At 45.6% G+C, this 101,890-nt stretch overlaps 1 protein-coding gene, 2 long non-coding RNA genes and 1 pseudogene across 13 annotated transcripts; 2 read left to right on the top strand and 2 right to left on the bottom strand.

Moving 5' to 3' along the window:
- The first annotated feature begins 3,505 nt into the window (after nucleotides 1-3,505).
- Nucleotides 3,506-25,347, top strand: LOC148143289 (uncharacterized). Of its 3 annotated transcripts, none has more exons than XR_015751743.1 (3): nucleotides 3,506-3,570; nucleotides 10,980-11,173; nucleotides 24,106-25,347. It is a non-coding gene; the product is annotated as an uncharacterized LOC148143289 (long non-coding RNA). The 3 variants fall into 3 exon arrangements; XR_015751742.1 differs by lacking the exon at nucleotides 3,506-3,570 and adding an exon at nucleotides 9,057-9,188; XR_015751744.1 differs by lacking the exon at nucleotides 3,506-3,570 and adding an exon at nucleotides 9,199-9,331.
- A 1,844-nt stretch (nucleotides 25,348-27,191) lies between these two features.
- Nucleotides 27,192-42,289, bottom strand: LOC148143288 (uncharacterized). 9 transcript variants are annotated; one of them, XM_087974099.1, is made up of 3 exons: nucleotides 32,896-34,456; nucleotides 29,802-30,770; nucleotides 28,061-28,465 (listed from the first exon to the last, which is right to left on the bottom strand). In XM_087974099.1, exon 1 carries the CDS (start codon nucleotides 34,294-34,296, stop codon nucleotides 33,481-33,483), a length of 816 nt encoding a protein of 271 aa, XP_087830225.1. In that variant the 5' UTR covers nucleotides 34,297-34,456; the 3' UTR covers nucleotides 28,061-28,465; nucleotides 29,802-30,770; nucleotides 32,896-33,480. The 9 variants fall into 9 exon arrangements, 8 of the variants coding, with proteins under 8 accessions (XP_087830230.1, XP_087830231.1, XP_087830228.1 ...); XM_087974098.1 differs by having other exon boundaries at nucleotides 29,828-30,770; XM_087974104.1 differs by lacking the exons at nucleotides 29,802-30,770; nucleotides 32,896-34,456 and adding an exon at nucleotides 42,268-42,289 and having other exon boundaries at nucleotides 27,192-28,465.
- A 22,507-nt stretch (nucleotides 42,290-64,796) lies between these two features.
- On the top strand, nucleotides 64,797-83,454 carry LOC148143287 (uncharacterized). Its single transcript, XR_015751160.1, has 3 exons — nucleotides 64,797-64,874; nucleotides 72,857-73,234; nucleotides 81,730-83,454. It is a non-coding gene; the product is annotated as an uncharacterized LOC148143287 (long non-coding RNA).
- An 831-nt stretch (nucleotides 83,455-84,285) lies between these two features.
- Nucleotides 84,286-94,457, bottom strand: LOC148143286 (uncharacterized; annotated as a pseudogene).
- Between the last annotated feature and the right edge of the window lie 7,433 nt (nucleotides 94,458-101,890).

Here is a 101,890-nt window from a genome sequence, read left to right as displayed (position 1 = left end):
AACAAGAAAAGAATAAATTCCTCATTTCTCCCTGAAATGGGAGACCACTTCCAGGCAGGTGGAAACTAGCTAGTTTAGAATCATGTTCAGCATGGACTAGATGGAATAAAGAGTCAGAAACTGAGCAGTTTAACCCCAGAATAGAAAGGTGGGTGAGAAAAGAAAGTGCCGTACTCACAGATAGTGAACAGAGAAAGGAAGTTGCAGTCTGAGGTGAAGCTCAATCTTCATTCAGGGAGAGAGGAGCAGCATCAGCTTCAGAAGCTCATTGTCAAACTTCCGCATTCAGTCAATACGGCGGTTCTGATTGGCCGGCGGACCAGTCTCCTTCCGGTCATCCAGGGATTCCAATTGGCTCACAGTTTAACTGTGTGATGTCATAACGCGTGGTCAATAGAAGAGAACCATCTTGGAACACGGGATCGTCATCGGCCAGCTCCCACCGTACGTCCCGCCCCGTATGAGGACGTCACAACGCGGAAGTAGTGCGATCAGTTTCAGACTGAGACCTCCCCAACTCTGGGCAATATCTGGGAGCAAAGCAATATCTCCCCCTTTCTATTTCTCATTCTGGGAGGGAGAGAGAAGAGGGAAGGCACTGTACACTTGTATCAACTGGCGGCGGATAGTGTGAATGCAAGCGAAGAGCTTTCAGATTCGCGCTCTCTTAAGGCTTTCTGATCCTCATGGCATTTATCAGAACTGGAACGTGAAAAGGGTCAGAGATTTGTCTAGTGTTATTGAGTTGTTAAACATTCAACGTGCTCTTCGTGGTTTTCTCACATTCGATTATAATTAATTGTTGTAATTATGTGTTGTAGCTATGTCATATACTTCCAATTATGCTGTTATTGAAGGGGACGGTAAGTGAGCATTGGACAGAGTCATAGAGATGTCCAGCGTGGGAACAGACTCCTCAGTCTAACTCGTTCATGCTGACCAGTTAATCTGGATAAATCTAGTCCCATTTACCAACACTTGGCCCATATCCCTGTGAACCTTTCTTAATTCATTCACCCATCCAGATGCCTTTTAAATATTGTAATTGTGCAAGCCTCCACCACTTTCTCTGCAGATCATTCCATTTGTACAAAGAGAGTCCATTCATCAGTCTAACAATGGCAGGGAAGAAGCTCTTTCTGAATCTGGTGCATGTGTTTCCAGATTCTGTATCTTCTGAAGTTGTGAGAGAGCATTAGGGGGTTGGCAGCATTTCTGCGGCAAAGAGAAGTGTAGGTGGAGACCATGGATGGTAGGTTGACGTCCATGATGGTCTGCGATGCGCATAAAACCTTCTGGGTATCTTATCATTCTGGACAAAGCAGGAGCCAGACGAGGTTGTTACACATCCAGATAGAACACTTTCTATAGTGCATCTGTAAAAGTTAGTGAGGGTCATTATTGATATACTGAATTGCATAAGCCTCCTGAGGAAGAAGTGTTGTTGTGCTATCCTGACTGAGATTGCCCCTTCATTTTTCCAGATGGTGAGAACAACCCACCGTGGAGTTTGCATTGCTGACAGAAAGCAGTTTGTGTTCAGCAGCAGCTTAGTCATTCACGCACTAGGTGCTGTGAGATTAAAAGTACGGACAGCCATGAGGAACCAGAGGTATTTCCAACCGACATTCAAACTGATCAATCTAAACCTTGAAGTCTCAAATGAAATCTAGAAGTTCACTTCGCCAAAAGCTAATGGAGGCATCCTCATAAAATTACCAGATATACTTGGAATCCTGAGAAGAATTCAAGTGAATCCTAGAAAGATATTGCATGTCTTGGACTATTCCCAGAAAGTGAATGAACTATCAAGATTCATATAAAGATTTGTGGGAACTATGGCAGGGAAGGAAAGAAAACTAGATTTACAATTTAATGCCATACATACTATTCTGCTAAGTTACTCCTGTTGATTAGGTTTTCACATTTTTAAACAAAAAAAAAGTTGTTCTTCCAGTTAATGACTGGGTTTTCAAACTTCTCTTCAAAATTAATAATTTTTCTCTTCAAACTGAATGATTGTAACAAAACTGCATCTCATTGTTGAATTTTGAATCTGTAGGATGTGCTTGGTAAAGTTTGAATGAACAATATTTCAAAGTGAATTTTATCATGTTAAGTACCAAGACGTTCTGGAGAGGAAAGACTTGTCCTTGTGTGTTTTGCAACACTTAATCAAGGTCAGTTTAATAGAAGAAGCAGACAGGTTGATGCTCGGGCAAAACAGCTGAAATAATGCAGGCAGTAGCACAGCAATTAGGGTTCGAAAGTTAGCCAAAAATATAAAAACAGGTTGGAAAGTTTCTTCAGCTTTCTTTAAAAAAGTTAACAAAATAAGTGTTGGTTCTATAGAAAATGAGTCTGGAGATTCAATAACGGAGTATAAAGAGATGGTAGATGAATTGAAAAGAGCTTGAAGCTGTCTTCACTAGAGAGGATACAAGTAACACCCTGGAACTAGGTGTAAATCAGGAATTGAAAAGGAGGGAGGAACTGAAGAAAACTACAATTACCAGGGAAACTGATTAAACTGTTGGAACTATGAGTTGACAAGTTCCGGGTACGTGAAGGATTTCATCCAAGACTCTTAAAGAAACACTAACCAGTGAAATAGTTAACACATTGGTTTTAATTTTCCAAACGCCATTAGTTTCAGGGAAGGTTTCTTTAAACTGGTAAACTATTTTCTTCGAAAAGGGAGACAGAGAATGGGAAACTGCAGACCATTTACCTTAACATATGTCATAGGGAAAATGTCGAAAGCTATAATTAAAGATGTTATGACAAGGCACTTGTATAAGTTCAAGGTAATCAGGCAGCGTGAATGTATTTTTGTCAATGGGAAATAATGTTGTAGTAATGTTTTGAAGAACTGCCTCTTCCCAATGCGACTGAGCTGATGAATCTCCAGTGCCGACGGGGAATGGTATCCCTTCCCCCAGTCCCCACATTCCCACGACTTCTCCGCAGTTCTGGTGTCCTTTTGGCTCTCTGTTTCTGATGAACAAGTGAAACTGTGATCACACTCAGGAAACGTGTACAGTCACTCCCTCCTGCGAATAATGTAATAGTTCTTCAGTTTGTGTAACTGGTTAAAGCTCCTTCCCACAGTCAGCTCACTGGGGGACACTCTCTCTCTCTCTCTCTCTCTCTCTCAACAAGGGGAAAAGATGTACAAAAGTTGAGCAGCGAGACAAAATGCAAAAGCAATAAAACAATTGTGGCTGTACCCTTTTTTTCCCTTTTGGCACTTGGACATTTAAATGTATTAATAACACCATCTCCAAAAAACGTATTACGCATTCCTGCCGGTGTCAGCAAAACACTGGGCATTGTCATCGCTGTCCGGAAAAAACAGCGCGCGACCTTCTCTTGATGGACCAATAGGACGCCCAGGAGGACCGGAAAGAGACTGGTCTTCCTGCCAATCAGAGCTATCCCATTGACTGAATGCGGAAATTGGACCATGAGGTGCTGAAGCTGCTGTTCTTCCTCTCTCTCTCTCTCTCTCTCTCTGCATGAAGATTGAGCTTTAACCAGACTGCAAATTCTTTCCTCTGTCCAATATCTGTGAGTGCGGTACTCTCTTTTTGCACCCGCTTTTCCATTTCTTTTTCGTTCTGGGGTTCAATTGTTGACTTGCAACAACTGAAAGGAAAGGGAGTGAATCCGGGAGGGGGCAGACTCTGGAAACGTTGGTCCAGGTCTGTGTCGTAATGGGCAAAATAGACAGGCAGCAGGCTGCAAGAACACAGCAAGCCAGGCAACATCAGGAGGTGGAGGAGTCAATATCTTGGTGTAACCTTTGTTCAGGACTGGAATTGGGTACAGGGAGTGATACAGAGAAAAGGGGTGCTTGGGACACGATGGTGAAGTGGGGATAGGTGAAGACAGGTGGAGGGTGCGACCTGATTGACCAATGGGAGGAAGGAATCTGGTTGGTGGCAGAGAGGAGTGCAAAGGAGGGGTCGAGGCTGAGAAAGGAATCGGGGGATGGGAAGTGAAGTTATTTGAAATTGGGGAACTCTGTGTTGAGTCCTCTGGGCTGTAGGCTGCCCAGGTGGAAGATGGGGTGTTGTTCCTCCAAGTTGTGGTTTAGTTTGTTGTGGCAATGGAGGAGGCCAAAGATGTTCATGTCAGAAAGGGAGTGGGAAGGGGAATTAAAATGGGTGGTGACGGGGAGGTCTGGTCAGCCTCTGCGGACCCGGCTGCAATGCTCGGCGAACCATTCCCAAGTTTACGCTCGGTCTCCCCGATGTAGAGAATACCACAATTTGCAAATGGATACCGTAATGTGAAGTTATAGCCTTTGTTGTGAAAAAAAGCAGAAAGGAGGTGTATTTTTTAAACATTAATGTATTGGGTTGTGGAGAAAAGGAGAACTGCAGATGCCGGAGATTCGAGTCAAAATGTGGCACTGGGAAAACACAGTAGGTCAGGCAGCATCCAAGGAGCAGGGGAGTCGATGTTTCGGACCCGACCCCTTCATCGTGAATGCTGTATGGATGTACAAAGGGGCCTCAGCGTCCTTCGACACCAGTCAATACCAGTTGTCAGACAGGCGCAGCAAGCAATCAGCATGGCAAATGGTATTTTGCCAAGAGGAATTCTGTTGTAAAGTGCAGATGCTTTCCTCCAGTTAGGTGGTCGTTGAATATATCCAAGGCTGCATTCATCTGATTTTTGAACATCAAATAAGTGAACGCAAGAAAATGATTTTACAGAGTTACATTTAGAGTCATACATCCAACTAGTCCGTGCTGACTATATTCACAAACGAAACTAGTCCCACCTGCCTGCGTTTTGCCCATGCCCCTCCCAACCTTTCCTATTCATGTATTTATTCAAATGTCTTTTCAATGTTGTTACTGTACCTGCACCCACCACTTCTTCTGGACATTCATTACACACACAAACCACTGTATGCCAAAAAAAGTTACCCTTCCTGCCTTTTTGAAGTCTTTCTCCTCACCCCTTCAAATTTGCTGCCTAATCTTGAAACCCCCACCCGAGGGAAAGGATACACAGCGGTCACCTCATCTATGTCCCTCATGATTTTATAAACTTCGGTAAGGTCACCTCTTACCCTCCTATGCTCCAGTGAAAATGTCCCAGCCTATCCACGTAGATGTTGGCAGATTCATATCCAGTTATGATCTGTTGAATGCTGGTGCAGGCTTGAAAGACCAAATAGCTTACTCCTGATTCCAGTTCTCACACTGTGTCCAGGATAGCAAGAGACCATAGGACATAGGAGCAGAAATTAGGCCATTCAGCCCATCGGGTCTGCTACACCATTTAATAATGGCTGATGGGTTTCTCAACCCCATTCTCTCACTTTGTCCCCGTAACCCTCTATCCCCTGGATATTCAAAGTCTCCATCTCAGTCCTAAATATCCACAATGACAGGCCTCCACAGCCTTCTGTGGCAGTGAATTCCATAGATTCACCACTCACCACCATACCACTCTAAGGCTGTGCCCACTGGTTCTAGTCTCTCCAACCAATGGAAACATCTTCCCAATGTCCACTCTATTCAGGCCGTTCAGGATTCAGTATTGTTTATGTTTCAATTAGAACCCCCCTCCCCCCAAGTGTGGGCCTGTTAACCAGCATGAACCAGACCCTGCAGGTTGTGGTACAGCAGGGATTAGGTTGAGCAAACTGAGAATGGAGGGAGAGTATGTGGGATGGAGATTTTCAAATTCTAGGGAATGAGAGAGGAAAAAAGAGTTCACTATAAATTAGAATTGATTGGATGGGCTGAAGGGCCAAGGAGTGGCAGATGAAAATGCGTGGTTTGCATTTTGGTCAAGCAATGCAGGCAGGACTGACACACTTCAGAGGGGTGTTGTAGAACAAAGAGACCTTGGAGTGCAGGTTCATAGTTCGTTGAAGGTGGAGTCGCTGTAGACAGGATAGTGAAGAAAGCATTTGGTATGCTTTCCTTTATTGGTCAGAGCATTGAGTATAGGAGTTAGGAGGTCACGTTGCAGCTGTACAGGCCATGTTTGGAAGACTGCATTTGTTTCTGGTCTCCCTGTTATTGGAAAGATATTGTGTAACTTTGAAAGGGGTCAGAAAATATTGACAAGGCTGTTGCCAGAGTTGGAGGGTTTAAACTACAGGGAGAGCCTGAATACACTGGGGATATTTTCCCTGGAGCATCGGAGGCTGAGGGGTGACCATGTTGACATTCATACGCGGCATGGCTAGGGTGAATCCCCAAGGTCTTTACCCCAGGGTAGGGGAGTCCAAAACTAGAGGGACATATGTTTGAGGTGAGAGGGGAATTTTAAAATTCTTCTGGTTGGGTACATGAATAGAAAGGATTTAGAGGGATATGGACCACATGCAGGCAAATTGGACTAGATTAATTTAGGATACCTGTTTGGCACAGACAAGTTGGACCGAAGGGTCTGTTTCCGTGCTGTATGACTTTAATCGTCTTCTGTGAAAGCAGAAATCTGATGGTGAAGACTGGAGTTTCAGGATGTTTTGCCCTTACTGGGAGCAGAGATGTTTGACTGAAATGTGTTGGTGTTAATGTCTTGATGTTCCATTTTGCTCCCACCTTCCTGGGGACGTTAACCATTTCGTATCTGGTTGTTCATCAAGAAGCTGCATTGCACCCTGAATTGACAATTTTTTTTTGCTGAGTGAGGCAATACTTCCTTCGAGTTACGCTGTACCAAGGATCCAGTTACAAAGGGACAGCTTGGTGGTGACAAACAGTAAAGAAGGTGAGGTGGGATGGGTGGAGAGTGTGTGCTTTGAACTGTTTAAAAAGCAGTTCATTTTTCTACGCTTTTTTGCCGGGGGGGTTCTGAAGCTGTAACAAAGCTGGGTCACAATAAAGGTTACCCGAACTTACTGCCGGGCTCAGATTCTCATTGAAAGCTTTGAGCTCCAAGAGTTTTAATTTTTAAAGCTGCTCATTTCTTTCAGCCTGCTGCACTAAGTTTCCAATGTCGCATATCAAATGGAGCAGTGAATGAGAAGCTAGTATCTTGAGAAATTGGGAATTTTTCAGACGTGCAGAGTAAGTCATTTCATTGGCATTGTAAAGTATAATAGCAGCACCGGGAGGTGTGGGCTGTGTTCACGAGATACGATATGGAGGGGCTGGTATTGGAGTGGGGTGGATAGAGTTAAATATCTCACAGCACCAGGTTATAGTCCAACAGGTTTATTTGGAAGCACTCGCTTTGGAGTGCTGCTCCTTCATCGGGTAGCTGTGGAGCAGGGTAATAAGACAGAGATTTTATAGCAAAAGATCACAGTGTCATGCAACTGATAGGATATATTGAACAAGCCTAGATTGCTGTTACCTCTTTCATCTTTTAGAATGGGTTGCAGGTTTTGGTTCATTAATATAAATCTTTTAAATCACATTCTCGAGATGACTTAAGGTTTTATAAAAAATAGGTGACATCTCAGTTCAGACAATGCTTTAAAGGTGTGAGGTTCGAGTCGATCAGTATCCCAATCTTGAATCAGACTGGTCCTATTTCCAAAGTAGGAATTTATAAAATATTACATGGATTGACTGCCTGCAGTTTGCGTGCTCTTTGAGCAAAATTGAATGTATCTGCAAGAATAATCCTGCCAATACAAATTCACCCCCTTATTCCATATTTCCCATGGACCATCCACCCTAATTTGCACATCTCTGGGTACTATAGGTAATTTAGCACAGCCAATCCACCCTAATTTGCACCCTAATCTATAAATTACCTTCTCAAGAGTGTAATTTAAATGCAGAGCTTATCTAAGAAAAATGTCAGTCTGACTCAACATTGGGACCCAGACAGAATTCACACCTGTTATTAGAAAAACTCTGCATTTAAATAACATTCTTGAGAAGGTAATTAAAAATAAATTCAGGGATTAAGAGCAGAAACCCATTCTAAAAGATGGAAGATTTAATCTAAAATTGTTTAATGTATCACATTTTCATGATACTGGACTCTTTTGCTACAAATTCCGGGATCACGATCTAATTCTCCACAACCACCTGATGAAGGATCAGCGCTCCGAAAGCTAGTGCTTCCAAATAAAACTGTTGGATTCCAATCTGATGTTGTGTGATTTTTAACTTTGTCCATAGGAAACTCATGAGTTGTGGGACTGGTAACAATTGTTATTTTGTGATCCATTCCAAGTGAAAATTATCCTCTGCGCAGACATGGGTGAACAGTCTGTTTTTGTGCATTGTGCAGGATCAGGCGAGCAGCTTTTAAATCCTTATGTTCAGCAGCAGAAGCAAACTATAGATCAACAATCGTATTCTGAGAGTGGTACTTCCAGCCCTGGTTAATCCCATTGGGTCAACAGAGAGAGAGGGAGAGGATGTCACATCTAAAGTTCATACAGAATAGTTGTTTCGGTTGTTCAGTCAGTTGAGTTGGTTCTGCACTCGGATGAGACTGGATATTGCTTTTTAATGGATCATAATTGAAACAACAATGGAACACCTTAAATTCAAGGAATTTTGATGGGCAAATCGAACCTTGAAGAGATAATGTTCTTCCATTAATAACGTTGGGTGACCCAAATTAGACATTTTTAGTGATAGCTCCACAATCATATTCCTGCTGGATTTTTTTTCTGGGCAAACAATTTCAGATGAGAGCAATTCTGTATCCTGGGAAGGCAGTGAAATTAAAAAAAAACGGTTGTTTAAAGCATTTTAACTGTGGACCCACGAGCTCTTGTCCATTAAATCTCTTTATTTACAGAAATAGCCCTTGAAAATGTTCACGTCCCTTTAAAATGCAGATTGCCCCCTTTAGATATGACGCCGTTCCGTTATATGTCGGAATATCTGTTTAAATTGAGCCGTGAGCTTTCCCAATGTAGACAGGGCTCCTGGAAACGTGGCAGTGTCCCCCCTGCAGCTGCAGAGCGAGACAGGAGAGTTTGTTTTTGTGAATGAGCAGTTGTAGCGCGAGGTGGCTGTTGCTTGGTGACGGTGAGGCTCCCCCGGCCCCGCCCATCCCCCCGTGCAGACGTCACGCGGGGGCGACGGCGGTTGGGAGGAGAAGTCGCTCGAGCGGGGAGGCGGCCGTTAGGAAAATGGCGCCGTGCGGCCCGGGGTAGACACCCGTCACTGGGCACCGCCGCCTTCCTGGTGCAGCTGCTGTGTCACGGCCACACCGGCCGGTTGTACAGCAGGCAGGAGCCGGTGAGCATTCTGGAGGCGGATGGGGTTAAGGGCCTGTTTGGGAACTCGTCGGCCGCCTGGGTGGTGGAGTTCTACTGGTCGTGGGGCGGCCCCTGTGTCAACTATGGGGCCACCTGGAAGGTACTGGGCCCGGGAGGTGAAAGGTGAGGCAGGTTGTGGGGGGACGGAGGGGAAGGAATGTGCGTCCCGTCCCGTCCCGTCCCTACACTCTCGTTCCATCTGCTTTTACTGGGGCTTGTGATTTTTACCCTCATTCTTTTAATCCTTGTGCTGTTTATCCTCTCTTTTTCAAAATCCCTGCGCTGTTTACTCCTTGTGCAATTCCCTAGGGTAGTATGTAAATACTAGTGAAGGAGATTATGCTCCAGCATGTATATGTTTCTCAGTCATTGAAGGGGTAGGATCCTGTTGAGAATGGTTAGTAAAGCATGTGGTGTACTAAGCCTTGTTAACAAGGACATACACTAGTTTGTAATTTGTCAAAGTATGCTTCTCAGAGTTGTACAGACCCTTTGCTCCAACCTGTCCATGCTGACCAGATATCCAAAATTAGTGTTGGCAGTATAGTGCTGGATAAACACAGCAGCTCAGGCAGCATCCAAGGAGCAGGAGAATCGATGTTTCGGGCATAAGCCCTTCATCATAATGAAGTGCTTATGCCGGAAACGTCAATTCTCCTCCTCAGGTGCTGCCTGACCTGCTGTGCTTTTACAGCACTACACTCTCTCTCCTCTGATCTCCAGCATCTGCAGTCCTCACTTTCTCCTAGTTGATTTCAACATTACTGCGAAGTCTCTTCCATGGATGCCTCCCTGGAAGAGGTTCTACTCCTCTGTCTATAAAGATCTGAGAGTCCCTCTCTCACTGTAACCCCCCCCCAGTCCTCTCCTCTGCCCAGAATTTCTTCAGCCATGTCCTCAAACAATTTGACTACCACAGCCATATCTCCTTTCTCATTGCTTAGCTATGGAACCATCTGATCCCACATGGACTCCAGACCACATTCAGACCAACCCAATTTGGACCTGAACAGGATACCCAGTACACACTACAAATCCAAAACCTTCACCAACGATTCTCTTTTTGGATCCTCCACTGCACACTATCAGCCATCGACTTTACCTGCAGTCAGTCCTGCCCAAGCTCAGAGCCTCACTTTTCCCAGAACTGCAACCCAGATTCTACATCCTCAGAAAAGATTCCTGTTGAAGGGCTTATGCCCAAAATGTCAATTCTCCTGCTCCTCTGATGCTGCCTGACCTGCTGTGCTTTTCCAACACTCTCAACTCTGATCTCCATCTGCAGTCCTCACTTTCTCCGAGATATCCTAAATTAATCTAGTCCCATTTGCCAGCACTTGGCTCATATCCCTCTAAACTCTTCCTATTCATATACCCATCCAGATACCTTTTTAAATGTTGTAATTGAACCAGCCTCCACAACTTCCTCCGGCAGCTCCTTCCATACACGTACCACACTCTGCATGGAAACGTTGCCCCTTAGGTACCTTTTATATCTTTCCGCTCTCAACCTAAACCTATGCCCTCTAGTTCTGAACTTTACCGCTACACTGGGGAAAACACAAAGAGATTGAGCAGCCAGACAAAATGCCAAAACAATAAAATGTCAAGCCATGTGGGAAAGAAAAATTGTGGCTCTACCCTTTTTTCTCCTCTTGGTATTTGGACACTTAATATCTGTCAGTAACACTAGTATCGCCACAGAGCATATTGCAGGGCGCGTGTTCAGTGGTGTCACCAAAATATTGGGCATGTTCCTTGCTGTCGGCAGAAAAGGCGCAAGATCTTCTTTTGATGGACCGATAAGGAACACTGGAGAACCTGAAGGTGACTTGTCCTCTTGCCAATCAGAGCTCCCCTACTGTCTGAAAGCAGAAGCTGGACCATGACCTTCTGAAGCTGCTGCTGCTCCACTCTCTCAGAATGAAGATTGAGCTTCAGCCCAGACTGCACCTTCCTTCCTCTGTGAGTACAACACTCTTGTCTCACCCCTTTTTCTATTTATTTTTCATTCTGGGGTTTAATTGTTGAGATGCAGCAACTGAAAGGAGAGGGAACAAATCCAGGGAGGGGGCAGACTCGGGAAATGTTGGTCCAGGTCTGTGTCTCAATTGGCGAAATAGACCGGCAGGAGGCTGGAAGAATGCAGCAAGCCAGGTAGCTTCAGGAGGTGGAGAAGTTGACGTTTCGGGTGTAACCCTTGTTCCAGACTGGGGATGGGTGTAGGGGAGGATGCAGAACAAGGGTGTGCTGGGGACAGGGTGGTGAAGTGGAGATAGCTGGAGAGAGGTAGAGGGTACAACCTGGTTGATAAGTGGGTGGAAGGAATCTGGTTGGTGGTAAGGAAGAGTGGAATGGGAAGGACTGGGAAGGGAGTCGGTGATGGAAAGGGAGGTTATTTGAAATTGGAAAACGCGGTGTTGAGGCCTCCGGGCTGTTGGCTGCCCAGGCGGAAGATGAGGTGTTCCTTTAATTTACAGTTTGGTTCGTTGTGGAAATGCAGGAGGCCTAAAGTGATTATGTCGGGAAGGGGAATTAAAATGGGTGGTGACTGGGAGGTCCATTCGGACTCTGCGGCTTCAGCTGTGGACCATTCCCCAAGTTTACGTTTGGTCTCCCCGATGTCGAGAAGACCACATTTGGCAAACACATGGCAAATACAGTACCGCAATTTGAAGTTATTGCCTTTGCTGTGAAAAAAAAAACAGAAAGGAGGTGCATTGTTTAAATGGTGATATATTGGGACGTGGAGAAGATGAGGTCTGCAGATACTGGAGATCAGAGTTGAAAAGTGTGGTGCTGGAAAAGCACAGCAGGTTAGGCAGAATCCGAGGAGTAGGACAATCCACGTTTTGGGCATGAGCCCTTCATCAGGAATGATGTATGGATGTACAAAGGGGGTTCAGTGTCAAGCGAACGCCAGTTGTCAGACAGGTGCAGCAATCAATGAGCAAAGCAAGTGGTATATTAGCAAGAGGAACTGAGTTCAGAATTGGGGATGTCTTCCTGCAGTTAGGGGCTCATTGAATGTATTCAAGGCTAGGTTCACTTGATCTTTGAACAACAAAGAAGTGGATGTTTATGGGGGGAAAGCAGAAAATGGTTTTAAGATCAGTACAGAACAGTTAGTCATACAACACAGAAACAGACCCTTCAGTCCAACTACTCCATGCTGACTATGTACTGAAACTAAACTAGTCTCACCTAGATTGGCCCATATCCCTCAGAACCTTTCCTATTCATGTACTTATCCAAATGCCTTTTAAACATTGTAACTGTACCTGCATCCACCACTTCCTCTGGACATTCATTCCACACAAACCACTCTGTTTAAAAAAAAAATCATGCCCCTCATGACTTTTTAAACCTTTGTCCTCTCTCCTTCAAAATTGCTCTCTAATCTTGAAACCCCCACCCAGGGAAAGGCCCCTGCCTTTCATCTTATCTATCCCCTTCATGATTTTGTAAACCTCTATAAGGTCACTTCTCAATCTCCTGTGGTCCAGTGAAAACGAGTGTGGTGCTGGAAAAATACAGCTGGTCAGGCAACATCCGAGCAGCAGGAAAATCTACGTTTTGGGCATAAGCTCTGATGAACGACATATGCCTGAACCGTCGATTTTCCTGCTTTTCAGATGCTGCCTGACCTGTAACTTTCTAGCACCGCACTCTGGACTCTGACCTCCAGCATCTGCAGCCCTCACTTACTTCCAGTGAAAACGTCTCAGCCTATCCACCGAAATGGAAGTAGATTCATATCCAGTTATGATCTGTTCAATGCTGGTCCAAGCTCGAAAGACCAAATGGCCTACTCCTGCTCCCAATTCTGACACTGTGTCCAGGACATCAACAGACCACAAGACATAGGAGCAGAAATAATGCTATTCTGCCCATCAGCTCTGCTCCATCATTTTATCATGGCTGATGAGTTTTGTCAAACCCATTCTTCCACTTTCTCCCTGTAACGCTCAATCTCCTTGATACTCAAGAACCGATCTGTCTCCGTCTTAAATTTTCTCAGTGACTTGTCCTCCACAGCCTTCTGTGGCAATGAATTCCATAGATTCACTGCTCTCTGGCTGATGAAGTTTCTCCTTGCCTCTATTCTGAAAGGTTTTCCCTTTACTCGAAGGCTGTGCCATCGAGTCCTAGTCTCTCCTACCAGTGGAAACATCTTCCCAATGTCCACCCTTGGCCAGGCTGTTCAGTATTCTATATGTTTCAATTAGATCCCCCTGAGTGTGGACCTGTTCATCGGAATGATCCAGACCCTTCAGGATGAGGTTCAGCAAAGTAAAAATGGAGGGAGAGTGTGTGGGATGGAGATTTTCAGCTTCTCAGGAATAAGAGAGGAAAGAGAGTTCATTATGAATTATAATTTATCAGATAGGCCAATGGGCCGAGGAATGGTAGATGGAGTTTAATTTAGAGAAATGTGAGGTGTTGCATTTTGGAAAGGCAAATTGGGACAGGACTTATACACTTATACACTAAATGGTCAGGTCCTGGGGAGTGTTCCTGAACCAAGAGACAGGGAGTGTAGGTTCCTTTCCTTGAAAGTGGAGTCACAAGTAGAAATGGTAGTGAAGAAAGTGTTTGGTATGCTTTCCTTTATTGGTCAGTGGATTGAGTATAGGAGTTGGGAGGTTATGTTGAGGCAGTACAGGAGATCTGGAATACTGTATACAGTTCTGGTCTCTCTACTATAGGAAAGATGTTGTGAAACTTTGAAAGGGTTTTGAAAAGAGTTACAAGGCTGTTGCCAGAGTTGGTGAGTTTGAGCTACAGGGAGAGGCTGAGTAGGCCAGCAATGTTTTCCCTGGAGTATTCAAGGCTGAGGTGACCTTAGAAGTTTCTAAGGGGCATGGATAGGGTGAATAGGGTTTGTTCCCAGGGTAGGGGAGTCCAGAACAAGAGTGGCATAGGTTTAAGGTGGGTGAGGAAAGGGACCTGAGAGGCATTTTTTTCATGCAGAGGGTGGTGTATGTATGGAACAAACTAACAGAGGAAGTGGAGGAGGCTGGTACAATTACAACATTTTAAAAGGCATCTGGCTGAGTACATGAATAGGAAGGGTTTAGAGGGATGTGGCCTAAATGCTAGCAAATGAGACGAGATTAATTAGGATATCTGGTCGGTACGGACGGGTTGGACGGAAGGGTCTGATTCCATGCTATATGATTCTAATCGTCTTCGGTGAAACCAGAAATGTGGTTATGAAGAATGGACTTTTTTGCCCTTAGTGGGAGCAGAAGAAGTTACAGTAAAATCTTTCAATTGTGAGACTGCAACTGAGTACATCCGGGATTTTGGTGGGAGATGGGAATTCATTGCACTGTGGAATGCAGCCCTACCCTATCCACACATTTCTGCTGGTGGATGAGACCAGGTCTCAAGATTAGGGGGAGTAGATTTAGGACAGACATTAAGAGGAACCACTATTCCCAGAGAGTCATGAATCTATGGAATTCTTTGCCTGTGGAAGCAGTAGAGGCAGCTTCATTAAGTATATTGAAGACACGGTTGGATGGGTTTTGCATGGTCAGGGACTTAAGGGTAGTTGGTACAATGCAGGGAGGAGGAGCTGAGACGATGGATAAATCAGCCATGATCTTAAGTCCGGAGTGGACTGGGTGAGCCAAATGGCCTACTCTTGCTTCTATTACTATGAAACTATAACCCTGCATTTCCCATGGTTCACCATGGCATGTTGGAACCGGCGGTCAATGAGTTGAGCATCCCTGAATACTTCTAAGTGCCCGTCACGTTCCTCCTCATCTGAACAGATCCTGTGTATGCGTAGGGCTTGTCCATAAGGGGATGGCTGTTTTGGGTGGAAGCTGGAGAAGTGTAGCATCGTGAGGTTATGTGTGGGTTTGAGGTTGTGTGTGGTGCTGAGTTGCTGTCCATCCTTGATGGAGATGCAGGTGTCCAAGAATGAGACAGATAGAGAATAGTCCAAAATGAGTTTGATGGTGGGATGGAACATGTTGATATCACTGTATAGCTTTTTCCGTGACTCCTCTCCATGCGTCCAGAAGAAGAAAGTGTCGTCAATGTACCTGGTGTATAGTGTTGGTTGGAGGTCCTGCGTAGAGAAGTCGTCTTGTTCGAACCTGTGCGTAAAAATGTTGGCATATTGGGGTGCAAATTTGGTCCCATGGCTGTTCCATGTGTCTGAAGAACTGGTTGTCAAAGGTGAAGATGTTGTGATCGAGGATAAAGTGGATGAGTTGTAGGACGGTGGTCAGAGATTGGCATTGAGTAATGAGGCTGTTGCCGTGATGCCGACATTATGAGAGTACTGGTCCATGGGTGCTGAGTTTCTGTAAGAAATCTGTAGTGTCGTGACAAAAGCCACGGGTTCCCTGAATGATGGGTTTCAAGATGCCTTCGACATTGTGTGAGAACCTCTCCAGCTGAGTCCTATTGCCAGGGATGTGCAAGTTAGGATGGATTAGCCATGGGAAATACGGAGTAAGGGGGTAGGTATGGGTGGGATGCAATATAGAGGGCCAGAATGGAATAGATGGGCCGAATGACCTGCTTCCACGTTGTCAGGATTCTATGACGCCCCCAACAAAGGAGAATTTTATCTGCATCTATCCTGTCAAGCCCCTTTCAGAATTCTACTGGTTTGAATAAGATCACTTCTGGTTCATAGAGGTATATAGCACGGTCCAACCCCTTCATACCGACCAGGATTCCCAAATTAAACTAGTCCCATTTGCCTGCATTTGCCCATATCCCTCTCAACCTTTCTCTTCATGTACCCATCTAAATGTCGTTTAAATGTTGTAGCTGTACCTGCATCTACCACATCCTCAGCAAGTTCATTCCACATGCAAACAACACTCAGTCAAAACGTTGCCCTTCAGGTTCCTTTTAAATCTCTCTCCCTCTCTCATTAGAACAATATGCGCCCCCACCCCACCGTTTTGAGCACCCCGATGCTAAGGAACAGCCCTTTGCTATAATCCTTACCTCCACTCCTCAGATTTTATAAATCTCAATGAGGTCACCCCTCAACCTCCTGTGCTCCACCCTCTCCTTATAACTCAAACCCTCCAATCCTGGTGACGTTCTGGTAAATCTTTACCAAACCCCCTCTAATAGAGTTCTTCCTATTACAGGGTCACCAGAACTGTACTCAGTACTCTAAAATGGCCTCACCAACATTCTGTATAACCTCAACATGATGTCTCAACTCAGAAACTCAACAGCATGAACAATGAAGGCATTTGTGCTAAATGCCTTCTTAACCACCCTACCTACCAGTGATGCAACTTTCAAAGAACTGTGTACCTGAACTCCTACTCCCCCATGTCTCTCTGTTTTACAACATGACCCAAAAACCTACCATTAACTGTACAAGTCCTGCCTGCCCTTGTTTTAGCAAAACACAATCCCTCGCTTTTATTCATAGCACACACACACACACACACACACACACACCAACACTCCACCACACACACTTTACCAAGCATGCGCACATGCTTACATGCACTCTCCACACAAACCCACATGCACACAATCAGACTCTCTCATGCATGCATGGACACACACACTTAACTCTATGAGATTACTTTGTATTGGCAGAGTTATATTTGCAGATTCATTCAATTTGGCTCAAACAGCACACAATTTGCAGGCAGTCAATCCATGTAACATTTTATAAATTCCTATTTTGGAAAAAGAACCAGTCTGATTCAAGATTGGGATACTGACAGACTCGAACATCACACTTTTCATGCATTGTTTGAGCTGAGATGCCACCCTTTTTTTTAAAATAAAACCTTAAGTCATCTCGAGAACGTGACTTAAAAGAGAAGCGAGTCAAACAGTCAGGGCAGGCAGGGACAAGGTAGGACTAATAAGTTAAACTGCATTTATTTCAATTCAAGGGGCCTAACAGGGAACGCAGATGAACTCAGGGCATGGTTAGGAACATGGGACTGGAATATCATAGCAATTACAGAAACGTGGCTCAGGGATGGGCAGGACCAGCAGCTTCATGTTCCAGGGTACAAGTGCTACAGGAAGAATAGAAAGGGAGGCAAGAGAGGAGGGGGTGGGGTGGCATTTTTGATAAGGGATAGCATTACAGCTGTGCTGAGGGAGGATATTACCGGAAATACATCTAGGGAAGTTATTTGGGTGGAACTGAGAAATAAGAAAGGGATGATAACCTTATTGGGATTGTATCATAGACCCCCTAATAGTCAGAGGGAAATTGAGAAACAAACTTGTAAGGAGATTTCTGCTATCTGGAAGAAAAATAGGGTGGTAATGATAGGGGATTTTAACTTTCCAAACATAGACTGGGACTGCCATAGTGTTAAATGTTTAGATGGAGAGGAATTTGTCAAGTGTGTACAAGACAATTTTCTGATTCGGGATGCGGATGTACCAACTAGAGCAGGTGCAAATCTTAACTTACTCTTGGGAAATAAGGCAGGGCAGGTAACTGGGGTGTCAGTGGGGGAGCACTTTGGAGCCAGCGACCATAATTCTATTAGATTTAAAATAATGATGGAAAAGGATTGACCAGATTGTAAATTGGAGAAAGGCCAATTGTGACGGTATTCGGCAAGAACTTTTGAAAGCTGATTGGGGACATATGTTCGCAGGTAAAGGGACGGCTGGAAAATGGGAAGCCTTCAGAAATGAGATAATGAGAATCCAGAGAGAGTATATTCCTGTTAGGGTAAAAGGAAAGGCTGGTAGGTATAAGGAATGCTGGATGACGAAAGAAATTGAGGGTTTGGTTAAGAAAAAGGAAGCATATGTTATGTATAGTGAATCCTTAGAGTATAAAAGAAGTAGAAGTATACTTAAGAGGGAAATCAGGAGGGCAAAAAGTGGACATGAGATAGCCATCAGTATTTACTGTGGAAAAGGATATGGAAGATATAGATTGTAGGGAAATAGATGGTGACATCTTGCAAAATGTCCATATTACAGAGGAGGAAATGCTGCATGTCTTGAAACCACCTAAAAGTGGATAAATTCCCAGGACCTGATCAGGTGTACCCTAGAACTCTGTGAGAAGCTCGAGAAGTGATTGTTGGGCCTCTTGCTGAGATATTTGTATCATTGATCGTCAACAGGTGAGGTGCCGGAAGACTGGAGGTTGGGTAACGTGTTGCCACTGTTTAAGAAGGGTGGTAAGGACAAGCCAGCAAACTAGAGACCAGTGAGCCGAAGTTGTTGGAGGGAATCCTGAGGGACAGTATGTACATGTATTTGGAAAGGCAACGACTGATTAGGGATAGTCAGATTGAGTTTTTTGAGGAAGTAACAAAGAGGATTGATGAGGGAAGAGTGGTAGATGTGATGTATGTGGACTTCAGTAAGGCGTTCGACAAGGTTGCCCATGGGAGACTGATTAGCAAGGTTAGATCTCACGGAATACAGGTAGAACTAGCCATTTGGATACAGAACTGGCTCCAAAGGTAGAAGACGGAGGGTGGTGGTGGAGGATTGTTTTTCAGGCTGGAGGCCTGTGACCAGTGGAGTGTCACAAGGATCAGTGCTGGGTCCTCTACTTTTTGTCATTTACCTAAATGATTTTGGATGTAAGCATAAGAGGAACAGTTAGTAAGTTTGCAGATGACACCAAAGTTGGAGGGGTAGTGAACAGCGAAGAGAGTTACCTCAGATTACAACAGGATCTTGACCACATGGGCCAATGGGCTGAGAAGTGGCAGATGTAGTTTAATTCAGATAAAAGTGAGGTGCTGCATTTTGGGAAAGCAAATCTTAGCAGGATTTTTTCACTTCATGGTAAGGATCAACGAGGCAAAATGAGGACTGCAGATGCTGGAAACCAGAGTTTCGATCAGAGTGGTGCTGGAAAAGCACAGCAAGTCAGGCTGCATCCGAGGTGCAGGAAAATTGATGTTTCAGACAAAAGCCCTTCGTCAGGAATAAAGCTCTATTCCTGATGAAGGGATTTTGCCCGAAATGTTGATTTACCTGTTCCTCGGATGCTACCTGACCTGCTGTGCTTTTCCAGTGCCACTCTGATTTAAACACTTAATGGTAAGGTCCTAGGGAGTGTTGTTAAACAAAGAGACCTCGGAGTGCAGGTTCATAGCTCCTTGAAAGTGGAGTTGCAGGTAGATAGGATAGTGAAGAGGGTGTTTGGTATGCTTTCTTTTATTGGTCAGAGTATTCAGTACAGGAGTTGGGGGGTCATGTTGTGGCTGTACAGGACATTGGTAGGGCATTTAAGAGGCATTTGGATGGGTATATGAATAGGAAGGGTTTGGTGGGATATGGGCCAGGTGCTGGCACGTGGGACTAGATTGGGTTAGGATATCTGGTTGGCATGGACAAGTTGGACCGAAGGGTCTGTTTTCATGCTGTACATCTCTGTGACTCTATGTTCTGGGATTTACATATTAATGAACTGAAACCTGCAACCCGTTCTAAAAGAGGAAAGACTGAATAGCAACCTAGGGTTGTTCAATATATCCTATCAGTTGCATGACACTGATCTTTTTCTATAAAATCTCAGTCTTATGATCGTGCACCACAACTCCCCGATGAAGGAGCAGCGCTCCAAAAGCTAGTGCTTCCAAATAAACCTGTTGGACTGTAACCTGGTGTTGTATGATTTTTAACTTTACCCACCGCAGTCCAATACCGGCACCTCCACCACAATTCTAGTGAACACAGCCCACACCTCCTGGTGCTGCCAGGAAACATTACAATGCTGATGAAGCGAAGCACTCTGCACTCCTGAAAAACTTACAATTTCAAACAAAACTAGATACTCATTCACTGCTCCTGCTGATACATGACATTGGAAATTCAGTGCAGGAGGCTGAAAGAAAGGATCAGCTTTAAAACAAAACCTCTTGGAGTTCAAAGCTTTCAATGAGAGTCTGAGCCCGGCGATAAGTTCAGGTCACCTTCAATGCGACCCAACTTTGTTACAGCTTCAGATCTCCTCAACAAAAAGACACATAAAAGATAGCTCAAGGTCAAAGCTCTCACACTCCCCACTCCACTTTCTTTACTATTGGTCACCACCGAGTTGTCCCTTTGTAATTGCATCCTTGGTACAGCCGTAACCCGGAGGAGGTATTGCCTCACCCAGCAATTTCATCCCATACACTGCATCCAAGTCAGTTTCTCCCCACACATTTGCCCGGCTGGGGCAGTGTTGAGTCAACCATATTGCTGTGGGTCGGCAGGGCACAGGCATGGGTAAAGCTCTTACTGCACTCTGGGCAGCTGAAGGCCTCTCCCTGGCATGGACCCACTGGTGCCTCAGCAGAATGAATAACTTGTATAGGCCTTCCTGCACTCTGTGCAGAGGAACAGCCTTTCCCGCAGTTGCCACACTTCCATGGTTTCTTCATGGGGCAGGATTCCTCAGGTTTCTCCATGGCCAAAGCTTCAGCTACAAGTGAGTGACTGTATAGCAACTTCATGCCGTGAATTCCTCTTTCCAGGCTGTTTCAGGTTCCAAACTCCAAGGTCATGTTGCGGCTGTATAGGACATTGGTTCGGCCATTGTTGGTATATTGCGTGCAATTCTGGTCTCCTTCCTATCGGGAAGATGTTGTGAAACTTGAAAGGGTTCAGAAAAGATTTACAAGCATGTTGCCAAAGTTGGAGGATTTGAGCTATGGGAGAGGCTGAACAGGTTGGGGCTGTTTTCCCTGCAGCGTCAGAGATTGAGGGGTGACCTTATAGAGGTTTACAAAATTATGAGGGGCATGGATAGGGTAAATAGACTAAGTCTTTTCCCTGGGGTCGGGGAGTCCAGAACTAGAGGGCATATGTTTAGGGTGAGAGGGGAAAGATATAAAAGAGACCTAAGGGGCAACTTTTTCACACACAGGGTGGTACGTGTATGAAATGAACTGCCAGAGAATGCGGTGGAGGCTGATATAATTGTAACATTTAAAAGGCATTTGGATGAATAGGAAGGGGTTTGGAGGGATATGGGCTGGGTGCTGGTAGGTGGGACTCTATTGTGTTGAGATATCTGGACGGGTTGGACTGAAGGGTCTGTTTCCATGCTGTACATCTCTATGACTCTTATGATAATTGGTAAACGAGTTAAGTCATAAAGGTTAGGTCATCTTTATCTTGAGATACAAAGGACTTGCAGCTTGCAGAGTGTGGTTAGTACTTTCTCATTGGTCTACTTCTGCATTCTAGTGGTTTTAGTAGTTAGTTGTTTATACAGCTACAGACACAAGCAGCAGCTCGTCACGTAGCAATGCAGAAGCCATCTTGTGCAGCTCCTTCAGCCATTTTATCCTACCTTCCAGAGGCCCCATATCCTCTCACTCCCTCCATTCTCACTTTGTTGAACCTAATCCCTGCTGTACCTCCTCCTGAAGTGTCTGGTTCTTGCTGATTAACAGGTGTCACAAAGCTAGTACCTTTTTTTCCTAAAAGATGTTCCTTGGCTCAAGGAGACTGTGTCTTTGACTTTTTTTCCCAGAGGGGTAATAAACTGGGTCAATCTCCGAGCAGTCTGGTTTGGTACAGAGATGAAAAGGATTTTAAGAGGTCTTTTGTTTATATGTAAACTGATGAGATTTCAGGCCAACGTGGTCATATTTTAGAAGTGACCTGTATAAAAAAAGGGACGTAGTCAGCTCTCGAACTGGTTGGAAGTTCAGGGAGCTGTGTGGAAACTCTGTCTCTCTTTTCTGCCTCTCAACTTCAATCTGTAAGTATGTGTTCTATTTATACTGGTTTTCAAATTGAGTTTGCTTATTGGGACTGTTGTATATATTCGAACAGCATAATTAAGTCTAGTTGGATAGGCTGAGTTCTGTAGGGGTTCTTTATTCTGATCTTTGTGTTTTAATTGTGTAATTTTGTGAATAATTGTTGTCTGTTTTAAAATCTAGTAATCAACCAAGCTAACTTACTCCAGGTAATTTTTACTGTACACTTACTGAAACAAATTGCAAAGTTATAGTGTGGGTCTGCCTGCTTAAGAATGTTTTGCATGGTCTGGTTTAGTCCATAACACAGGCCCCCACAAAGGGTAGATCTAATTGAAACATACCGAACACTGAACGGCCTGGGCAGAGTGGATGTTGGGAAGATGTTTCCACTGACAGAAGAGGCTAGAAACCGAGGCCACAGCCTTTGAGTAAAGGGAAGACCTTTTAGAACCGACATAAGGAGGAACCTTTCAACCAGAGAGTGGCGAATCTATTGAATTCATTGCCACAGAAGGCTGTGCAGGCCAGGTCGCTGAGGATATTTAAGACTGAGATAGATAGGCTCTTGAGTATCAAGGGGATCGAGAGTTACGGGGAGAAAGCGGGAGAATGGGATTGAGAAACTTATCCGCCACGATTGAATGGTATGAAGATACCTGATGGGCTGAATAGCCTAATTTTGTGCTCCAATGTTTTATGGTCTCTTGCTGTCCTTAGACTCATGAGGGTGAGAATTGGGAGCAGGAGTAGGCCATTTGGTCTTTCGGGCCTGCACCAGCATTGAACAGATCATAACTGGATATGAATATACCTACATCGAGGTGGATATGCTGGGACACTTTTCACTGCAGCACAAGAGGTTGAGAGGTGACCTTAGTTTATAAAGTCAAGAAGGGATATTGATGTGCATGGCAGATGCTGTTTATTTCGGGTGGTTTATTTCAAGATTAGGGAGTACATTTTTAAGGTGAGAGGAGAAAGATTAAAAAAAAAAGACATGAAGAGCACCTTTTTCTTTTGGTTTAAGTGTGGAATCACTTTCAATGTCCTGAGGAAATGGTGGATGCAGGAACTGTCAACATTTAAGACATTTGGATAAGTACATTAATAGGAAAGGTTTGGAGGGATATAGGTCAAACTAGATGGGACTAGTTTAGTTTGTGAATATAGTCAGCATGGACTAGTTGGACTGAAGGGTCTGTTTCTGTGCTGTATTACTTTGTAACTATTCTGTACTGGTCTTAAAAACATTTTTTTTAATTTCCCCATCACCATCCACTTTGTTCAAAAATCAGATGAATTCAGCCTTGAATATATTCAATGACCCTTCACAACTGCAGGAAGACATCCTCACTTCTGAACTCAATTCCTCTTGCTAATATATCACTTGCCTTGCTGATTGCTTGTTTCACTTGTCTGACAATTGGCATTGACTAGTGTAGAAGGACGCTGAGCTGAAAATGTGTTGCTGGAAAAGCGCAGCAGGTCAGGTAGCATCCTAGGAACAGGAGAATCGCTGTTTCGGGCATGAGCCCTTCTTCAGGAATGAGGAGAGTGTGCCAAGCAGGCTAAGATAAAAGGTAGGGAGGAGGGACTTGGAGGAGGGGCATTGGAAATGCGATAGGTGGAAGGAGGTTAAGGTGAGGGTGATAGGCCGGAGTGGGGGTGGGGGTGGAGAGGTCAGGAAGAAGATTGCAGGTTAGGAAGGTGGTGCGGAGTTCGAGGGTTGGGACTGAGACAAGGTGGAGGGAGGGGAAATGAGGAAACTGGAGAAATCTGAATTCATCCCTTGTGGTTGGAGTGTTCCTAGGTGGAAGATGAGGCGCTCTTCCTCCAGCTGTCGTGTTGCAATGGTTTGGCGATGGAGGAGTCCAAGGACCTGCATGTCCTTGGTGGAGTGGGAGGGGGAGTTGAAGTGTTGAGTCACAGGGTGGTTGGGTTGGTTGGTCCGGGTGTCCCAGAGGTGTTCTCTGAAACGTTCCGTAAGTTGGCGGCCTGTAGAAGGCCCTTTGAACATCCACACATCATTCCTGATGAAGGGCTCATGTTGGAAATGTTGACTCTCCTGTTCCTCGGATACTGTCTGACCTGCTGTGCTTTTCCAGCGCCACACTTTGACTCTTAACCTCTAGCATCTGCATCCCAATGTGTCACTTTTAACAATGCAACTCCTTTCTGCTTTTTATTCCACAGTAAAGGCGAAATTACCACATTGTGGTAATGCAATTGCCATGTGTTTGCCAACTGAGAACAGATCTGGACCAACGTTTCCGTAGTCCGTCCCCTCCCTGGATTCACTCCCTTTCCTTTCACTTGCTGTAAGTCAACAATTGAAGCCCAGAATGCAAAACCAGAAACGGAAAAAAGAGTGCTGTACCTCACAGATGTTGGACAGAGGAATGAAGTTGCAGTCTGGGGTGAAGCTCAACCATCATTCAGGGAGAGATTAGCAGCTTCCAAAGCTCATTGTCCAACTTCCGCATTCAGAGAATGGGGAGCTCTGAATGGCAGGATGTCCAGTCTCTTTCCGATTCTCCAGGGCTCTCTATTGGACCATCAAAAGAAGGTCACAAACCGTTTGTGCGGAAATCTAGGAGAATGCGCAGATTTTTGCTGACACCGAAGAGCATAAGCAGTCCTTTGCTGACTCTGTGACTCTTGTTCTAAATAGTTGGAACCTATATCACAAGACTAGGAATATGCCATTCACCTATTACAGCCTGTATTCAACTGTGGCCTAACTGCGCATATTTCAATGCAGGTTCAGAAAGGTGTCTGCAGCTTTTTAATAAAATTGAAGATGCTTTAATGATGTTTCTGAATATATAATTTTAGCTATTCTTCATTTTAAAGATCAGCCATTTCTCATACACCCCCATCTCTCATATAGACTCATCAACATCCATTCTCTCTCTTTTCTGAGAAAGTCTTGATACAGCAATCAAAGAAGTCTTGAGGCACAAGAAATAACAGGTGCTGGGGGGAAAAAGGGAAAGAGAATGGCTGGGGGTCGAGAGAGAGAAAATGGACAGGGGTTGGGGGGACAGGGAGAGAATGGACAGCGGGCAGCGACACCACAAATCCCACCTTTCCCAGGACCACAGCAGTCACTTCTCAATATACATGTGGTCATGGCAGCAGAATCATATAATCCCTGCAGGCTATTTGGCCCATTTAATTCACACCAAACTTCCAAACAGCTTCCCACCAGACCAACTCACCTACCATATAGCTCTGCAGCTTCCCCTGGCTTATTACCCTAAACTGCAGATTGTTGGACTGTGGGTAGAAACCGCAGCACCCAGAGGTAAACCATGCACAAAGTCCACACAGACAGTCCTCAGAGGCTGGAATCAAACCCAGGTCCCTGGCAATGTGAGGCAGCAGCACTAGCCACAGAGTCACTGTGCTGCCCATAGCTTTGGGGTTCTGTTTGTCTTTGTAGTTTCTGACTGGCTGTCGTCTCCTGACATTGTTGGACCACACCCACTGCAGCCTCCCTTTCCCACTTCTCCAGCCCTGAGCACATTGGTTCCTGAATCCTGCTGCTAACTGCAGAGAACAGAGACGATCTCTGTCACTATTGTCCCTTACCACCACCACCTTCTCCTCCCCCCCCCCAAACTTTGTTCTTCCTCCCACCACCCAGCCAGTTAGCTCCTCCCCCCTGCAGCCCTCTCTCAGATCCTCTTTACCTGCGTGATTCACACTCATACCCACCTGATCCTGTCCACTGACCCAATGAGAAGGCTCTGTCTGGAGATGAATGACCATTACCCGGAATAAAAAGCTGGTTAAGTTTTCCCCTGATGTGTATGCAGCCTGGCTTCCAGCTCCAACTCTGAGCTGAAGGTCTTCCAGCATGTGTTTGCTCTCATCCAGAGCCTCCCACCTTCTGCAAAGCAAAAGATAAGTTCCACCCAGTACGCTCCAATGCATGTTGTATAACTGCTCAATTGTTTTTAGTGGCCAAGCAGAGGCTGATAGCCAAGTTCGGAACCCATGAGGATGGTCTCAACAGGGACCTTGGGTCACTCCACTACATTATACACTCACACGCTCTCTTACATACACATGGTCTCTCAGACACACACATACAAACACACCCCACACACGCCTTCTCAGAGGCTTATACTCCATCACACAAACGTTACCAAGCATGCACACTTGCAAACACATACACATGGGTCTATGTGGTGAATTTGCATTTGCAGATACATTCGATGTGCGCTTTGAGCAGAAATCGGCAGGTAGTCAATCCATGTATTATTTTATAAATTCCTACTTTGATAATAGAACCATTCTGATTCAAGATTTGGATACAGACACACTCAAACTTCACACCTTTCATACATTGTGAGAGCTGAGATGTCACCTATTTTTATAAAACCTTAAGTCATCTCGAGACTGACTTAAAAAATATTCTGGGATTTATACATTAATGAAGCAAAACCTGCAACCCATTCTAAAAGATGAAAGACTTAACAGCAATCCAGGTTTTTTTCAATATATCATTTCTGTTGCATGATACTGTGATCTTTTGCTTTAAATTCTGTGTCTTATGATCCTGCTCCACAGCTACCTAATGAAGGAGCAGTGCTCTGGAAGCTAGTGCATCCAAATAAACCTGTTGGACTATAACCTGGTGCTTTTTAACTTTACCCACCCCAGTTCAACACCGGCCCCTCCACATCGTTTCTAGTGAACTCGGCCCACACCCTTTACTGCTGCCAGTAAACTTTACAATGCTGATGAAATGGTGCAGTACCTGCACTCCTGAAAAACTTACAATTTCTAACGATAGTAGCTACTCATTCACTACTCCATCTGATACACGACATTGGAAACTTAGTGCAGGAGGCTGAAAGAAATGAGCAGCTTTAAAACAAAAACCATTTGGAGCTCAAAGCTTTCAATGAGAGGCTGAACCCGACGTTAAGTTCAGGTAAACTTTACTGTGACCAACTTTGTTACAGCTTCAGATTCCCCCCAGCAAAAAGGCATAGAAAAAGTAGTTCTTTTTAAAAAAACAGCTCAAGGTCAAAGCGCACACACTCTCCACACCCAACACCACCACCAACCCGTTGCTCCTTCAATCCTCCTGCAATGGCGTGTGAACTCGCTGGTGGCTCCGCAGGTTGAAGAAGCGTGTGAAACCCTTCCCACACTGAGAGCAAGTGAAGGGCTTCTCGCCTGTGTGGACCCGCTGGTGGTTCAGCAGGTTGGAGGAATTGCTAAAAGCCTTCCCGCACACGGTGCAGGGGAACAGCCTCTCCCCCGTGTGGACCCGCTGATGGGTCAGCAGGTGGGAGGAACTGTTGAAGGCCTTCCCGCACTCTGGACAGCTGAAGGGTCTCTCCCCTGTGTGGACACGCCGGTGGGTCAGTAGGTTGGAGGAATTGCTGAAGGCTTTCCCTCACTCTAAGCAGCTGAAAGGCCTTTCACCCGTGTGGACCCGTTGGTGGTTCAGCCTGTAGGAGGAACTGCTGAAGGCCTTCCCACACTCGGGGCAGCTGAAGGGCCTTTCCCCGGTGTGGACCCGCCGGTGGGCCAGCAAGGCAGAGGAATAGCTGAAGGCCTTCCCACACTCGGGACAGGAGAACGGCCTCTCCCCCGTGTGGACCCGCTGGTGCTTCAGCAGGTCAGAGGATTTGCTGAAGGCCTTCCCGCAGTTGGGACAGCTGAAGGGCCTTTCCCCTGTGTGGACCCGCCGGTGGGTCAGCAGGGCAGAGGAATCACCGAAGGCCTGTCCGCAGTCAGGGCAGGAGAATGGCCTCTTCTCTGTGTGGACCCGCTGGTGCTTCAGGAGGTCGGAGGAATTGCTGAAGGCCTTCCTACACTCGGAGCAGCTGAAGGGTCTCTCCCCCGCCTGGACCCGCTTGTGGGTCAGCAGGGTGGTGGAACTGCTGAATGCCTTGCCGCACTCAGGGCAGCTGAATGGCCTCTCCCCTCTGTGGATCTGGTGGTGCTTTAGCAGGTCAGAGGATTTGCTGAAGGCCTTCCTACAGACTGGGCAGGAGAATGGCCTTTCCCCGGTGTGGCTGCGCTGATAAGTCTCTGGGGCAGACGGGGCATGAAAGCCTTTCCCACAGTTACCACACTTCCATGGTTTCTCCACAGGGCGGGATTCCTCCAGTTTCTCCATGGCTGAAGCTTCAGCTGTACGCAAACACTTGTACAGCCCCTCCCCACTGTGAATTCCTGTTTTCAGGCCGTATAGCTGTTACACGCTCCACGCTCAGTGCGCTGCAACAATAGGGTCTCTCATCTAGTCCCATTGATGCTGAAAAAGTACTCAAACAAGAACCAAAAAGTTTGTTTCCTTCTCACAGAATCATAGTTGAAAATTGTTGCGGTCCTGATGAATTGGGTGACTGTTAGACATTGATGTCAAAGTGAGGACTGCAGTCGCTGGAGAGTCAGAGACAAAAAGCGCAGCACTGGAAAAGCACAGCAGGTCAGGCAGCATCCGAGGTGCAGGAGAGTCAATGTTTCCGGCATAACGCTTATACCTGTTCATTTTGAAACTTCTGTCTTCAGATCTTCAAATACGCTGCAAAAAGAAATTATAAGATTCATCACTGTCAGTGCAGGGTAGAAATTCAGAACAAGCAATTCTACTTTCTGCAGAATATTCTTTTCTTATTTCACAAAATTGAAAACACCATCCCACTCTCACCCCCTCTGTTCTCACTCTGCTCTAATCAATTCTTACGGGGCAACCAACAAGGTGACTTTGTCACTGTATAAGTTCAAAATTAATATGAAAGAAGTCTTCGATAAGCTGTTGGCACTTAGAAGTTGACAAGGCACTGGGACTTGATGAAATATATCCAAGGATCTTGAAGAAAGGGACGACAGAAATTGTGGGAGCATTCGACATAATTCAACAGTCTTCCATGGAATTGGAGGAAGTGACTGGAAAACTGTAAACACTTTAGCCTTGTTTAAGAAAGGTTGTAAAGATATACTCAGCAATTAGAGGGCAGCCAGTTTAAATTTGGTGGAAAAGCAGAAATAGTTATTCTGGTCAAAATTTGTAGTCACATGGAGAAAGGTGGATTAAGAAGAGCCAGCGTGGGATTGCTGAAGGGGACATTGCATTTAATTAACTTGATGGTGTTTTTTGCAGAAGTTACAGGCTTGACGAGGATAACACCTCAGCTCTCCTCTTTGTTATCCATCCTGGCTGTCCTCGGGAGTCTGGTACACCTACAGCCTTGACGTAATGCTGAATTTGAGGGGATTAAAGCACTAAAGTGTGACTTCAAATTACTTGGCTTCACGGGTTTTGCTATCATATCTCTCCCATAAACGCTGACAGAACAGGCTGTGTGCAGGAGTCTGCTGGGCACCATCTTCATTAATCAAAAGGGAAAGAGCTATTGGTTCAGCACCTCAGTAAATCTTGAGGCAGTCTTAGCTCCTATGCACATGTTGGGATACATGTAAGGAGATGTTTATATTTTGCTTCTGTACTTAGAATTCAGAAATTGAAGCCAGTGTACATTTTAAAAATATTCAAGATTAAAAGTACAGAGGAGATCAATATTATACAACAATCCAACAACCCCGTCCCAAGACAACAGGCGCCTGACCCTCACAAAGCTGGCGGCCGGTTGCCCGGGCAACCCGAGAGCTTCTTCGCCGGTGAAGTAAACACTGAGCCTGTGGGGCTTCTATTGGAGGCCTGAGGCCTCCCCCTAGGAGTTTATAAACTCCCCAGTCTCCCTCCTCCCGCGGGTCCCAATCCTACCCTGTCTCACTGTCTCCTCTCCCCGGGGGCAGGAGCCAGGTCTTGGCGCTCGGGCCTGGCGACCTTCCCGGGATGTTCCTGAAACCTGGTCCTGTTCTGAAGGAGAATCCCCGGACCCGAAACACCTCCTCACATTCCTCCCGACACGAGCTGCCGGACCTGCTCAGCTTTTCCAGCGGCTCCTGTTCTTGTTCCTTCAGCCGCCGGCGCCATTCCTCTCCCACACTCAGTCACACTGTCTTTGTCCCATTGCACATGCGCCAACGCAGGGGGCGGGTCCCTCCTGGTGACGTCATCACCGCCGAAGTGGCGCGGTCGGAGGAGTCCTCCAAGAATTCGGTGACAATAGGGGCGGGGCGATCGCTTTCCCCGCCCCCAGCCACTTGCAAGGTGAGTTCCTTTTAAGTTTGAACGTATTTTCTTTCAATTTTCAGAAATGTTATTCCAGACTTCTGGAAGGCTGAAGCATTGAGAAACTTTCAGACATAAACAAACGGATATGAATAAATTTCATAAAAATAGGTAAGGTAAATTGCGAAATAAACCCAGCACAAAATATCAAAAAGAATAGCAAGAGCTGGTATTGGTATGCTGAAGGGAACAAAATCGCTGAAGTAAATGTTGGTCCCTTGGAAGGTGAAACCGCTGAGTTAATGGGGGAACACTGAAATAGCAAAGCTGCTAAATCAAAACTTTCCTCAGCTTTCACATTGGAGGACAGCAATACTATCCCTATTGGAACAGGCAAGTCAGAGGCTGTAGAAAGGGTAGAACTTAAACAATCAACGTCGATAGGTACACTATCGGGATTGAGGGCGGACAGGTCCCCTGGGCCTAATGGCCCATATTCTAATGTACTAAAGGCAGTGGATACGTTAGTTACAATATTCCAAAATTCCTTGGACACAAGAAAGATTTATTGAGTTTATTTAAGACTGAGATAGGTAGATTCTTGATTGTCAAGGTGATCAAAGGTTATGAAGAGAAAGCGCCAGAAAGGAGTTGACTTCAGCCATGATTGGGTGACGGAGCAGACTTGCTGGGCTGAATGGCCTCTGATATCTTATGAATCCACTGGAGTGGAAAAATACTAATGTAACACCTGTATTCAAAAAGGGAGAGAAGCAATACGAGAGAAATTGCAGACCAGTTAGTTCAACAGCTGTTAATGGGAAGTTGTTAGAATCAATTATCAAGGAAGCAATATCAGGATGTTTGGAAAGTCAAAACTCTTTAGATAGCTCCTTTCAAACTACTACCGTTAAGAAGGTTACATGGGAGACCATTACCTGCAAGTTCTGTTCAAAGACACTCACTATTGGAGCAGCACACTCATCTCAACATACAGAGATTACAAAGATAAAGATGGGAGAAACCATTGGAGAGATTTGAAGACTAAAATGAGAATTTTAAAATTTGGTTGTTGCTTGAATGGGCACAAGCACAGGTCAGTGGACACATGAGCCACAGAGGAATGAGAATTGTTGCCATGATACAAGAGCAAAGTCTTAGATGATTTCAAGTTTACAGAAGGGCAAATGCGTAAAATTATTGATTGCAGCAGTGAAGTAGTCAAGCCTGGAGGTAAGGAAGGGACCAAAGATGATTCCGGCAGCAGCAGCTACTTTGGGAATGGGACAGGCTCGAATGAGATGACAGAGGCGGATACAGGAGGCTTTGTGCTGGCACAGGTCAGAAGCTCCTCTCAGAATCCAATGCAGCAAGTTATGAACAGCCTGGCTGAATCTGAGAGTTATAAGGGAGAGAATGGAGGCTGAGGAATGAAGATGGATGCAAAAACTGGAAACCAGTGGCTTCATTCTTCCCAGTGTTTAATTGGAGTGGATCCATCAATATGAAGAATTTCAGCAACCAGATTGGACCATGAAACTGGTGAGTTTTGAGAAGGTTTGTAGCTCAGGGTGAGGTTCTGGATGTTTGCTCGCTGAGCTGAAAGGTTCATTTTCCATCACTATACTAGGTAACATCTGCAGTGAGCCTCCAGATGAAGCACCAGTGGTGTAGCCCACTTTCTATTTAGATGTTTGGGTTGGTGATGTCATTTCCTGTGGCGGCATCATTTCGTATGGCAATGTCATTTCCTGTTCTTTTTCGGGGGGGGGGGGGGTGTAAATGGGATCCAAGTCAATGTATTTGTTGATAGAATTCTGGTTGGAATGCTATGCTTCTAGGAATTCTCATGCGTGTCTCTGTTTGGCTTGTCCTGGGGTGGATGTGTTGTGCCAGTCGAAGTGGTGTCCTTCCTCATGCATCTGTAAGGATACTAGGGATAGTGGGTGATGTCTTTTTGTGGCTAGTTGATGTTCATATATCCTAGTGGCTAGTTTTCTGCCTGTTTGTCCAATGTAGGGAACACCACATCCATCCTCGGATAAGGGTCTGTTTCTGTGGTGTCTGACTTTAACTCTTCTTTTACTGGTCGTCACAACCATTTTCTTGCCTTCCCCAATACCCATCCAATTCATTGTTGTTTAAAATATCAGATGAACTCAGCCTTGAATGTATTCAGTGACCCCATACCTGCAGGAAGACATCCCCACTTCTGAACTCAGTTCCTCTTGCTAATATACCACTTGCCTTGCGCATTGCTTGCTGCACCTGTCTGACAACTGGCATTGATTGGTGTGGAAGAACATGTTGCTGGAAAAGCACAGCAGGTCAGGCAGCATCCAAGAAGCAGGAGAATCAGCCCAAAACGTCGATTCTCCTGCTCCTCTGATGCTGCCTGAACAGCTGTGCTTTTCCAGCAACACTCTCAACTCTGATCTCCAGCATCTGCAGACCTCAATTTCTCCTGGTGTGAAAAAACGCTGAGACCTCTTTGTCCATCCACACAACATTCCTGATGAAGGGCTTGTGCCTGAAACATCAACTCTCCTGCTCCTCGGATGCTGTCTGACCTGCTGTGCTTCCAGTGCCACATTTTTTTACTCTGATCTCCAGCTTCTGCCATCCCAATATATGATCATTTAAACAATGTTTTGTGCTGTTTTCTTTTTCCACAACACCGGCTATAACTTCACACTGAGGTAATACATTTGCCATGTGTTTGCCAATTGAGACACAGACTTGGACCAACTTTTCCAGTCTGTCCCCTCCCTGGATTCCCTCCCTTTGCTTTTAGTTGCTTCAAGTCACAAATTGAATCCCAGCATGAAAAAAAAGAGAGTAGAAGAGGGGGAGAGAAGAGAGATCGCTGTGCTCACAGATGTTGGACAGAGGAAGTTCCAGTCTGTGGTGAATCTCAATCTTCATTCATAGAGAGAAGCAGCAGCAGCTTGAGAAGCTAATGGTCCACCTTCAGACAATAGAGAGGCTGTGTTTAACAAGAACACTAGACTCCTACCGGTCCTCCAGTACTCCTCATTGGTCCATCAAAACAACATAGCGCCGTTTTTGCGGACAGCTACAAGCATGCGCGGTGTTTTTGCTGACACTGAGGAGCATGCGTAGTAGACTCTGTGGAGATGGAGTTACTGACAGTTTCTAACTATCCAAAGGCCAATGGGAGAAAAAAAAGATAGAGCCACACTGCTGTAGGTCTGGAGTCAGTCATGCGTAAGCCAGACCAGGGAAACAATGCAGCTGGGACGGCTGAGTGAATCCTTTCCCCTAACAACAGTTTCCTTCCCTAAAAAGGACATGAGTCAGTCAGATGGGGGTTTTCTTTGCCCCGAAAAATGGTTTCATCGTTAAATACTGAACTCCAGGTTTCTGATCGAATTCCAATTCCGTCATCTCCCGCGGCAGGATTCGCCGGAACTGGGTTGTTAGTCCAGTTGATAATGGCACTAGGCTGTCATTCCTTCAACCCCCTGCGATGGCAAATGAACTCGCTGGTGCCTTCGCAGGAGGGAGGAGCAGGTGAAGGCCTTCCCGCACTCGAGGTAACTGAAGGGCCTCTCCCCTGTGTGGACCCGCCGGTGGGTCTGGAGATTAGAGGAATCGCTGAAGGCCTTCCCGCACTCAGGACAACTGAAGGGCCGCTCCCCCGTGTGGACCCGCCAGTGGGTCTGGAGATTGGAGGAATCGCTAAAGCCCTTCCCGCAGTCGGGGCACCCGAAAGGCCACTCCCCCGTGTGGACCAGCTGATGTCTCAGCAGGGCAGAGGAATCACTGAAAGCTTTCCAGCACTCGGGGCAGCTGAACGGCCTCTCCCCGGTGTGGAGCAGCTGGTGCTTCCGCAAGGTGCCCACTTGACTGAATCCCTTCCCACACTCGGGACAGCTGAAGGGCCTTTCCCGCGTGTGGACACGCCGGTGGGTCAGAAGGTGGGAGGAATTGCTGAAGGCCTTCCCGCATTCTTGGCAGGGGAATGGCCTCTCTCCTGTGTGGACCCGCTGGTGGGTCAGCAGGATGGAGGCCCGGGTAAAGCCCTTCCCACACTCGGGACACCTGAAGGGCCTCTCCCCTGTGTGGCGCCGCTGGTGCCTCAGCATGGAGGCGGCCTGGGTAAAGCCCTTCCTGCACTCGGTGCAGGAGAATGGCCTTTCCCTGGTGTGACTGCGCTGATGAATCTCCAGGGCAGACGGGACACGGACGCCTTTTCCACAGTCGCCACACTTCCACGGTTTCTCCACAGAGTGAGATTCCTCAGGATTCTCCATGGCCAAAGCTTCAGCTGCACACAAACACGTGTATAGCCTCTCCCCACCGTGAATTCCTCGTTCCAGGCCGTATCACTCTTCCAGGCTCCACATTCAGTGCAGTTCAACAGTGGGTCTCTCATCCAGTCCCACTGATGCTGAAAATGTACTGAAACAGGAACCAAAAAGCTTTGTTCCTTCTCACAGAATCTAAGTTGAAAATTGCTGAGGTCCTAATGGATTGAGTGACTGTCAGATATTGATGTCAAAGCGAGGATTGCAGATGCCGTACAGTGAGTCGAAAAGTGTGCTGGAAAAGCACATCAGGTCAGGCAGCACCTGAGGAGCAGGAGAGTTGATGTTTTGGGCATAAGCCCTTCATCTGTTGATTTGAAACTTCTATCTTCAAATACTCTGTAAAAAGAGATTACAAATGTCATCACTGTCAGTCCAGAATAGAAACTCAGAACAAGAAATTCTACTTTCTGCAGAATTTTCCACAAAATTGAAAGCACCATCCCACTCTCTCTCTCTGTTCTCACTCCCTTTTAACTAATTCTCCTGAAGGTACTGATTCAGGATCTAACTGGGGCAGAAAAGCAAAAATATCAAGACTGACATCTCTCTGAAGTTTGGATAACTCCACCTGAAAGTTAATATCTTCCACGACATTGGGATGCTGCTGCTGAGAGCGAACAGGTCTAATTTTGGGAAGCAAACAAAAATGTTAATTCAGGGTGAACCTGCCATGCAGCTTCTTGAGGAACAACCAGATACAAAATGGTTAACGCACCCAGGAAGAGGGGAACAAAATGAGACATCAAGGCGTTAACACTGACACCAGAGAGAAACTGAACATACAGATGTGGCAAACATTAGTGGAAAGCCAGAGTCATAGAGATATACAGCACAGAAAATGACCCTTCAGCCAAAGTCTTCCAGATATCCCAAAATTAATCTAGTTGCATTTGCCAGCACTTGGCCCATATGCTTCTTAACCCTTTCTATTCATACACCAATCCAAATGTCTTTTACATACTGTAATTGTACCAACCTCCATCACTTCCTCTGGCAGCTCATTCCAAACATGCACCAGGTTCTGCGTGAAAAATTTGCCCCTTCTGATGCTTTTAAATGTCCACCCCACCCACCCTCACCCTAAACCTTGTTACTACCTCGTCCTGGACTCCCCTATCCCAGGTAAAAGACCTTGTCTATTTACCCGATCCACACCATTGATGATTTTATACAAGTCTATAAGGTCACCCCTCAGACACTGCCGCGCTCGGGAAAACAACCTATAGTTCCATCTTCACTCACACGGGTAATTAAGATTCATAGCGGAGTTTGTTCACTCCAGTTGCTAAAGTGAACAAATGTCCCTCCCTTCTCTCTCTCGCCCCCAGGATGAAGAGTTGCCCAGACGGAAAGAGTTTCACTCTGAAATTGACAGGGCCACTTCCGCGTTGTGACATCAATAATGATTCACAAGGGCGGACCGAGGCCAACACCCAGCCCCCGCACTGCGCCGGCTCCGGACGCCGGCGTGCGATTGACCCGCATTACGCCTGCTCCAGATGGCCGGCGTCCCACTGACCTGCATTACACGTGCTCCGGAGGGCCTGGATCCGGCTGGCCCTCGCTGCGCCCGCTCCGGACGGAAAGCGTCCGGCTGACCCTTACTGCGCCTGCTCGGATTGGATGGCGTCCGGCTGGCCCTCACTGCGCCTGCTCCGGTCGGACGGCGTCTGGCTGGCCCTCACTGCGCCTGCTCCGGACGGACGGCGTCCGGCTGGCCCTCACTGCGCCTGCTATGGATGGACGGCGTCCGGCTGACCCTCACTGCTCCTGCTCCGGACGGACGGCGTCCGGCTGGCCCTCACTGCGCCTGCTCCGGACGGACGGCGTCCGGCTGACCCTTCCTGCTCCGGACGGACAGCGTCCGGCTGGCCCTCACTGCGCCTGCTGCGGATGGCCGGCGTCCAGCTGACCCTCACTGCGCCTGCTGCGGTCGGTGTCAGACTGACCCGCATTACGTCCGCTCCGGACGGCCGGCGCTGCCCTGCACAGTTGGGAAAATCCCTTCCCTTCAACAAATCCCCATAGTGTGGAAGCAGGCAATTCGGCCCAACGAGTCCACACCGACCCTCCAAAGGGTAACCCACCCACACCCATTCCTCTACATTCACCCCCTGACTGATCCACCCGAGCCTGCACAACCCTGGCACTATGGGTAATTTAGCATTGTCCAGGTAAAGGTGGATTGGCAAAGTTAAAAATCACACAACGCCAGGTTATCATCCAACAGGTTTATTTGAAAGGAGTAGCATTTCGAGCGCTGCTCCTTCATGTGGTTGTGGAGAATAAGATCATAACGCATAGAATTTATGAAAAAACATGACAGTGCCCTGCCACTGAAATGATCTATTGAACAAACCTGGATTGTGTAATCTTTCATCTTTTAGAATGTGTTGCAGGTATCACAAATATGTAAATCCCACAATTTCCTGCAAGGCACCTTCGAGATAACTATGGTTTTATAACAAAAGATGACATCTTTCAGTCTGGGGGGATGGGGGGTTGGGGGAGGGGGGATGGGGGGTTGGGGGGGAGGGGGGATGGGGGGTTGGGGGGAGGGGGGATGGGGGGTTGGGGGGGAGGGGGGATGGGGGGTTGGGGGGGAGGGGGGATGGGGGGTTGGGGGGGAGGGGGGATGGGGGGTTGGGGGGGAGGGGGGATGGGGGGTTGGGGGGGAGGAGAGTGGGGGGTTGGGGGGGAGGAGAGTGGGGGGGTTGGGGAGGGAGGGGGGAATGGCAGAACTAGAGGGCATATGTTTAGGGTGAGAGGGGAAAGATATAAAAGAGACCTAAGGGGCAACCTTTTCACAAAGAGGGTGGTACATGTACGGAATGAGCTGCAAGAGGAAGAGGTGGAGGCTAGTACAATTGCAACATTTGAAAGGGATCTGGATGGAATATATGAATAGCAAGGGTTTAGAGGGATATGGGGTGGATGTGAGAAGGTAGGACTAGATGGGTTGGGATATCTAGTCGGCATGGACAAGTTGGATCGCAGGGTCTATTTCTGTGCTGTACATCTTTACGACTATTTCAGCTCAGACAATGCATGAAAGGTGTGAGATCAGAGTCTGTCTGTATCCTAACCTTGAGTCAGGCTGGTTCTATTTTCAAAAGTTGAATTTACATAATACTACATGTATTGACTGCCTGGAGATTGTTCATTTTAGGAGCAAAATAGAATGTATCGGCAAATATAATGTTGCAAATACAAATTCACTGCAATGGACTTGTGTGTACACACACACACGCATGAGAGAAATAAAAAGTCTATTTCTGTGCTGCATATCACACAGACATTGAGACAACATGCTTTATTTCTGTGGTTGTAAATGTTGTTGTAAATTATAGCTGGGGACTAATAGTTAGATGTAAGGGACAGAATTCCTCAAAATAGGGCACTATAAGAATCCTGGGAGAACCCTATTCTGGTTTACTTACTAGTGAACAAACATTAAGCACGAGGATCTATTTATTTTTAATTTTGATTCGTTTTTCTTGTTTGATTCCCTGCTATGACAACGCTGTATCTGAATGGTTGACAGGCTGAGAGATGGTGGGTAGGGTCTCAATTGACCCAATGTTTTATTGTTCCAAATGGTGTAAAAATGGGTGTCAAAGCTTCAGCAGAAATCCAGCAGAGCTGACAGGCCAACATCTTACTCTAAGCGAACAGGGAGATCAACAGAGGAGAGAGAAATCAGGACCTGAAATCTGAGCTGACACCAGACTACCCTATGATCAATGCTTTGATTCGCAGTGCCAACCCTCTACCTTGACCTCGCTTCCCATTTGACTACCCCCTCAATATTCAGGATCCAATCCTTGTCATCCTGAAGCTGGGTTAGCCATGGGAAATGCAGGGTTATAGTTCCATAGTAATAAAAGCAGGAGTAGGCCATTTGTCCTGTCAGGCCTACTCTGCCATTCATTAAGATCATCGCAGCTCCTCCTCCCTGCATTGTCAAAGCTACCCTGAATTCACCAACCATGCAAAAACCCATCCAACTGTGTCTTCAATATACTGAAGTGGCCTTTACTGCTTCATTGGGCAGAGAATTCCATAGATTCTCTCCTAATCGGTGTTTGAAAGCTACTCCCCCTAATCTTGAGGTCTAGTCTCACCCAACAGCAGAAATGACTGGATAGGGAAGGGCTGCATCCCCAAAGTGCAATGAATTCCCACTTACCCCCAAAATCCCGGACGGACTCACTCACTCAGTTGTTTGCTCATAAATGAAAGATTTCACTGTTACAACTTCTGCTCCCAGTCAGGGCAAAACATCTTTGACAGCTGCTCTGAAAGTCCAATCTTCACAACCACACTTATGAATCATTCTCTTCTCACCTCAAATATGCACCGTCTAGTTTTGGACTGCACCATCCCGGGGAAAAGATCTTGGGTATTCACCCTATCCATGCCCGTTACAACGTCAATGCCCTCAGTCTCTGATGCTCCAGGGAAAATATCCCTGGCCTATTCTCCCTCTCCCAGTAGTTTAAACCCTCCACGTCTGGCAACAACCTTGTAAATCTTTTCCAACCTCTTTCAAAGTTTCACAACATCTTTTCTATATCAAGGAGACTAGAATTGAATGCAGTGTTCCAAAAGTGGCCCAACCAATTTCGTGGACAGCGGCCACATGACCTCCCAACTCCCATACTCAATGCTCTGACCAAGAAAGGAAAGCATACTGAATGCCTTCTTTACTATCGTAGCTACCTGAGACTCCACTTTCAAGGAATTATGAACCTGCACTCCAAGGTCTTTGTTCAGCAACACTCCCCTTAACTGTGTCAGTTCTGCCTGGATTGCTTGACCAAAATGCAACTCCTCACATTTGTCTAAATTAAACTCCATCTCCCACTCCTCAGCCCAATGACCCATCTGCTCAATTCCCATTTATAGCAAACTCTTATTCCCTAGAAGCTGAAAATCTTAATCCCACCTAATTCCTGCTGCATCTCATCCTGAAGGGTCTGGTTCATGCTGATACACAGGCCCACACTCTAATTGAAACATACAGAATACTGAATGGCATGGACAGACTGGATGTTGGGAAGATGTTTCCATTGGTAGGAGAGACAAGGACCTGAAGGCACAGCCTTAGAGTAAAGGGAAGGCCTTTTGGAACTGTGATAAGGAGAAACTCCTTCAACCAGAGAGTGGTGAATCTTTGGAATTCATTGCCACAGAAGGCTGTAAAGGACAGGTCATTGAGAATATTTAAGACGGAGGTAGACAGGTTCTTGAGTATCAAGGGGATCAAGGATTACGGGGAGAAAGCAGGAGAATGGGCCTGAGAAACTTATCAGCTGCGATTGTGTGCTATCAGCAGGCCTGATGGGCCGAATGGCCTAATTTCAGCTCCAATGTGTTATGGTCTCTTGCTGTCCTGGACACAGAGGGTGAGAATTGGGAGCAGGACTAGGACATTTGGTCTTTCGTGCCTGGACCAGTATTGCACAGATCATAACTGGATATGAATATACCTACATTTTGGTGGACAGACTGGGACATTTTTCATTGGAGCATAGGAGGTTGAGAGGTGACCTTACTGAGGTTGATTAAATCATGACAGATCTAGCTAACGAGAATGGCAGATGTCCTTTCCCTTGGGTGGGGGTTTCAAGATTAGGGAGCAAATTTTGAAGGAGAGAGGAGAAAGATTTGAAAAACATGAGGGACATTATTTTTCATTTTACAGAGAGTGGTTCGCGTGTGGAATGAATGTCCAGAGGAAGTGGTGCAGTTATAGCATTTAAAGGACATTTGGATAAGTATCTGAATAGGAAAGATTCAGAGGATATGGACCAAATACTGGTAGGTGGGACTAGTTTAGTTAGAGAACATAGTCAGCATGGACTAGTTGGACTGAAGGGGCTGTTTCTGTGCTGTCTGACACTGTAACTGTTCTATGCTGGTCTTGAAACCATTTTCTTAATATCCCCCATAAACATCCATTTCATTGTTGTTCAAAATATCAGATGAACTCAGCAGTGAATACGTTCAATGACCCCCCTAACAGAAGGAAGACATCCCCACTTCTGAACTCAATTCCTCTTGCTAATATACCACTTGCCTTGCTGATAGCTTGCTGCACCTGTCCGACAACTGGCAGCGACTGGTGCAGAAGGACACTGAGGTCCCATTGTACATCTACACATCATTGTTGATGAAGGGCTTATGCCCAAAACATCAACTCTCATGCTGCCTGATTAGCTGTACTTTTAGGAGAAAGTGAGGACCGCAGATGCTGGAGATCAGAGCAGAAAATATGTTGGTGGAAAAGTGCAGCAAGTCAGGCAGCATCCAAGGAGCATGAGAATCGACGTTTCGGACATGAGCCCTTCTTCAGGAATGAGGAAAGTGTGGCAAGCAGGCTAAGATAAAAGGTGGGGAGGAGGGACTTGGGGGAGGGGCGTTGGAAATGCGATAGGTAGAAGGAGGTTAAGGTGAGGGTGATAGGCCGGAGTGGGTGTGGGGGCGGAGAGGTCAGGAAGAAGATTGCAGGTTAGGAAGGTGATGCTGGGTTTGAGGGTTGGGACTGAGACAAGGTGGGGGGAGGGGAAATGAGGAAACTGGAGAAATCGGAGGTCATCACTTGTGGTTGGAGGGTTCCTAGGCGGAAGATGAGGCGCTCTTCCTCCAGCTGTCATGTTGCCATGGTCTGGCGATGGAGGAGTCCAAGGACCTGCATGTCCTTGGTGGAGTGGGAGGGGGAGTTGAAGTGTTGAGCCACGGGGTGGTTGGGTTGGTTGGTCCGGGTGTCCTAGAGGTGTTCTCTGAAACGTTCTGCAAGTCGGCGGCCTGTCTCCCCAATGTAGAGGAGGCCACATCGGGTGCAGCGGATGCAGTAAATGATGTGTGTGGAGGTGCTGGTGAATTTGTGGTGGATATGGAAGGATCCCTTGGGGCCTTGGAGGGAACTAAGGGGGGGAAGGTGTGGGCTGAAAATGTGTTGCTGGAAAAGCACAGCAGGTCAGGCAGCATCCAAGGAGCAGGAGAATCGTTGTTTCGGGCATGAGCTCTTCTTCAGGAATCTGAAGGTGTGGGCGCAAGTTTTGCATTTCTTGCGGTTGCAGGGGAAGGTGCCGGAGTGGAGGTTGGGTTGGTGGGGGCTGTGGACCTGACGAGGGAGTCACGGAGGGAGTGGTCTTTTCGGAACGTTGATAGGGGAGGGGAGGGAAACATATTCCTGGTGATGGGGTCCGTTTGGAGGTGGCAGAAATGACGACGGATGATATGATGTATATGGAGGTTGGTGGGGTGGTAGGTGAGGACCAGTGGGGTTCTGGCCTGCTGGCGATTGGAGGGACGGGGCTCAAGGCCAGAGGAGCGGGAAGTGGAGGAGATGCGGTGGAGAGCATTGTCGATCATGTCTGGGGGGAAATTGCAGTCTTTGAAGAAGGAGGCCATCTGGGTTGTTCGGTATTGGAACTGGTCCTCCTGGGAGCAGATGCAGTGGAGATGAAGAAATTGGGAATATGGGTGCAACTCTGATCCTCAGCATCTGCAATCCTCACTTTCTCCACATCCCAATGTATCACATTTAAAAACGCACCACCTTTCTGCTTTTCTTGCCACGGTAAAGGCTATAGCTTCACATTGAGGTACTGCATTTGCCATGTGTTTGCCAACTGAGACACAGACCTGGTCCAACATTTCCTGAGTCTGTCTCCACCCCAGAGAATCACTCCCTTTCCTTTCAGCTGCTGCAAATCAACACTATATGAACAGGGATATCGGCTGGGTGCTGGCAAGCGGGACTAGATTAGGTTGCAATATCTGGCCGACATGAACGAGTTGGACCGAAGGGTCTGTTTCCGTACTGTCCATCTCTATGACTATAATTGAACACCAAAATGAAAACTAAATGGAAAAGGGGGTGAGAAAAGAGAGTGCTGTATTCACAGATGTTGGACAGAAGAAGCAAGTTACAGTCTGGGCTGAAGCTCAATCTTCACAGCAGCTACAGAAGCTTATGGTCCTCCTTCTGCATTCAGACAATAGGGGTGCTCTAACTGGCAGGAGGACCAATCTCCATCCGGTCCTCCAGGCTTTACCATTGGTCCATCAAAAGGAAGTCGCGTGCCGGTCTTCGGACTTCGAGGAGCATGCGTACTACTTTGCTGACACCGGTGAGCATGCGCCTTCCTCGCTGACACCTCGGAGCATGCGCAGTGTGCGCTTTGGGGACTACTGTTAATGACGGCTGGAAAGAATCTAAAGGCCAAAAGGAGAAAAAACGGCTGGAGCCACAATTTTATTTTTCCCTGTAGCTCGACGTTGTATTCTTTTTGCATTTTGTCTGGCTGCTCAACTTTTGTAAGTCTTTTCACCAGGGCAGATGAAGTTGTAAACTGGAGGGCATCGGTTTAAGATGAGGGGAGAAAGATTTAAAATGGTCCGAAGAAGCAACTTTTTCGCACAGAGGGTGGTGTGTGTACGGAATGAACTGCCAGACGAAGTGGTGGAGGCTGGTGCATTTACAATGTTTAATAGGAATCTGGATGGGTATATGAATAGGAAGGGTTTAGAGGGATATGGTTAGGTTCGGATATGATTAGATTAGATTAGATTCCCTGCAGTGTGGAAACTGGCCCTTCAGCCCAACCAATCCACACCAACCCTCCGAAGAGTAACCCACCCAGACCCATTTCTCTCTGACTAATGCACCTAACACTATGGGTAATTTAACATGGACTATTCACCTGGCCTGCACATTTTTGTACTGTGGGAGGAAACCAGAGCACTCTGAGGAAACCCACGCAGACACGGACAACATGCAAATTCCACACTGACAGTCACCAGAGCCTGGAATCGAACCTGGAACTTTGGTGCTGTGAAGCAGCAGTGCTAACTACTGAGCCACCGCGCCGTCATTCAAGTAAATTTCTCCCCGGGGGGAGGAGGGACAGTCAAGAGTCAACCATACTGCTACATGTAGGCCAGACTGGGTAAAGAATGCAGCTAGGACAACTGAGTGAATCCTTTTCCACAACGGCAATTTCCTTCCCTAAAAAGGATATGAGTGAATCAGATGTCTTTCCCCCCCTACCAATTCTGAACTCAATCCTTCTGACCGAATTCCAATTCCGCCATCTGCCGTGGCAGGAATTGAACCCATGAGTCCCCAGAACTGGGTTGATCGTCCAGTTGATAATGGCATTCAGCTGTCACTCCTTCAATTGCCCTGCGATGGCACATGAACTCACTGGTGCCTATGCAGGTGGGAGGAACTGGTGAAGCCCTTCTTGCACTGACAGCAGGTGAATGGCCTCTCCCTGGTGTGGATTCGCTGGCGTGTCCACAGGGTTGCACATCTGACTGAATCCATTCCCACACCTAACACTATGGGTACCACAGGTGAATGGTCTCTCCCCAGTGTGGACCTGCTGGTGCGTTAGTAAGGTGGAAGAATCGACAAATCCTTCCTGCACACACAGGTGAACAGTCTCTGGTGGTGTGGTTTTGATCCCCCAAGCTGAGAATCATTAAAGTGCCTTTCACAGTCAGTGCCCTGAATCTTCCTCACTTGCGTATCTGTGTCTCAATGTTCTTCCTGCCACACCAGTATCCAAAATCTCTCACGCAGACAAAAACAAACATTTCTTCTCGATTGGTATGGGTGCTGATATTCTAGTCCCAATGAATCAAGTGGCTATGTCAAAAGTCGATGTATCATTTGCTTTCAGATTTCTTTCCGTATGTCTTCCTGCAAAAAAAAACAAATTGCAAAATAAGTGATCACGGTCAGTACAGTTAAAGAAACATAACATTGGTGGCAATTCTTGTAGATTGCCAGATGCCTGATGATCACATATTATCCAGGACACAAACCTGAAAACCCTCATGCAGCCAGATAGCCCTAAGTGTATATGGAGAACTTCCTAAAGGAGCCAATAGGAGCTACGGTGACAGGTACTGTCATTGGCCAGCTGCCTGGAATCACACAAGACTATTGTTCAGGAATGTAATATTAAACAAATTTAGCTTAAATCTTTCATCTTTTCAAAAGATGAATTAGTTTTGGTTCCTTCATATGTAAATCCCAGAACTTTTTAAAAAGTTACATTCTCAAGATAGCTTTAACAATAGATGCCATCTCAGGTCAGATAATGCATTGAAAGTATGAGGTTAAAGTCTGTGACCCAATATTTCTATCCTACCCATGCCCTTCATGATTTTATAATCCCTATAAGGTCACCCCTCAGCCTCCAATGCTCCAGGGAAAACAGCCCCAGACTTTTCAGCCTCTCAATATAGCTCAAATCCTCCAACCTTGGTTACATCCTTGTAAATCTTTTCTGAATCCTTTCAAGTTTTACAACATTCTTCCAATAGGAAGGAGACCAGAATTGCATGCAATATTCAAAAAGTGGCCTAACCAACATCCTGTACAGCCGCAACACGACCTCCCAACTCCTATACGGAATGCTCTGACCAAAAATGGAAGGCATACAAAACATGTTCTTCACTATCTTATCTACCTGTTTCAAAGGGAGACTCCCTTCCTCTGGGCAACATCTGGGAACAAAGCAATGTCTCCCTCTTTCCATTCCTTATCCTGGGGGGAGGGGGGGGGGGGGGGGGGGCTTGGACTCGCCCACACTGGGGAAACAGCATCAGTATTCACCCTATCCATACCACTCATGATTTTGTAACCTCTATAAAGGTCACCCCTCAACCTTTGATGCTTCAGAGAAAACCAGTCCCAGCCTATTCATCCTCTCTCTTTACCGCAAACCCTTCAACCCTGGCAACAGCCTTGTAAACTTTTTTCTGAATCGTTTAAGTGTTAAATCCTTCCCAAAGCAGAGAGACTGGAGCTGAACATAGTATTCCAGAAATGGCTTCATCAATTTGGGATATCTGGTCGGTAAGGACGTGTTGGACTGAAAGGTCTGTTTCTGTGCAGTGGAGTTTTATGGCTCTATGGTAGGGACATAACCCATGTCTACATTCCCCCCTCCATCCTGCCACTTGTTGTGTGGTTCAAACTGTGGATCTCAGTTGGTCACCAGACTCTGACAATGTCCACATACCTTGAGGCATTTCTCACATAAGCTACCAGGATTGTAGCCGCAGTAAGAAAATTTATTGTTCCTAATTTTAATTATCCAACCTTCAGCACTGGAAGAGCTCTCTCTTTTACCCATGTAATCATCCTGACAGCCTCACTGGGAAGGGAGAAAGTGGAGCCAATCTTTACACGGGCAGATTTCGTCACAGACTCAGAGGCAAGGACTGCAGATACTAGAAAGTCAGTGTCAAAAAGTATGGCGCTGGAATTTGATGAAGGGCTTATGCTCGAAACATCAACTCTCCTGCCCCTCGGATGCTGCCTAACCTGCTGTACTTCTTATAGTGCCACACTTTCCAACTCAGATTTCTTCAAAGAGTCAAACATTTCAGGTATATACCTCCTGATGTCACTGCATGTTCCAAATCGTTAAGAGCCTCTTAATAGATGCTCAACTGACCAGTGAATGTGTGCTATCTTGAATACTAATACAAGTCACACCTACACAAAGAATTAAAAAACTCTCTACTCGGTGTGGCTGAAGAGGTGTCTCAGTCGATGGGACAACCGACTAAAGGCCTTCCCACACACTGAGCAAGTAAATGGCCTTTCTCCGGTGTGAACACACTGGTGTATCTGCAGGGCAGAGGAATCTGTGCTCCCTGCAGGTGGAGCAGGAGAACGGCTTCTCGCTGGTGTGAATGTGCTGGTGAGTTAGCAGGGAAGTCGAATGGGTGAAGTCCTTCTCATAAACTGAGCAAATGAATGACTTCTCCCCGGTGTGAACCCACTGGTGAGTCACCAGGGTGGATAGGTGAACGAATGCCTTCCCACGCACTGAGCAGGTGAATGGCCTCTCCCCGGTGTGACCACGATGATGGGAATCAAGCAGACACAGGAATTTGAATTCTTTCCTGCAATCCTCGCATTTCCACGGTTTCTCCATCACGTGGAAGTCCTGATCTCTCTCCAGGTTTGACAACCAGTTGAAAGACCACTCACATGGAATGTGTTCTGTCTCTTGCCACTGCAAATGGGATGTTGCTATTTCAGGCTGTGTATCCGCTTAGAGCTCTTCCCACAGTCAGTTCACTGGGACACTCTCACTCAGGTCTGTGTGACTCAGTCTCACTGATGATTGAAACCTTTCGAAGCAGACAGGGCAGCAGAGAAATAATAAATCCTGAGAGATTCAAAGGCTGATTATGATTGTCTTGTTTTGATATTTCTGCCTGCAATTCCTTCCCTTTCTCATACCCTGTAAAAGGAGATTATACGAAGCATCACCATCTGCACATGATAGAAATTCAAAACAGACAATTCTGGTTCCTGTGGAACCCTAGGTCTGAATATCATGCATAGGTTGAAGCATTTTATCCATATCTGCCCTGTCAAGATCCCACAGGATGTTTACAAAACCTTCGACCAAAATAATCCATTCAGCCCATTGAATCTGCTCCACCATTCATTACCATAATGTCTAATATTATAATCCACAAATCCACATTAATGCCTTATTATTGATTAAAATTCTGTCCACCATCTGCCTTGACTATACTTAGTGATAGAGCTTCAATAGCCCTGTCAGTCATTACCCTCAGAGAAGATATCCACCTTATCTCCATCATAAATATGCAAACACTTAAGATTAGAGACTATTCCTTCTGGTCTGAGACAAATGAACACTACCTTTTCCCACAAATGAACACTACCTTTTTGGCAACTAACCTTTCAGGCCCACTAAGATTCTGATATTTATTCATTAAGATCTCCTCTAATTTTTCCAAACTCAAATGAATGTGTAACTAAGCTACTCAACCTTGCATCATTAGCAAACACGTCAATTCCCGGGATTAATTTTGTAAACGTTCTCTCACCAGCATCCAATGTTTCTGTCATCTCCTCTACTTTGAGGGACCAGAAGTACAAAACACGCAAGTTATGGCATAATAAAAGAACGATAAATAATAGACATTTTTCTAACAGCAATTCAAAGTTATGCAAAAATTTCAGATAGAAAAAGAGTCCAATCATATAGTGTTAAGGAGTCTGATGGCTTGGGGGAAGAAACTGTTGCTCAGTCTGGTCATGAGAGACTGAATTGGGAGGTGGGTGGGGGCTTGGAGTTCCTCGCTGCCGCATCATTTTGTGCCTCAAACTATGCATAAAATGTTGTTCATCTCATCCAGCAGTGGGGAGGCACCACCAGCACAACCAGGCAATGCTGTTCGGTGGTTAGTGATGGCTTGGATGCCCTTCCACACGCTCAGTTTATCACTGCTGTCCTGAAAGTGGCTGTGTATTTTCTGTGTATGCACATTTTGACTCTTTGATGCCCGGGTCAGGTTGGCCCTCACTGTTGTTAGGCCCGCCTTATCATCTGCTATGGAGGTAGAATCACAGGTCCTCAGCACTGCACACACCTTTACAGTCATTCATAGCTTCTGGTTGGGGCAAGTAGTGATGGTCTTGGACACAATGACACCGTCAATACACTTGCTAATGTAGGAAATCACCGACATCATGTACTCCTCTAAATTGATGGAATCGCTATCATTTGTCGTCTCCCTGAACACCCACCAGTCAGTGCGCTCAAAACAGTCTTGAAGAGCAGAAATGGCTCCACCTGGCCAGGTTTTCACCTGCTTCAGAACCAGTCTGATACGCCTGTATACTGGGATTAGCATAACAGAGATGTGGTCTGAGGAGCTGAGGTCGGGCAGGGATATCAGTTTAACCCCAGAACGAGAAAAGAAATTGAAAAGGATGGGAAGGGTATAGAAAGAAAGTGCCGTACTCACAGATGTTGGACAGAGGAAGGAAGTTGCAGTCTGGGGTGAAGCTCTATCTTCATTCAGACAAGTAGTAGCAGCTTCCCGAGCTCATATTATTTTATTAAACAAATTACAAAACAGTTTACAAAAAAACATTAACAGCTGTACACAAGAGACAGCAATTTTACAAGGGAGAGGAGCAGCACAGCTTGGCCCCAAACCCTACCGTTCAACCATTTTACAGGGAGAGGAGGACAAACCTCAAATCCCAGTTCCACATGTGACAAGACAGTGACAATGACATTTGTACATTAGACAATACCGTTACATACAAAAGTACAGACAATACAGACCCAGCAAGCCCCCGCCCCTCCCACCTTCCGACCACTCTAAGGCAGCCCGCCCCTACCCACCTCTTCCCGAGCTCATTTTTTTTTTATTTTATTAAACAAATTACAAAACAGTTTACAAAAAACATTGACAGCTGTACACAAAAGACAGCAGTTTTACAAGGGAGAGGAGCAGCAAAGCTAGGCCCCGAACCCTACCGTTCAACCATTTTACAGGGAGAGGAGGACAAACCTCAAATCCCAGTTCCACGTGTGACAAGACAGTGACAATGACATTTATACATTAGACAATACCGTTACATACAAAAGTGCAGACAATACAGACCCAGCAAGCCCCCGCCCCTCCCACCTTCCGACCGCTCTAAGGCAGCCCGCCCCTACCCACCTTCCGGTTCTCGGTCCACCCCATGCCCCTTCCAGTTCTCGGTCCGCCCTGACACACCTTTCGACCACCTCTAGGACAGCCCGCCCTGGTACCCGCCCAGGGTGACAGCAGTCAGGACGGCCTACCCACCTTCCGGCTTCACTAACCACCCTCAGCACCTTCCGACCACTCTAAGGCAGCCCGCCCCTACCCACCTCTTCCCGAGCTCATTTAGACAATAGGTGAGCTCTGATTGGCAGGAGGACCAGACTCCTTTCGGGTCCTCCGGGTTTGCAATTGGTCAGTCGCCAAGTATGGTTCATTCTTTGTGCGACGTACGGGCCGTTGGCCAAAAGGACTTGGAACACAGCGACATCACCGGTCGGCGCTGCGATTTCTATTGGCTCCTTTACGACGCCCCGCCCTCCATCGTGAACGTCACAACGCGGGACGAGGCCAATTTCAGAGGGAAACTCCCTCCCTCTGGGCAACATCTGGGAGCAAATCAATGTCCCCCCTTTCCATTCCTCATCCTGGGTTGGAGATGGGGAGTGAGAGGGGGAGGGGGGAAACCATTCAGTTATAGCAGCTGGAAAAAGAGGAAGTGAATCAAATGGAAAGGGTTTCAGATTCTCTCTGTCTCTCAAGGCTTTCAGGTCCGCAAGGCATTTATCAGGACTGGAACTTGAGAAAGGACAGAGATCTATCTAGTGTTATTTAATGGTTATATATTCAATATGCTAGTCTCCGAGATTCAAATACAATTATATGTTGTATTTTTGTCCTTTAGCTATGTCATATACTTCCAATTATAGAATTATTGAATGGAACAGTAAGTGACCATTGGACAGAGACCTCCCAATTCATATACTCAATGCTCTGACCAATATAGGGCTACTTTCTCTGGAGTGTCAGAGGGTGAGGGGTGACATTATACAGGTTTATAAAATCATGAGGAGCATGGATAGGGGAAATAGACAAGGTTTTTTTTCCTGGAGTGGGGGAGTCCAGAACTAGCAGGCAGAAGGTTACGGTGAGAAAAGGGACCTAAGGGACAACTTTTTCACGCAGAGGGTGGCATGTGTATGGAATGCGCTATTAAAGGAAGTGGTGGAGGCTGCTACAGTGACAACATTCAAAAAGGCATCTGGGTGGGTATATGAATAGGAAGGGTTTGAGGGATATGGGCCAAGTGCTGGCAAATGGGACTAGTTTAGGTTTGGATGTCTAGTCAGCATGGATAATTTGGAATGAATGGTCTGTTTCCACATGTACATCTCCATGATTCTAAGACTCTATGACTCTCCCTAGAGCTCAAACCCTCCAAGCCTGGCAACATCCTTGTACATCTTTTCTGAGCCCTTTCAACTTTAACATCCTCTGATAACAAGAAGGCCAGAATTGAACACAATATTTCAGAAGCGGCCTCACCAATTTGGGATAACTGGTCAGCATGGATGAGTTGGACAGAAAGATTTGTTTCCATGCGGTCAGGTTCTATGACTCTATGGTAGGGATATAACGCATGTCTGCATTCCCTTCTTCATCCTGCCATTTCTGGTGTGGCTCAGACTCTGGGAACATCAGTGGGTCACACAGATCATGACAATTTCAAAAATACCTCCAAAAGCCACCAGAATTGTAAGACATTATCAGAAACTCTCATTTTTCCAATTTGTCCAACCTTCAGTACTGGACAAGCATTCTCTGTTTCCCATGTTATCGTCCTGACAGCCTCCTGGGGAAGGGACAAACTGGAGCCAATCTTTCCATGGGATAGACTTTTTCACAGAATAAAACATGACAGGTATACATCTCCCGACTCCACTGCATGTTCCAAATCAGTAAGTGTGTTTTAATAGCTGCTCAACTGACCAGTGAATGTAAGCACTCTTGAGTACTAATAGTCGAGAGTGCGTTGATGGAAAAGGACAGCAGGTCAGGCAGCATCCCAGGAGCAGGAGAATCGATGTTTTGGGCATAAGCCCTTCATCAGGATCGATGTTCAGGCAGAAGCCCTTCATCAAAATCAGCTATTCCTCAGAACTGCCTATGGAACCAATTGATCTCACATGGACTCTGGACCACATTCAGCCCAACACAGTTTGAACTTGGACAGGATACCCAGCACACACTACAAATTCGAAACCTTCAGCAACAATTCTCTTTCCGGATCCTCTGCTCCATGCTATCAGCCATGCACCGCCACCTACTCTACCTGCAGTCAATCCTGCCTCAACAGTACTACCCTTCCTCTTGAATACTAATACAAGTCACACCCACAAAGAATCCAAACGTGCTCTACTTGACTGGATTGGTGTCTGAGCAGATGGGATGACTGACTAAATCCCTTTCCGCATACGGAGCAGATGAAAGGCCTTTCCCCAGTGTGAACCCGCTGGTGTCTCTGCAGCTGGAATACTCCGTGAATCCCTTCCCGTACACAGACCAGGAGAACGGTCTATCCTCAGTGTGGATGCACCTGTGCGCCAGCAGGATGGATGAATGGCTAAACTCTTTCCCGCAGACGAAGCAGGTGAACAGCCTCTCCCTGGTGTGAATGTGCCGGTTTGTCTGCAGGTCAGAGGAGTTAATGGATCCCTTCCCACACCTCTCCCCGGTGTGAACCTGCTGGTGGGTCACCAGGGTGGATAAATGAATGAACGCCTTCCTGCACATGGAGCAGGAGAACAGTCTCTCCCTGGTGTGAACCCGAAGGTGCATAAGCAGGGCAGACAAATTAATGAATACCTTCATGCAGACAGAGCAGGAGGATGGTCTTTTCCCTCATATGGACCTATTGGTGGATCAGCAAGGCAAATGACTGGGTGAATCCGTTCATGCACTTAGAGCAGGCGAACAGCCTGTGGGTCACCAGGGTGATAAATAAATAAACTCCTTCCCACACAAAGCAGATGAAAGACCTCTTCCCCGTGAAACTCTGCCGGTGGATCACCATTTTAGATAAATGAATGAAGTCCGTGCTGCACATGGAGCAGGCGAACGGCCGCTTCCTGGTGTGACCGTGACAATGACGTTCAAGGAAAGATGGAATTTTGAATTCCTTCCCACAGTCCTCACACTTCCACGGTTTCACTATAATGTGGGAATCCATGTCTCTGTCCAGCTTCAACAACTGTTTGAAGGATCACTCACACATGGAACGCGTTAAATCTCTTGCCACTGCTATTCATTTGGCTTACTTTCCAATTAAGAAGATCATGCATGTCCTGCTGTGGCCTTAACTTCATTTGCTACCTGTACTCAATAACCTTTCATTCCCTGTCTCTCAAAATTCAGTTTAATTCAGCCTTGAATACATTCAAAGAGCCAGTCTCTATTACTCTCTGTGTGGGAGCATTGCAATAAAGAAGAGAGAATAAATTCCTCATTCTGCCTGATATGGGAAAGCCCTTATTTATAATTTGCGTCATCGAGTTCTAGATTCTCTGACAAGTAAGCATTTTATCGGCATCTATCCTGACATGTTCCCCCCCACCCCCCACCCCCTCAGAAAGTGCCGAACTCTCATGTTGGACAATGGAAGGAAGTTGCAGTCTGGAGTGAAGCTCTATCTTCATTCAATTTCAGTGTAAAACTCCCTCCTCTAGGCAACATCGAGGAGCAAAGCAATTCTTCATCTTGGGAGGGAGAGATGGGGGAAAACTGTTCACTTATGGCAACTGCAGTGAATCCAGGGAGGGACAAGACTCTGCAAAGGTGCTCAGATGCTCTCTGTCCCTCTTAAATGTATTTTCACTTCTTTCCTTAAATTAACACATTCATTTGAATACAATTTGCATCCTAGAAATGGATTGCTTCTATCCTCAGGTACACAATTAAAAGTGTAGTTTCTCATGGAACTGAGCAGCATTTAAGGGATTAGCACATTGATATAAAAAGTACATATGTGTTGCTTCATTTTGTGTATATCTAACATTATTCACTGTTGTAATACTTTCATGGCTAATATGTTTCACCTTCTAATAACATTCTATATTTCTTGTCATCTTTTTCATTTAATAGGATAGAAGGAAGTCATTCAGCAACTTAAATGGCTTTCTTTTCTCAAGCGGCCTTGATATTTCATTTTCATGTCCTTGATTCAGCTCCATTTGCAGCATCTTTGACAGCATCTTGTTCCAGGTAATTGTGTATGGAGGAAAGCTTCACTTAGGTGATTCTTAAGGCTGGCTGGCTGGCTGCATGACAGTTTTCAGGTTTTGGTGTCCTGGAAAGCATGTGATCAGAAGGCATCTGGCAGTTTGCAAGAATTTGGTGTCTATGCTATGTTCATTTAACAGTACACTTACTTTGTTAATTTTTCTGAAGGATATCAAGTGGAAGACATGCAGAAAGAAATCTGAAATCAAGTGTAATATCAACTTCTGACAGAGCCACTTGATTTATTAGAACGTGATTATCAGCAGTCATTTAAATCAAGAATAAATGTTTGTTTCTGTGTGCTTCAGAGATCTTGGACACTGGTGTGGCAGGAAGAACACAGCGGAATAGATACCCAAGTGAGGGAGATTCAGGGCATTGACTGAAAAGCGCTTTACTGAATTACTCAGCTTGGGGTATCAACATCACACCACTAGAGACTGTGTATCTGTTCTCTTTGCAATTGCAGCTGGCCGGCAAACCCAGAGCAACGCCAGGAGAACCCAAGCTCAAAAATGAAAAACAAACTATGGAAATGTGGGGACGCTTGGAAAGGATTCCCTTCCCTTTCGGCACTTGAAATCCACAGATGCTTTCATAACGGGGTGTGGTCCTTCACCTGCTCTGTGTGCGGGTAGAGATTCATTGATTCTTCCACCCAACTGACGCACCAGGGGGTTCACACCAGAGAGAGGCTGTTCACCTGCCCTGTGTGCCGTAAAGGCTTCAGTCAGATGTGCAACCTGCGAACACTCCAGCGGGTCCACTCGGGGGGAGAGGGCATTCACAGCCCTGCGTGTGGGAAGTGGTTTGCTCAGTTAGCTGCTCTGCTGATCCACCAGCAGGTCCACACTGAGGACAGGCCATTCACTTGTTTTCAGTGTGGGAAAGAGTTCATTGACTCCTCCTACCTGCGCAAGCACTGGTGAGTTCATGTGTCATCGCAGAGGGATTGAAGTAGCGACAGTCTCGTGCTATTATTGGCTGGATGATTAACCCAGTTCTGGGGACTCCCGGGTTCGAATCCCGCCGTGGCACATGGTGGAATTTTAATCTGGTCAGAGGTCTGAAGCTTAGAATCTAACGATGAAATCACTTTCGGGGGGAAAGGCCATCTGATTCACTAATGTCTTTTATCGGGAAGGTAAATGTCATCCTTTACCTGGTCTGCCCCACACATGACTCCAGACCCGCAGCAGTGAGTTTGACTTTTGACAGTCCTCGCTCCCGCCGGGCAAGAAATGCTGGTCTAACCAGTGACGCCCTAATCCCACAGAGTCATGGGGTTGTACAGCACTGAAACAGATCCTTCGGTCCAACTCGTCCGTACTGACCAGATATCCTAACCCAATCAAGTCCCATTTGCGAGAATTTGGCCGCGTAAAATTTCCAAAGGTCTAACTACGCATGCTCCTCGGTGTCAGCAAGCACGACGCATGTGCATTTGTGTCAGCAAAGTATTGCACATGCGCATAGCTCTCCGCGGAAGCGCCTCGCGACTATCTTTTACGGACCAGTGGAGAACCCTGGAGGACCGGAAAGAGTCTGGTCCTCCTGCCAATTAGAGCCCCGCTATTGTCTAAATGTGGAAGTTAGACTATGAGATTCTGAGGGTAAAAACAATGACAGCAGATGCTGGAAACCAGATTTTGGATTAGTAGTGCTGAAAGAGCACAGCAGTTCAGGCAGCATCCGAGGACAGCCAAAATCGACGTCTTGGGCAAAAGCCCTTCGTCAGGGATAAAGGCAGAGAGCCTGAAGCTGGAGAGATAAGTTAGAGGAGGGTGGGGGTGGGGAGAGAGTAGCATAGAGTACAATAGGTGAGTGGGGGAGGGGATGGAGGTGATAGGTCGGAGGCAGGGGGGAGTGTGGAGTGGATAAGTGGAAAAGAAGATAGGCAGGTAGGACAAGTCATGGGGACAGTGCTGAGCTGGAAATTTGGAACTAGAGTGAGATGGGGGAAGGGGAAATGAGGAAACTGTTGAAGTCCACATTGATGCCCTGGGGTTAAAGTGTTCTGAGGTGGAAGATGAGGCGTTCTTCCTCCAGGCGTGCGGTGGTGAAGGAGGCCCAGGTTCTCCATGTCCTCGGCAGAGTATGAGGGGGAGTTGAAATGTTGGGCCACAGGGCGGTGTGGTTGATTGGTGCGGGTGTCCCGGAGATGTTCCCTAAAGCGCTCTGCTAGGAGGCGTCCAGTCTCCCCAATGTAGAGGAGACTGCATTGGGAGCAACGGATGCAATAAATGATATTAGTGGATGTGCAGGTAAAACTTTGATGGATGTGGAAGGCTCCTTTAGGGCCTTGGATGCAGGTGAGGGAGGAGGTGTGGGTGTAGGTTTTGCAGTTCCTGCGGTGGCAGGGGAAAGTACCAGGATGGGAGGGTGGGTTGTAGGGGAGCGTGGACCTGACCAGGTAGTCACGGAGGGAACGGTCTTTGCAGAAGGCGGAAAGGGGTGGGGAGGGAAATATATCCCTGGTGGTGGGGTGTTTTTGGAGGTGGTGGAAATGTCGGTGGATGATTTGGTTTATGCGAAGGTTGGTAGGGTGGAAGGTGAGCACCAGGGGCGTTCTGTCCTTGTTATGGTTGGAGGGGTGGGGTCTGAGGGCGGAGGTGCGGGATGTGGACGAGATGTGTTGGAGGGCATCTTTAACCACGTGGGAAGGGAAATTGCGGTGTGCCCGGATCTACCTCTTTCCCAAGATCCACAAGCCTGACCACCCTGGCCAACCCATTGTCTCAGCATGCTCCTGCCCCACTGAACTCATCTCTACCTACCTCAACACTGTCCTATCCCCCCTAGTCCAATAACTCCCCACAAACGTTCGAGATACCACCCACGCCCTCCACCTCCTCCAAGACTTCCATTTCCCCGGCCCCCAACGCCTCATCTTCACCATGAATATCCAATCCCTCTACACCTTCATCTGCCATGACCAGGGCCTCCAAGCCCTCCGTTTTTTCCTCTCCCGACGTCCCCAACAGTACCATTCCACCGACACTCTTATTTGTTTGGCTGAACTGGTCCTTACCCTTAACAATTTCTCCTTCGAATCCTCCCACTTCCACCAGACCAAAGGGGTAGCCATAGGCACACGTATGCGCCCCAGCTATGCCTGTCTCTTTGTTGGCTACATAGAACAGTCGATCTTCCGTAATTACACCGGCACCACTCCCCACCTCTTCTTCCGCTACATTGAATACTGCATTGGCGCCACCTCATGCTCCCGCGAGGAGATTGAGCAATTCATCAACTTCACCAACACATTCGACCCTGACCTTAAATTTACCTGGATCATCTCTGACACCTCCCTCCCCTTCCTGGACCTCTCCATCTCCATTAATGACGACCGACTTAACACTGACATTTTTTACAAACCCACCGACTCCCATAGCTACCTGGATTACACCTCTTCCCACCCTACCTCTTGCAAAAATGGCATCCAGTATTCCCAAATCCTCCACCTCCGCCATATCTGCTCCCAGGAGGAGCAGTTCCACCACAGAACCTCCTTCTTTAAAGATCGCAATTTCCCTTCCCACATGGTTAAAGATGCCCTCCAACGCAACTCGTCCACATCCTGCACCTCTGCCCTCAGACCCCACCCCTCCAACCATAACAAGGACAGAACACCCTACCTACCTTCGCATAAACCAAATCATCCGCCGACATTTCCCCACCTCCAAAAAGACCTCACCACCAGGGGTATATTTCCCTCCCCACCCCTTTCTGCCTTCCGCAAAGACCGTTCCCTCCTGGTCAGGTCCACGCTCCCCTACAACCCATCCTCCCAGCCTGGCACCTTCCCCTGCCACAGCAGGAACTGCAAAACCTACACCCACACCTCCTCCCTCACCTCCATCCAAGGACCTAAAGGAGCCTTCCACATCCATCAAAGTTTTACCTGCACATCCACTAATATCATTTATTGCATCCGTTGCTCCCAATGCAGTCTCCTCTACATTGGGGAGACTGGATGCCTCCTAGCAGAGCGCTTTAGGGAACATCTCCGGGACACCCGCACCAATCAACCACACCGCCCTGTGGCCCAACATTTCAACTCCCCCTCATACTCTGCCGAGGACATGGAGAACCTGGGCCTCCTTCACCACCGCACGCCTGGAGGAAGAACGCCTCATCTTCCGCCTCAGAACATTTCAACCGCAGGGCATCAATGTGGACTTCAACAGTTTCCTCATTTCCCCTTCCCCATCTCACCCTAGTTCCAAACTTCCAGCTCAGCACTGTCCCCATGACTTGTCCTACCTGCCTATCTTCTTTTACCACCTATCCACTCCACCCTCCTCCCCGCCTCCGACCTAATACCTTCATCCCCTTCCCCACTCACCTATTGTACTCTTTGCTACTTTCCCCCATCCCCACCCTCCTCTAGCTTATCTCTCCACGTTTCAGGCTCTCTGCCTTTATTCCTGACGAAGGGCTTTTGCCTGGAACGTCGATTTTGCTGCTTCTCGGATGCTGCCTGAAATGCTGTGCTCTTCCAGCACCACTAATCCAAAATTACGAGTTTCTGAACTTGTTGGTGTTGCTTCTATTTCTGAATGAAGATTGAGGTTTACCCCAGACTGCACCTTCCTTCCTCTATCGAACATCTATGAGTACAGCACTCTCTTTTCTCACCCCCTTTTATACTTTTTTTCATTCTGGGCTTTAGTTGTTTATTTGCAGCAACTGCATGGAAAGGTAGTGAATCCAGGGAGGGGGCAGACTCTGGAAAATTTGGTACAAGTCAGTGTCTCAATCGGCAAACACGTGCCAAATGCAGTATCACAATGAGAAGTTATTCCCTTTGCATTGAAAAAAGGATAGAAAGTGAGGGAAGAGAGGAGTGGGAGTTGTATTTTTGATAAGGTATAGTATTCCTGCTGTAGTCTGGAAGGATATTCCTGGGAGTACATCCAAGAAGGTGATTTGGGTGAAGCCTGGAGATAAAAAAAGGTATGATCACCTTGGGATTGTATTATAGACCATGTAATAGTCAGGAGGAACTGCAAGAAGTATCTGCAAGAATAATAGGGTGGCTATGGTAGGGAATTTTAACTTTCCAAACATAGACTGGGACTGCTATTGTGTAAAGGGTTTAGATGGAGTGAGTATTGTTACAAAGGAATTTAAGGGGCAACTTTTTCATGCAGAAGGTGGTGCATGCAAGGAAAGAGATGGCAGAGGAAGTGGTGGATGCTGGTCCAATTAAGACATTTAAAAGACATCTGGATGGGTCTGTGAATAGGAAGGGTTGATAGGGATGTGGGCCCAATGCTGACCAAATGGGATGAGATTAGGTTAGATATCTGGTTGGCATGGACAAGCTGGACTGAAGGGGGTGTTTCTGTGCTCTGAAGGGGGTGTTTCTGTGCTCTGACTCTGGCTTGCCGTGAACATTTGCCATATGTAGGTGTCAATACCTTGAGGTCTCATTCCAACTACCACCCCCCCCCCCCCCCCCCCCCCCCCCACCCACCTCCCTGTCCCAGATTGACAGTGATGAATATTGTGGTGTCTTAGAGTATTTGAAAATCTGAAGACGGAAGTTTCAAAATAAACAGATGAAGGGCTTATGCCTGAAACATTGGCTCTCCTGCTCCTTGGATGCTGTGTGACCTGCTGAGCTTTTCCAGCAACGCCACTCTTCGACTCTGACTCTCCAGCGTCTGCAGTCCTTACTTTCACATCAATGTCAGACAGTCACTTAATGCATCGGGATCACAACAATTTTCGAATGTGATTCTGTGAGAAGGAGCAAAGTTTTTTGGTTCTTGTTTCAGTACATTTTCAGCATTTATGGGACTGGATGAGAGACCCTACTGTTGCAGCACACTGAATGTGGAGTCTGAAACAAGTTATACGGCCTGGGAAGAGGAATCACGGTGGTGAGGGAGCTGTACACACTTTTTGTGTATGGCTGAATCTTTAGCCACGAAGAAACCGTGGAAGTGTGGCGACTGTGGGAAAGGCTTCCGTGTCCCATCTGCCCTGGAGACTCATCGACACAGTCACACTGGGGAGAGGCCCTTCGGCTGCCTGGAGTGCGGGAATGGCTTCTCCCGCTTCTGCAACCTACTGGTCCACTGGCGGGTCCACACTGGGGAGAGGCCATTCAGCTGCCCTGAGTGCGGGAAGAGGTTCACTAGCTCCTCCCACCTGCTGACCCACCAGCGGATCCACATCGGTGAGAGGCCATTCCCCTGCCCCGAGTGCAGGAAGGCCTTCAGTGAACCCTCATAAAGCATAGGCAGGTCCACACAGGGGAGAGGCCCTTCAGCTGCCCCGAGTGCGAGAAGGCCTTCAGCTATTCCTCCGACTTGCTGACCCACCGGTGAATTCACACGGGCGAGAGGCCATTTGCCTGCCCAGGGTGTGGGTGGAGGTTCACGGTGTCCTGCAACTTGCGGGGACACCAGCGTTCTCAACAATTGGATTCCGCTGGTGATCCTGCTGTGGGTCACCCCCAGGACTGAACCTCCTGCCTGTTCTGACAGTGGGTGTGGTGGTAGAGTCAGTGGGCTTTTTTTTTCGTTTTGTGCTGGACTGCATTCCCCCCACCCGCCCGTTGGATTTTGGAATCCAAAGTCGGCAAGCAGTAGGCTGGGAAAACACAGCAAGCCAGACAGCACCAGAAGATGGAGGAATGAGCATTAGCCCTTCTTCTACCAAAACGTTGACTTTTCTATCAGACATGATTTACCAGGATGTTGCTGGGGGTTGGAGGATTTGAGCTGCAGGGAGAGGCTGAATAGACTGGGGCTGTTTTCCCTGGAGTGTCGGACATGGAGGGGTGACCTTATAAAGGATCACAAAATTATGAGGGGCATGGATAGGGTAAATAGACAATGTCTTTTCCCTGGATGTGGGGAAGGAGCAGTGCTCCAAAAGCTTGTGTCTTCAGATAAACCTGTTAGACTCTCACCTGATGACATGTGACTTCTGACCTTGATCCAGCCCGATTCAACACCAGCACCTCTGCATCAGCGTTGACGAATGAGATCGGATTTTATTTGGCATGATTTAGTGAGATGCTCATCTGGAAACTCAACTGTCAGAGCAACAAAGATACACGACTCATAGAGTCCGACAGCACAGTGACAGGCCCTTTGGCCCAAACTGGTCCGCGCCAACCAAAACGTCCATCAACACGTCCATCATTTCCCTACTCTTGGCCCATACCCTTCTAAACCTTTCCTATCCATGTATTTGTCCAAATTCCTTTTAAATGTAGTTAATATACCCGCCTCAACCACTTTCACTGGCAGCTCATTCCATATGCATACCACACTGCGTTTAAAAAAAAAAGTTACCCCTCAGGTTACCTGTTATTCTTTCCCCTCTCACCATAACCTGATGTCCTCTAGTCCTCGTTTCCCAACTCCAGGAAAAAGACTGAGTGCATTCACACTATCCATGCCTCTCATGATCTTGGACACTTGTATAAGGTTCCCCCCTCAGTCTCCTATGCTCTAAAGAAGGAAGTCTTAACTTGTCAAACCTCTCCCTATAACTCAAACCCTTGAGTCCTAGCAATATCCTTGTAAATTTCTTCTGCAATCTTTCCAGTTTAATACCATCCTTGTTATAGTAAGGTGACCAAAACTGAACACAATACTCCAAGTGTGGCCTCATCGATGTCTTTGATAACTGCAACGTAGCTTCCCAACTGTTATACTCAGTGCCCTGACTGATGAAGGCCAGTATGCCAAAGACTTCTTCACTGTCCTGCCTACCTATGTTGTCAGAAATATAGGACTTGCTCCAAACTGTATTCACAATCCAACTGATGGGACAGGAAACTGCTTCCTTTCTTAAGACTAGTCTCCCAGTGGGAACTTGCTGGCTGACTGTCTGATGTACTGAACCTTACAGTGCTCCATTGCCCTCAGTTATCTGGAAGGGGTCCACACGCAAGCGCCCAAGGTGATGCTCGAAACCTTTATCATCTCTTTGGGATTAATCACCATTCGATGCTCTTTAATCATACAGTCCGGAAACAGTATGACTCCAACCAGTCCATGATGTCCCATTAAACTAGTACCACCTACTTGCTCCAGGCCTGTATCCAGTAGTAATAGTCAGAGATGCACAGCACAGAAACAGATCCTTCAATCCAACTTGTCCATGCTGATCAGATATGCTAACCCCATTTTGTCTCAGCGTATTTTGAGATTTGTAGCTCGGGTTGAGGTTCTGGATGTAGGTTTGCTCACTGAGCTGCGAGGTTCATTTCCAGATGTTTCGTCACCCTACTAGGTAACATCTTCAGTGGGACTCATGTACATTGCTTCACCTGAGGCCTAGTGACGATGTTACCTAGTAGGGTGACGAAATGTCTGGAAATGAACCTCCCAGCTCAGCGAGCAAACCTACATCCAGCTCATTTTGACCCATTTACATAGAACATAGAAAAATACAGCGCAGTACAGGCCCTTTGGCCCTCGATGTTGCGCCGATCTAGCCCACCTAGCCTACACTAGCCCACTATCCTCCATATGCCTATCCAATGCCCGTTTAAATGCCCATAAAGAGGGAGAGTCCACCACTGCTACTGGCAGGGCATTCCATGAACTCACGACTCTCTGAGTAAAGAATCTACCCCTAATATCTGTCCTATACCTACCACCCCTTCATTTAAAGCTATGCCCCCTCGTAATAGTTGACTCCATACGTGGAAAAGGTTCTCATGGTCAACCCTATCTAAACCCCTAATCATCTTGTACACCTCTATCAAGTCACCTCTAAACCTTCTTTTCTCCAATGAAAACAGCCCCAAGTGCCTCAGCCTTTCCTCATACGATCTTCCTACCATACCAGGCAACATCCTGGTAAACCTCCTCTGCACCTGTTCCAGTGTCTCCACATCCTTCCTATAGTATGGCGACCAAAACTGCACACAATACTCCAGATGCGGCCGCACCAGAGTCTTTATATCTCTCTAGACTCTTTATATACTTACATAAATGAGGATGCCTTTTACATGTTGACATTGTACCAGCCCTTCACCGCTTTCATTGGCAGCTCATTCTGTACACACATCACCCTCTGTGAAAATGTTGCTCCTCAGGTCCCTTTCGCCTCTCACTTAAAACCTGTTCCCTCTTGTTCTGGTCTCCCCCAAACCCAGGAAATGTCCTTGACTTTTTACCCTATCCATGTCCTTCATGGTTTTATAAACCTCTATAAGGCAAACCCTCAGCTGCTGACACCCCAGGGTAAACAACCTCAGACTATTCAGCCTCTCCCTTTCCCTCCAAACCTTTGCTATTCACGTACTTATCCAAATGTTGCAATTGTACCCATGTCCACCACTTCTGTGTAAAAAAAATGCCCCATGTCTGTTTTTCAATCTCTCTCGTCTCTGTGAGAAACTTACCACTTTGAGATCCCTTTTAAACTTTTCTCCTCTCACCCTAAAACTGCGCCTTCTCATTCTAAACTCTCCCACCTTGAGGAAACTACCTTGCCTATTTACGCTATCAACGCCCTTTGTGGATTTTATAAACCTCTATAAGCTTAGCCCTCAGCAACCAATGCTCCAGGGAAAATAATCCCAGCCTATTCAGCCTCTTCCTCCCTCAAACACTCCAACACTGGCAACATCATTGCAAATGTTTTTTGAACACTTTCAAGTTTCACAACTTGTTACAAACACGTCGACTTTACTCGTCTGATGCGGGAGAACTTTCTGCACAATGTGGTCTGACTGAAAGCACAGTTCCCTGTGCTACAACAGAGCTACAGTGACTCTCAAAATCCTGACAAACTCAGATATCAGTCATAGATTCATTAGGAGAAGCCTCTCAATCACATCTGTAAATGGAGAAAGTGTGTTTAATAATGAGTTGTGAATAAAGGCTGCATTAATCTTTTATTGTGAGTTTTACTCCTCCATCTCAAAACATACCTGACAAATCTGGTCACAAATAGCGTTTGCCATTCGGTTTAAGATGAGGTGAATTTAAGAGGCACTGTTTACAATTGAGAGATCCTTGACACACAAAGAGCTGAAATCATCACTGCGCCACTATTATCAAATTGGAATTAAGGCTGGATCGGCTGGGATGTTTTTCTGCCAGAGCAGAGAAGGTTGAGAGGCGATGTTTATAAAACCACGAGGTGGGTAGATAGGGTTAATGGTAGTTGCCTCTTCCCAAGGATGGAGGATTTCAAGATCAGGGGACACATTTTTACAGTGAGAGGAGAGAGAGTTTGAAAAACAGACATGGGGAAATTTTTTTACACAAAGGTGGTTCGTGTGTGGCATGAACTTCCAGAGGAAGTGTTGGAGGCTGGTACAATTACAACATTTTAAAAGTATCTGGGTGGGTTTATGAGCCAAATGCTGACACATGAGACGAGATTAATTTTGGATTTCTGGTCAGTATCGACGAGTTGGACTGAGGGGTCTGTTTCCCTGCTGGGTATGTCTCCGCCTCTATAACAAGACACATAAGGCCCTCGGGTTCACACACAAATTAACTGTCAGTAACATTGAGTCTCGGAGTTAGGTTGAGTCAATATGGTAATTTTTGAGGCAGACAAATGTACCTCAGGGAGACACACCCTCAGAGGAAAGGGGCGGAGACACGCCGCGATTGCGAACCTGTCCACCAATCACAAAACTTGCAGTCGGTGCGGCATGTAAGGGGCGTGTCTCCGAAAGTCGGCCGCCATTGGTCAGGTGAAGTAAGGTGCGCTCTGATTGGAGGGAGCGCGGAGACGGAAAGAAGAAAAACAAAGATGGCGGCGCGAGGCTGCGGTTTTCTCATCGACTCAGCGGGCGGTTTCTGACGGAGGGAGGGGGGCAGACAGGCATCGTTTACCTCAGAAAATACCTTTAAAATACATTTCAAATTAAAGCCGGAACTTTTCAAACAAAAGTTGTGAAGAAAAGGAGACAGTCCCTGGTGGGGTTTATTGTTTATTTGTGTATAATTCCCGGGGCCCGGGAAGGGGGAGGTGACGGTTACCGGGTGAACGAGAAAACAAATTAAAAATGTCGGCGGTGGAGGAGAGAGAGCCGGCGCCCGCGGCTTCTTCGGCGGCGGCCGGAGCCCAGGAGCTCAACAACCCCCCGGAGCTGGAGGAAGGTCCGACCTCCAAGGAACGGGGGGTCCGGCTGGAGGCTGGATTTGCTCAAGGCTTGTATCTATTAACTTATTTAAATGGTACCTACTGTATGGGGCTATGGTTTACATTAAAACCGGAGGGTCATGTCAGAGTGTTTGCTTATATTGAGCAGTTGTAGTTGGTAAAATACACTCCCTGGAGCAGCACCTTCTATGATGCTGCATTTCTTGCCTTCTGCCCTTCCCCCATTTGTTATCTCCCATTTGATTTTACATTTTATTTGGTCAAATTTAATTTCACAATAATCGGACATTGTATTCACTGTGTGCTATCAATTTGTTTGTTGGAATATTGTAAGACAAAATTAATGGTGTAATTTCATTTCTGATGTCAGAGTTTGACATTGAATGTGCAGATGTGAATACCACATGTGAAAATAAATCAAGAACTCATGCTTTTAACAAATGCAGTTCACTGATATTAATGGCTTTGTCTCATTTCGGGGTGCTGATTCAAGTCTGACCAACAGACTCTTTCATCCCGTCATCCAACTTAATTAAAGTCTGATAGAAAATAACTCTGGCAGACTAAAATTTATACAATTTATTTATAAGATTTATTTACGTGTCCGTTGTGCTTGACGTGGTCTCCTTTGCATTAGGGAGACTGGATTTGCAGAATGTTTCGGAGAACACCTCTGGGAAAAGTGAAGTAAATGATCCACTGTCCTGTGGCTGAACACTTTAACTACCCCTCCCACTCAGGTAAGGCATGTGTGTCCTGGGCTGCCTCCATCGCCAAACTCTAGCCACCTGACATCTGGAGGAAGAACACTTCATCTTCCATTATGGGACCATCCAACAATTTGGATCAGTATAGATTTCACCAGTTTCCTCAATTCCACCCTCCCCCTCCCCCTTAACAAGCTTTATGGGATAGTTAAGTATGGGATCAGAAAAAAAAATACATTTTCATCTTATACTTTGGTAAACACGGTAACTAGACTTAGTCTACAATAATCTATAAAGAGAAAAGGATCATAAGTCACGGTAATGGAAAAATTGATAAGGAATGAAAGGGGGAATGCTAGCTTAGATACAGTGGAAATGGGGGGAATTTCATGCAAAACTAATTTAGAGGTATGTGGGAAAATATAGACACTGCAGTACTGAACATGACAGCAAACTGTCCTTTCCAGAAAGGTGCATTTGCAAGACGTCAGACAGAGATGCATAAAATTCCTACAGTGCAGAAAGAGGCCATTTGTCACATTGAGTCTGCACTGACCCACCAAAGAGCATCCCATTCAGAATCACCCCATGCCCCTGCATTTACCATGGCTAATCCACCTAGCCTACACATCATGGAGCAATTTAGCCCGGTCAGTCCACCCACCCTCCATACCTTTGGACTGTGGGAAGAAACGCCTGTAGACAGGGAGAACATCCAAACTCCACACAGTCTGTCACCTGAAGTTGGAATTGAACCTGGGTCCCTGGCGTTGTGAGGTAGCAGTGCAAAGCACCGTACTACCCCAATATGTTATAAAATTTGAATAAACCCACTAAGTTGTAAATTTGTTCGTATGAAGAAATTACTGCAAATGATTGGAAGCAATAGTGCAAATGAAATCTTTTTGAGTGTGATCCAAAACGTAATTCTAATCTAATGATTGAAAATGCTTCGACCTCTGGAATGGTCTGTGAGAGTATGTGTTGGAATTAGATTCAATTATGGCATTCAAAAGAGAGTTGGATCATTAAACTGAAAAGTAAAGTAATTGCAGTGTTCGGTGAAGAGAAGTACTAGGTTCTGTGGTGATTATAATGTCAGTTAGGTGGATCGCACAGAATATGAGTTCCTTGATTGGGGCTGTTAACCTGGTCCAATCGGGGAGCCCTGGCTGACAGAAACAGGCATGTCAGAGGTTCTTTTCACTGAGCAAACTGGACCAGTGTCAAGGTTTCTGCACGTGTACATAAAGGGTAACATGGTGACACGCCTCTGTGGGGTTGTTTCAGGTACAATCCCCATATTTCCAGGCTGGCTGTCTCCCATTGGATAGTTGACATGTGAATCTCCTGGTCAAGGAGGCGCATGTCTGGGGATTGACCAATAGGAAGCCCAGAAGGACTGGAAGGTGCCTGCTCCTCCTACCAATCAGAGTTCCCCACCCCCTCCCCATGTCTAAATGCAGAAGTTGGACCTTGAGCTTCTGAAGCTGCTGCTCCTCCTCTCTCAATGAAGATTGATCTTCACCTCAAAGTGCAACTTTCTCCCTCTGTCCAATATTTGTTGGTACAACACTTTTTTTTCGAAGGATGCCATCTTTTCTGATCATCACAGTTAAAGGGGTGTCTTCCATATGATATTCAAAGGGACGGTCAGTTAGGAAGGCAGGGTCATGTCTTGTGTTATTGTGTGGTATGTGTGAAAGCTGCAACAAGACATCTCAACTGCGATGCTCAGTGCTCTGACTGATGAAAGCAAGCGGGCAAAAAGCCTTTCCTGTCTACCTGTGACTCCACTTTCTAGGAGCTATGAACCTGCACCCTAGATCTCTCGGTTTGAATACTGCATGTGAAACAGATTCGATGCTTATTGGTAGACGTTATTAGTTGGTGCTTATCTCGACTATTTCAGTACATTATCTCGATACATAATTCCTGGCTCTCTAATCGTATACTTTTGTTATTCTTTTCTGCCTTTAATATAGCACTGAATCTATTTCACATGCAGTGTCTCCAACCAAGAAGTTCGAGACACTGCATGTGACACTGCAGTGTCTCGAAGAAGTCCTAGAAAGTGGAGTCATGGGTAGACAGGGAGGTGAAGAAGACTTTCAGCATGCTTGCTTTCATTGGTCAGAGCATCGAGTATAGGAGTTGGGACATCTTGTTGCAGCTGTACAAGATGTTGGTAAGGAGTACAGCATGCAATTCTAGTCACCCTACTGTTGGAAGGATATTACTAAGTAGAAAGGATGCAGAAAAGATTTACTGAGGTGCTACTTGGCTGGAAGGTTGTTATAAGGAGAGGCTGGATAGGCTAGGACTTCTTTTTTCCAAGGAGCTCAGGGGACTCAGACGTGATATAAAATCACGAGAGGCATAGATAAGGTAGACAGCCAAAGCTTTTTCCCCATGTGGGGGTCTAAACTTAGAGGAAACAAGTTTAAGGTGAGTGGAGGAGAGATATAAATGGGTCCAGAGGGGCAAACGTTTACACGGAGAGAGTGGAGAATGTCTGGAACAGATTGGCAGAGGTGGTGGTGGAAGCGAATACAATTTTGTCGTAGAGTCATGGAAACAGACCCTTTGGTCCAACCCGTTCATGCCGACCAGATATTCCCAACCCAATCTAGTCCCACTTTCCAGCACCGGGCCCATATCACTCCAAACCCTTCCTATTCATATACCCATCCAAATGCCTCTTAAATGTTGCAATTTACCAGCCTCCATCACATCCTCTGGCAGCTCATTTCATACACGTACCACTCTCTGCGTGAAAAAGTTGCCCCTTAGGTCTCTTTTATATCTTTCCCCTCTCACCCTAAACCTATGCCCTCTAGTTCTGGACTCCCCGACGCTAGGGAAAAGACTTTGCCTATTTATCCTACCCATGCCCCTCATAATTTTGTAAACCTCTATAAGGTCACCCCTCAGCTTCCGACGCTCCAGGGAAAACAGCCCCAGCCTGTTCAGCCTCTCCCTGTAGCTTAGATCTTCCAACCCTGGCAACATCCTTGAAAATCTTTTCTGAACCCTTTCAAGTTTCACAACATCTTTCCGATAGGAAGGACATCAGAATTGCATGCAATATTCCAACAGTGGCCGAACCAATGTCCTGTACAGCCGCAACATGACCTCCCAACTCCTGTACTCAATACTCTGACCAATAAAGGAAAGCATACCAAACGCCTTCTTCACTGTCCTATCTATCTGCGACTCCACTTTCAAGGAACTATGAACCTGCACTCCAAGGTCTCTTTGTTCAGCAACATTCCCTAGGATCTTACCATTAAGTGTTTAAGTCCTGCAAAGATTTGCTTTCCCAAATTGCAGCACCTCACATTTATCAGAATTAAACTCCATCTGCCACGTCACAGCCCATTGGCCAATCTGGTCCAGATCCCGTTGTAATCTGAGGTAACCCTCTTTGCTGTCCACTACACCTCCAATTTTGATGTCATCTGCAAACTTACTAACTGTACCTCTTATGCTCGCATCCAAATCATTTATGTAAATTACAAAAAGTAGAGGGCCCAGCACCGATCCTTGTGGCACTCCACTGGTCACAGGCCTCCAGTCTGAAAAACAACCCTCCACCACCACCACCCTCTGTCTTCTACCTTTGAGCCAGTTCTGTATCCAAATGGCTAGTTCTCCCTATATTCCATGAGATCTAACCTTGCTAATCAGTCTTCCACGGGGAACCTTGTCGAACGCATTATTGAAGTCCATATAGATCACATCTTTTGCTCTGCCCTCATCAATCTTCTTTGTTACTTCTTCAAGAAACTCAATCAAATTTGTGAGACTTGATTTCCCAAGCACAAAGCCATGTTGACTATCCCGAATCAGTATTTGCCGTTCCAAATACATGTACTTCCTGTCCCTCAGGATTCCTTCCAACAACTTGTCCACCACCGAGTTCAGGCTCACCGGTCTATAGTTCCCTGGTTTGTCTTTACCCCCCTTCTTAAACAGTGGCACAACGTTTGCCAACCTCTTGTCTTCTGGCACCTCATCTGTGACTATCGATGATACAAATATCTCAGCAAAAGGCCCAGCAATCACTTCTCTAGCTTCCCACAGAGTTCTTGGGCACACCTGATCAGGTCCTGGGGATTTATCCACTTTTAACCGTTTCAAGGCATCCAGCATTTCCTCCTCTGTAATCGGGACATTTTGCAAGATGTCACCATCTATTTCCCTACAGTTTATATCTCCCCCATTTTTTTGTGGCTCCACACAAAGGCCCCCTTGCTGTTCTTTGAGGGGCCCTATTCTCTCCCTAGTTACCCTTTTGTCCTTAATATATTTGTAAAAACCTTTTGGATTCTCCTTAATTCTATTTGCCAAAGGTATCTCATGTCCCCTTTTTGCCCTCCTGATTTCCCTTTTAAGTATACTCCGACTGCCTTTATACTCTTTTAAGGATTCACTCCATCTATCCTGTCTATACCTGACATATGCTTCCTTATTTTTCTTAACCAAACCCTCAATTTCTTTAGTCATCCAGCATTCTCTGTACCTACCAGCCTTCCCTTTCACCCTGACAGGAGTATACTTTCACTGGATTCCCATTTTCCAACCGTCCCTTTACCTGCGAACATCTGCCTCCAATGAGCTTTCAAAAGTTCTTGCCTAATACCGTCAAAACTGGCATTTCTCCAATGAAGAACTTCAACTTTTAGATCTGGTCTATCCTCTTCCATCACTATTTTAAAACAAATAGAATTATGGTCGCTGGCCCCAAAATGCTCCCCCACTGACACCTCAGTCACCTTCCCTGCCTTATTTCCCAAGAGTAGGTCAAGTTTTCCACCTCCTCTAGTAGGTACATCCACATACTGAATTAGAAAATTGTCTTGTACACAATTAAGAAATTCCTCTCCATATAAACCTTTAATACTATGGCAGTCCCAGTCGATGTTTGGAAAGTTAAAATCCCCTACCATAACTACCCTATTATTCTTACAGATAGCTGAGATCTCCTTACAAGTTTGTTTCTCAATTTCCCTCTTACTACTGGGGGCTGTATAATACAATCCGAATAAGGTGATCATCCCTTTCTTATTTCTCAGTTCCACCCAAATAACTTCCCTGGATGTATTTCCAGGAATATCCTCCCTCAGCACAGCTGTAATGCTATCCCTTATCAAAAATGCCACGCCCCTTCCTCTCTTGCCTCCCTTTCTATCCTTCCTGTAGCATTTGTATCCTGGAACATTAAGCTGCCAGTCCTGCCCATGCATGAGCCATGTTTCTGTAATTGCTATGATATCCCAGTCCCATGTTCCTAACCATGCCCTGAGTTCATCTGCCTTCCCTGTTAGGCCCCTTGCATTGAAATAAATGCAGTTTAATTTATTAGTCTGACCTTGTCCCTGCCTGCCCTGACTGTTGACTCACTTCTGTTCTCAGCTGTACCCGTCTCAGATCGATCTCTTTCCTCACTATCTCCTTGGGTCCCGCCCCCCACCTTACTAGTTTAAATCCTCCCACGCAGTTCTAGCAAATTACCCTGCCAGTATATTAGTCCCCTTCCAATTTAGGTGCAATCTGTCCTTCTTGTACAGCTCACTTCTACCCCAAAAGAGATTCCAATGATCCAAAAATGTGACTCCTTCTCCCATACACCAGCTTCTCAGCCATGCATTAATCTGCTCTATCCTCCTATTCCTGCCCTCACTAGCTCATAGCACTGGGAGTAATCCAGATTTTACTACCCTTGAGGGCCTCCTTCTTAAATTTCTGCCTAACTCTCTCTAATCTCCCTTCAGAGTCTCAACCTTTTCCCTTCCAATGTCATTGGTTCCAATGTGGACAATGACCTCCTGCTGGCCCATCTCCCCTGTGAGAACATTCTGCACCCTCTCTGGGACAGCCTTGATCCTGGCACCAGGGAAACAACACACCATTCTGCTTTTTCTCTGCTGGCCACAGAACGTCTGTCTGTACCTCTGACTACAGAATCCCCTAACACGATTGATCTCTCATTGCATTAGAGCCAGTCTCAATACCAGAAACTTGGCTGTTCATGCTACGTTCCCCTGAGAATCCATCACCTCCTACATTTTCCAAAACAGCATACCTGTTTGAAATGGATATATCCACAAAAGACTCCTGCCCTTGGTGCCGACCACTCTCACCCTCCCTGGAGTTAACCCATCTATGTCACTGTATCTGAGACTTTCCCCCCTTCCTATAACTGCCATCCATCACATACTGTTGCTGTTGCAAATTCCTCATCGCTTCTATATGTCTGTCCAACCGATCCACTCAATCTGATAAGATTAGCATCCAACAGCATTTCTGGCAGATATAATCCGCAGTAACCCTTAAACTCTCTTTAAACTCCCACATTTGACAAGAAGTACATATCACTGCAAAGGCCATTTTTGCTACTTCACAATCTACAGACCCAGAACATAATACCGTTTTATTCCTCTACAAACACTGCTCCAGGTTAAATTAATAGCTATGGCTTATATTTTATGTTTAATCAAAAGACTTATCTCCAAAAACACATAATCAAGAAAGAATCCACTATACTCACTACTGCAGCTTTTCTCTTGGGGACAGACTTAAAACAACAATTAACTTATCTAATTCTGTGCTGTGAACTTCGCCCAACAGTTCCTCCAAGATTAGTTGTGAATTTCACTGTTTGTTAATTTTCCCAGATGCACTCCGATGTCCAGCGATACACGAATTCAAACAGTCATTGAAGAAACATTTAGACAGGTACATGGATGGGAGGGGTATGGAGGGATATGGCCTAAATGCAGGGAATGGGACTAAATTAATTGTGAAAACTAGGCATCATGGGAACTGTTTCCATGCTATAGACCTCTATGACTCAATTTCAAGACAGAGGGTTAGAATCGTAGAATCCCTACAATGGGGAAGCAGGCCATTCGGTCCACCAAGTTTTTCACTGACCCTCCAAAGAACATCCCACTCAGATCTACCCCAACCCTGCATTTTCCATGGCTAATCCCCTGAGCTTGCTTATCCCTGGACACTGGTAATTTAACATAGCCAATCCACCTAACCTACACATCCCTGAACACTATGGGTACTTCTGCACGGCCAATTCACCGTAACCTGCACCTCTTTGACTGTGGGAGGAAACCGATGCTGACACTGGGGTAATGTTCACACCCGACATGAACATTGCCCAAGGCTGGAATTGAACCTGGTCCCTGGTGCTGTGAGGCAGCAGTGTTAACCACTGAGCCATTGTGCTGCCCCATGGTTATTATGATACTAAATGTTTTAATTTGATATTTTAAGTTAAGAACAACACCTGTGCCCCCTGTAACCCTGCAAGTTTATTTTTGTTTCAAATACCCATTCAGTTTTGAAATCATTGATCCTTTGACTGGTGGGGAGAGTTTCAAAGAGATTTACCAGATGTTGTTGGGGATAGAGGGTTTGAGCTATCTGGATAGGATGGATCGGTTGGGACTCTTCTCACTGGAGCTTCAGACATTGAGGGTGACCTGGTAGAGCTTTATAAAATCTTGAGGGGTATAGATAAAGTGAATGAGGTGTATTTTCCATCGGCTGGGGGATTTCAAGACTATGGGGCACATTTTTAAGGTGAGAGGAGACAGAAGTGGCAAAGGTCTTTTACACAGTGGTTCATGTGTGGAATGAACTGCCAGAGGGAGTGGTGGTGCTGCTACAATTACAACATTTAAAAGGAGAGGTGTGGGGGGAATATTGGGTCAGCATCAGGCAAGTGGGACGAGTTTAGTTTGGGATTATGTTCAGCATGGACTAGTTGAACCGAAGGGTCTGTTTCCATGCCTTACAACTCGAGGATTCATTCAGGTTACGATGGTCTGACTATCCAGATAACGCATGTGCTCACATCCCTATTAGTCTCTGATCAAATGTTATGGTATATAAGATAACAGAATGTAAAGGAAGATCTTTTGGTTTTGGGGATGTGGAAACCAGAATTGTCTGTTCTAAATCTCTGCGCTGACTTTCATAATCTCTTTATACAGGTTACAAGAAGGGAAGGATCTACAGAGAGAAGTCTGAAAGCAAAAGTCATTTCAGGTCTGAAACAGACACTCAACTCGCCATGATCTGAAGATCACAAGTCTCTGGACCTCAAATGTGAAACATTTATCTATTCTGTTGGCTTCAAAGGTTTTTAAACATCAGTGCGATTGGAAATGCATGGAGTGTGAGAACACGCACAGATGTGTGTGAAAGTGTTCGACTGACCATCAGAGGAAGTATTCCCAGGAACACTACCTGAGTGAGAGTCTTCCTGTGTACTTGGCTGTGGAAGGAGCTTGAACCAGTTAGACAGATCGAATCCTCACTGCACAATTGTTACGGACCAGACCAGATCCCCGGACAAATACTTTAAGAAGGTAGCCGTGACCCTCATTTTTTCTCATTTTAAAGCCATATGTGAAATGTGACTGCTGGCCGTTAAGCAAAACATGATTTGCTTAAAGGCTGTCATTAAAATACAGCTAAAGAGAGGAATTTAGGATAATTCTGCAGACTGCAAACTTAATAGACACAGAGTAACTGTTACTAACTAACTATTCCGATACAGTAACATCCCTTTAAACACACCCTTTTTGGCAAAAAGGCGAATTCCAACACACATTTTCACATCGTGTTCTCCAGAAGGAACAAACCAACGAGCAAATTCAGAGAGAGTAGCAGCCAAGAGACACTCACTGAAGCTTCCAACTCCTCCTGCTTAAGGCAAAAATCTAAAATAAAAGTAGGAAATGTGGTCGAGGGTGCTGGACACACCCAAGCTGCTCCCATTGGTCTGTTCTGAATGTTGTGGTTGTGCTAGCCTCCGCCACTTCCTCTAATGGCACGTTCTGTGTGCGCACCACCCTCTGGGTTGGGGGTGGAGGTTGCCCATTGGGTCCTGTTTGTGTCTTTTCTCTCTCATCTTGGACCTATGCCCCATGGTTCTGGACTCCCCCATTCTTGGGGGTGGGGGGGGGGGGGATCCTTAACTATTCACCCTACCCACACCCCTCATGATTTTGTAAACCTCTATAAGGTCACCCCTCTTCTTGTAAATCTCATTAATGCAAAGCCAAAGATTCATCAATGTCCAACTGACAGATGTCCAGCTCCCAAAATAGTCTCTCATATTAATTTCCATCAGAAAGTGGTGATGCCAAGACAATGTCTTGCTCCCTCTGAGGTAAGGACTTGGCCACTTCATCCGGCCGATAGTTGTATGAATCGTAGAAGAATCATGGAATCGCTACAGTGCAGAAACAGGCCCTCAGCCCAACAATCCATACTGAGCCTCTGAAGAGTAACCCACCCACACCCATTCTTCTACCCTATTGCTCTACATTTACCCCTGACTAATGCACCGCACCAACACATCCCTGAACACTATGGGACAATTAAGCATGATCAATTCACCCTAACCAGCACATCTTTGGATTGTGGGAGGGAATGAAGCAACCAGAGGAAACCCACACAGACACTGGGAGACAACTTGGAAACTCCACACAGACAGTTGCCCCGAGGGAGGAATCGAACTCTGACTCAGCCAGCAATTAAGACCCTGGCAATTTCCACTTACTTCCAGCCTCTTGCCTCAAAAGTGATTGGAATTGAAAGATTCCATCTGAAGTTTTATTTCTCTTCAGTTCCGACCTTCACTGTCGGTCAACGAATCTCTGTTTCCTTTGTCACAATTCTGACAACCTTACAGAGGGGAGGGAGCAACTGGAGATTTATTTTCCGAGTCTCGATTTATTTTCAGAGCAACTCCAATTCACGCTGTGTCAGTCGGTTTCCCTTCGTATGATCAACCTTACCCATGTCGTCTTTTCCCCAGAGATGGGGAATTGAAGATTAGAGGGGATGGATTTGAGATGTGAGGGGAAAGACTTAGGAAGGACCTGAGGGGAAACGTCTTCATGTAGAGGGTGGTGCAACAGTTCTGGTTGCCATATTACCAAAAGGATATGGGCGCTTTGGACAGAGTGCAGAGAAGGTTTATGAGGATGTTGCCTGGTGTGGAAGGTGCTAGGTATGAAGAGAGGTTAGGTTTGTTTTCATTAGAAATAAAGGAGATTGAGGGAGGACCTGATTGAGGTTTACAAAATCATGAAATGTATAGACAGGGTGGATAGAGATAAGCTTTTTCCCAGGGTGAAGCCTTGAAGGTCATGCTTTCAAGGTGAGAGGTGGAAAGTTTAAAGGGGATACATGCGGCAAGTACTTTACACAGAGGGTAATGGGCACCTGGAACACATTGCCAGCAGAGGTAGTAAAGGTAGGCATGGTAGATTCATTTAAGATGCATCTAGGCAGATGCATGAGTAGGTGGGGAGCAGACGGATACAGATGCTTAGGAAGTGGGCAACAGGTTTACACAGTAGGTTTGATCGGCTCAGGCTTGGAGGGCTGTAAATTTTCTTTGTTCTTTGTATGTGGAGTTGGTTGCCAGAGAAAGTGGTTGAGACAGATACAATAACAACGTTTAAAAGGTATCTGGATGGGTTTTTGGATCATAGAATTATAGCATCTCTACAGTGTGGCAACAGTCCCTTTGGCCCAAAACATTCATACTGGCCTTCTGAAGAGTATTTCACCCAGACCCATTCCCCTATTACTCTCCATCTTCCTCTATAAGAGTACCCTTCAGTTTCCAGAGAAAAAAATCCCAGTCTATCCAGCCTCTCCCTATAACACAATTTTTCCAGACTCGGTAGCATCCTAGTAAATCTGTTCTGCACCCTTTCTAGTTTAATAATTTCCTTTCAATAGTAGGGTGACTAGAACTGAAGGCAGTATTCTGAAAGTGGTCTCACGAAGATCTTATAAAGCTGCAACAAAATGTCCCAACTCAATAAATACTGAGAAACTGGACATTGGTAATCAGAAACAAAAACAGAAGTTGCTGGAAAAGCTCAGCAGATCTGGCAGCATCTGTGGAGAGAAATCAGAGTTAACATTTTGGAATCAGTTTTGAGGGGCACCAGACCCAAAACGTAAACTCTGATTTCTCTCCATGGGATGTTCCTATGCTCAGTGCTCTGACAAATGAAAGCAAGCGTGCTGAAAGTCATCTTCACCGCCCTGTCTACCTCTGAGTCCACGTTCAAGGAACTATGCACCTGCACCCTCTAGCTCACTTACAATTGACATGTATGTCCTGCCCTGGTTTGACCCACCAAAATGCATTGATCTAAATTAAACTCCATCTGCCAATCTTCAGTCCATGGCCCACTTAGAGTCATAGAGTAAGACAGCATGGAAACAGGCCCTTTGGCCTAAACTGGTCCATGGTGCCCACCCAGCTAGTTCCAATTAGAGTCATAGAGATATACAGTACAGAAGTGATCCTTCAGTCTAACTCATCCATACTTACCAGATATCCTAACCTAATCTAGTCCCATTTGCCAGCACTTAGCCCATATCTCTATAAGCACTTCCTTTATTCATATACCCATCCAGATGTCTTTTAAATGCTGCAGTTGTACCAGCCTCCACCACTTCCTATGGCAGCTCATTCCAAACACGCACCAGCCTCTGCTTGAAAAAGTTGCTCCTTGGGTCCCTTCCCCTTTTACCCTATACCTATGCCCTATAGTTCTGACTTTCCCACCGCAGGGAAAAGACCTTGTATATTTACCCTGTCCATGCTCCTCATGATTTTATCAACCTCTAAAGTCACCCCTCAGCCTCCGATGCTCCAGGGAAAATAGCCCTCTGATTTTGGTGCAGCATCTTGTATAGTTTCAGCTGACCTCAATGTATTTCCAATGAAGTTAATCATTTCACTGAATGATAAAGAGATGGACAGGGTTGTGGTCTGGCCCCGGACCTTTGTGACGTTTCCCAGACTCTGATCTCCCTCCTTGAGGCTTTTTCACACTGGATCCTGTATTCATGTAACATTTACCTGCTGCATCGTGGCAACCGCCAATTCATTGGATACTTGCCCATCGCTTCAGGAACCTTTTAAATTCCTCATTAAAGACGATCCAAATGCATATTGATCTTTGATCAGTTCCATCAAATTTATGGTTACACCTACTGTTAGAATTCTTTAGCTAATAAGTTGTTGCTTCCCATGTTTACCAGTCACCTCTATCTTTATCCTTGGGTGTCTTATGATGTATTCATTCACCTCACATTCCAATGTCTGCTAATTTCTGTATCAATGATTCGTTCCTCTCCGTATGATATGGGGCTGCTTTCACTATCTGAAACTGGTTGGAATCTTTTCTTCTAATGCTTTAATGATTTTTTTTTGTGCAGGTAGATCTGTAACTACTAAAGGACCTATATCTATAAATATTTGAAGGATCTTAGAGTCATAGAGATGTACAGCACAGAAACAGACCCTTTGGTCCAACCTGTCCATGCCGACCAGATATCCCAACCCAATATAGTCCCACCTGCCAGCACCCGGCCCATATCCCTCCAAACCCTTCCTATTCATATACCCATCCAAATGCCTCGTAAATGTTGCAATTGTACCAGCCTCCACCACATCCTCTGGCAGCTCATTCCATACACGTACCACCCTCTGCGTGAAAAGGTTGTCCCTTAGGTCTCTTTAATATCTTCCCCTCTCACCCTAAACCTATGCCCTCTAGTTCTGGACTCCCCAACCCCAGGGAAAAGACTTTGTCTGTTTATCCTATCCATGCCCCTCATAATTTTGTAAACCTCAAAAAGGTCACCCCTCAGCCTCCGACGCTCCAGGGAAAGCAGCCCCAGCCTGTTCAGCCTTGTCCGATAGCTCAAATCCTCCAACCCTGGCAACATCCTTGTAAATCTTTTCTGAACCCTTTCAAGTTTCACAACATCTTTCTGATAGGAAGGAGACCAGAATTGCACGCGATATTCCAACAGTGGCCTAACCAATGTCCTGTACAGCCGCAACACGACCTCACAACTCCTGTACTCAATACTCTGACCAATATAGGAAAGCATACCAAATGCCTTCTTCACTATCCTACCTACCTGTGACTCCACTTTCAAGGAGCTATGAACCTGCACTCCAAGGTTTCTTTGTTCAGCAACCTAATCTAAATATTAGAACAGATTGATTAAATAATTAAAGAGTCGACAGAGTTATTATCGTTTTGCTTGTCAGAACTATCTTAAGCAAACATTTTTCCCAAGATGTCTAACTCCTGTCAACTATGTTCCGCTGCATTAACCACGGCTAGTTGTCTGTGTCCTGCTCAGTTATGGGCAGTCAGAACAGGAAAAGACCTTGGCTATTCACCCTATCTGTGCCCCTCATCATTTTATAAACTTCTGGAATTGTCTGAAGACAAGTATCTGTGATGCTGGAGATCACTGGAGGAGGCCAAGATGGATCATCCATTTGGTACTTCTGGCTGAAGATTGCTGTGAGTGCTTCAGCCTGATTTTTTTGTGCTGATGTGCTGGGCTCTTCCATCATTGAGGATGGGGATATTGGTGGAGCCACCTCCTCCAATGAGTTTGTTAATTGTCCACCACCATTCACTACTGGATAGGGTAGGACTGCAGAGCTTTGATCTGATCCATTGGTTGCATTATTATTATTCACAATTTATAATAATGATTTGGAGTTGGGGATAATGGGTCACAGGTCAAAGTTTGCAGAGGACTGTGAAACTTTACAGAGGAACATAGATATTTTGAGTGAGTGGGCAAAGGTCTGCAGATGGAAAACAATGTTAATAAATGTGAAGTCATCCATTTTCATGGGAATAGCAGTAAAAAGGACTATGACTTAATGGTGAGAAGTTGCAGCATGCTGCTGTGCAGAGGGACCTGGGTGTCCTTGGACACGAATCAGAGGGTTGGTCTGCAGGTGCAACGAGTAATTAAGATGGCAAATGGAATTTTGTCCATCATTACTAAAGGGATTGAGTTTAAAAGGCGGGAGTTATGTTGGCCGTTCCAACAATCAAGTTTACGCCATTCCCTCCGAAGAACGTTTCTCACAGATCCCCCTCCCACCCTATCCAGTCGTTTCTGCTGGTGGGTGAGACCTGGACTAGGGGTATTGGCCTCAATATGAGGGGGAGTAGAATTCGGACAGAGATGAGGAGGAACTGTTTTTCCGGGAGAGTACTGAATCTTTGGAATTCTCTGCCCAAGGAAGCAGTAGAGGCAGCTTCATTAAGTATATTCAAGACACAACTGGATGGGTTTTTACATAATAGGGGAATTAAGGGTAGTCGGGATCATGCAGATAGGAGGAGCTGAGACAATGAATCGATCAGCCATGATTTTAATGAACGGCAGAGCAGGTTCAATGGGCCAAATGGCCTGCTCCTGCTTCTATTACTATGAAACTATAACCCTACATTTTCCATGGCTAACCCATCTAATCTGCACATCCCTGGACACAATGGGCAATTTAGCATAGCCAATCTAAATTGAGGCTTGTGAGGATTGTAGTGATGTGAATAGTGAACATCAGAGAATGATAGAAGGGGACAAGGAGGATAAATGTATCAGCACTCAAAATTGGATTCTAAAAATCACAAAACTTGAAACTAAAGAGTGTGTCTGAATGTGTGCTGCATTGTCACAAAACTGAATGAATTGACTGCACACGTTGAAGAGAATAATTATGATCGGAGACTCTTTACAGCGATGCGGCTTCAGGATGACAAGGATTAGATCCTGAATATTGAGGGGGTGCCATTCAAGTCAAATGGGAAGCTAGGTAAAGGTAGAGAGTTGGCACTGCTCATCAAAGCACTGATAACATGGTAGTGTGGTGTCAGCTTGGATTTCAGGTCCTGATTTCTCGTCCTCTGTTGATCTCCCTGTTCCCACAGAGGAAGATGTCAGCTGTTCTCAGCTCTGCTGAAGCTCTGACCTTCACCCCCACCCCCACCCCCCAGCCCTAACACCTTCTGGAACAATAAAACATTCAGTCGATCAAGGCCCATTCCACAATCTCCCAGCCTTAGGTCGCTTTTAAATCTTTTCCCTCTCACCCTAAACCAATGCCCTCTGGTTTCAGACTCCCCCACCCTGGGGCATAGATGTTACCTATTTCCCCTATCCGTGCCACTCATGATTTGATAAATCTCGACAAGTTCACCCTCTGCTTCTGACGGCCCAAGGGCAACATCCCCATCCTATTCAGTCTCATTTTATACCACAAACCCTGCAACCCTGGCGACATCCTTATCAATCTATTGGAGTTTCACGATATCTTCCTATCCTATAGGAGGGAGACCAGAATCAAATGCAACATTCCAAAGGTGGCCTAACCAATGTCCTGTACAGCTGCAACTTGACCTTCCAACTCCTATACCCAATGCACTCAGTGGGTCAAATGGCCTCTTTCTGCACTCCAGGTGTTTTATGATTTTAATTGATATAATATGTAGATTTATATTAAATATAAATTGCTTCATATGGTGTAAGTCTGATATTCACTGTTGTACAAGCTGCATGGCTATGATCTTTTCCCTAATATAGTAATGGAATTACATGCTGTATTTCTTGTCATCAATTTTATTTAATAGGTGAGCAGGAAGTCATTCAGCAACTTTACTGGCTTTATTTTATCAAGCAGTGGAGTTTAATTTAGATAAATGTGAGTTGCTCCATTTTGGGAAAGCAAATCTTAGCAGGACTTATGCACTTAATGGTAAAGTCCCAGAGAGTGTTGCTGAACAAAGACACCTTGGAGTGCAGGTTCATAGCTCCTTGACAGTGGAGTCACAGATAGATAGGATAGTGAAGACGGCGTTTGGTATGCTTTCCTTTATTGGTCAGAGTACAGGAGTTGGGAGGTCATGTTGCTGCTATACAGGACATTGGTTAGGCCACTGTTGAAACATTGCGTGCAGTTCTGGTCTCTTTCCTATCGGAAAGGTGTCGTGAAACTTGAAAGGATTCAGAAAAGATTTACAAGGATGTTGCCAGGGTTGGAGGATTTGAGCTATAGGAAGAGGTTGAATAAGCTGGGGCTGTTTTCCCTGGAGCGTCGGAGGCTGAGGGGTGACATTATAGAGGTTTATAAAATCATGAGGGGCACGGATAGGATGAACAGACAAAGTCTTTTCCCTGGGGTCGGGGAGTCCAGAACTAGAGGGCATAGGTTTAGGGTGAGGGGGGAAATATGTAAAAGGAACCTAAGAGGCAACGTTTTCACTCCGGTACATGTATGGAATGAGCTGCCAGAGGAAGTGGTGGGGGCTGGTACAATTGCAACATTTAAAAGGCATCTGGATGGGTATATGAATAGGAAGGGTTTGGAGGGATATGGGCCGGGAGCTGGCAAGTGGGACTAGATTGGGTTGGGATATCTGGTCGGCATGGACAGGTTGGACTGAAGGGTCTGTTTCTGTGCTGTAACCTGTATGACTCTATGATGTTTCATTTTCATATCCTTATTCAGTTTCATTTCCAAGTCATTGTAACCAAATGAAGTTTTCCTCAATACACACTTAAGGCTATCTGGCTGCCTGATGTGTCCTGGATAATATGTGATCAGCAGGCATCTGGTAATCTACAGGAGTTGTCATTTTTTTTAGATTACTTAGTGTGGAAACAGGCCCTTCAGCCCAACAAGTCCACACCGACCCACCAAAGCGCAACCCACCCAGGCCTATTCTCCTACATTTACCCCTACACCTAACACTACAGGCAATTTAGCATGGCCAATTCACCTAACCTGCACATTTTTGGACTGTGGGAGGAAACCGGAGCACCTGGAGGAAACCCACACAGACATGGGGAGAATGTCCAAACTCCACACAGTCAGTCGCCTAAGGCGGGAATTGAACCCGGGTCTCTGGCGCTGTGAGGTACCAGTGCTCACCACCATGCCGCCCACATTATATTTATTTCACTGTACGGACAGTGATCACTTATTTTGTGAATTTCGTTGCAGGAAGACATGAGGAAAGAACCAAATGTTACATCAACCTCTGATGGAGCCACTTGATTTATTGGGAAAGGAAATCAAGGAAATCGTACCAAACATCATCTTCACTATCCTATCTACCTGCAACTCTGAAGGAATTATGAATCTGTACTCCAAAGTCTCTTTGTTCAGCAACACTCCCTAGGACCTTACCATTAAGTGTATAAGTCCTGATCTGATTGTTTTTTCAAAAATGCAGCACTTCGCATTCATCTGAATTAAACTCCATCTGCCACTCCACAGCCCATTGGCCCATCTCATCAAGATCCTGTTTTAATCAGAAGTAAACTTCTTCGCTGTCCACTATACCTCCAATTTTGGTGTCCTCTGCAAACTTACTCCACCTATGTTCATAGTCAAATCACTTATATAAATGATGAAAAGTAATGGACCCAGCACCGATCCTCGTGGCACACACTGGTCATAGGCCTCCTGTCTGAAAAGCACCCCTCCACCACTGTCTTCTACCTTTGAGCTAGAACTGAAAAAAATAATTGAGGTCAAAATGCCTTCCCTCGTTGTGGTTCTGTTCGCCGAGCTGGGAATTTGTGTTGCAGCCGTTTCGTCCCCTGTCTACGTGACATCCTCAGTGCTTGGGAGCCTCCTGTGAAGTGCTTTTGTGATCTTTCCTCCGGCATTTATAGTGGTTTGTATTTTCCGCTTCCGGTTGTCAGTTCCAGCTGTCCGCTGCAGTGGACAGATACAAATCACTATAAATGCCGGAGGAAACATCATAGAAGCGCTTCACAGGAGGCTCTCAAGCACTGAGGATGTCACCTGGATAGGGGACGAAACGTCTGCAACACAACTTCCCAGCTCGGCGAACAGAACCACAACAACGAGCACCCGAGCTACAAATCTTCTCCCAAACTTTGAATGCCTCTCCTCTTCTTCTCCTGCTCACAGTACGCTGGCTGTAGCCAGCCAGCTGAGAGTCAGTCCTCAACGGAGGAGATTCCAATCTCCTGGTATTTTTTTTTTACTGAGGTAACTAAATCTCTTGGTTAAACTTTTTTTAAAATCCGCTCACATTTTTTTCCCCAGCACCCATGTGTGTGTGGAGGTGTGAGATAGCAGATACATTCAATTTTGCTCAAAGCACACAATCTGCAGGCAGTCAATCCATTTTTTATTTGGAAGTAGAACCAGTCTGACTCAACATTAGGAGACAGGCAGGCTCTAACCTCACACCTTAAATACATTCTCTGAGCTGAAATGTCACCTTCAAATTACATCGAGAACGTTCCTTATAAGTAGTTCTGGGATTTACATATTAATGAACTGAAACCTGCAACCCATTCTAAAAGATGAAAGACTTGACAGCAATCTAGATTTGTTCAATTCAGTTGTATGACACAGAATTTGTCCCAAAAAATTACAATGTCTTGTGATCCTGCTCCACAGCTACCTGATGAAGGAGCAGCACTTCGAAAGCTCGTCCTTCCAAATAATACCAGGTTATGTTCCAATACGTTTGTCTGATTTTTACCTTTGTTTCTCGTGAACACAGCCCACACTTTCTGCTGCAGGCAGTAACCTTTACAATGCTGATGAAATGATGCAGTACCTGCAGAGATGAAAAACTTAACAGTTTTAATTTTAATTCTGTCTTATGATCCTGCTCCACAGCTACCCGATGAAGGAGCGGTGCTCCAAAAGCCAGTACTTCCAAATAAACCTGTTGAACTATAACCTGGTGTTGTGAGACTTTTAATCTTTGTTTCTAGTGAATACAGCCCACATCTCCCACTGCTGCCAGTAACCCTTACAATGCTGATGAAACAATGAACCCGAACTCCTGAAAAATTTATAATTTCTCACAATTCTGCCACTCGTTCACTTCTGATCCAGGACATTGGAAACTTAGTGCTGGAGGTTGAAAGAAATGAGTAGCTTTAAAACAAAAACTTGTTGAATCTCTCAGCTTTCAATGAGAGTCTGAGTCTGACGGTGAATTCTGGTAACCTTTATTGCAACCCTGCTTCATTACAGTTTCAATTTTTCCCAGAAAAAAGGTGCACGAAAAGTAGCGTTTTTTAAAAAAACAGTTCAAGGTCAAAGCGCACACACTCCCCATCCCCCACTTTCTTTACTATTGGTCAGCACCAAATTATCCCTTTGTAACTGGATCCTTGGAACAGCCTTCACCTGGAGGAAGTATTGCCTCACTCAGCAGTTTCAGCCTACACTCTGTATACAAGTTAGTTTCTCCAGCTCATTTGCAGGAGGGAGGTGCAATCATGAGTCAACCACACTGCTGTGGGTCTGGAGTCACGGGTAGGCCAGACCGGGTTAAGGATGCAACTGGGATGACAGTGAATCCTTTCCTGCAAAGGTAGCTTCATTCTCTAAAAAGGACTTGAGTGAATAAGATGGGAGTTTTCTTCCCCTGAAAATGGTTTCATCATTTGATTCTGAACTCCAGATTTCAATTGCGCCATCTACCATGGTGGGATTCAAACCTGGGAGACCCCAGAACTGGGTTGATTGTCTAGTCGAAAATGGTACTTATCCGTCACTCCTTCAATTTCTCTGCGATGGCACGTGAACTCGTTGATGTCTCTGGAGGTAGGAGGAGAAGTGCAGGTGAAGCCCTTCCTGCACTTGGAGCAGGTGAATGGCCTCTCCCCAGTGTGGATCCGCTGGTGGGTCAGCAGGTGGGAAGAATTGGTAAATCCCTTCCCACACTCAGGGCAGGTGAATGGTCTTTCCCCTGTGTGGACCCGCTTATGCTGCCGCAAATTGCTCAAATGATTGAATCCTTTCCCACACACAGAGCAGGTGAATGGTCTTTCCCCTGTGTGGATCCGCTGGTGGTTCAGCAGGCTGGAAGAATCAATGAATCCCTTCCCACACTCTGGGCAGGTGAACGGCCTCTCCCCCGTGTGGAGCCGTTCATGCTTCCTCAAGTTGCTCACACGACGGAAAGCCTTCCCGCACTCTGAGCAACCGAACGGCCTCTCGCCAGTGTGGACCCGCTGGTGGGTCAGCAGTGCAGATGAATGCGTGAACCCCTTCCCGCACACCAAGCACGTGAACGGCTTCTCTCCCGTGTGGACCCACTGGTGCGCCCGCAGGTTGGAAGAATTTGCGAATCCTTTCCCACACACTGAGCAGATGAACGGCTTCTCCCCGGTGTGAACGCGTCTGTGAATTTCTAGCACTGAGGGGGAAGGGAATCCTTTCCCACAGTCCCCACATTTCCATGGTTTCCCCATGGGGAGAGTGTTCCTTGTGTCACTCTGGGTTTGAAATTACAAACAGAACGGGTACACAGTCTGTCCCCACCGTGAGGGGTGTGATTTTGATTCCCCCAAGCTGAGGAAATGGTTTGAAGCACTTTTTCACAGTCAGCACACTGAATCTCCCTCACTCCCTCACTTAGTATTCTTCCTGCCACACGAGTGTCCAAAACCTCTCAAGCAGACCAAAGCAAACATTTCCTCTCAACTTGAATGGCTGCTGATATTCAAGTCCCAATGAATCAATGAGCTCTGCCAGAAGTTGATGTATCAATTGCTATCAAATTTCTTTCCGCATGTCTTCCTGCAAAAATAAACTCACAAAATAAGTGATCACGGTCAGTACAGTTAAGTAAAAATACATTGATGGCAATTCCTGTAGATTGCCAGGTGCCTGCTGATCACATTATCCAGGTCACAGAAACCTGAAAACCCTCATGCAGCCAGATAGCCTTAAGTGTGTATGGAGGAAAACTTCATTTAGGGGACAATGACCTAGAACAAGCTGCTTACAAAGGTGCTGGATCAAGATATGAAAATAAAATGTCAAGATTGCTTGCAGAAAGAAAGCCAGGAAAGTTGCTGAATGAGTAAGGTGAGGAATAGGTCCCAGGGAAATAGTGAGGAAAGAGATTAACCCGAGATTCGTACCGTTGGGAAAGGGAGTGAATCAAACAGTCAGGGCAGGAAGGAATAATGCAGAGAACAACGTAGGACTGAAGTTATACTGCATTTACATCAATGCAAGAGACCTAACAGGGAAGGCAGATGAAATCAGGGTTCATGGTCAGAAACATGGGACTGGGACATCATAGCAATTACAGAAATGTGGCTCAGGGATGGACAGCTCAATGTTCCAGGATACAAATGCCATAGGAAATATACAGGGGGGACAAGAGAGGTGGGGAGTGGTGTTTTGATAAGGGATAGTATTACAGCTGTACTTAGGGAGGATATTCCTGGGAATACATCCAGGGGAATTATTTGGGTGGAACTGAGAAATAAGAAAGGGATGATCACCTTATTGGGATTGTAATATAAACCTCTAATAATCAGCAGGAAATTGAGATACAAATTTGTAAGGAGATTTCAGTTATCTGTAAGAAAAATAGGATGGTTATGGTAGGGAATTTTAACTTTCCAAACATTGACTAGGACTGCCAGCGTTCAGGGTTTAGATCAAGAGGAATTTGTTAAGTGTGGACAAGACAATTTTCTGAGGCAGTATGTGGATGTTCCTACCAGAGAAGGTGCAAAACCTGACCGACTTTTAGCAAGTAAGGCAGGGCAGGTGACTGAGGTGTTAGTGCTGGACCACTTTGGGAAAGGGACAGACCGGATCTAAAAGTTGAAGTTCTATATTGGAGGAAGGCTAATTTTGATGGTATTAGGCAAAAACTTTCAAAAGTTGTTTGGGAGGCAGATGTTCACAGGATGGCTGAAAAATGGGAAGCCTTCAGATATGAGATAATAAAAGTCCAGAGACAGTACGTTCCTGTTAGGGTGAAAGAAAAGGCTAGTAGGTGTAGGGAATGCTGGATGACTAGAGAAATTGAGGAGCAGGCTAACAACAAGAAAGAAGCATATGACAAGTATGGACAGAACAAATCGAATGAATCCTTAGAAGAGTATAAAGGTGGTAGGAGTATGCTTAAGAGGGAAATCAGGAGGCAAAAAGGGACATGAGATAGCTTTGGCAAATAGGGTTAAGGAGAATTAGAAGGGTTTATATAAATTAAGGACAAAAGGGTAATTGGGAGAGAATAGGGCCCCTCAAAGATCAACAAGGCAGCCTATGTGTGGAGCCGGAGTAGATGAGGGAAATACTAAATGAGTATTTTGCATCAGTGTTTACTGTGAAGGAGGACATGGAAGATATAGAATGTGGGGACATAGATGGTGACGTCTTGAAAAATGTCCACATTACAGAGGAGGTAGAGCTGGATGTCTTGAAACACATAAAAGTGGATAAATCCTCAGAAGCTAGGCAAGTGACTCTTGGGCCCCTTACTGAGATATTTGTATCATCGATAGTCAGAGGTGAGGTGTCGGAAGACTGGAGTGGCTAACGTGGTGCCACTATTTAAGAACAGTGGTAAGGAAAAGCCAGGGAACTATAGACCAGCGAGCCGGACATCAGTGATAGGCAAGTTGTTGGAGGGAATCCTGAGAAACAGGATTTACATGTGTTTGGAAAGGCAAGGACTAATTAGGGATAGTCAGCATGGCTTTGTGCTTAGGAAATCAATCAAACAAAGTTCCTCATGGAAGACTCATTAGCAAGGTAAGATCTTATGAAATACAGGGAGAACTAGTCAACCGGATACTGAACTGGCTTGAAGGTAAAAGAAAGAGGATGGTGGTGGAGAGTTCCTTTTCAGTTTGGAGCCTGTGACCAGTGGTGCCACAACGATCGGTGCTGAATCCACGACTTTTTGTCATTTATATAAATGATTTGGATGTGAACATAGCAGGTATAGTTAATAAGTTTGCAGATGACACCAAAATTGGAGATTCAGTGGACAGCGAAGAAGGTTGCCTCTGATTAAAATAGGATCTTGGGCTGAGGAGTGGCAGATGGAGTTTAATTCAGATAAATGTGAGGTGCTGCATTTTGGAAATGCAAATCAGATCAGGACTTATTCAACCTCAATGTCATGGAGATGTACAGCATGGAAACAGACCCTTCGGTCCAACTTGCCCATGCTGACCAGATATCCAAAATTTATCTTGCTGCATTTACCAGCCCATCTCTCTCTCAACCTTTCCTATTCAAACACCCATCCAGAGGCCTTGTAAATGTTGTCATTGTACCAGCCTCCACCACTTCCTCTGACAGCTCATTCAATACATGCACCACCCTCTGCATGGAACTTTACATCGTTCCCCTCTCATTCTCAACCTCTGCCCTCTACTTCTGGACCCCCCCTACCCCAGGAAAGAGACCTTGTATAGTTATTCTATCCATGCCCCTCATGAATTTACAGTAAGATCACCCCTCAGCCTCCAACACTCCAGGGAAAAAAAATCTATTCAGCCTCTCCCTGTAGCTCAAACCCTCCAACCCTGGAAACATCCTTGTAAAGCTTTTCTGAACCTTTCCATCCTTGCTACTCAAATACTAATTTTACACAGAGGGTGGTTCATGTGTGGAATGAACTTCCTGAGAAAGTGGTGGATGCCGATAGAATTAAAAGACATTTGTTTCAGTACATGAATAGGAAAGGTTTAGAGGGATACAGTTCAAGAGCACACAAGAGAGACTGGTTTAATGTGGGATTATGGTTGGCATGGACTGGTTGGACTGAAGGTCTGTTTCCATGCTGTATGACTCTATGGCAGGCTTTTAGTCACAGGTAGACAGGACAGTGAAGGTGGTGTTTGGTACACTTCACAGGACATTGGTTAGGCCACTTTTGTAGTATTGCATGCAATTCTGGTACCAGTGATCCCACACTGACACGCCATGCACGAGAGATAATGACTAAAATTGACTGGGTCACAGAATAAAATCATAAAACCCCTGCAGTGCACAAAAAGGCTATTTGGTCCATTGAATGCATTGGGTATAGGAATTGGGAGGTCATGATGCAGCTGTACAGGACATTGGTTAGGCTACTTTTGGAATATTGTATTCGATTCTGGTCTCCCTGCTACAGGGTAGGAAGGATGTTGTGAAACTTGAAAGGATGCAGGACATATTGATAAGGATGTCGCCAAGGTTGGAGGGTTTGTGGTATAAAGAGTGGCTGTTTCCTTGGTGCATCAGAGGCCGAGGGATGACCTTGTCAATGTTTATAAAATCATGAGGGGCATGAATAGAATAAATAGGGAAGCATACTTCCCCAGGGTGGGGGTGTCCAAAACCAGAGGTCATAGGTTTAAGGTGGGAGGGGAAAGATTTAAAAGTGACCTAAGGGTCAATGTTTTCACACAGAGGGTGGTGCCTTTATGCACTGAGCTGCCAGAGGAAGTGGTCAGTACAATTACATTTAAAAGGCATCCAAATGGGTATGTGAATAGGAAGGGTTTGGAGGGATAAAGGCCAAATGCTGGCAAATGGGCCTAAATTTACATAGGATACCTTGTCTGCAAGGATGTGTTGGATCGCAGTCTATTTCTGTGCTGTATGTTTCTATGTCTATTTGATAACAGATGCTTTATTTCTGTTGATGCAAATATTTTTATCATTCGTGCCTGGGTGGTAATACTTAGAGTCATAGAGATGTACAGCATAGAAACAGACCCTTCGGTCCAACCTGTCCATGCCGACTAGACATCCCAACACAATCTAGTCCCACCTGCCAGCACCTGGCATAGATGTAAGGGAGCGAGAATTCCTCAATTAGGGCACTATAAGAACCCTGGGAGACACCGATTTCTGGTTTACGACCTAACGAGCAAACATTAAGTACAAGCACCTATTTATTCTCAATTTTGTTTCACTTTTCTTGTTTTATTCCCTGCTACGATGATTCTCTCTGTCTGGATGGTTGACAGGCTGGGAGATTGTGAGTTGGGTCATGATTGACTGAATGTTTTATTGTTCCGGAAGGTGTAAAAGGTGGGGGGGGGGGGGGGGGGGTGTCAAGGCTTCAGCAGAAATCCTGCAGAGCTGAGAACAGATTGACATTTTACTCTGTGGAAACAGGGAGATCAACAGACGGCAGAGAAATCAGGACCTGAAATCTGAGCTGACACCAGACTACCCTGTGATCAGTGCTTTGATTGGCAGTGCCTCTACCTTTACCTAGTTTCTCATTTGACTAGAATGCCACGTACTCCTTCAATATTCAGGATCCAATCCTTGGCACCCTGAAGCCATGTCTCTGTAAGGAGTCTCAGATCAAAATCATTCTGTTCGATGTGTGCAGTCTATTCATTCACTTTTGTTATGATGCAGCACACATTCAGCCATACAGTCTTCAGGTTCAATATTTGTGATCTTTAGAATCCAACTTTGATTGCTGGGACATTTACTCTCCTTGTCCCTTTCTATCATACTCTGATGTTCATTTTCACATCACTACATTGTTCACCTGCCTTGATTTGGACTGGCCATGCTAAATTGCCCAGGGATGTGCAGGTTAGCTATGGGAAATGCAGGGTTATAGTTTCATAGTAATTGAAGCAGGAGTCGGCCATTTGGCCTCTCAAGCCTGCTGTGCCATTCATTAAGATCATAACTGATCGATCCATTGTCTCAGCTCCTCCTACCTGCATTTTCCCAACTACCCTTCATTCCCCACCATGCAAATACCTACTCAACTGTGTCTTGAACATTCTTAGTGAAGCTGTCTCCACAGGTTCCATAGGCAGAGAATTTCATGGAGTCACTACTTTCCGGGAAAAGCAGTTCCTCCTCATCTGTGTCTTAAACCGATTCCCTCTAATCTCGAGGCCATGACCTCTAGTCCTAATCTTACCCACCAGAAGTTACTGGATTGGTTGGTGGTGGTGCTGGTGGGGTGGGGGCGGGGTGAGGGGGAAGCATTTCGGAGGGACCAACGTGGACTTGAGGGGCTGAACAGCCTACTTCCACACTGTAGGACTTCTATGATTTACCGCACTTATTTTTGCCTTGGATCACAGCTCCCAGAACCTTCCAGCTTCTTCAAATTAAAAGACAAGTCCCATTCTGCCCTCTCGTATGTGTATTATTTAACTGCTTTATCATTTCTAGTGAATATCGCCCACACCTCTCACTGCTGCCAGTAATGATTAGATTAGATTACTTACAATGTGGAAATAGGCCCTTCGGCCCAACCAGTCCACACCAACCCTCCAAAGAGCAATACAATGCTGATGAAACAATGCAATACCTGCAGTACTGAAACCCGTAAGGCTTCTAACGATACCAGTTACTGACTCACTGCTCCTTCTGATGCACAGCATTGGAAATACAATGTTGAAGGCTGAATGAAATGAGCAGTTTAACTCAAAAATCCACCTAACCCTTCACTAGGCTCCCCGCTCAGCCCACTTTACTTACTGCTGGTAAACCTTAAACCACTTCATCCCCACAGTGCAATGAATTCCCAATTTCCACCGAAATCCTAGACGTACCCATGTACTCAGTTGCTTTCTCACAATTGAAAGATTTCATTGTAACTTCTTCTGCTTCCAGTAAAGGCAAAACATCTTTGAAAGCTGCTCTCAAAATTCAGTCTTCACAATCACACTTCTGCTTTCACGGAAGATGATTAGAGTCATACAGCACAGAAACTGAGCCCTCAGTCCAACTCATCCATGCCGGCCAGATATCCTAAATTAATCTAGTCCCATTTGCCAGCATTTGGCCCGTATCCCTCTAAACCCTTCTTATTCATGTACCCATCCAGATGCCTTTTAAATGTTGTAATTGTAGCAGCCTCCACCACTTCCTCTGGCAGCTCATTCCAAACATGCACTACCCTGTGTGAAAAAGTTGCCCCTCAGGTCCGTTTTAAATCCTTCCCCTCTCACATGAAATCTATGCCTTCCAGTTTTGGATTCGCCTGCCATGGGGAAAAGATTTTGGCTATTCACCCTATCCATACCCCTTATAAAATTCTGTAAGGTCACCCCTCAGCCTCCGATGCTGCAGGGAAATTATCCCTGGCCTATTCAGCATCGCCCTATAGCTCTAACCCTCCAGCTCTGCCAACATCCTTCTAAATTGTTTCTGAACTCTTTCAAGTTTCACAACATTGTTCCATAGGAGGGGGCCCAGAATTGCACACACTATTCCAAAAGTGGCCTAACCAATGTCCTGTGCGGCCATGACAATGACCTCCCACTACCTATCCTCAATGCTCTGACCAGTAAAGGAGAGCGTACCAAATGCCTTCTTCACTATCCTGTCTCCCTGCAATTCCCCTTTCAAGGATCTTGAACCTGCAAGGTCTCTTTGTTTAGCAACATTCCCCATTAACTGTGTAAGTCATGCCCTGATTTGCCTTACAAAATGCAACACCTCATATTTATCTAAATTAAACTCATTCTACCACTCCTTGGCCCATCAGCCCATTCTATCAATTCTAATTTATATTGAACTTTCTTTCCTCTCTCAATCCCGAAAAGCTGAAAAATCTCCATCCAACACACACTCCCTCCATTCTGATTTTGCTGAACGTAATTCCTGCTGTACCTCAACCTGAAGGGTCTGGTTCATGCTGATCAACAGGCCCACACTCGGGAGGGGGCGGGGGGTGGAATCTAGTTGAAACAGACAAAACACTGAATGGCCAGGACAGAGTGCACATGGGGAAGATGTTTCCATTGTTTGGAGAGACTAGCACCTGAGGGCACAGCATTAGAATAAAAGGAAGATCTTTTAGAACAAAGATAAAGAGAAATCGTTTCAGCCAGAGAGTGGTGAGCATGTGGAAGTGACTGCTACAGAAGGCTGTGGACGCTAGTCACTGAGTATATTTAAGATGGATGTAGATAGGTTCTTGAGTATCAAGGGGGAAATCGAGGGTTACGGGGAGGAAGTGGGCGAATGGGATTGAGAAACTTACCAGCCATGATTTAATGGCAGAGCAGCCCCAATGGGCTGAGACATCTAATTTATTCTCCAGTGTTTTATGGTCTCTTGCTTTCCTGGACACAGAGAGAAAGAATTGGGAGCAGGAACAGACTGTTTAGCCTATCGAGCCTGCACCAACATAAGTGGATATGAAGATACCTACATCTAGGTGGTTAGGCTGGAAATATTTCCACTGGAGCAGAGGAGGTTGAGAGGTGACCTTATCGAAGATTATAAAATCATGAGGGGTATAGATAAGGTGAATGGCGGATATCTTTTCCCTTGGTGGGGGTTCAAGATTAGGCAGCAAATTTGAAGGTGAGAGGAGAAAGATTTTAAAAAGGCATAACGGGCACTTATTTTTAAAAACACAAAGTGGTTTGTGTGTGAAATGCATGTCCAGACGAAGGGGTGGACACAGGTACAGTTAGAACATTTAAAAGACATTAGGATAAGTACATGAATGATGAAGTTGAATTCAGATAAATGCGAGGTGCTGCATTTTGGAAAAACAAATCAGTGCAGGACTTATACACTTTATGGTGAGGTCCTGGGGAATATTGCTGAACAAAGAAACCTTGGAGTGCAGTTCATAGTTCCTTGAAGGTAAAGTCGCAGATAGATAGGACAGTGAAGGGAGTATTTGGTATGCTGTCCTTGATTGGTTAGAGCATTGAGTAAGGAGTTGGGAGGTCATGTTGTATCTGTACAGGACATTGGTGAGGCCACATTTGAAATATTGCACGCAACTCTGGTCTTCTTGCCATCAGAAGGATGTTGTGAAACTTGAAAGGGTTCAGAAAAGATTCACCAGGATGTTACCAGGTTTGAAAGATTTGAGCTCTTGGGTGAGGCTAAATAGGCTGAGGGTGTTTTCCTTGGAGTGTCAGAGGCTGAGGGGTGACCTTACAGAAGGGCATGGATAGGGCAAATAGACAATGTCTTCTCTGTGAGGTGGGGAGTCCAGAACTAAAAGTTTAGGGTGAGAGGGGAAAGACATAATAGGGACCGAAGGGGAGCTTTTTCACAAGAGAGTGGTGCGTGTATGGAATGACCAGCCAGAGGAAGTGGTGGAGACTGGTATAATTACAGCATTTAAAAGGTGTCTGGATTGGTCTATAAATAGGAAGGGTTTAAAGGGATATGGACCAAGTGCTGGCAAATAGGACGAGATTATGATAATTGATCATCATGGACTAGTTGGACTGAAGGGTCTGTTTCTGTAACCACTCTAAACTGGTCTTAAAACCATTTTTTTGCCTTCCCCCATAACCATCCACTTCTTTGTTGTTCAAAAATCAGATGAACTCAGCCTTGGACGTATTCAATGACGCCCTAACTGCAGGAAGGCATCCCCACCTCTCAGCTCAATTCCTCTTGCTAATACACCACTTGCCTTGCTTGCTGAATCTGTCTGACAACTGGCACTGATTGGTGTAGAATGACATCTACATCTGTACATCTACACATCATTTATGATAAAAGGTTCCTGCATTTACCCTGTGTTTTTCAATTGAGACACAGAACTGAACTAACTTTCCCAGAATCTGTCCCCTCCCTGGATTCAATCCATTTTGCTTCAATGTCTGCAAGTCAACAGCTGAACCCCGGAATGGGAAATGGGGTGAGAAAAGAGAACACTGTACTCACAGATGTTAGACAGAGGAAGAAAGTTGCAGTCTGGGCTGAAGCTCAATCTTAATTCAGAGAGAGGAGCAGCACCAACCTCAGAAGCACATGGTCCTACTTCCGCATCCAGTCTATAGGTTTGCTGTGATTGGCAGGAGGCCCAGTCCCCATCCGGTCCTCCAGAGCGTCCCATTGGTTCACCAAAACAAGATCGTGGGGCGTTTCCCCGTGTCGCATGACCAACACGCGAAGTGGTTGCTGACACCGATTAGCATGCGCAGTATGGAGACGCTGGTTATTACTGACAGATTTTCAAAGTTAAAAATCACACAATGCCAAGTTATAGTCCAACCGTTTATTTATTTATTTATTTCCAATTTATTTGGAATCACTAGCTTTCGAAGCGCTGCTTCTTCATCGGGTGGTTGTGGAGCAGAATCATAATACACAGACTCTTTAGCAACAGGATTGCAGAGTCATGGAATGTAATATTAAACAAATTTAGCTTACCTCTATCATCTTTTAGAATGACCATGTTACTTTCGATTCCTTCGTATGTAAATCCCAAAACTTTTTAAAAGTTATGTTCTCAAGATAGGTTTTAACAATAGGTGTCATCTCAATCAGATAATGCATTGAAGGTGTTAAGTTAAAGTCTGTCTGTGTCCCAATGTTACGTCAGACTGATTCTATTTCTATCGAGACGCATGTGTCCAAAAATGAGACAGATACTAAGGAGTGGTGAGTGTGATGGTGGGATGAAACTTGTTAATATCAGTGTCATTAGTTCAGTGACTCCTCGCCATGGGTCCAGAGGAAGAAAGATCATCAATATATCTGGTGTATAGTGTTGGTTGGAGGACCTGTGCAGGAAAGAAAGACATAAGACTATGGGGTGAATTTGCATTTGCAGAAATATATTTGTAGATACATTCTATTTTGCTCAAATAGTGCACAATCTGCAGGCAATCACTCCATGTAATATTTTATAAATTCCTACTTTGGAAATAGAACCAGTCTGGCTCAAGATAGGCTCAAACCTCACACCTTTCATGCATTGACTGAGCTGAGATGTCACCTCTTTTTATACAACCTTCAGTTATCTCGAGACTGTGACTTAAAAGAAGTTCTGGAATTTATATATTAATGAACTGAAATCTGAAACCCATTCTAAAGATGAAACACTTCAAAACAATCTAGGTTCGTTCAATATATCATTCAATGTCCTTTTGCTACAAAAACTGTGTCTTATGATCCTGCTCCATAGCTACCCAATGAAGGAGCAGCGCTCCAAAAGCTAGTGCTTCCAAATAAACCTGTTGGACTATAACTTGGTATTGTGTGATTTTTAACTTTGTTTCTAATGAAAACAGCCCACAACTCCCACTGGTGCCAGTAAACTTTACAATGCTGAGGAAATGATGAACCTGCAGTCCTGAAAAATGAACAATTTCGAATAATACCGAGCTACACATTGACTGCTCCTTCTAATATATGGCATTAGAAACCTCGCACTGGAGATTGAAAGAAACGAGCAGCTTTCAAAATAAAAACCTGTTGGATCTCATAGCCTTCCATGTCTGAGTCCTTCGGTAAGTTCAGGTAACCTTTATTGTGTCAAAAGTTAGGATTGCAGATGCTAGAGATCAGAGTTTGGATTAGAGTGGTGCTAGAAAAGCACAGCAAGTCAGGCAGCATCTGAGGAGCATGAAAATCGACATTTTGGGCAAAAGCCCTTCATCAGGAATCAGATTCCTGATGATTGGCTTTTGCCTGGAACGTCGATTTTCCTGCTCCTCAGACGCTGCCTAACTTTTATTGTGACACACTTTGTTACAACTTCAGATCTCCCCAGCAAAAAGGCATAGAAAGAGTAGCTTATTTGCATTTTTAACAGCTCAAGGTCAAAGCGTACACACTCCCCTGCACCCCACGTTCTTCACTGTTGGTCAGCTGAGTTGTCCCTTTGTAATTGGATCCTTGGAACAGCCTTAACCTGGAGGCAGTATTGCTTCACTCAGCAATTGCAACCCATACCCTGTATCCAAGTAAGATTCTCCCTGCTCATTTGCCGAGGGGCTTTCAAGCATCAACCACACTGCTGTGGATCTGGAGTCACGTGTAGACCAGACCAGGTAAAGGATGCAGCTGGGACGACTGAGTGAATCCTTTCCAACAACAGCAGTTTCCTTCCCTAAAACATGAGTGAATCAGATAGGGATGTTTTTCTCATCATGAGGTCCTGAACTCCAGATTTCTGACTGAATTCCAATTCCACCATCTGCTATTCAAACCCGGGAGTCCCCAGAACTGGGTTATTAGTCCAGTCGATAATGGCACTCGGCTGAAGCTCCTTCAATCCCTCTGCAATGGCACGTGAACTCACTGATGTCTCTGCAGGTGGGAGGAGCGGGTGAAACCCTTCCCGCATGGAGAGCAAGTGAATGGCCTCTCCCCGGTTTGAACCCGCTGGTGGGCCAGCAGTGTAGATGATGGAGTGAACTCCCTCCCGCACATGGAGCACTTGAACGGCTTCTCTTCCACATGAACACGCTGGTGTTTCTGCAGATGGCCCATCTCACTAAATCCCTGTCCGCACACGGAGCGGGTGAACAGCCTCTCCCCTTTCCTCCATGTGAATGCGTCTGTAGGTTTCCAGCATCGATAGGAAAGGGAATCTTCCCCCACAGTACCAACATTTCCACATGGGGGGAAGCTTTCCTTGTGTCACTCTGTGTTTCAAATTACAAACAGAAAGGGTACACAGTCTCTCCCCACCGTGAGTGGTAAGATTTTGATCCTCCAAGCTGAGTAAATGGTATGAAGCACTTTCCACAGTCAGCGCACTGGATCTCCCTCACTCAGGTGTCTCAGTATTCTTCCTGCCGCACCAGTGTCCAAAATCTCTCAACCAGGCAAAAGGAAACATTTCTTCTCGATGTGAATGGCTGCTGATGTTAAAGTCCCAGTGAATCAAGTGGCTCTGTCAGAAGTTGATGTAAGTTTTGGTTTCAGATTTCTTTCCCCATGTCTTCCTGCAAATAAAATCACAAAATAAGTGATCACGGTCAGTACAGTCAAATGAACATAACATCGGTGACAATTCCTGTAGATTGCCAGATGCCTGCTGATCATATATTATCCATGACACAAAAACCCCAAAACCAGGTAGCGTGAAGTATACATTAAGAGGAAAACTTCATTTAGGTGACAATGACCTGGAACAACCTTTCTATAAAGTTGTTGGAAATGGAGCTGAGTCAAGGTTTTGAAAATGAAATGTCAAGGCTGCTTCAGAAAAGAAAGCCAATAAAGTTGCTGAATGACTTCCTGCTGACCTATTAAATAAAAATGATTACAAGAAATACAGAATGTAATTCCATTACTATATTAGAAGGTGAAAAATCATAGCCATGCAGCTTGTACAACAGTGAACATCAGATATACACTATATGAAGCAATCATAAAATCCCTGCAGTGCAGAAAAAAGGCCATTTGGCCCATTGAATGCATTGGGTGTAGGAGTTGGGAGGTCACGCTGCAGCTGTGTAGGACTCTGGTTCGGCCACTTTGGAAATATTGCATTCGATTCTGGTTTCCCTGCTATAGGATAGGAAGGATGTTGTAAAACTTGAAAGGGTGCAGGACAGATTGATAAGGATGTCGCCAGTGTTGGTGGATTTGTGGTATAAGGAGAGGCTGAATAGGATGGGGCTGTTGCCCCTGGAGTGTCGGAGGCTGAGGGTGACCGGATAGAGGTTCATACAATCCTGAAGGGTGGATAGAGTAAATAGGCCAGAGTGGTGGTGGAGGCTGGTACAATTACAACATTTAAAAGGCATCTGGATGGGTGGGCGAATAGGAAGGGTTTGGAGGGATATGGGCCAAATGCTGGCAAATGGGACACTAGATTTATGTGTTGGATCAAAAAGTCTATTTCCGTGTTGTATATTTCTATGTCTTTTTGATAACAGATGATTTATTTCTGTTGATGAAAATATTGTTATAAATCATAGCTGGGTACTAATACTTAGATGTAAGGGAGTGGGAATTCCACAAGTAGGGCACAATAAGAATCCTGGGAGACCCCAACTCTGGTTTACTATCTAATGAGCAACCTTTAAGCACGAGCACCAAATGTGCATTTATGTCTAATTTTGTTTTATTTTTCTTGTTTTATTCCCTGCTATTGTTAAAGTACAGATTTTACATGGCCGAGGGAAGCCCTTATGGACTCAGACCTGTAAAACCTCTCTCTTGTTTCGTCCCAAAGATCGTACTCTTTGGAAGTCTGGAATAAAAACCTCTTACAGACAGTTTAGTATAATTTTAGTTATGCCCTTTATTCACTAGTAGCATCACTGTTACAACATAACACTGATACCTATACGCTAAACTAACTAGGTTCTAATAACCTAGGAGTGTTGGGTACCAGCTCTTCAAGTGCCCCAACAGGCTACTCCAATGTACTGATACAAAGTGGCTTCCTTTATACAAAAGTTTACAAAAACATTGCATGTTCTTAATTATACAGATAACAGTGAAAGACAATAATTTGCAATGAAGAGAAGTTAATTGACAGATCTGTGTGTGCTTGACTGATCACTCCTAAAGGCCTTGAGCTATCCATCAGGTGGGAAAAACAAATCCAACCGAGTTAGGCGTCTGGTGGCGAGATAAGTTCCTATAAAGAAGTACCAGTCTAAATTAAGTGGGAGATGTCATAAGGTAACCTTGCACAGGTCGCATGTCTGATACAATTGTTTTACAAAATGGCTTTTTAGCAGGGAGGGCAAACTTTTGACCATAAAATGGCTTCCTGACAGATTGTGTCAGAATCTCTTCAATGTTAGGTTTAGAATAGTTTTAAGCTGGGAGCAGATTCCTGCTTTTTATCTTAAGCACAAAATTGTTCTGTACCTGAGGCTCAAACGGTACTGCAAGGTTGTATTTAAAATGATTAGTCTTGAATGAAACATGCCTTCTTTTCAAGTTTGTGATTGAAATTCAAATAAGACATAAGATCTGATTAGTTAGAATTGACAGTGGGGCAGTCTGTAAGGTCTGTAAAAACAGCAAGTAAGTTAAAGCTTTATCAGTATTTCCTTTTAGAGTTTGCATTTCATAACCAGAATTGGCTACTCAAAATCATCATAAATTCTCAAAGTGCAATTAAATTCAATCCATAGCAGCTAAGCACTAAGAGTTAATTGTCTACTGGATTCAACGGCCTCAGCACTAAAATGGTGTCTCTCTCTAGTGTCCTTTTGAACTCTCAAGTCAGGGTTTTGTAACAGCAAAGATTTATTTTCTCTGTGACTGCCCCGCATGCAATGGGTAATAAGAATCCATTATAATTGACAGCAACTGACCATTAATTACAACGTTTTTGATAGTACCGAGTTTTGTTTCAGGGTCAGAATCAAACACTGTCATTAATTTCACAAGGGAATGGCTGTGAATGTTATCACTTGGTGTCTTGTTCACGCAGATTCACCGATGCTGAGGCAAATGTTCTTAATTGTCTTACAGCATCCTTTTATCACTTGGAAAGCCCAGATGTCCCTATCTTTTGCATTCTTTAAGGTCCCCCCTTTTCTGAGCCTTGCTGCCTGTCTATTTTCTAGTGCAGTAAATGTGTTCTATAATTCAGCATTACATTTAGTCTAACTGTTTAAAGACAAGTTTTAAGGCTATAGACTTTCTCACTATGATGACTCTCGCGGTCTGGATGGTTGACAGGCTGGGAGATTGTGGGTTGGGCCTTGATCGACTGAATGTTTTATTGTTCTGGAATGAGTAAAAGGGGCTCAAAATTTCAGCAGAAAGCCAGCTGAGCTGAGGACAGATGACACCTTACTCTGTGGGAACAGGGAGGCCAACAGGAGGACAGAGAAATCAGGACCTGAAATCCGAGCTGACACCAGACTACCATGTTTTTAGAGCTTTGATTAGCAGTGCCAACCCTCTACCTTTACCTAGCTTCCCATTTGACTTGAATGCCATGTAACCCCTCGATATTCAGAATCCAATCCTTGTCATTCCTGAAGCCATGTCTCTGGAAGGAGTCTTAGATCATATTCTCTTCAATGTGTGCAGTCAATTCATTCACTTTTGTTACAATGCAGCACACATTCAGACATACAGTCTTCAGGTTCAATTTTTGTGATTTGTAGAATCCAGTTTTGATTGCTGGTACATTTACTCTCCGTGTCCCTTTCTATCATTCTCTGATGTTCATTTTCCACATCACTACATTGCTCACCTGCCTTGATTCGGATTGCCCATGAGAAATGCAGGTTTATACATTCACAGCAATAGAAGCAGGAGTAAGCCACTTGGCCCATCGAGCCTACTCTGCCATTCTTTAAGATTATGTCTGATCTATCCATCATCTCAGCTCCTCTTTACCTGCATTATCCTGACTACCCTAAATTCACCTACCATACAAAATCCCATCGAACTGTGTCTCGAATATGCCTGCTTCTATTGCTTCCTTGGGCAAAGAATTCCATAGATTCACCACTCTCGAGTTCCTCCTCCTCTGTCTTAAACGTACCCTTAATCTTGTTACCTAGTCTCACCCACCAGCAGAAAGGACAAGATAGGGTGGTCTGGGCGACATGCTGTTTGGATAGGTCAGTGTGGACTTGATGGGATGAATGGCCTGCTTCCACGCTATAGGGATTCCAAGATTTACCACAGTTGTGCTTGCCCCAGACCACAGCACCCAGAACCTCCCACCTTCTGCAAATCGAAAGACAAGTCCTGCCCTGTTCTCTTGTGTGTTATCTAACTGCTTAATGATTTCTAGTGAATACAGCCCACACCTCCCACTGCTGCCAGTAACCTTTACAAAGCTGATGAGACAATGCAATACCTGCAGTACTGAAAATCATAAGGTTTCTAACGATACCAGTTACTGATTCACCGCTCCCAGTGATGGACAGCATTGGAAATAAAATGTCAACACTTCTGTTTTCCCTCAGTCCAAATTGTCCATGCTGACCAGATATCCCAAATTAACATAGTCCCATTTGCCAGCAATTAGCCCATATCCCTCTCAATTCTCCCTATTACCAGATGCCATTTAAAATGCTGTAATTATACCAGCCTCCACCACTTCCTCTGGTAGCATATTCCATACACGCAATACCTCTGTGTGAGAAAGTTGCCCATAAGGTTCCTTTTAAATCTTTCCCCTCTCACCTCAGACCTATAGCCTATAGTTTTTGACTCCCCTACTCTGGGGAAATGATTTTGGCTATTCACCCTATCCATGCTCCTTATGAACTTCTATAAAGTCACACCTCAGCCTGCAATGATCCAGAGAAAACAGCCCCAGCCTATTCAGCCTCTCCGTTTCTGCGGTCAACCAAGTGTGCGCAGTGCTTTGCTGACACTGGCGGTCATGTGCATTGCTTGCTGACACCGCGGAGCATGCTCAGTGTGCAGGAATTTGTTACAAACTGTTAAAAATCATAAAACATCTGGTTACAGTCCAACAGGCTTATTTGGAAGCACGGGGTTTTTGGAGCTCTGCTCCTTCATCAGATGATTGTGGAGTATAATATGGTAACACAGAATTTATGATCTTATATTCCATAACCACCTGATGAAGGAGCAGCGCTCCGAAAGTTAGTGCTTCCAAACAAGCCTATTCGACTGTAACCTGGTGTTGTGTGATTTTTAACTTCATACATCAATATGGGCACCTCCAGATCATGACAAATTTCAAGTGTCCAAA

Source organism: Chiloscyllium plagiosum, unplaced genomic scaffold, assembly GCF_037043375.1.
Source record: "Chiloscyllium plagiosum isolate Xiang-an unplaced genomic scaffold, Cpla_swu_hap1 HiC_scaffold_27, whole genome shotgun sequence".
Classification (NCBI taxonomy): Eukaryota; Metazoa; Chordata; class Chondrichthyes; order Orectolobiformes; family Hemiscylliidae; genus Chiloscyllium; species Chiloscyllium plagiosum.
Note: the sequence above shows the minus strand (reverse complement) of the source record. Positions and strands in the feature narration are given on the sequence as shown.

Excerpts from the sequence above, each read along its gene's own strand:
- LOC148143288 (XM_087974099.1), bottom strand. The coding sequence starts at position 34,296 with ATGGAGAATCCTGAGGAATCTCACTCTGTGGAGAAACCGTGGAAGTGT.